Genomic DNA, 144,179 nt, shown 5'->3' with positions numbered 1-144,179 from the left:
TTAATCATGAAATTCTACTGCATCATTAAAAAGTAGATGGGAACCATTTGTGCCATTTACTCGTCTAGACGTTAGTTTGGGTCCAATATAAACTCTGACACACAGCAATACGTTCATTATTTATTGAGTTGAAACACTCTAGATTGGAAAGACGACATTTTTTAACTTATTACGACTATGCCAGTCTTGCTATTGTTCATTTTCTGAAAGCTTTTCAGATCAATTTCTTGAAAAGTATAAATGTTGTCAAGTTGAGTCTGAAAGCAATCAGAATCAAATGACCCTCTGGTTTAAAGTGTAAGTGGTATTCACATGATCCAAACTGAAATGTGTTTCTGTTCATCAATATGAAACAGATATTTAGGTTGACGTTTTTTTAAACACAAATGGTTCCAAGGACATAAGAGTATTGGTATGTGCTTAATCTGTGTTGCGATTAAAAATAAATTAAAGGCCCACAATCAGAATAATAATTCTCGCATCAGAATTCTGTATCTAACACATTGTGAAGCCGATGTGAAAACATATTAGGGTATTTAGCACTGAGAAGTGGGGGCGAGCGTCCCTTGTGCTCACAACGCTCATTAATTAAGACGTAAACAGCGAAACATGTTTAAAAACCCATCGCTGATGAAGCCTGAGAGAGACCTGAGAACACTTGATTTCTGCCTCATCGCTCTTTTCTGGAAGCTTTTCCCATGATGGCCCTGCCATGTTTAAATAAAGGGACATTTCATGTAAAGTAAAAACCTACATGTGTCTTTCAATGCAAAACCACAGGTGAAGCCGTCGATCGTGGTAAAGGGATACGTTTGATAGCAACTTTGATGGTACATCTCTCGGCACTAGTGTCTGGTTATCATGTGTTTTTTGATGTGCTGCTTATTGCTGTTAAAAAGTGCACTTGGCAGGAGGAGACAGAGGCTTCAAATGTAACCACACCACCAGATGCCCCGTCTGGCTGAGACAGCACCTGTCGCCACTGTGGAATGGAGCATTATACCTGGAGTAATATATTTTTGGATGATTTGCGAATGCTTTGGGAATAGTTTTGGCCTCCGCATCTTGCTGCCTGGCAGAGCTCTGAACAAGATCATGTCGAAAAAAGGGATGTAAACTGACTAGACGCTGACACTGAATCATGGACCGAACAAGGTCCTATTGACGTGGAAATCTGGTCAACATTTTTGTGAAGATTACCATATCATTTGATTTGATGATACATTTATGGCATGCTATACCTCAGCTGCTTGGCTGTCAATTAGTTTTTAATATACCACATAATCACAAGCACATGACTGATTGCACAGTGTCATTTTGTTGTTTTCACGTTTGTCATACTTCACAATAATGGAATATCATGCTGTACTTTGCGGACATTTATTGGGATGCAGATATTGTGTTTTACATCAGTAAACAAACTAAACATATTGCCGGTTTCTGTTTTCTTTGTTAACATTTTTATCAAATCAGTTTGTTTCTTCAAGGTAAGCAGCATATCCTCGAAAAATTGGTGCACTGGGGTATGAGTATAAACATATACTTAAGCACCACTGTGCCACTTAAATCAAGGACTGTGCTCAAGTGGAAACCTCCAGTTCTGAAAAGTGAAGCCAAAGCTGAATTGCTTTGAAGAAGCTTTCTTTCTAATGGCCAGCAGGGGGCGACTCCTCTAGTCGCAAAAATAAGTTTGATTGTATAGAAGTCTATGGGAAAATGACTCTACTTCTCATTTGGTTTATTACCTCAGTAAACATGAGTTTATGGTCTCAATCGCTAGTTTCAAGTCTTCTTCAATACAGCATGATGTTCATTTTGTAAATTATGGTCCTATTTAGAGTTAAATAGACGTAAAGCAGGGTATGATTTAGAGAGTGGCTACCTTGTGACTAACCACGGCGTCTGGGAGTTGACGATGTTTTCGTTTTTAAAACTTTTTTTTTCAGTACATGACATTTTGGTTGCCTGAATAGGTCTTGTTCAGTTGTATTTAGCTCCACCCTCTTTTGTCATGTCAGGATGCAAAAAAAGCAAGTTGGCGAATCAAGGCTTCAAAACGGCATTCTACAAACCACTGGGTGAACTCACAGTGACTACATCCACTTCTTGTACACACTCTGTACACACTAAATGCAGGTTTCTTAAACCTGCATTTAGTCGTCTTTATTGTTTTGTTTGTTTGTTATGAAGACGTACAATAACATTTTAAATGGGGAAAAATTTAATCAATATGCAATTACTATTTTACAGATCTACTGGTTAATCTAATTAAAGTAGCTATATTTTTGGGATAGCACTTTTCAAGTCACACACAGTACACTGTGCTTCACAAACGGATAAATAACACAAACACACAAACAAAAAATCAACGGCAGAATCAATAAAAGCAGAGTCAGTGCTCCAAGAAGTCTCCTAGGTGCTGTGTTTGTACAAATTGGAGACGAGAGAGGGACCTTTGACTCAAAAACACTGATTACAACAGTCTAAGTGAGAAGACATAACAGCATGGATGTCTTTTACCAAATTGATAATGGATCAAACAGCTTAGTCTCAAACAACTCTTCCCAAAATGGGGAACCTATATTGTCTCATATTCTCATGAACCTGCCCACGTTTATCTGCCGACAGTGCGCCCTTGGATATTTATCTATGTAGGTGGGGAACATATTTGCATTTACCGTCTCAAAATACATTTGCATTAACCGGTGGCATCCCGCTCCTATCAGTGGCATGACAGTGATCGCGAGTGACAGCCCGACAACAGGCTATGACACTGACTTAAAGGAGACTCAGATGTACAGCAGCAAACCATAGCTTGCTAGCCACAGCGTCTACTCGCATGAACACGTGTATCATCGTTAGACTCGGCTGAGCAGGCCAGCAAAGAAAGGGTCCACATTATGTTGTGTAGCTAGCTTATTAGCCATTCACATGTAACAGCTTAATTAAATGGTTTACAGAGGGATCAGCAAAGCCCCATGCACACCTGGTGCTGACATTCGTATCTGGATATCTTGCATCGAACGCATACAGAGTGCTATCGGATTGGCCAGAGCACATCTGGAGAAATGTTTGTTGACAAGTCTGCCCGCTCCACCTACCTAATTTGCATTAATTTCTCTATTTGCATGATCAGAGAATTGAACGTGACACTAAAAGACGCACACACTGGCCTTAAAAGCATTTCCCCATACGCATGCATTAGGAAACGAGCAGCAGCAGAATGGTGAATACATTTTTTCGAGCGTTACAAACATCCTATAATGACTGTTTGTAAAAGTCGAGAAGAGCCATATCATAGAATCATTTGATGCCATTCATGTGCGCGGGGAGCCAACAGGAAGTCAGCCGGCTCAGCCAGAGGAAGTCTCTAATGGTGCATGCAGCAGCCAGAACAAAGCTCTGCTTTCTTTAAAAAACTGAAAAGTCAAAATCACTTTTGTTTGACTGCAGCAACTAGCGGGTTTTATGGTGTCAAATTAAAATCAATGTTTCATAACAAACTGTATCTGAAAACACACACAGAGCAGGGGTTCCATTTTAACTAAAGCTACTTTACTGAACTGTCTATTAGTCAATGTTGAGCAATATGTTGACAAACAACACAATTGGTTTGGGCCTGAAATTCTTGAATCCATTTACAAACGTTTTACTCACTGTGTATTAACACTCTTTAAAAAAACTTTTTTATTTATTTATTTGGAATCCAACTCTTTGTGTATTTGAGGAGCTTCTGTTTTCCCGAGAAAAATAATATGAGGAAAATAATAAATCCATTTAGCTTGTTCTGAGGCAGAATGATGAAATTCCTTATGGACTTAACATCATTGGCAGAGTTAGCACTGAGCACACATCGCCAGACTTTCTTTTTCGAAATGTAGCTGCTGGCTTATCACGAGCGTTACAATAACTATTCTTTTTACAGCCTCTTGTAGAAACAGAATGACGGTGCCACGTCGTACTTTATTGTGAAGCTGTACCATTGTTTGAAGAAAGTCCTACCCTACATGCGTTATCTCTGGCATAATAACGTCTGATTCACTGTGAAAATGTATTAATTATCTCCTTAACACATTGAGCTCACTGGGCCTTAACATATGTAAAATATCAAATTGAGTGGAAATCATCTTTGCTGGAATCAGCGAGACCACTCACAATGATCCGTGTTGGAGACAGATAAAGTGGTGAAATAGTACTGATACATTTATGCGACTGATCTGTTCCTCGTAACCGTGAAAAACTGAATCAAATTGGATTTAAAATGCTAAAGAACGTCTTAACTAGGACAATTTGATATCAGTTTGAGCCAAAATCTGGTAACCATGAAAGCATAAAATTGGAATATGGGTTTTGGGTGTTAAGTTGGCCAAAATGACAAGGCCAGACTGGCCGCATCGAGGCGACTCCTAAGCCTCTTTTGAAGCTTGGAAAATCCCTCAGACAGACAACGTGTAAAATCCATCATTTAAGGTATTAACTAAGCCTCCTAGGAAGATGGGAATGTATTCTCACTTTCAAAGCCACATGTTGTGTTCAATACTAATCAAGCTAATTCAAAAGCACACTATATAAATAAACCCAGTGGGGGGTCACAATCCAAAATGAAACATCCACCATCTTGAAAGCCTTAAGCTTCCCACTGAAAGATGAATACTGACATCAAAGGAGAGCACATCTGTGTGCATCTTCTTTAACAATGACCACTGACAATCGATAATGATGTTATTATTTGCATTTTAAAAAGGAACATAGACTTTTAAAGCATCACTAATCAAAATGTTGACATTAGTAAAGGATCAAATCCCCCACCGTAGATGTAATATTCAAAATGTTGCTGGCAGTGATCAAAGCAGAGAGAATTATCACCCAACTCTGCAGTTCCTCGCAGCTCTATGGAGTGTTTCAGCATCTGTCATAGTTTGGGTTTTTTAGAAAACAGATTTACTATTTCGGTTGAGTCTCAGCATTCTCATTAACCTCATTTCCAGCTACACAAGGCAGCTGTTATATTTGAAAAGGCTTCGTTAAACCCAATGTGTGCTACCTGCACAGCACCAGGAGGCAGTTGGAGACGAGATGTTAAACAGAGCAGAGCATTTAGCTGATAAACAGTCAAATGTTTCACAAAAGAATTGGTGGAGACCAAAACTGAGCTAAATGAGAGTCAATATTGGACTCTCCAACATTTATTAGGTAGCAACTGTGTTATGCTGCCGTAAAATGGCAAACACATTTATATTTTTTTAAATGCAGCTATAAGAATACGTTATTTTCCTCGATCACTAACCTTAACCTAGAAGTGAGGAGAACTTCAGGTGTGTATTACACCATTTAAGTTTGTGCCTGACACCACATTTGGTTCTTGAGCCAGTAGGGAAATGACTAAGCAGTAATGTTACAACCATTTGACCTATTCACAGATGTTTCTGTTGGATCTTTCCCAAATCCCCGTCATAAGTCATTGCGAGGCGAGCTGAGCCAAAGACCTATAGATTTTGTTGAAGGTCTGACTCACTGCCAATACAGCTCAATAAAGGCCACAGATTACTTAACATCCCGTTAACCTTTATCTCCCTATCTATTAAACAAATAATCTCATCAATAATAGCGTTCTGCTCGGCCAAATACGAAATTGAAATGGTAGAATTTTTTTCTTCTTTTTTTTGTATTCTGAACACTTTAAGGCAACATTCACATGTCACTGAATGGCCAATATGATCCAGAAACATAACTTCTATTCTGCAAAAAAAAAGGATTGTTTTAATGCTAACAGCATTAATGCAAACACTCGTATAAAAGATCAAAAGCAATTTTCATCGACCATCCAGCTGGTCCATCCGCCTGCAACGGTGGCATTTGGGATATGAGACGGTTTTGACAGATTGGTTGTTTAAAATAGAAACATGAAATGCTTTTAATTCATACTCCAGACGTATTGGTGGCAGTTTCTTGGTTACAGCTCTACTATGCTTGTCATGCCTCTAAATCCACCCTTAAAAGCACCTCTCAAAGTGGGATCAAGATGATCCTGATTTCCAGCATCAAAACGATCTGCCTTTGAGTCATGAAGAACACAGATACGAGTTCTAAGATTGATCAAAAGTAGGATTTGATTTCCAAAATCCTATAGCCTGCGAAACGACAACTAACCCCCCAAAATGTTAAGATCTAGTCCAATGCGATTACTTAAATCTTGTCAGTAAAGTTGGGCTGGAACTAGATAAGATTTATCTGGAATCTAAAACTGAAGGGAACACTTAAAAAAGCATTACAGATACACGGTGTGGAGTAGCTGTAAACATTTAGTCATAAGCCCCTTGAATGTCGACCTGCTTTTTAACCAGCATCTTCTGTCTTTTTTATTATAGTATTGAACAGGTGATAAAAGAACAACTACTAATCAATCATTACATTGAAACTAAAGAGTTGTCTCTACTCAAATGATGTAAAATACTGCATACTTGTGTTTTGGGACATGAAATGGTAATTTCTACAGAAATAGAGCATCATCGCAAAACAACAACTGCCCTACTTAATTAAAAAAATATCGGTTCAAAAACCTGTATTAGTCAAACCCTACTTAATACCACTATGGCTCACTAACTCATTAAATGAGACCACCAACTGTGTTTTGATTAAATGATTACACAGATCACGTTCTTAAGAGGCTTTTGGGTTATTAACTTGAGTCTGAAACTTCACTATCACACATCAATATACAGAAGATCAGCGGGGGTCAAATGACTCATCATCATCACATGTCACTCCGTGCATTTCACTGTCATTTGCGAGGAACATCGAAATGGAATACGGCAAATGTAACCAAATTTTGGTGGTGGAAGGTTTTCGGGACAAGATAATCTGGCACCACACGGCACAGGCAGGTTTAATTGACTTTAAAGAAAGCACTCACTCAGCAGATGACGGCTGAAGCTAAAGGCCACGCCGGAGGCTTGATGGCTGCACACGGATTGGCTGTTAATGTTCCGAGGCAGAACCACATCACCAGAAGCCTTATTTTCAAACATGCAGTCTATCAACTTCAGTGGATACTGAAATCCAACCAAAAATACTTTGCAGATAAGGAGATTATTGCTGCAGCTCTTATCTCTGGATGTGTCAATACCCCCTTCAGGACAAACACAGCTACAATGCAGGGCAGGAAGGTGCATATTCCACCCACAGGTTCTTTGGCTTTTTTCTTTTTTTATCATCTTTTTTATAATTATTCTTCATAAGCTCTAGGTTGCAATCTTGTGTGTGTGTGTGTACACCTACCTAAAATCGTCTATGATTATGGAAAAAGGAGGAGGAGAAAAGGGAGAGGATATGAGGATTTGCAGTTGGTTTTATTCTGAGCTATGAAAAACAACATGTCTAGAACCACTAAATAACGTGGAAGACACCAGAGCAAAATGCTCAATTATTATGTGTTACAGTCAAACAAAGTGGTTTTGTGGATAAGCTATTATTTGAGCCTATATGCACAATAATAACTGCAATACTTTTGGACTACTTCAGAACAACTAACAGTTCAACAGAGGTAAAAACTCTATGTAGCTTCCATGAAAAGAACAACTTCTGCATAAATGCTCTCTGAACCTTTCCCCACTTGCAGGCAAAATGTAGATTTTGGACTAATTTTGGGCTCTAGCTCTAAAAATGTCCTGCACTTCAATTAAAAACCCAAACACTGAGAACAGGATGACACAGAGCAGTCTGATTGCTCACCTATTGCAGCCTTTTATCTGCAAGAAGCCCCTCTGAATAGGCTCTTTTTTTTAGAAAGAAAGAAGAAGAAAAATGGTATCTAGCAGCTGTACAAGAACTTAACGTCTGCTAATATCACCAGTTCCACTTGGTGCCATCAAAATACTCTCAAGAGGGCCATCTTGTTAAAGGCAGTACAATAACATGTTGAGAACAGCACATTGAATGTGAGGGATTAGATAGCTTTAACTGCGGAGCAACAGAAGAATACAGTTCCGTTTCTGACTACACTGACAAGCTGCTTCAAGACAAAGAGTCCTGAACTACAGAACCTGTTTTGCCAACAGTGGGGACGGTTCAGTGAACAGCTCAGTGAGATACGTCTCGACATCGTTTCAACACTATGTAATGCTGGAGCCAAGATGGGACTCTAGTATATGGTATGCATCGCATCACTGCGAATTTTTCTCATTTTCATGCTTCTCCTGTTTTGGCTTTGTTTCAGTAGTTGCTTAATAGCAGACTGCGAGAGATGACAATACTACGCCCAACTGAGCAGGAAACGCTCTCTGGAGTGATGACAACAGAGAGAAAGTAAATAGAAAAGTAGGCCCAATACTCTAAAATACCGTGACGGTTTTAACGGCGTTATGACATCACACACACACATAATTTCATCGCAGCTTCGCACAAGATATTTTTTTTAATAATACAGCCACGGAGACAGCAACAGCTCGCAACATTCACTGCTCCTCTACTGCGTTTATGCCCTACAGAGTTGATCTCCTCCTTTTGTGGCATCCCACTATTCAAGAAAATAGGCTACAGCTGAGCACATCCACACACAGCCTCTCTCCCCAGTCCTTCACAACAGCACAATGAGTCTAGCATGGCGTGAATGATAATTTGCCCTCAATGATCATGATACATTTACACACACACACACACACACACACACAGACACACACAATCACACACTATTTAGCATTAAAAAACGAGCGTCGTTCCTTTGCCACCAGCAATGATTAGTCTGATGGAGATTTATGGGAATTAGGGCTTTATATTCTGTCATGTCAGACTCCTATACGCAGATATGTCAGACCCTTATAGTTACCTCCTCCCCCTTGTAACATCTGTGTGTGTGTGTGTGTGTGTGTGTGTGTGTGTGTGTGTGTGTGTGTGTGTGTGTGTGTGTGTGTGTGTGTGCTCCCATGTCCCTGAGAAAGGAAAAGACACTTTGTGTGTCAGACTTGGCACGGGAAGCGGGAGGAGAAACGGAAAGAAAATGTGTTTCTACAACGTGACTGCATTCAAAGCCTGAAAACTGTAATTTGAGAATATGAATTCATTACACGGCCTCTCATCAGGGATAATGTGATGCAACAGCGCCGCTTAGCGGTCGCTCCGCGGCCTGCCGCAGCCGCGTCTCTCTCTCTCTCTCTCTCTCTCTCTCTCTCTCTCCGCGGTCTCTTACCTTCGGTGTCACAAAGCGCCGCTGCTGCAGGTTTGCGGTCGCGGAGCTTTTGCGCCTTCTTCTTCGGAGTCCGTGCGATGAATGTTGACTTTTGCTGCCGTGGTGCGCGGGCCTGTGCGGGCAGCCGCCGTGACCTGTCCGCTTGCTGGCATTTTGGTTCCTTCTCACAGCGTCAGTGAAACCAGAGGAAAAGTGTTCAAACTTGATCTGAAAGACAAGCACACAGAGAACGCTATGGCTTGTTGCGTTGCACCCCTTTCAAAAAGCGCAGACTTGTTGAATTTGGAACAAAAAAAAAAAACGAAGCAAGGCTGGTGGTGTATACGAGTGATTCATTTTATTACCCGATGCCATTACATTCCTCGTGACTCAGACGCGTGTTAACAGTTTGAATTGGATCAAATACCAGCTCAGACCAAGTGCCTGTGCGCGCGCGCGTGCGAGTGTGTGTGTGTGTTTGTGGGCGCATGTGCACGCGCGTGTGTGAGTGCACAAGTGCGTTCATGTGTGCGCATCTTTTGGGGACGCTGAGACACGGGCTTATTGGATGGGAAGCTTGCGTGACGAAAACAAGTTGAATTCAAAGGTAGGTTGGTGTGCGGTGAGAAAGACAAAATACTCTCTCTCTCTTTCTCTGTGTGTGTGCGTGAGTGTCAGAGAGAGAGAGAGAGAGAGAGAGAGAAGGGGTGAGAGAGAGCGTTAAAAACAGCCTGTGGCTCTTTGGCGAATATTCCCCTCACGCGCCTCTCTCCGGCGCCGGGCTCGTGTATGTAGGGCATGCAGCAGGTTGTGTGTCGGGGACTCGGCGAGAGGGGGACACGAGGCAGCCACCCCGCCGCCGCTGCCGCTCCACTTCGGGGAGGAGAGCGCGCGTGCGGCAGATATACGTCAAAGCCCCCACTGAAACGCCGACATTTGCTGCTCAATATCCGCGAGAAGAGAGTTAGTTCTCAGCTAACCCCTCCCTCCCTCCCTCCACCCCCAAACACACTAATTAAGCGAACTCACCCCATTCCCGTGACACATCTCTCCAGGCGGACAGGTGGAGATGACATTGCAGCCTGTTACTCCATTCGGGTGCCCTCGGCTGGAGTGTGTGGGGTGGGGGGGGTTGGGGGGGGGGATCACAAACGACTCTCCTCCGTCAAATTAATCCATCAATTCCTCCTCCATCCAAGTGCTCTCTCCCCTCCAAAAAAAAAAACACCGCCACACGGATAAATCCACCTGTCTGCCCGCGAAGACCTCCCCCTCCAAAAAAAAAAAAAAAAAAAAAAAAGCACCTCATCCACCCCCCCACCCCGGTAGATAGGTAGTATTCCTTCTGGTTTTAAGGTGTCAAGCACCGTCCGTTGGGCCGGGAGAGGGGAGACCAACCGGAGCCGTTGACGTTCGGGGATCAGTCAGACTCTAGAATCCAAATGGACCGTTGGTTTTGGAATCTCCAGCGGCAGCCCCGCGCGTTCCGCAGTGAGGGCTCGTGGACAGGTCCGCGCGCCTCCTCCTCCTCCTCTCCTGTCCTCCTCCTCCTCGCGCCGCTCGCGGATTTCTTGGGAGACTGAAGGGGGGATTCCGTCACAAATAACATCAAAACGTACACACACACACACACACACACACATATATTTATCTATATATATATATGTCTATATATATATCTATGTATATCCACACACACGCGCAATGTCCCTCTGTTTTCTCACCCTGCTTCTCTCCCTCCTCGCGCGCTCTCTCTCTCTCCGCACGAGCACCGCACTCCAAAAAGCAAACAACAACAACCCTGAACAATTCGGAACAAGTTTAAACGGGTCGAGTTATTTTGGTAGCGTTGCACGCCGCACGACAGAGGTGACGCTCCGGCAGCCCACCGAGCGCCCGGGCGGAGTGAAAGGAGGAAATATTCTCCGGCAGCCTCTTTACCCCGCAGCCCGCCCGCCCACGCCTCGCTGGCTGAAGGTACTTACACATCAGCCTAGTTAATTAAACATATGGGCAACGGGCCTGAATGAGAGAATGGTGGTGTGGTGAAGGGGAGAGGGAGGAGGGAAGGGAGGGGGCGACTTGGGTGACTTCATCTTCCCATTATAAAATATCAAAAAGCTATGAGGCGAGTTAAGAGGGCGCGCGCTATAGGGACATCTCGCCATGTCTCGCGCTCCCAAAAAAAGAAGAGCGGAGAAGACTCCAACTTCACTGTTCGTTAAAACTGAGATGTCTCTTCATTGTCTGTCTCTTTCTGGGGTTTCTCTCTCTCTCTCTCTCTCTCTCTGCGCGTCGCTTTCCCTCTCGTCCCGTCTCTCTCTCTCTCTCTCTCTCTCTCTCTTTTCTCCCCCCAAAATGAAGTCGCAAGAAAGGTATATGGCGCACACCAGTCGTCGTTTGTGGCCTCACCTGGTGCCGCCTCTAGCCAAAAGAAAGCGCGTGCGTGCCTTTGTGCAGTGTCTCTTTCTCCACGCGTGCGTGTGTGCGCGTGCGCGCGTGTGTGTGGTGCTGTGACGACTGTCTCGGCGTTCAAACAAGTCACCTCGCATAGCGCCTCCGCTCCTCGGAGCATCCGCCGCCGCGCACAGATAAAACATTTCAATATCCGCTCAAGTGTCCTAAGTCCTAACTCAGTCTCGCGGTCCCCCGGATCTGAAATGCCAGCTTCCTTCACAATTACTGCGCCGAAACGTTTTACTGCTGATGAAGTGTCATGTCCCCCTCATCAGCGCCAGGGTTTGTAAAAGGCTACGGGTTAAGATAAGGGGAAATAGAGCCAACGCTGAATTACACAGCCTCAATTAAACATAATTAGCAGATCAAAACTGCAGCACAGGGGGAGGGGGGGGGGGGTTTGGGGGTTTGGGTCCTCAGGGGAGCGCTGACACCCCCCTCCCCCCTCCTCCTCTCCCCTCATGCCTCCCTCTGAGTGTTCCCATGGAGTCCCAATGCAGACAGATGGTGTAGATACTGCATGGGGGTCATGTAAGCAGGCCGGGGATCTACCAGGACTGGCTGTAATAAGCCGAGTTACACTTTGAGGCTAAACGCAGCCTCAAAGCAGGCCGGAGGGCTTAATATTGAGGAACACTACACTTCCCTCCTCTTCCTCCTCCTCCCCCTCCTCCTCCTCCTCTATCCCTAGAATAAAAATCTCCACCTGTTGAGGTCCTCTATCCTCCTCCGTCGGAGCCCGAGCCTCCGAGGCTCGGAATAAAAGAAACAGACGATTGCGTAACTAGACATAAAAGAGAGGGAGACGGACCACACAAGGAGTGGATGGTGGTCTACTTTTCTTGTGAGGGAAAACATTCCTTGGGTTCCAAATATAAAAAGAGCTGCCTTTCTTTCATACCATCCCATCCACGACCACCTCCTCCTGCTATTCACTAAGTATGGGTGTCCTCCTGGGACCGGTCGGACCCATGCAGGACACCCCCCCTGGGACATGGAGAAAATGTTGCGCAATGCCATTAACAGTCGCTTCCGTGTTTTCGTCTGTTGACCAACAGTTAGCACCAAGTGAGCACGGCTTGTGCTATATTTAAACGTTCAGCTGTTTCCAAGGAAATACAATCATGCATTCTTCCGGGGCCACCATAAAATGAGCTTTTAAAAGCGGTCCGTCCCATTAAATATAATCTCATTCAAGGTTATGCATGCTTGCAGACCTCCCTATAGTAATTTCTGGGACATGACCTTTTTCAGGATTCTGGTGGCACAAGGACTCGAGGATCTCTCTCTCTCTCTCTCTCTCTCCTCTTTCATACGTGTTCTTCCGCTGCTCTGTTTGTAGATAGTTGTGTGTGTTGGAAATGATCTCAACATGTTATTAATCGCTGGGCTCAGTCGTCATGCATCTTTCATGGGCCGACGCATGCAGCAGAAGTCACCCGGGCATGTCGTGATGCGGAGGCGATGCCGGACACGAGTCGCAGACACTCGGGTTCAAATCTGGTTCCCGGCATCCCAGCAGCCCGATGAGGCCAATGCACGTCTTCATCTCTTCATTTCCGCTGTGTGATTACATTTCACAAGGTGTGTGATTGTGAAATGTTTGGAAAACAAATGAGACCCATTATCAATGTGTGGAGCGTCAACAATGTGCTAAGTATTTTGTTATTACTCTGGATAATTACTGAAGACAAAAGCTCACTCCACTAATGTTGTTTGGCTAATAGTTAAAGCCCAGTACTCCAATATTTCGAAAATGAATCAGAGGAAAGAAAAAGAAGTTCCAATTAAAGCAGCTCCAACTATGAAACCAGCAGGCAGACTCACACACACACTGATAAATAAATAAACAAATGAATGAATAAATAGATAAATAGATAGGGAAGAGAAAACTATTACACAAGGCCTCTGACAAAAAATGATGTGGGCAACTTTTGTATCCATGGTAACTGACTTTTTCAGTGTCGCCACTTTTGTTTTTGGCAGCGACACAACCCAGATACATATGTTTTTTTTTTTTGTTGCTTTGTTTTTACGAGTTGTCCTGAACTACACAGGTCCCCATTCATAAACACCTGGCCACGCTCACTGCTGCAGGATGCCAGCCTCTCATCCACCTCCGGCTCACTGCTGATGCAACGAGCACGGACATCTTTTAAAAGCACGCGCTGCTAATTAGCTGCACAGCTAACTGAAACACAGTCCACAAAAGCCTGTAACTGTCGACTTGACTTAAACATCTTTTTTAGTAAGAGGCACATTGTTTCCATGACAACGAGGCCCGACGGCACACTTTTTTTCGGGGTTGTATTTTTACTATCAATTCGTATGTGTGTGTTTTGTAAGAATAACATTGTGGGTTTAATGCTTCTTTTTTTTTACATTTTAAGGCAGTTACACAAAGTCCATAATCCTGAGTACCCGGTCACGCTCACATGGCCGGCTACTTTTCAGCACTTCTGGTGGTCACACAGACCTGCCCAGTTAAAAAAATATCTGACGATAATCAGTCAATTTGATTGACAGGCCAACACAATAGAAATCCACAAGAATGATTCACTGCAATGTTTCTATGCAACCAGAAGTAAGCTGGTTGGTGAAGAAAGTAGGTGGGCTGATGATAAACCCACAAGATAGATTTCTGTCTTTTATACAATGATCTTGACTCTTGTTTTTTTTGTTTTTTTTTTCCTCCGACTGAGGCACTGCCACAGTGAAGACGTTGCATTGTAGCTACAGTACACGGCTTTATATAGACTCAGGAAATGAATCACTCCGTCAATAAATGGCAACAAAATAAACAGAAATGTATTCAAGGCTCTCCAGCTGAAACAGAGCGATGTGATAGCTGGCATTTACCGAGTTATAGATGTTCTTTCTATCAAGTCTGTCTTTTTACTTTGTCTCCCTCCCTCTAGTGCACTCTCCACCTTCTCTCACTCTCGCCCACAGAGAGTGGGTGACCTGGAATGAGCTCTCCCACAGACGGCACTGCTTCCTGCAGCCAGATAGGGGCAGTGTGTAGTGTTTCAATCTCAAGCCATCTTTAGACTGGCTCTCAAGGGTCTTTGTGTCTTCTTTGCCGATATCATATATGTATAGGGGCCCCTTTTAAAAAACATTCGTCTCAAAAATTGATAAGGGATTACTTCCCGTCACAGTGCTGATCACAGTGAAAAGTTCATGAGCGCAGCCGCCAAATCAATTTGCACGGAGTGATGCACTGCTGTGTCTTTTTCACTTGGCCACACCAGCAATTATCCTTAGCTTGAAAAGGTCAGTCAATAATTTAATAATTAACTGCAGGATAGGATTTAGAAAGTTTTGAATCTTCAGTGAGACCTTTGTGAAAATAGTCCGTCCTCATTTTAGCAATTTAACATTCACCATTTTTTTGGTTGAAATAGGTGAACCAAATATGCATAAATGTGAAAATCTCTTAATTTCTTTGCTACAACATTCAGAATCCTTTTTAATAAAGTAAGTGTACATCTGCACAGGCAAGCTAAGAGATATGAATAATTCATATTGTCTAACTTTAGGGTCAAATAAAATATATATTACAAGAACTGGACTTAACTGTATGCATGCAGCATGTCCATCAATACAAAGGGTTCAGCTTGAGGTGGTTATCTTATAATAAATGAGAAATTCCGGGACATAACCTTGTTTGCCTTTTTGAAGCTACAGCCAGGAGTCTGTTTCCTGAGAACAAAGACTGAAAATGTGGAAACAGCTACAAAAGAAGCCTACTAGCACTTCTGAAGCCAAACAAAAGTCTCAGTGTAAAACCGACTTGTTGCGATGTTACGGGGCATTATTTATGTACCTGACTAGTTCTTGCCTGTCTTGGCGTCTTTGTGATGTTGCCAGGCAACCAAACAGTGGAGACTCAAAGTAGTCACCTGGCCAGAAGGATGAAAGGATGACCAGGTGAAGGAAATAGACCCCCTCATAAACCCCCCGTAAAAAACACAAACTGATGTTTTTGCACTAGTTACACAAACAAGTTATGTGTAGTTAAATATTGAGCTTCAAGTCCATATGCTAAAAAAATATAAATAATCTGCTGGCTATATAGCGTCACATTTACTCTACAAAGTGGGGGAAAGTAATTAACAGGGTTCATATACATTTTGACCAATGGATTTCCATGACTTTAAAACTTTAAAGATGTAGTATTTAAACAAACAATGAGAATTCCAAAGCACACAGTATACCTTAAATGACACAAATGAATGAGAGACAATAGTTTGATTAAAATAATAAACATTTATAGATATACATATGTATGTCTGATTATATTTTGAGCGTCTTTCTTTTAAAAGCATATTAATTATTTCAAACTCAGCGTAAATGAACGTCGTGAACACATGAATATAACACATTTCAATGACTTTTCATTTTGATTTGATTTTTTTCAAGGACTTTTCCAGGCCTGGAAATAACCAATTTTTAAATTCCATGACCGTAAGAACCCTGAATTAAGTACATTTACAAAGGTACAGTTTTGAGATACTTTTGCTTGCGTATTTCCATTTAATGCTACTTTATAATTCAACTCAGAGGGAAATATTGTGCTTTGTATTCTACTATAATATAGTTGACAACATTGCAGATACTTTGCAGATTTATATTATTAATACAAAGCTAATAAATTATGTTAAATTATTAAAGATTAAGATACCCAATAGCATATCAATAATTAAAAATAACTCTACTTTTACGTGCTGTAAAAACACATTAATGCATCACACACAAAAATATGCAAAAATGATGTCATCCAGCTGATCTGGAGAAGTACATATTTAGACTGTGTTGGTTAATTTGCAGCTAAAGCACCAGGGCACACTCCGGTGCCCAAATTGATGGCTCGGAAATCCACAGTGTTACAGGAAATCCCAATTGTACATTCAGGGTGTTACATTATTGGGCTGCTCAGAGGTTACAGTGCGTTGGGTACTTTGGGCTCTGTGGCTACGGACTTGGTGCAATAGTGCGTTTCAGTGTTGGAGGCTGTAGCCAAATCAAACTAATTGGCCCAGCCCACAGAACAATTTAAAATAGCTCATCTTGAGGCTGTTACTCTTTATGGCCTTTCTATTAACAGCGTAGCCAGAGGCGGCATTAAATATCTGGCTGGCAATAAACAAAAACCTGACTGAAATTGACGCTTTGCTTATTTGAAGATGAGATCTCACACTGTGACCTCGAAACACAAGATTTACTGAAACGTTTAAAGGTTTGTCAGAACATATTAGCTGCTCAGGGTGTCAAAAACGGGAGCTGGGCTGTTTGTTTTTCAGTGGTGGTGAGACTGTTTGTTGATAGAGCGCACAGGATCAACACCAGAGAGATGCTCGATGGAAATGGGATTGAACATGTGAACCTGAGTATGACACTCCAATGATGCATTTTTAAGCCCCCCTTCAGCTCCTAAAATCCACAAGTGCGCTTGTTTCCATTAACATTAGTACTCAAAAACTGAATAAAAAAACAAAAAAAGTACATGCAATGATTTCAATCAGTGCAGTAGCTTAAACATTTAGTGTCGTTGATTAAACATAGATTAGACTGGAATAGACTTTATCTGGGGATAATGCCTGATTATGGGGTGAATCCAATAATTAGACAATAGCATATTGTCCCAGCGTGGCCATCGGCCAACTGCTGATTGAGCCTTCATCCTGGAGGTGGTGGTGGTGGTAGTGGGGAAGGCTGTGGTTTTAGACGCTGACATCAGCATATTAGGTTAATAAAGAGCGCAATGATCATTTATTGGCTCCTCCGTGGGTAAGAAAAGAACCAGAGGGACTAGCCTCTTGTATAAAGTATTTGAGGTAGCAATTATTGAAAGAATAAAGATTAAGAATGGAGAATTAAGTAGAGAATGAACTTGAGGCCAAGACAGAGCGATGGATTGTACATGCAGTTAACTCTGAAATACTCTCATTGTGCCACAGTGCACAGGTTTACTGTCGACGGATAAATCCGCTAATTTCCTGTTCCCTTATCAGTTAAGAAATATGTTAATAATGAAGCATTGATTTAATAATCAAAACAATAAACTGGTAAATGTACACTAAAATAGATAATGTAATAAAATAATAAATACTGTAACGTAGGTGGGTTTTTTCTGGAGACACTAAATCCATGATAGCTATATGTTTGCCTGTGTAGATAACTATGGGAGTGTGGATGCATGTATATTTCTGCATGCATACATGAATACAGATAAGTCTGTTTGTGGCTCAATATGTAGATGCTGGGTAGATACACATCTGTATATTGTGTTTATTATAATTTTCTCGCCCATGGGTGGTGGGAGGTTGGGAGAAGTGGAGATTGTGATGTGAAGGCTAGGAGAAATGATATACAGTTGTGTTTACACTATGAAGTGAATATACTCATGCTGATACTGGAATAACAGCAAAAAAAATATTATACAAAAAAAGAAATTAATGTATAATGGAAAAAACATAGCAGATTTTTTTCTCTCTACACATGACAGACCATTAATTGAAGTGTGTATTCATCAAGTCAGTGTGGTTATATTTATAAAATAATAAGTCTATAATCGATAATTGGTTTGTCAATTAATTTCTTAGTCAAGGAATTAAATGATAGATTATCTCAAATGCAAATGGACCCTCGTACTGAATGTGTTGGTGTGCATCTGTTTGTGTGTCTTAGTCTGAGTCTCTGTTTGGTCATTTTATAATCTTATCAGTCAGTTTGGTTTTGGGGACATTTTTCTCCTGAATGGGAAACTCCAGCTCTGCAAGGATATTGTCCATCTGCTGCATTTCCTCAAGGAACACTGATGGAGAGAGTTGGGTGGCTGCATCGTGTAGTGTTACACACAGTATCCATATGAGGCATGCAGGCAGCCACCAACCTATAGTACGTCCACATACGTAACAGCAGGAGAAAGAGCAGAGGCAGGAGAAACACCCACTTGTAGATATATGACGTCTGGTTATCAAAAACAAAGGAATGACTCTCTCAAACACACACACACACACACTAGCATTTCATTGACACATATGGCCTGGTCAATGTGATCAGTGAAGGCCACATAAACATGGTTACACAGGGACTATTTGTCTCTAATGGAAAGCAGCGTCTTCGGTACCTGCTGTGTAATCTTCTGTGACACTTTGTACTCCGATGCCCACTGGCCAATATTATCCTCGTTACACCACACTCGGGAGAACAGCACACACAGGCTATTATAGACACATTGTTAGTGCCATTCCCGCTTAGATATATCTTAGACAACACTGACAAAAAAAGTGTGGTGATTTCACCGGTTAAAATTGATAACAGTGGAGAATGAAAACTATTTTTTTGTGTGTGGAGTTGTGAATTATAGTGTAGGGCTGTGTCTGAAATCACTCCCTTGTTTGCCCATTCACTAATCAGAATTTACTCAATAGTGAGCAGTTCATTTAGATTTCAGCCGTTGAGCACTGATCCTTGTTAAATATCCACTGTGATAAATTTGAAGATAATGGATATTGGGAATTTTATACTTGTTTTAATTTCTAACATGTGTGATTTGTGTCATTGTTGTATAGATAATCTTAGTTAATGCCCTTACAGAACAGATTTTAAGGTTTTAAGTGAGCATTCCCCCAAATCGGAAAGAACTGGAACAGTTCATTATGTTATTACTGAAACCGTTTGCACTTAAAACCCAACCCCAATCGGACAAGTTGTTTGGAGTGTAAACATATGTTCATTCATTCAAGCCTTAATTTAAATCAAATGCCCTCATTTACAGTGACGTAGAGTAAAAAACAAGTCAAAAGCAGTTACACAACAAGATCAAATACAAAAATATAAAGGGAAAATCACACAAAACACAAGATAAAAATGACAAAAACAACAACATGGGCTTTGTAACAAAAAAAATACCAAAGTGTATTACTCCTATCTGCAAGAGAAGGCCAACCAACCTTATTATACAGGAGACATTGGTGGATAGCTATTACCAGTATAGAATCTCAGGGCAGAGTGAGTGACTGAGTCTAGAGGTTTAAGAAGGGAAGCAGCAGCATGTCTATAAACTACATCACCAAAATCCAGAACTGATAAGAAAGCTGTTTCAACAATCTTCTTCCTATTAACCATACGGAAGCCAGTACCGTCATTTCTACCTTTTACTCTTTCTCGTACCGTGACTTTTTCTTGTGCATCGACATTACTCACAAGCTGCCAGAACTCTTTTCTACGCTCTCCATATTGCAATAAAGACACAAATCTACCTTCATAGCACAGCGCCAGCAGTTTTGCGCTGTACCTCATAAGCTGGATGAACATTGGGCGAAGGCACATAGAGACAGACAACCATTCACACCTACGGGCAATTTAGAGTCATCAGTTAACCTAAGCTGCATGTCTTTGGACTGTGGGAGTAAGCCGGAGAATGAACGCTGACACGGGGAGAACATGCAAACTCCGACACAGAAGGGCCGTCCAGAATCGAACCCCAAGGTGTCGGTGCTAGAGCTACACCACCGTGCAGGCCATTTTTAAGTCAAAAACCTTCACATTTTCTTGGTGGAGGACCCCACAAACGTATTATCTCTAGTGTCTTCTATTCACTGTAGAAATTCAGAATGTTTGCTGCTACTGGCCAATACATAAGCCAACATGTGGATAAGGGGAGTACTGGCATTTATTTTTTTCCCACTTCAAGCACTGATAAAAAGGCAATTTTCTGCCCCAGTTTGCTCACAAGATTAACCATATGGAATTTAAATGTACAATTCTCATCAAGCCAGATGCTAAGATATTTGTACTCTATAACTCTCTCAATGTTAGATCCATTGGCAGCGGCTGTATGCAGATTATTGTGATCTAACGTGATCTCATCACTACTCGTCATATTTTGACGCTTGTACAGAACCTTGTACATGGTGTCTTGACGCAGGAGGGTCGCGATTAGGTTTAGGCAATGAAACTACTTTTCAAGGTAAAGAAAACGGATCATGGTTTGGCTTAAAACCTTTTGGAAACCCCCCTATTTTTAGGCCCTTTCCTCGAAAATTGCATACCCAAACTAAAAATGGTGTCTCTCTGCAACCACTAGGGCTATTTGAATAATGTTGGTGTTGTAATAAAAGGTACACATGTGAGATGTGTAAATAGCAGTCTATATGTTACTGGTTAACAGTAAATGAAGATGACACACAGAAAAAAATGAAAAGGTTTCAGGTCCACCTAGAAAAAAAGCACTTTCAGGATGGTTATTTCTTTGAAATGATGCAGCTGTAAAGTCCAACTTTAACCCAAATCATAGCACAATATGTGAACATTCTCTCTGCAAATGTTGACTTTGATCAAGTGAAGCAGAACAAAGTTAGAGAGGGTTTAGTACAGAGAACATTTAGGCGAGGACTCCAAAATGTGCATTGCGGCACATTTGCGCGCATCTGTGACATTTGAATTTATGTACCAAACCATATATTTCACTTGTATATTACTTATGGTGTTCAATAAAGTTTGTTTCATAAAGGAAGTGATGATTTACAGTTTTATATAACAATCGCAAAATCATTATTATAAATGGTAAAAAGGACAGGACCCAAAATGCAGAACACCTTTTGTTCTTGGCATGAAGCCAGACTGGACACTCCCTGACTTCATACGCTGAGGAAGTCTCTCTGAAATTATTCTGAAACCAGTTACAAGCATTTCCCTCTATGACAATGGTACATCATTGTCTCAGGAGCAAAAACAAATGCTTTTGACAGGTATATGAAAACGACCTCATTCATTAATATGTGCATATATATACTTATTTGGGAATTATGTTTGAGGTTTTGCATCGAGAAAGCGGTGAAGTTGTTGTAAAAAGAGAGAAGCAAATACAAAAAACTACTGAAGACATGTTAATGATAGTGTCCGAGGTGGAAGGCAGAAAAGGCAAACGTTTCCAAAGTGTTTCCATGGGAGTGACAAAAATATTAAAAATAAAGAGGCTTGGGCTGCGAGGCGGTGAATATTGTGTCCCCTGAGATACGGACTATGGCTCAGGTTAAAAAGAAAATAGTTTGATATGAAAGTTTATGTGAAAAGAATAATAACAGACCAGAAAAAAGGTGATTGATTACATAATTGTATTAGGGCTGTACAGCATAATTTGAAGATTAATTTGTAACATTGAAACGCTACCACAATGATATCAAATTACGTTTTTCTTTTTTGTGTGTGTGTGTGTGTGTGTGTGTGATGTCCTCATAAAGTATGACAACATACATTCAAAGCTATATTTAGAACCTTCAAAATATAGCAAATATATTTAATTATACAATAATTGATGAGGATGAAAGGGCATCTACTTCTATTCATTACATTTGGCCAATGCATTAGTGAACTAACAGGTTTAAAATGTGTTGTATACTACAGCCTTATATAATCACTGCAGTGTTAATATGAGATGCATTTAGTGAAAAGAAGAAGAAGAAACTACATTATTTGTTACTAAAGCAATGGCTGAATTACTGCTGTGATTAGTACTTTCACGAAACAGAATAGGATATTCCTGTTTAAGTAGAACAATTAAATATTTGTGCTAATTGCTCTGCAATAAATGGAGCGGCTAGCCTGAGAAGAAAAAGGGGTCCAGTTAACTAATAATAATACTATGCTTGAAAAACATTAGGCGAGAAAAGCTGGAAGGTAAACTGAGAAATGTGGCACATGGAGTAATCGTCAACATCAGCTAGAAGGGAAGATGTCTTTTTTAAATTCTCAACATCAAACAGATGGCCAGCTGCAACAAAATGCTCATTAAAGGCCAAATAAATCTCGTTTTGCTCAGATACTAAACATTCTTCAAATGTAACATGAGTGGGTAGACAGACAGTGGCTGAGTTTTTTGTGTGTTGCTGCTAGGAATTAAATCTCGATAAAAACTAGAGCATCTTGCGATGGGATCGTACAAACTGCAACGCCAAATTAGGCCAGGGGCTTAAAAATGGCCCCTTCCTCACTTCCTACCCCCCTACATCCGACACCCTTGTTCAGAACACACCCATCTTCAGATTCGGCCTCCACTTTGATAGAAACTACACACCTGTAAAGTTACATGACGCTATCACGGTGAAATGAAGCGGAAGTTCAGTCAGGAAGACTCTCTTCACACTCCTTTTTCCTTCATAATATCTCAGTCTCTCTCTCTCTCTCTCTCTCTTTCTCTCTCTCTCTCTCTCTCTCTCTCTGTGATTACTCTCTCAGCTGATTGCGAGCGTTCACTTTAAGGTTTACCAAGCAGGTTCTGCACAGTTCCTTAAGCCAATCACATTGGCCAATCACAAACTTTTTTTTTTTTAATGTTGCTGCTGTCAGTTGTAATTTCAGCACAATCAAATGCGACCCTCCTCCACCCCAGTCACCTCCAGTCAGCATCACAGTCATTCATGCTCCTCATTCATCATTGGATTGCAGCAACTTCATCACCACCACCACTAGTGTCTGGACTCCAGGCGGATTCGGCCTTATCTGACCTAAGCATCACTACCCCTCTATCATCCTACTTCGGAATGGAGTCCAATCAATCGCAAAAAGACTTTGCACTATTTGTATGGGTGTGTAGCTGATTGGTAAATTCTAATGAAGTATCTCCTGATTGAAATCAATTTGTCCACAGACAGACAGAAATATAAACATCTGGCAAAGCACTCTTCTGTGGGGGTTCCCTCTGCAGTTGGTGTCCCCAGGACCACATGCTCCATTATGACGCACACACAGACTCACAAGGTGAAAAGAACCTCAGCGGCTGGTAATCAGATTCAGTTAGTCCCTAATTGTCTAAAAATGAGCCAATGAGATGGATCCCTAGAGCTCTTGTTCGAGCTTGGCTTTGTTTCCTTCCTTAAAAAGGGTTGGCAGTTCAGATGAAAAACCAAGGTTGGATCTGTCTCTTCTTTTGTTTTGTTTTCTCATGAGGACCATGCTTGTTTACAACTGAGAGCAAGGTCTTTATTAAACGTTCCAGCAATAATTCTACATACAGGATTTCAGAAGTCTAATGATGATCACAACGATTAAGGTCATACAAAAAAAGAACCTGCTCGTCAAAGTTATATAAAGGCAGAGCCGATGTTAGATCTCTAACAGCGAAATGCTCTCGCTGGAGTCCTGCTGGTAAACACTACTGTTAAACATGCAGATATACACACCCAAAATATACACAGAAATTAAGTAATTAGTCTGGTTGAATTCACGTATGAACCAGCAACATATGCAAAACTGTGTGTTTGTGAGTGCGTGAACAAGTGAATGTGTCACGCCTAAATGCGGTGTACACACTCCAGCTGTGTCTTGACTTTATCCCTGACTTTCTCCAGCTGCTCCTGGCTACACACCTACTGTAATCATTCTCTCTTCCCACAGAGGGGAGGGGAAGAGGCAGAAAAAGGTGGTGAAAGTGTAAACTGCTTCTGCAAAAATATTAGTGCTAATCAATCGTGTGAATCAGTGAAAGTGCTCCATATGTAAAAATGCGATGAAGAAATACATGCGGTGGCTCCCTCTTCTCTGTATCCTGATTGCTGTTGCCTGTACATTTCTGCCTCTGGCAACAACACTCAGAGGCGTAGGTGGACTGACCATCATGAGTGGCCAACTGGGACCTGAAGGCCAACATTGAGTCTTCCCATAAAGACGAGAGAGACAGAGAGAGAGAGAGAGAGAGAGAGAGAGAGAGAGAGAGTGGGATGTGGGGGGTATAGAGTGCACCATTGGTCCATGGTTCTTTCCTTCAAACTATTGTTTAGTTGCTGTAAATAGAAATGTATATATGACTAATGAATATATACGATACAACCGCCGACAGAGAAATCAAAGTGAGACTAAAAATCTGAGGAAAAGGGCCATTTCAAACAGACAGAATAAAAACTGCCACTAATTAATGTATTTAATAGGGCTGCAACAGGTGATCTACTTCATCCGATTAATAATTCACTTCCTCAATAAGTTCTATTCAAGTGTCTCATTAAGTCACTACAAGCACAGCACGAGGACCCTGAAACTGGAGCAGCTATATGGAATTCAGCCATCATTCATTTCATTATCGACAGTGCTTTTCCAAAATATCTTCCGTGAAAACAAACTATGCAGACTGTCATCAAATTCATAGTGCGAACATCCCATTCACTGAGCTATATTGCTTCAATTTACTCCAAACGTAACCCGATTTTTGTGTGGACCTAGAGACAGCTGGATTTTGGGCTTTTGGCTGCCTGCCTGGTCCCTTGGTTCTTTTTGCCTCCGCTGACTGCCTACCTGTTTCCGACCTGTATACTGCCTTTTGACTCTAATATCTGCTTTTCTTTTATTCCTCCTACCCACAGGTTCTGCTTCTGGGTCTCACTCCAGAATTGAAACACTGATACCAACATTCTGAGGCTATATTTGCGAGAGAGTAATGTGGTTTAGTCTAGAAATGTACAGTGTATTGATTTTCATCCATCCTCTGCTGCCATGATTCCTCTTCCACCCGGCCCACCAGTCACCTGACCTGATCCTCTACCTGTCTACATTCTTGTCCCTCATTACTTTATCTACCCCAGACTACATACAGACTACGATACTACAGTATTTCTAGTAATCTTCCGGATTGATTATTGCAGCCTTGTTTCCTTATCTATCGCCCGTCTGCAAGTGACTCTGTCCTGCAGCTTTGGACACTTGGCTGCCAGCCTAGTGCCTTCTGGCCTTGTTTGCCTCCACTGACTGCCTACCCGTTGCTGACCTATCTATCATGCTTTTTGACAAGTAAATCCTGCTTTTGCAGTACTCCTCCTACCTGCTGATCTTGCCTCTGGGTCTAAATCCAGATGTGTTACAATGATAACCTAAATATCAATGCTCCAAAATAAGGAAGTTTAGGGGGCACCGCATGTTCCCTCAGCCCTATGATCCCTATGATGACGCCAATAAGGTCATGTTTTGGCCCCTGTCTATATTTGTTTGTTCTTTTTTCTGTCTGACTGTTATTGGGTACTGTCAGCAGGATATCTCAAACAGTTATAGAAAGTGTTTACATTGTCCAAGGATGAGGAAACATAGGGTCTAATTTGGATGGGGAATACATAATTGGTGCTGAAGGAACATAGGGCTGAGGGGACATAGGGCTGAAGGAACATAGGGCTGAGGGAACATAGGGCTGAAGGAACATAGGGCTGAGGAAACATAGAGCTGAGGGAACATAGAGCTGAGGGAACATAGGGCTGAGGGAACATAGGGCTGAGGGAACATAGAGCTGAAGGAACATAGAGCTGAGGGAACATAGAGCTGAGGGAACATAGGGCTGAGGGAACATAGAGCTGAGGGAACATAGGGCTGAGGGAACATAGAGCTGAGGGAACATAGGGCTGAAGGAACATAGGGCTGAAGGAACATAGGGCTGAGGGAACATAGGGCTGAAAGAACATAGAGCTGAAGGAACATAGGACTGAAGGAACATAGGGCTGAGGGAACATAGGGCTGAAAGAACAAAGGGCTGAGGGAACAGATGGCTGAAAGAACAAAGGGCTGAGGGAACAGAGGGCTGAAGGAACATAGGGCTGAGGGAACATAGAGCTGAGGGAAGATAGGGCTGAAGGAACATAGGGCTGAGGAAACATAGAGCTGAGGGAACATAGAGCTGAGGGAACATAGGGCTGAGGGAACATAGGGCTGAGGGAACATAGAGCTGAAGGAACATAGAGCTGAGGGAACATAGAGCTGAGGGAACATAGAGCTGAGGGAACATAGGGCTGAAGGAACATAGGGCTGAAGGAACATAGGGCTGAGGGAACATAGGGCTGAAAGAACATAGAGCTGAAGGAACATAGGGCTGAAGGAACATAGGGCTGAGGGAACATAGGGCTGAAAGAACAAAGGGCTGAGGGAACAGATGGCTGAAAGAACTAAGGGCTGAGGGAACAGAGGGCTGAAGGAACATAGGGCTGAGGGAACATAGAGCTGAGGGAAGATAGGGCTGAAGGAGCATAGGGCTGAGGGAACATAGAGCTGAGGGAACATAGGGCTGAAGGAACATAGAGCTAAAGGAACATAGGGCTGAGGGAACATAGGGCTGAAAGAACATAGGGCTGAGGGAACATAGGGTTGAAGAAACATAGGGCTGAGGGAACAGATGGCTGAAAGAACAAAGGGCTGAGGGAACAGAGGGCTGAAGGAACATAGGGCTGAGGGAACATAGGGCTGAGGGAACATATAGCTGAAAGAACATAGGGCTGAGGGAACAGAGGGCTGAGGGAATATAGGGCTGAAGGAACATAGAGCTGAGGGAAGATAGGGCTGAAGGAGCATAGGGCTGAGGGAACATAGGGCTGAAAGAACATAGAGCTAAAGGAACATAGGGCTTAGGGAACATAGGGCTGAAGGAACATAGGGCTGAGGGAACATAGGGCTGAAAGAACAAAGGGCTGAGGGAACAGAGGGCTGAAAGAACAAAGGTCTGAGGGAACAGAGGGCTGAAAGAACATAGAGCTAAAGGAACATAGGGCTGAGGGAACATAGGGCTGAAGGAACATAGGGCTGAGGGAACATAGGGCTGAAAGAACAAAGGGCTGAGGGAACAGAGGGCTGAAAGAACAAAGGTCTGAGGGAACAGAGGGCTGAAGGAACATAGGGCTGAGGGAACATAGGGCTTAGGGAACATAGAGCTGAAAGAACATAGGGCTGAGGGAACAGAGGGCTGAGGGAACATAGGGCTGAGGGAACAGAGGGCTGAGGGAATATAGGGCTGAAGGAGCATAGGGCTGAGGGAACATAGAGCTGAAGGAACATAGGGCTGACGGAACATAGGGCTGAAGGAACATAGGGCTGAAGGAACATCAGGCTTAGGGAACAGAGGGCTTAATTTGGATGGGAAAAAAATCATAGGTGCTGATGGAACATAAGGCCAACAATAACGAAAGTATTGTGGTTTAGCCTAAGAATGTTCCGCTGTGATTTAAAACACTGCTCCCACCTTTTCCAGTCACTTAATCTCCACCTCTGGTCAGATAACCTGAATCACATCACCACATCAGCCCCTAATATACTCTACCTGCACATGTAGTAATTCTAGTCATTTTCTAGATTGTCTGCAGCCTTGTGTCATGCATCTACCTCATGTATTCTGCCTATTCTAGTGACTTGAAGCAAACAGGTTTTTGGACTTTTGGCTGGCTGCCTGATCCCTCCTGGTCTTGTTTGCCTCCGCTGACTGCCTACCTTTTGCTGACCTACTGTATATATCTTTCTATCTGATGAGTAAAGCCTGCTTTTGTACTACTACTCCTACCTGCTGATCTTGCTTCTGGGTCTCACTTCAGAATTGTTACAGTGATAGCATGAATTTTGAGGCTCCAAAACGTAGTGGCAGAGAGCATGGAAACCATGCCAACAACGGCAAGAGGAATGTAGTCCAGTTTAGTCTATGAATGTACTGTTATACAGATTTTCATCCATCCATTTGCCCATTTACTGCTTAGCCGGGTCCAGGTTGTGGTGACAGTAAGCAAAGTGGCCCAGTCAGCGGTCTCCTCAGTCATGTCCTTCAGTTCCTCCTGGGGATTGATTTTCAATCTTTATTTAACCTTTAGTTGACTGCCTATGGACAACTAAATCTTTTGGCTTATAAATTATGTAGGTAAATATAACATGCATTACACCACAAAATCGATTCGGGGGAAGGGTTCAGTTTGTTTGAGGTATTTTTCCAACCACAATTGTTTCGGCTACCTACGTCTTGTATTTGCAGCTTCTCCACAGTGAAGGAGGAGCTTATAAAGAGCACTGGAGGAGAGTATGATATGCTTCTTGTTTTACTGCAGGCTGTTAAGGTTAAATACAAAATAATCCAAACTCACCGAAATGTTAAATTTCACATTAAAATTCATCACCCATTAAAATGCTAAGTATAATTAAAGCATTCTGTTTAAATATGTTTAATAGATAATGGTAAATCTTTGAAGACCATACAGGAGTACTTTGTTTCAATGTTTCCACAGTGTGAATGACGGGGTGTCGGGTTACTGCAGGACTGTTTAAGTCCACCGTCCACTGAATATAAATTTGTAGAACTTGCCTGCTCAAAAAGCATCAGTATGCAGCGAGCGAGAGAAAGCAATTTGATAAATTGCAGCTGTATGTCCTCCACATGTCATGTATAATGTGAATAAATGTCTCAAATTGCAGCACAATTAGTCAAAAAAGCAGGTCTGGCAAGTCTGAGGCCACAGGTGTGCCCCCTGCTGCGGGTCTCATTGTTGGGTGGACTACCCACTTTCCTCTATTTAAAAAATTATCTTAAATTGGAATTTGGCTCCCTCTAATAGGTTTATGAGATGCATCAGCTTTCATAGAAATTCTATTTCTGTTATTGAATGCCAAGACAGGTGTTATCTGTGTTCCACAGCACCATCCCAACATTAAAGCATGATCTCAGAACCAAGTGGTTCCTGATGATCAAATAATCACCTGCTGTGCAAAAAACAACATGATAATTCCATCTCCGTCGCCCCTTTGCTCTCCTATACTCGAGAGTGGAGTAGATCTAAAGCAGCACTAAGCTAACTGCTCAGACTGTTGTGTTTTCAAAACACCCAGGAGAAACAGAGATGTTAAATTCTTTAAGCTGTATCATTATGTTGAACAGTCATTTAAAGAAATGCTTTCACAGCTTGGGGGATTTAATGAAATACAACAGATGTTGTACAAATAAAAAACACATGCAAGCAACTGCAGAGAATACAAATATTGTCCCTTTGCATTACTTGCATTTTATCAGTAAATTATAATCAATCAATCAAATATCCTACACCTGCTGTACTCTCTGAATATACTGTAGGTAACTGATGCTCAATGTTAAGACAAAACCACTTCCTGGAGCCACTTTAATAATAAACTACTGGTGTGAAATTAAAGCCTAGATTGTTAAAAAATATATATTTTGTATCAGCTGATTGTGGTCGTACATTGTAGCTTGTTATTTTTTAAACTGAAAAACTGTTGCATTTAGTGATTACCTACCCATACGATTACCCCCAAAAATAAAAATCAATGTTATGGTTGTTGTAGCGTTCTCATCTTTACTTGACTGAAACAATGACAGAGATCAAAATACCGGAATCGAGCCGAGAACATTATGGTTATGTGCCTAAATACTTTCAATGTCTTTTAGAATTTCTCTACATAATTGTATTGTGACTAAACTCTTTTGGCTTATGGTCGCAACCTCTAATTAAATGGTGTCAGATTAATCATACCGACAGTTATCACGGGATCAATTATTTAATCGTTTGTACATCAGGAATTTAATCAAAGTGGTGAGCATACATTTTTATTCTTTATGTGATTTTAGATATGGAAATGAATATTGATAATGATGTGATCATTTATCTCATTAATTCTGGTAAATTGAATTGTCTCCCATTAAATGAACACACACTTTGCTCAACATGATTGCAGCTTCATACTTGCGTAGCATTTATGCTCAATACCACATGTTTATATGTTTGGTATAAGGCTGTTTAGTTTTGGTATGTCAAATATACAACACCTAGAAATACAAACTGGACTTTTATGTTTTTTATATGAAAGGTGACTACTTCACGCTTACTGTTACATATACAATGTAAATGGTAGAGTAGCACTCTGTGTAGTCCACTGAATATATCATAATAATAATAATAATTTTATTTATAAAGCACATTTCACAGACAAAAGAGGTCACAAAGTGCTGTACGGTTAAAAAACACAGTAAAAACACATGGAGGATTAAAAAAAAACAAATAGTGAAAATCAATTAATAAAAGTGTGACATGTATGTTATTTACATGTTAATTTGTATGACACTGATTCATTGAAGGGTATAAAACAGTTTCCCACATGCCAATAATGTTTTATATTTAGTCATGCAGGTGATAAACGTAGGCTTTGCTGTCTCTTGATCAAGGTTGGTAGAATTTCCTGTGTTGCTCTTTACAGCAGTTTGAAGTTTTGTATGACTTCCCTTCATACAAATATTTTACATTTTTGCCCTGTAAAGCTCTTAAAATTCTCTATGCACTTAAAAATACGATCTGCTGCCATAAATTCTTTAGACAGTTCATCTGATCAACGGATGCAGCTTCTTATCGTATTTAAGGCTATTTGTCAATGTCGACTAACCCAAACCTTCTCCCCCCCCCTCACACACTGACAAACAAACAAACCCTTACTATATCCATCTTGGATGAGAGGGGATGTGGTGCCTGCGGACTCTGCAGGCCGGGTCCATGCTTGCACCATTGCTGAGGGGTTCGGTTGGACTGTGGCTAAAAGACAGATGCACAAAAAATACATTTGTGAGTGACAGGAATATATCACTGTAGTTTGGAGTGAAACCGCAGTCAGGTGTGTCTCTGAATGGGAAGGGGTTGAAAATTGGACTCAAGGATACTTCAGCAGCCGCAGGGATTATTTGAAACTGATGGACACACAGCAGGGCTCTCGCTAGTCCAGCAGCTACGCTATCCTCCACTATCCGGCCTATCCAGCTGGAGCCTGTCAAGTGGCTGAAGATGGATGTACCCTGCTGCTTTTCAGTTTTTCTAACACTATCTATCTACTGTATCTATCTATGCATTTGTGCATTGTCGTTCTCTTACTCATTCAACACACAGACAATGACACACATGCACAGGTCTCACTGGTGGGAGCTTTCCCTCGGACCTGCTGCAGAGACCGGGTGTCTCGGAGCAGCTGTTTCAGCTCCACACTCCTTCAGGAGGAAAGAATAATGTTGGTGCTCTGCTCACCGATCTGTTGCCTGCCATCCAACCAGCGGTGCCTGATAGTGGGAAAGCTCTCGACCGCATCCATTCCAAAACCCGGCAGCAGTGAGCCTGAGACACTTTTTCAGCTTTCACCTAACCAGTATTGGCTTTTTTTTTTACAAGTTTAATGCTATTTACATCACCAGCATGTCTCTTCTGTAATATGTCTTTACTCAAATAATAATGCAGGTCTAGCTCTACACCTACTGCAACATCACTACTTTCCTGAGACAAGGCTCTGAAATGTTATTCGAAAAAAAGTAGCTTGTTCCTGAAGGATAAGGCCTTTGCTTTCCTTGAATGATTCATGGGGCCCCTAGAGCTGGACAAGGGGCCATGGCACATGCCAAGTATTACGGATATTTAATGTTTCAGTGCCCTAAGCAAGCTGTTAGGGGGGGGGGGGGGAACACAATTTCGAGCAGCAACTCCTGTTTGCAACACTGCCGTTAAGAAAATCGAAATAATTCCGGTAAGGCTGGCTTCCAGAGAGCATGGCTACTACCCTGTAGCTGTGGAAAATAACTACAGAACCACGGAGAAAGAAAAGGAATGACGCCTTCAGCTGTCATTACTCTCCTCCTGTGATTCTCAATTTTCTTGGGGCTTGTCACCCCTTTAAAATGAAATCAGACTACGTGCTGCCCCTTGTCACTGATAACACAGTTGTGAGCACTTCAACCATTAGGTTAAATTAATATAGAGTATTTAATTTAAATATTTTTCAGAGTGAATAAGTAAATTGATCCAGTAATTTACAAGAGAAAACTAAACATGTTGTCTGGAGGAGAGTCCCATGTTTTGGAGCATAAAAATGTTGTTTTTCTTCTGTTTTCGGATCCAATTTATCTTCTCACGACCCCTTCAGGGAGTCTGGACCACCAGACTGGGAAACACTGATTTATTCTAATATATGGTATGAATAAAAAAAGAGAGCTTGGCTTATGTTATTGCACATTGGTGGCTGTATTTTCAAGCAGCTGTTTAAGTAGCATAATTGATTATGATGCTGTCGGTGCACGAAAAAAGAAAAAGCAGTGACCTGGTTTTTGGTTGGAAAACAAGCTGGCAGGTTGGAATGCTGCCTGCACTGACCGAGACTTTTGGCTGCCAGCTGCAACATGTCAACAGTATATTAAGTGTGTCGACCCAAAACACTGCAAATGTATCTTATTCGTTGAAGTCTATGTAAATCCCTGTTTCAGGCACAGCGCTAAAAATAGCTCAAACGTAGCGCAAAGGCTTGTTTTTAACCAAAAAAACAAAAACACTGCGAGGTCCTTGCATCGTGTCTCCACAGTTGGTTCGATATCAAAGCCCCAAAAACCTGTTTTGATACCGGCAGCCAGCCGGTCATGTGGGGTAGACGGCAAGGTCGTCGAGGTTATGGAGTGACTGAGATGCAGCAGTTTGTGGCTCTCTGCCGTTTGTTTGTTGGCGCGCGGGTCCATCTGGCGGGCAGCGGAAGAATTGTTCATGTGGAGAGAGAGAGAGAGAGAGAGAGAGAGAGACGTTGACTGACACGTTTCTAGAGGCCGCTCTCACCCTCAACCGTTGCCGTTTGGTTTTAACCGTTGAGACGCTTATTTCGCCATCTTGTTCAGTCCGCATTAGCGGAAATGGTAAAAGTCCACAACCTTTATTAAACACTAATAACTAACGCTAAACTTCTGGCCAACAGTCAGGTAGTGGAGGAAACGCCATCTTATTTCTAACTTAATGCTAACTTCACAGGAATTAAGCTAGGCTATATATTTCAGCCGTTAGGCAAAATAGTGTTTGTAAAACAAGCAAAAATGTGGCTAAAATACAAAAAAAACACACGAATGTTCCACATTTAAAGTTTGCCTACCGTGTTTATTTAATTGTACATCAGTGTGTATCAGCGTGTATGACCGACTCGGCCCACCCGCGGTGCTCATCAGTTCTCACCGGAGCGTGTGGAACTCAAGCCCCCGGCCGGTCACCGAAGAATAGCAGTCGTTAAATATTCATCCTCCGTTCCCGGTGGCACACTTTTCCTCTCCACTGACCGACCCCTGCTGTCTCTGCGCCGGGAGTCCCGGCTGAGGAGCGAGCGGCAGAGGTGAGGAGGGAACCGTGTTGAGTGCTTCAAATGTGTTGCAGTTTCAGTGTTTTGGGTGTTTTTCGTTTTTTTATTTCGTTCCTCTTTGACCTATAAGATGAAGGGGAAACGTGACCACGGAGCTCCAGCGTGGGCGTCCCGGAGGAAAGGTAGGGTTATTTTTGAGTGCACTCACTCACTCACTCCTCCTCCCTCCCCCCTTGCTCCCTTTGCCTGCACACTTTGGTGTATCTACTTCCTGCAAGATAAATGTTTGTCCTAGAGTTAAACTACATACTGTATCTCATTTGTACTCATTATGAGACTATATTAAATCATGGAAAAACAATGCAAAATGCTTAGGTAATTGCTTTGTGTTATGCAAGCCTCACACTTGCTGCAGGCCTGTAAACCTACCTGAACCAACCAACGCCAAACTATTAAGAGTGCTGCAGGTGTAATGCTGGTCCACTAGATAGCAGCAGATTGCTTCATGTGTGTGTGTGTGTGTGTAAAGTGTGTGTGTGAAATGACAAAGATGGTCTTCTGCTCCCCCTCGGGACCTGAATGCTTTTGATGAGCCTCATCAAGTCCACTTCTGTCATAAGTCTGCTTTTCTCTCCTGGGCTTGTATCCCAGTTTCTCTGTGTTGTCTCTTCTCTACAAATTCTTTCAAAAGATGGAGGGCCACCTGCCAGCAGCGATTGCTTTGGGAAGACGGAGACTGGCTGCTACTCAGGCCTTTTCACGTTTGATAGGGTCTTTTCATTTTGCTTCAAAGGCAGATGTATGGTTAAAGGGAAACCGCGGGAAATCCAGGAAAAAATGCTCTTTCATTATGTTCTCCGTCTTTTTATGCACATGTGCACCCACTCAAAGACATACGATTGCACTGTGCGCACACACACACACACACACACATTCACGACATGTGCTCTTTGCTGCTTGGTAATGATCAGATAGACTTACACACCAGGACCAAAGATCAGGATCTGGCAACCCGATACCTATACCCTGTAGCAGGACAGATCTGGCAATCGGACCCCTTCCCTCTGGAAGAGGAATAATTTGGATGATGGCACTAATAATCACAGCTCTGTTACCGATCCTTCACTGGCTGTGTGTGTGTGAGTGTGTGCGTGCATGTGTGTGTGTGTGTATGTGTGTGTGTGTGTGTGTGTGTGTTTGAGAGAGTCATTCCTTCGTTATTGATAACCAGAGTGAAGACGTCATATATCTACAAGTGGGTGTTTCTCCTGCCTCTGCTCTTTCTCCTGCTGTTACGTATGTGGACGTTGGTGGCTGCCTGCATTTTTCATATTGATAATCTTACAATTTCTTTTTTTAGAATGATGCGTCACTTATCTTCGCTCATATACACACACATGCACACACACACACACACACACACACACACACACACACTTGACAGTGTATGTTACTCTGGAAAAAGAGGAGGAGTTGATTTACGGTCAGATAACATAAAGGTGTGTGTACGTGACTTCTCTTCTGCATAAGCGTAAATGCAACGCATCAATAAAGAAGTTACAGGTTGGTAATAGCAGACTTGAAGACATCTTACTGTTCATTCAGTCTTATATTCTGCATCCCATGTCTCTCTCTCTCTATCTCTCTCTCTCGCTCTACCTTTTGTATTATTTATGCCCCGCCCCCTCAGCCACCCAACGCTCTCGAGTTTCACCTATAGAGCCAGATGACAAATTAAGACTCCTTCTACGACCCGCCACAAGGAACTCCTCAGTTGCACTCAAACACGTACACATACGCGCACATGCAAACGCACACAGATACACACAAACAGGCAACCCATCTGCCCTTCTCTCTTTCTCCCTCGAACACACACACACTCACTCGTGCACACACTAGCTGTCACACTCTGAGGAGGGCAGTGTGAACAGAGCGCTGTGCTGAGTGAGAGAACGTGTTGTAGTGAGCAACAGAGGACAGAGTAGGTCAAAGGAAGAAGCTGAGTTTGACTTAAAGACTTTTTCAGGTTTTTTTTGCTTCAGTTTTTTTTTTTTTTATCCTTACTGAAGACACCTACGGCAAGGACGCAACAAATTTGAAGACAGCAGAGATTCTGGCGACCAGCACTCGCTTTTCTGTACTATTTGTCATTGAATGTGGAGGTGACTATGATGGAAAGCTGCCTTGGTGAATGAGTGTGGTGACGCTGCCACAGGACTGAGTCTTTTACTGCGACTCTCGAGGAGAAAGACTTGGCCTACAGAGTAGAGCTTGAGCTGGAGGGACAGATGCATGTTTTTCGTTTGTGTGGTTTTAATGTTTGTATCCAATTTGACAGCAAGCAAAGCTGCAGGGATCATACTGTGTGTAAATCTGTAAAACCACTGAAAATCACTTTTGTAATGCCTGAATTGCAGCTGTGCACCTTTGCATTCATTAGTTTCGCCCCAAGACAACTCCATGGCTGGGAAAAAATGGAGTTGGGTGGTAAAGAGGATCTCCTGTGTCTAGGATTAATAAGGTTGTTGTTGTATCCCACCTGCTAGCTCTGATGTCAAGTTAAAACTTCTGCAAACTATCCATGTGGCTCTGCGGAATCTCTTTGCAAGCTTTTCCACAGAAGTATAAATTAGACATAAGTATTCGTCGTGAAGTTATGCTTCATAATACAGTTAATGCTATGCTTACATAAGCAGATATAGATTTCGAGAATGTGTTTAGAGTTCTGACCCATTGACCACTTTGACTGCAAACCTGTAATAGAGCTGGACATTCATGGGTATAGATTGCAATCTCTTGATAGGGGTCGTATAACTCTATGCAAGAGTCAGAGCGCTCTCAGACTAGAGATGCTCAGGGTGGTGTGTTCAAAAAATGAGATAGGGATTAGAGAGTTTGCAGTGAAGGAGGGCTTGGAGATCATTTGGTACCACGGTAGATTGCAGTTTAAAACAGTTTGTAACAGTTTGTGGGGCCATGACATAAGCACTGACTAGACATAGTTCCTGGATGTGGCAGTGATATGAAGACCAACGTTTACTTAACTACTTTGTTTCATTGAGTCATTGCTAGAGTTTGTGTTTACATGCATGCGTCTCTGTGTGTGTGTGTGTGTGTGTGTGTGTGTGTGTGTGTGTGTGTGTGTGTGTGTGTGTGTGTGTGTGTTTGGGGTATAAAGATTGCTGACATTTAGTTCTACGTCTGGACAGGGGCCTTCATGGGGACCAGATTTGAGCAGTGTGGAACTGCTTTGGCCAGGTGGACCTGTCCTCAATCAGAACCTGCATATAGCGCTTGCGCAAAGTCAACTAGGCATATCTAGCCAAGGAATATTTTAAAGGTCAGACTCACGTTACTGTATTTTCTTTACACATCACGTAATAATTTCTTTATTTTAAACCTAAAATACAGCGTTGCCTTCCGCCCAGTGTGCATTTAATATTTGTGTTTGTGTGTTTGAAGGTTTACAGCATCCTAAAGAGAGGGCATGGTGTGCGCCTAGCCACTTGTGAAAATGCCCAAGAAAGACCCCAAGAAGGATGCAAAGAAGGGTGGAAAACCTGAACCAGAGAAAAAGAAAGAGGAGGAAACAAAAGGGAAGGATGACAAAAAGGGAGGAAAAGACAACAAGAAACCCAGTAAGGATGATAAGAAAGGAGGTAAAGATGATAAGAAAGGCGGGAAAGATGACAAGAAGGGGGGCAAGAAGGGAAAGGAGGAGCCACCCAAGGGGAAAGATGATGGAAAGAAAGGAAAAGGAAAAGGTAAGAAAGTGGAATCCGAAGAGGATGAGGAAGAGCTCCTGAGTGATGAGGAAGAGGACGAAGAGTTCAGTGACTCAGAGGAGGAAGACTCAGAAGATGACAGGAAAAAGAAGGGCCGAGGAGGCAAAGGGGCCAAGGGAAAGAAAGGGGGAAAGTCTAAACGTGGGGATTCAGAAGATGACGAGGAGGATGAGGACTACGACGAGGAGGATGACTATGAAGAAGAGGATTACGGCAAAAAGAAATCGAAAGACGGCCACCATAAAGGTGGGAAATCGGATGCTGATGCAAAGAAGAAGAAAGGCAAAAAGAAAGAAGAAGCTCCACAGCTTCCAATAAAGGAAATCCCAAAGAAAGGTCTGAAGAACATGTCCACGATGTTCATGAAGTTTTCTGGCTTCAAGAGGCGCAGGAACAGCAGGAAGAAGCTGAAAAGTACATCACGTTTGTTCCTGGGGTTGGGGAAGAGAAAGACCCGCCTCGCGGAGAAAAAAAAGAAACGACGCAAGTCCATGCTGAAGAACACCTCTCGGTTCATGATGAGGTTCAAGGCCAGCAAAAAGAAGAACAAAGAGAAGGACGACAAAGCGAAGGAAAATGATGGGAAGAAGCCAACTTATATGCTGCTTCGTCTGGGAGGGAAAGAGAAGAAGGGGGGCTTCTTCAAAAACGCATTTGGAAAGAAGAATGGCAACGGGCCTCCTGAGGACTTCAAGAACTCAAGTGCGTTGCTGGGTAAGGTTGCAGCAGCAACTAACTGGCTGACCAAACGCTTCCTGTCCACTAAAATGCAAGGAAATAAAGGGCACCACGGCGCGGCACGAAGCCGATACGCCGGTTACCAAAACAACGGTTACGAGCCTGAGGAGGAGGCTTATGGATATGACCGTCAACATTCAGTTGGCCAGAAAGGTTACGGAGGCTACGACGATGGTTATGGCGATTATGGTGAGGCTCAGTTTGGTTACTATGAAAATGGGGTAGCAGACTATCAAGACCTGGGTTACTATGAGGAAGAAGGACTCTATGATCCAAATGCAGAATATTATGAAGGTGGTCTTTATGATGATGGCATGGGGGACTACTATGACCCTTATGCCGCCGCTCAAGGCTACTATGACAACTACCAGCAGCAACAGCAGGCAATGGCGGCGTACGGTGACGAGGGTCTGGACTACTATGCACTCACGGGCGAGGACCTTGTGTATGGTGGAGCGTTAGATGGCTTCCTTGACCCTCAGGCTCAGGGTTATTACGATGAAAGCGGTCAAGGGGTTTACTACAGCGATGAGCAGAGGGGTTACTATGACACCGGGCAGGCAGGTTACTATGAGGACCCTTATGCAGCAATGATGGGAATGCAAGGGGGGGTTCCTCCAGACCATCAGCTCAGTTATAATGATGCAGGCATGCTCTACCAAGACTACAGCTCCCAGCAGGCAATGGGGTTCCCACAAGGGGGGCAGCAGTTCTCTGGCTTAGGAGGGCAAGGGATGGATCAGGTTCAGGGCCTGTATGGGGACCAGTATGCAGACCAGTATGATCAACGTGGGGACGATACCGGTGGACTTCAGGGAGGGGAGATGACATTCAGAGTTCCGAGACCCCAAGTGCGCCTGTTTGGGAAAGAGCGTCTCGATGTGTCCCTGCACCCTGCACCTACTTTGCCACCCGATCCAGAATTTGAAGACATGTCAGAAATCCAGTATGAAGACCAGTATCCTCTTGCACCAGGTCAGTTTGGTGACATGATGTCAATGCAGCAGCCAATGGGAATGTCCCCGCAGCAACAGATGATGATGTCGCCTCAAGAACAAATTATGTTTTCTCAACAACAAACCATGTTGTCCCCTCAAGACCAAATGATGATGCCCCCACAAATGATGTCACCGCAGCAACAGATGATGTCACCACAGCAGCAGAGGATGTCACCCCAGCAGCAGATGATGTCACCACAGCAGCAGAGGTTGTCACCGCAGCAGCAGATGATGTTACAGCAAGAACAAAATATGTCTGCCCAAATGATGCCATCATACAATCTACTGCCACAGCAACAGATGATGCCACAACAAATGATGTCACCACAAGAGCAGATGATGTTGTCGCAGCAACAGATGATGTCTCCGCAAATTATTTCACCACAGGTAATTCTAGCTCTGTTGTCTCATTGATTTTGTCTAACTATACTCTTTAGCGCAACTTTTTAGACTTTCAACCTGATTTCTGTATATAATCTGGGGTGGACATGTGAAAACGCAATCCTAAAACTAAGAAAATTATCCACCATTGTTAGCTTTAGGTAGTGAAATCTAAAAGTACAGCACAAGTAAATGAGTGATAGTAATACTGGAGTGAATAAAACACACATTTATATGAGTTGAGTCGGAATATTTGTGGCTACTCAACAGCCAATGAAACAAACATCTTGATTACATTCTCACCATGAGCACCAAATATAGAGTTTGCTCTTACTTAATACTGTTTTTGCATTAACTGACAATTAGGGATGGCCAGATCAAGTTATTTTGCCCCTAATCCCAATCTGATACTTATTTTTTCCGAGATAATACAGCTTCACAGTGTAGGCTTCAAGCAGGTCACATTTTAGTTATTAAAATAAATCCTATGTACATGCTGGAATAACTGTATTTAGAAAAACTACCCTGCATCCAAGCTATTCTTTTGCAAAACAACAACAAACACAAAGACATACAAAGAATTTATCTGTACCTTTATTAAATGTCCTCCAGTCTTCCACACTTCACGATCACAGCAGTGAAATGCATTCTTGATATGTGGTCCTCAAAATCATAACTGTAGTGGAGATTTGCCAGTTTGCAGAACTTATTTTCAAAAAGGTGGACTGTTGTATTCATGTTGTAATACCATACATTTTCCCTCCAATGTCAATACATATTCAGCACTGCTACCCCATTTTTGCGAAATGTATGCTGTCTTAGCTTTTTTGGTTTTCAATTTATTTATTTTTATTTATTTTTTACGACAGCAAATGATGATGGACCCGATGATGATGCCACAGCAACAGGGTTATAGCTCAGTGATCCCTACTCCAACTGCCATGATTATTAAGCAAGCAAGTATGTCCCCCGGTGCTGCACGGCGCCTGAAACCCTCTCCGACTCCATCCCGCCGCTCTGTCATCATGCCCTCCCCACAGATGCAGCGCCATCCTTCTGGTATGGCCTCCCCAGTACCCTCCCCTATGCTTTCACAGAGACGCAGCCCCTCCCCACAACCATCCATAAGGAATGGCTTCATAAATGTCCAAAGACCCCCCTCTGTTATGTCGAGACAAATCTCACCACCTGCCTCCCCCCATGTCCGTCATAGAATGCAATCTCAGAGATCACAATCTCCCATGGCTCGAGGACCCTCCCCCCCTCATTCTACCCGTGTCTCCATGATCCGGCGAAGTCCTCCACCCTCACCAAGAGCGTCAATGAGACAACGTTCTCCACCTTCCTCGCCCCGTGCGTCCATGAGGAGGCGAAGTCCTCCAGCCTCCCCTACTCCGGCCCGCAGCCCATTTGCGGGAAGGAAGATACATGGTCGACCCTCCCCTTCCTTCTCCCCTGGTCATGTATCTCCCCCTCGCTCTCCACAGCTCAGTAGAAGACCATCTCCCTCTCCCTCCCTATCTCGTCGGAGTTTGTCCCCTACAGGACCGCGGCCTGGCCCATCATCTCCGACACTGTCTCGTCGCTCAACTCGGCTGCTCAGGGACCCTACACCATTGGCCCGGCCCAGGATGGGGGGAAATGTTCCTTTAGGTACCGTCAGGCCCTCACCAATGGGTCTCCGAGGGCGTCCAATGCCCCCACCCACCCAGAATGTACGTCCATTCCGTCCTTCCTCAATACGAAGCAATAGGTCTTCTGTTCTCACCGTGGAGTCCTCCCTTTCCTCCCCTTTCCACTCCCCTCACATGGTCCACCGTGCTCCCCAGAGGAGAGAATCTGGTCGATTTCACCCTCGCCCTGTGGCTCGAGGACGTCCCCTCAGGGCCCAGCATTCTATAAGAAGGATGCCTCCTGCCTCACCGCAGCCCTCCCTTAAACACATGCAACAGCCTGTATCCCCACACTTCTCTCCTCAACTTTCTCGTCAGTCCTCCCTTCTTTTGCCCCCTCGATCTGCCCACCCACCCAATTATGCACCAGAAACGTATGTGTCTGGCCCCTATGCTGATCCTTATAGTGAGCCATCGCATCAGTTTCACGCCCCCTCTTCTCCTATGTTATCTGGTGCTTTGCAGAACCAGAGTATCAGACAGGCGTCTTTCGCTTCTCCCTTCGGCCCAGAGCCAGCCCAGATGGTAGATATGGGTGGGATGGTTACAGAATATGTAGAACCTTATCCTCCATCATCTCCTAGGCTGTCCGGTGCAATGCAAAACCAGGTAATTCGGGATGCGTCCTATGTTTCCTCTCTGCAGAGACCAATGTCCCCTTTCGAGCAGCCTATGGCTCCTTCATCTCCCATGCTGTCTCGTGCTTTGCAGAATCAAGCTATACTGGATGCATCTTATGTTTCACCTATGCAAAGGCCAATGTCCCCTTATGAGCAGCCTATGGCTCCTTCATCTCCAATGCTGTCTCATGCTTTGCAGAATCAAGCTATACTGGATGCATCTTATGTTTCACCTATGCAAAGGCCAATGTCCCCTTATGAGCAGCCTATGGCTCCTTCATCTCCAATGCTGTCTCATGCTTTGCAGAATCAAGCTATACTGGATGCATCTTATGTTTCACCTATGCAAAGGCCAATGTCCCCTTATAAGCAGCCTATGCCCCCTTCTTCCCCAATGCTGTCTGGAGCTCTGCAAAATCAGGCAGTGAGAGAAGCCTCCTATGCGTCTCCACTTCAGCGCCCTCAGTCTCCATATGCCTCATCTGTACCTTCCACTCCAATGCTTTCTGGAGCCATGAGACATGGTGAGGCACTAAGAGGTGTGGCTTCTTATCAGGTTCCACAGATCCGTTCATCATACGGACCAACTGTTGTGACTCCATATGATTACATCTCTGAGCCTGGCCCATCACCACTGCTTCATGATGCCCTACAGAACCGTTCTCATTTGCAGAATGTCTCATCTATAAGATCCCCTATGATGCAACGCCGTAACCCCTATGCACCAGCTGGGCCTCAGCTTCATAATGCTCTTCAACAGAACCCAAACTTACGCAAAGCATCTTATCAGACCCCTATGCAACTTAGACGGTCCCCATATGGACCCCCACCACCCTCTTCACCAATGTTAGGAAGTGCCTTGCGAAACCCACAGTTAATGCAGGCATCGTACCGGCTGCCAGATGGAACCTTGGTGTCACCATATGCAGCTTCACCTTCCTCCCCGTTGCTCGGCCATGCCTTGCAAAACCAACAAGTCCGTGGAGCCTCGTACACCTTGCCCGATGGATCAGTTATCAGGGTAGGTATAGGTGGAACATGTCAAAATGACTATACAGCCTGTCATGTATGTTTGTTTACACATGGAGTAACACAAATTGTTTTATTACAGTTGTACTCTCCTGTATTACGTTCCCCTCCCACCTACACAGGACCAACGTATCCCCCAGAGGCCCATGTCTCCTAACCTTTCAAGAGCACTTCGGAACCAGGATGTCAGGACTGCTACATATACTCTCCCCGATGGCACCATTATAGACCCGAGACAGCAAGTAATGTTGTATTCCTTTCTTCACTCTCCCTAATATTGTTAACCATTTATTATTTGAAGCTGATGAATATTTTTCTTGCTCTGCTCACTCAGCAACCCATTTCCCCAAACCTGGCCATGGCCCTAAACAACCCAGCTTTGCGTGAAGCCTCCTATTCTCTCCCCGATGGTACCATTGTCATTGACTCCAAGACACCGAAGTCCCCGAACCTTTCAGCAGCACTTCAGAACCCTTACTTGAAAATTGCATCTTACACCCTGCCCGATGGTACAATCATCATTGATCCACGGAAACCTCTGTCTCCAAACCTCTCCGGCGCCCTTCAAAACTCTGCCCTGCGGAGCGCCACCTTCTCACTGCCAGAAGGTGTCCACGACCCCAATAGACCCATTTCACCCAACATGTTTAAGGTTAGCTATGGGTTCAGACTCTTTGGTTTTGTATGTTTTCCCTTCACAGTACTTGTTACTTTGTGTGGTTATCGATCTGATAGACTTTCCTCCTTTCTCGTCTATAGTGGGACTTGAAATACTTCCCACAAATTTATGTAGATCTTGTTTTGCTAATATTAATTTGTAATCAAATACACTAAGCTGCTGCTTTAATTCTAGTGATGATTAATGCAATTGCACTTGTTTAACATTAGGCCCTCAGTAACCCCGCCTTGAGAGGAGCTTCATACACCCTCCCAGATGGAACTATTATAGTGGACCCAAGGAAACCAAAGAGCCCCAACCTGACAGCCGCCCTGCAGAATCCTTATCTAAAGGGTGTGTCCTTCACCCTGCCTGATGGAACCATCATCATTGACCCACGAAAACCAGTTGGCCCTGACCTGTCTAGAGTGGGTACCTTAAACGTTAAATGTACCTTAATTTAACTTTTGCTGCAGCACCTTATTGTCTCTTTTTTCACTAACTCAGGGAAAATCAAACATTGCATTTCAACCATTACAGACTTTAGAACTATTCAGGGAATTGTGATTATAACCTTGAATAACTACCTGGTGTCTTGTTCTGTAGGCTCTTAGGAATGAGAACCTTCGTCATGCATCATACCATCTCCCTGATGGCGCCCTGGTTATCCCTGGACAGAAGCCCAACCTTTCATCCGCTCTGAGGCAAAACCACGCACTTCGGTCTGCAGGTCTCTATCATCTCACAGACAACTCTGTCCTGTCAGGTGCACCCAAACCCAAACCTCCCAATCTTGCCTCTGCGCTGCGGAATGACGAACTCCGTGAGGTCAAATACAGGTGGGGAGCTGCACTCAAAATATAAACTAATGACCAGATAGGCTTGTCCAGGTGCTGCACAGAATTACCTGTTGGGAAATCGAGCCTCAAGCTAGACATTCACTTTTTACCGATTAGCCCTTTTCCTAAAGCACCAAGCACTAAAAGTAAATTACATTCTGTTGGTGCATATGTAGAACCGTGAGGATTAGGCCAATGCGACCGATGATGTATTTGATTATCTTGTTAAGTCACTCTGTGCTCTCATCACTGCTCTCTCTCTGGTTAACTCCCTACTTTTCTCAACCACAGGTCCCTCAGTATCTCGTTCGCTCTTGCTCTCAGGGCTTCACACTTTATCTTTTTGTCATGCTCTTTTTTATTAAAAAAAAGTAGTTGTAACAACGTTTAATGTTGTTTGTAATATATCATAATTACAAAATGACACAAAAGCTTTTCAATGTTACATTTTTGTCAGTGTTGTACAACCCTGTTTTACATGTTCTTAATTGAAGTGATTAATTCCTTCTTCCACAGGCTGCCTGATGGCTCTTTTCTCACACGCCAGTTCCACATCCCGAGGCTGAATGAAGCCGTCCAAAACCAGCAGCTTCGCTATGCCTCATACAGGGTGCCAACAGGCCTGCAGGGTGAGGATAACCGCTATGCTGTGGTTCCACCCTATGGCCCAAGCTCAGGACACTGGGCCAGAAATGCCAGAGGTGGAGGGCAAGGAGGGGAAGATGTTTGGGCAGCTGAGAGAGTTTTACCACATGGGACGGTCCAGAATCTGTCAAAGTGGTCCATGTACAGAGAAGACGGGGTGTTAGAGGGATATTCACCCTCACCTGGACTGGTGGAAGAACTGATCCAGGACACAAACTGGGCTCCCGACAGAGCTCGAGTACCTGGTCAAAGCTGGTATGACAAGGTAGCTAAATCTATGTTTATTTTAATGAAAGTTGATTTCATTTTCAGTGAAATGTAGACATTGACACAAGCAATAACTGATGCTTACAACATAGAAACTGGATGGCCCACAAAATATTTACAAAACAGAATATTTGATTTTCTGCATATTTAATATCATTTCTGCATCAACTGATCACAATATCCCTCAAGCTTTGACAAAGTTGCATGCCAGTGTTGGACTAATTGCATACCATTCTCTGTCCGTCCGTGTGTGTGTGTGTGTGTGTGTGTGTGTGTGTGTGTGTGTGTGTGTGTGTGTGTGTGTGTGTGTGTGTTCAGATCTTCTCTATCCTAAGCATGCCCACAACAGGCCACAGGGCGAAAAGCTGGGCAGAGGGAATGGAAGACATGACACAGCTGCCGTAAGCAGAATCCAGTACTAACAAACAGCCTAACAATCATTCATGTCACACACTTACAAGCATTTTGTTGCTCCAGCGTAGAGGAGCACAGCTCATTGCAATGCATGTCTTTTCAGTTTCTTCTACCAACTATTCACAGCGTGTGTATTTGTGTGCCTGCAGGCTTTGAAAATCCTTGAAAACTTTTTTAGTTCAGTAATAAATCCCTCGCATTTTATTAACACGCAACACCCAAAAACATCTCTTCACATCCGAAGGACTCCCCCGCACTCGATAGTTGTGTCCTTTCAACAGCAGTTCGAGACAAATTATTCCACAATTATATCCTGCCAAGTAGAAACTCTCTCTGATTTGGACGTCTTGAATGTCATGGAAAGTAATTAATATTGGATGTCAAGTGAGTGTAGGCATCCTGCTGCAGTGTGACAATATGTGCTCTGTACGTGTTTAATTTCAGGGAGCTGAATGAGACCACGGTTCTGATGAACCTGAAGAAGCGCTTCGACCAGGAACTTGCATATGTATGCTTCATTTATAAAATGCAAATTAGATAACTAATATCATCAAATGTCATGGACATCGCCTTCTACATCCACTCATCCGCTCTCCTTCCTGTCCTTTTCTGTCTCTCTTTTTCCTTCCACACAGACCTACATAGGCAGCATCCTCGTGTCTGTGAATCCCTACAAGTTGCTCAACATTTATGGCACAGACATGGTGCTTCAGTATGAAGGTCGCGGCCTGAGTGACAACCCTCCGTAAGACCCGAGTGTGTGTGTGTGTGTGTGTGTGTGTGTGTGTGTGTGTGTGTGTGTGTGTTTTAGATTTGGGAAATTATTAAGGAGGTTATGTTTTCCCTGGCTAAAAAAAAATAAGGGATGCATTGCAATGTTAGACCTATTTTTTCCCTTTTTTGTCATTTGAATGAAAATATACCACGTCTATCAATGATCGCCTATCACTACGTGAATTTAAAACATATCTAGGTCCAACATTTTCTCTTTATTTACCACATTTAGCTCTCTGAGGGCTTTTTTGTTTTGTTTTAAACAAAATACACCAACAAAACTATCTAACCTTAACTGTGACCTTTGAGTCTTTGAGTCCCTGTGTCTGATTGTACGGTTGTACTACATCTGTCTACTTGTGTTGTAAGCCGGGATCTGAGCTGCAGTATGGTGGTAAATAGAGGTGTAAACGCCAGCACTCTCAGGTGTTAGCAGGATGCTCCTATTACACAGCTGTTGGTTGGTTGCCAAGGGAGAGTTTGGTTATGGATTGCACTACCACTTCACATCTCACACACAAACACAGCCACACACATACAACCAATGAGAATACAAATGTGTTTTTTCATTAAAAAATGTTGTTATTGTGTTGCAGCCATCTTTTTGCCATTGCTAGTCTCTCATATACCACCATGATGGATGCCAAAAAGGACCAGTGTATTGTGATCAGGTATGAAAAGCTGTTAGTGTGTTTACAGTGTGTAAAATCCTCTTTTGACTCACCTGAACTGTTTTTGTTATTACAGCGGAGAAAGTGGCTCAGGAAAGACGGAGGCTACTAAACTGATCCTACGTTACTTGACAGCCATACATCACAAATGCAACGTCACACAGCAGGTACATACACACAGGATCTATCAGGACAAGCATGCTGACAAGTACAGTCCAAACTGTGGTCATTGAAGCTAACACTGTTATCACTTTCCTGTCTCCCATCAGATAGAGGTAAAGTATTCCTCTGCTTGCTTTTTGCTCTACTGACGACCACCATCCCTCATGAAGGTAGCCATGGTAACATGTACTGTATGTCTGTGGTGATTGGTCAGATCCTGGAGGCCGCGCCTCTTTTGGAGTCTTTTGGGAATGCCAAAACAGTGCGCAATGACAACTCTTCACGCTTTGGCAAATACACGCAGATCTACATGGAGGAGTGAGTACTTTTACTAACTTTTGTCATGAAAAGAATAAACGTCAGCGACTGTTTCGAGTTTTTACAAAAGTAGAGAATCTAGATAATATTGAAACAAGGAATTTGATCACATAGATATAGAAATACACATTAAAACCAAATCAAGCTTGGTCATCGTTAGCCCCACTGAGCTTCAAATACAAGAAGAACTTTATTGTTGTAGTAGTAGGAGTAGTAGTCGTAGTAGTAGTAGGAGTAGTAGTAGTAGTAGTAGTAGTAGTAGTAGTAGGAGTAGTAGGAGTAGCAGTAGTTACACCAATGCATGATGCGGTTTAAGGCAATTGAGGATTTTCCTCCTATGGAGTACAACAGGCATCATATTAAACATAGAGCTAAAAAAAAGCATTTTACACTGGAAATATGTAAAATGCAATTAGATTTTCAACTTTTTTAATCCCATGATTCAATAGTACAATTGATTGTTGCTATAGCAATGTGTCACCATAGTTGCTGTATGACATGGCTTAGAATTAAATAATATTTACATTCATATCTGATCAGACATTTGTCTACAACAAGAGTCCAGATTTTCTGTAGCTTCTTCGGGATAAACACAAGTGCTTGTAAAGCTAACAAGCAGCCTGTTAGTTTAACTCTGAATAGGCGTCTGGTCACACATTTCACACACACACACACACACACACACACACATGCACACACATACGAACATAAATGAGTGAGCTTAGTAGAGAATATGCTATGCTAACAGGTTGCAGTGACACAGTTAGAGGAGTAGTTGATCTTCTGCTAGACCAGAACAAATCCAAGGACATTACACATGCATGACCTGTTACTTAACTCAGACTTACCTTGTGTGTGTGTGTGTGTGTGTGTGTGTGTGTGTGTGTGTGTGTGTGTGTCATTTACAAGGGGTGTAATCAGCGGTGCCATAACGTCTCAGTACCTGTTGGAGAAGTCTCGCATTGTCTTTCAGGTGAAGAACACACACACACACACACACACACACACACACACACACACACACAGGTCAGGTGGAGTCTTTTTACCAATGAGTCATCGTGAGAAAGAGGAGATTGTAGAGGAAGACAGCAAGACAGGTGTCACACATGTTCCCCTCCATCGTTACACAGCCCAGTCTGTTCATCAATCATCCATTTATTTGTCTTTTCTGCAGCATTATTTACAGTTCAGGAAATCTACCATCACAAATATAAACTGTAGAGCTTTCCTCATTGTGAATGCAAACAAATCTACGTGATAGTTAATTTATATATGGTGTGTGTGTGTGTGTGTGTTTTCATCCACAGGCCAAATCGGAGAGGAACTATCACATCTTCTATGAGATGTTGGCAGGTCTTCCACCTCATGAGAAGCGCTCACTGTATCTGCAGGAAGCTGAGACTTACTACTATCTGAATCAGGTGCTCAGCAAAAATTGAAACACACACACATACACACACAGGTATAAGGAGTGGTCACTGTCATTAATTTCATAGTCACATTAACAAATGAGAGGTCAATTTTCTGAAAATGTCACATTTATTTTACAAAGTGATTAATGGCACAAACGTGAAACTCATTGCGATACCCAAATACAGAGTAAAGGACCTGTTTATTCTGGAGTCTGTACCTGAGATATTTTGAGTGATGAATGTAATTTGCTGATTTCTGTCCAAAGTGCATAGAAACCTTGTTACTGTGTGTTCCTGATTGATGGTTTTTTAATTGTCTTTTGACCCCTCAAACAAAGCAATGTCTTTTCGTGACGACCTCGTCATGTTGCATGTGTCTATGAGTTGTGAGTAGTTGAAGCATCGAGGGATTTTACCCTTCAGATTGTTTCGTTTGAGTCATTTTCCGAAGCCCAATGATCTTACTCCAACATTTCACAAATAAGAAAGTAATGTAAAATAATGAGAAGAAATGTCTCTGAGTATCTTGCATTCACCTAAAGTTTACGACTTAACAACCGAGAGCACTCAGTATTGGTTTTGTTTCTACAACTATTGGATGGATCTTCCTGATATTTGATACCGACATTCATGATCATTAATAATTAGCAGCTAAATAAAAAAAATACAGTACATTCCCATCAGCTGTATTTGGAGTTTTGTGCTAGTCAGCAATTGTTTGCATCACCTTTTATTATCTTGAATAAGTAAACCAGACATTTTGAAGACGTATACTTTTGATAAATCACAACTTTGTTTTTTGAATGTCTTATTGAAAACATATACACATGTTAAATACTTTATAATCTAGACGAAATGAATGCAATATGCAGCTGAACAGGTCATCTCATTCTTTTTAGATTTCTTTTATCAGTAAAACAAACAGCATGAACGCGAGCCTTTCATATTAGATTGCACGTTATAAGTAGGATGCAGTTATCAGAACAATACGAACATTCAGGCTCCCTCATGTGGCTCAAATGTCCGTGTTCCTGCACACCTTGTTGCCATCATGGAGCCGGATTGACTCTTGGATTTCTTTGTACTTACTACTTCATGAGATGTGATGAAACACAACGCAACGCGTTACTCACGCCAAAGCTGATTAAAGATCCTTATCTAATTACGTCGTTATAGGTGGTGGTTACTAGTACAAGCACATGTGGCTTTTTAATCAGTAATGTGGCACCAGACTGAAAAGTAACATTTCACTGCTCTCCGTGGCTAAAAGTGTGGTCAGACGCGTGCACTATTGCACCAGTTACCACGCCCAGCCGATGATGTCGCAGTTTACTAACGCACTCTGGGGAGTGCTTCTGCATCACTGCATCAAGGTGAGAAGTTGAACCCACAGACGTCTGCAAAAAACAAGACTTTCAGCTGCTGATAAGTTCCTCCTTAATTAGAGCAGTGATTAAACCAGCTGAGGCTAAGTATGTTGTTGTTGATAACAGTGTGTTCGTTTGTGTAACGTGTGTACACGAGTGCAGGGAGGAGATTGTACCATCGAGGGAAAGGACGACGGGGAGGACTTCAGGCGTCTGCTGAATGCCATGGACATCCTGTGTTTCACCCCAGAGGATCAAACCAGCATCTACAGACTGCTGTCCTCTGTCCTTCATCTGGGGAACGTCTACTTCCAGCCACACCAGGTCACTCTGCCACACACACACACACACACACACACACACACAAATAAGCATTTAAATGCATTTAATTTCACGGCTGAGTGATAACGCGGATGTTGATGGATGACGGTGATCATGAGCGTGTATGCCTCCGTACGCGTGGGTGTGCGTCCCTGCAGGCTGAGGGTCAGGAGGTCGCGTCGGTGGTGAGCGCGCAGGAGATCAGGGTGGTCGCTGAGCTGCTGCAGGTCTCACCTGACGGCCTGCAGAGGGCCGTCACCTTCAAACTGACAGTGAGCCGAACGCTAGACTGTAGATTTGAGTAATTATGTTATAACAATTAGAGAGGCGTTGTCAGATAACAGATGTGTTGGTTTCCCCAGGATACAGTAAGGGAGAAGATCTTCACTCCGCTCACAGTGGAGAGTGCTGTGGATGCCAGGTGGGTGATTCTCAATATAGTCTCTGTTCAAAGAAATACAACCTACTTTTGCACGGAGTGACCTGAAATAAAAGTTTATCTGACGTATCTTATTTGAGGCTTTTTTAATGTCCTCAAAAAAAAAAGAAACATACCAGGAGACTACCGAGAGGGAATGAAGCGCCTTTGATATTCTCTTCCAATCTTCGGTGGAGGCATGGCAGGACAAAGGACGTCAGGGCTGGGGGAGAGATTTTTCAGATGTCCTCTGTTTCCATAGGAACCGGGTTTTCTGTTTCCATAGAAACCTTATTGTGTGTTTTTCATAGAGATGCCGTTGCCAAGATCCTCTACTCGCTGCTTTTTGGTTGGCTGACGGAGCGCATCAACGGACGGGTCTACCCTCGCAACGAAGCCCTCTCCATCTCCATATTGGACATCTATGGATTTGAGGTCAAGCTGAAGAACAATCTCGCTCTGTAATGTTACAGCGCTGCTGCGTCTGAACTGACCCGTTTTAACTCAACTCCCCCGCTCCTCCATTGTCTTCTCTATTTTCCCTTCCAGGAGCTACAGGTGAACAGTTTTGAGCAGCTGTGCATCAACTACGCCAATGAAACTTTGCAGTTCTTCTTTAACAGGGTCGTCTTCCAGGAGGAGCAGGTCAGGGAAACTACAAGTTCATATTTCCATTCATATATTCTCCCAATGAGAATGGATTTGCATATTTGCGCGTCAAAAGACATCTAGTTTAAAACCAGTCTCAATGTGGTTGAAAAGTATGAAAGAAAAGCATATAAGACAGCTCGGTATAATCATGAGACAGACCCTAGCTGCACATTGCAATATAGTCACCCAGTATGTTCACGTGCAGTTTAGTAATTGGGTTACAGTCCGCCTTCCACAGAAACCTGATTTCTTAAACTCTGTGTGTACAATAATGCAAGAGGTAAGGGAGAGAGAAAGCGGATTTCCCAGGATAGATTTATACTGCAGAAAGCGGATTTCTGGGCCATATATTCACGTTTTCTCCAAGGAAAGATATTTAAAAGTAGTGATGCATCCTTGCATTCAATCATTTTTTTTAAAAGTAGCTTTCAGTGGTGTAGCCATCGTCTCATCTCGTCACATGCTCAAATAGAGACTTTATACTGGACAACTTCATCATTTTAGTTGCACACATATAGAACAAGGGGGGGAAATATAGAATAAACAACAAAAAAGAAACAGAATGAAACAAAGAACGAAAAGAAAAACAATGTATAACTAGGGAGTGTAAATCCTATGAGTTTCCTGTGTAAAATTGCTGATTATGATGCTGTTGAAACAACAGTTAAAAACTTCTCACTCAAATTTAGCATTGTTTTAACCAAAATGTCGAGATCTTTTAGCCAGCAAAACACCAAAATAATGCTTACTGGGTTGATAAGTGTACACCTGAAGAGCTGAACCTGACTTTGCTTTTGTTGTTGTAAAACGGCAAGAAAAACGGTTAATGAAGAGTGAAAATATGATTGTATAAACAGCCTTGTTTGTACGGTGACTCATTTCAGAAAAGCTTTCATTAACCCACAAGGTCATTAAATCGCACAAACTATAGTGGACACGGCAATACTTCAGCTGAAGTGAAAAGGGAAAAAAGTTCGGAGAGTTTCATACTCACCAACCCGATGAACTCTTGTGCATTTGTGTGTGTGTGTGTGTGTGTGTGTGTGTGTGTGTGTGTGTGTGTGTGTGTGTGTGTGTGTGTAGGAGGAGTACATGCGGGAGCAGATCCAGTGGCAGCAGCAGCCCTTCAGCCTCAACCAGGCCTGTCTCGACCTCATCGCCGCTAAGCCTCATGGGATACTGCGCATACTGGACGACCAGTGCGGTTTCCCTCAGGTACATCCACACTCTTCCTTTCCAAAGCGAATGGAAATCATTTCTACTAAAAACGGCAACTTGTATTGTGAAACAGAGCTGACACAATAACATTACATTACATTTCATTTAGCTGACGCTTTTATCCGAAGCGACTTACGATAAGTGCATTCAACCATGAGTACAAACTCAGAACAACAAGAATCAAGAAAGTACAAAATGTACAACACAAAGTACAACATGATTCAAAGCATTTCACACCTCCGCTTTGAGTTAAAAAGAAAACATCGCACTTATTGAATTTCTCATTACCAGGAGTCTGAGTCTATTGTAGCCAAAACGATCCCACGTGCTCATCTAATTGCCTACCTGCCGATATCGTTCCTCCCGAGGCTCGTAATGTAAGAAACTGCCTCTTGGGATAAGCTTATTATGAAACGTCTCTGTGACATATTCACATGAAATATGAACACGCCGTTCCACGAGTGACTGACTGAGGCGACCCGCTGAACACACACAGGCGCCATGTGTTTGTGTTGTAGAGATTTAGTGTCCGTGGCTCGTCAACCATTAACCATCTACAATCATCGCTAGGCAACAGACCACACCTTCCTTCAGAAGTGCCACTATCACCATGGAGACAACCCGCTGTATGCCAGGCCAAAGATGCCACTGCCGGAGTTCACCCTGAAACACTTTGCGGGGAAAGTCACGTACCAGGTACACACACGTCTTTCTTTATTTATCTATATGTCTTTCTTCTCAGTTTCTATTTAACTTAAGTTGTTTTACTAAAGAATAGGAAAAACAAACATCAACACGGCACGAGAACCACGTAGGATATACATTTACTCTACTGTCTCAAATGGATTTGTAGGATTTTTGGTGGTATGAAGTACCGTATTTTGCCAGGTATGTTTCACATACAATGAATTTGTCGTGGTGCATAACATTAGAAAATAAACACAGTGCAAGAAATATGAACATTTCAACCCCCAGTTGAAGAAACAGACTGGAGGAGCAGCACCAGAGCAAAGCACTGTGTTGCTGTAGAAACATGTTAGTCTCCTAAAAAAAGGCCCACTTCAAAAAATCCATATCAGTTTAGTGTACGCTATATCTAGAATGTTTTCCCAGCTTTACCTTGCCGTCAGACATCCCTTTCCAATGGGACACTGAAACAATTGTCTATATACTGTATTTGTTGCTGATCTATTAAGTGTTATTGTGTGACTTTGGTTCTTTAAAGATTAAGTTTGGATTTAACAAAGTCAAAAGAGTCTTGTTGCTTTTTATCCTCCACCTCGGCTTAGTGTGCACAGGGGCCGCTAAATGGTAGTTTGTCTGTTGTTGAATTGGACATCGCAAGTTCCTGATTTGAATTTGTTTCTCACGTTTTCCTATTGATTTGTGGTGCAGGTGCACAAATTCTTGGATAAGAACTTCGACATGGTCCGCCAGGATGTTTTAGACCTCTTCATCCAGAGCAAGAACAGAGTGAGATATTCAAACACACTTTTTTTCTTATGACTTACTCTCTCTTATTGACCCAACATTTACAGTATTCCCCATTCTTTATTCCACAAGTCATGATTTTAAATATCATGGTTGTTGCTCATCATCTTGTGTTGTGGGGGTGCAGCACAATTCTTTTTTTTCTTCTGTTCAGAAATATCCAACAACCAATTTAGTAATTATTGTGCTAAATGTTCGAAACTCATGTCACATTAAATACACATACTTATTAGGGGGCGGCTGTCAAAGTGTCCTTGAGTAAGACACTGAACCCCCAGTTGCTCCCCGGGCGCCTCACGGCAGCACACTGCTCCTTGATTACTTAGGATGGGTTAAATGCAGAGAATAATTTCCCTAAGGGGATTAATGAAGGACAATTTCTTTCTTTCTTTATTTATTACAAATTCCACCCACCTATTATATGACATGGTGCTCAGGACGTAATGTGTGTGTGTGTGTGTGTGTGTGTGTGTGTGTGTACACAGATGGTATCCAGCTTCTTTTTAAAGCATTCGGAGTCTGCGTCTAACGTGCGGCGCAGCAGCGCGGCTCGCCGTCATCAGGCCAACACGGTCAGCGCAAAGTTCCAGAGCAGCCTGCAGGAGCTGCTGGAGAAGATGGAAAGGTTTGAGGAAAACATTTAATTTTTCGGACAATGAGGAAACCTCTGAAACACCTTCATAACATCAGTGGAGGGAAAAGTGCATTGTGCTATAATTGCCTTCCATTGCCATTCGAGTGTCTACATTTGTATCTGGTGCACTCATACATTTACACATTAACTTTAAGCTTTGCGCCAAAGACGGCAGATATGTAAATTATGCTCACGTGACATTGCAGTGGCGTCGGCAGGATTCTATTTCATAGTACGCACAAGAACCGCCTGCCTTTAGGCTGCCTTTAACGTCGGGGTTCCCTCAAACTACAAGAGAGAAAGAGACATTAATTCATGTTTTATTTGTTACCAATACAAAGTATTTCAAAGACCAGCCTATCTGGAATACAACACCAGACAGCTAAATAATAAACTACTATATACTATATAGCCAGAAGCGCCTTTAGGCTCTGGGGTTACCGTGTTTTGAAAGCAACTTTAATTCAGCACCCCCTGTCAATGGACAGCGACAAATACTAAACGGAGAGAATAGAATAGTCTGAATCCATTTGATTGTATTTTACATTTTTATTTGTATCTTTTTTAGCTCTTTGGCTAATGTTCCAAAAATATTTAAGCATGAAATAATTGATGTGTATATATATATATATATATATATATTATGTAATTTATAATACACAAGTTATTACAGAAAGATGAATGTAATCCTTTCCAAAATTTCCGCTTCAATTCACGTTTGTTGCCGTTCAGCCTGACAAAACAAAATGTCACTGCCGGGGCCTCGGCCTCGGGAAGCGTGCACAAAGCAACGGATTCTCTCAGTTAGCAGCCTCATCATAAAAACAGCACGGCAATAACAACAGAATGCAGCGCACAGCGCGTGCAGGATTACGGCTGCCGGCGCCACTCATTGCACCTGTCCGACACCGCGAGGTACTGCAGGACGTAGAGAGTGTGTATGATGTGGGAAGTAGGGGAAGAGAGAATGACACATACTGTGGTAAGGCCTTGTGCCGAAATAGACAATGAGTACTGAAAGATTTGTTGTGTCTTGGTGCAGCAATAGACTAAAGTGGTTAGAGATCAGTTCTGGCATCTTATGTGTGTCAGTGTTTGTAGAAGCCATCTACTGTCTCTCGGGAAGATGCATTTTATTTGCCTGATTTGAGCTCAGTCATGTCTCTTATAGATCAAAAAAACCTGAGGCCTCAGGGGATCTGCTAATATGCCGCTGAACTGTAAAACCATGCCATGCTCCACCGATTTCTTACTTATGTGCTTTTCCTCTCAGTTGGAAAAGTAGGAAAACGCTGAACTAATGTATGAAGCCTTTATCAAATCATACATTTATTCATCCATCCGTTCGTTCTCATCTATCTGTGACAGGTGTAACCCTTATTTTGTGCGATGCATCAAGCCAAACCATCATAAGGTATATTTGCAAGTTGGATGATGTGTGCAGGTTTGCAGTGTTTTGCATTTTGATTGATCTGGAACCTACAGCTCATGTGTATTTATGTGTGTATGTTTACTTGTGTGCGCAGGAGCCAGGAGTGTTTGACATGGAGCTGGTCAACACTCAGCTGCATTACTCTGGCATCATGGAGACCATCCTGATCAGGAAGGAGGGTTATCCAATCAGAATGCACTTTAACCGCTTCCTAACAAGGTTGGGTACTTACCAAATCTTTACATTGAGGAGAAATGTGACCTCTAACTGAACCATGTCAGCTTACATACATGCTGTAGCTCATGGGGAGCGTGGTCGTCTTGTAACCACAAGGTAGCCGGTTCCATCCCCAGTTCGCGTGGTGAAGTGTCCTTGAGCAAGACACTGAAGCCCCAGTTGCTCCCCGGGCGCCTCAAGGCAGCACACTGCTCCTCAATTACTACGGATTGGTTAAATGCAGAGAATAATTTCCCCAAGGGGATTAATAAAGGATCATTTCTTCTACACTAGACTATCTCAGCCTCTTGTCAGGCTTCCTTTCCCAAAAAGACATGTTTCTGCTCCTCTTACCACTCACGACTTTGACACAATTGCTTGAATTCTTCTTATTATTTTACTTTTTCTGGTGTGGGTGAAATTCACGCACCAATTTCTTCTCGCTGAAATAGCCGTCTGGCACTTGCAGTTGGAAAGCAATTGATCTCACCTCAGACATCTGGCTGCAGTTTGAGAGTCCAGCATTCACAGTCAATTAGTCTCACACCAAGACTGCTGAATAAAAATACCTAAATGGTGACTTCCCTATTTTCCCATGTGTTGTGTCTAAATGACTAATGTGGAGTAAAGAGCTTTTTATATTGGTGCATTTGAGCGAGAACGCTGCAGACGGCAGCCATTAGATGGGTTGCAATGTAATCATCGTTCCTTATCGTCAATGTACGTCTACTAAAAGTGTCTGGCAACATTATGGAAAGAACCCGACAGAGGGATTCAAAGTCTTTCTTTACCTTTCACTTGATCAAATCTGTTGTGTGTTTCCTTGAAAGAAGTCTCGTTCTTAAATCTTGCGTTGCGTCCAAATGGTCGAAATCTGCTAAGTATGCATCCATGAGATTGAAAATCTAAAAATAATAGTAGATTAATTTTTAAATCATCCTCGGTTCCGGAGCTCAGGTTGAAAGCGACTATCCATCAGTCTCTTCCTGGAAGTTGACCCTCCTCTTCCTGTCATTGACAAAAACAAGCACTTTTTCTGGACGTGCATTGACACCGATGAAGTTGCGTTTTCCTTCAATACTGGACCATTTCCCCCAAAAATTGTCCCTATTAGTCACTTAGACGTGAAAACATAGGAAAATAATATCAAAATGAACATTTACCAACCAAAACTCTACTACGTAGGTAGATTCTCAGTCAATAATACGTTTTACCTTCACAGTCCGTTATGTTGCAGCTTTTGGATTTCACTGATTCTCGTTAACATTTACTCCAGAATTCATATTGGATTGTCATTGTGTGTGAACGCACAGGTACAAAGCCCTGCTCTGCCTGAAGGATCCTCCGCCTGCAGACGGAGAAAACTGTGTCGTCATGCTCCACAAGCTCTGTCCGGTCAAGAACGGCTCATATCAGCTGGGAGTCAGTAAGGTGAGCTCTCTCCGTAACACACACATGTGCAGAATAAGGTCAAATGAATCATACATAATAAATAAATACTGTCACACTGTGATTTGTGTGTGTGTTAGATTTTCCTGAAAGAGGAGCTGTATCAGCTGTTGGAGGGGAAGCGCGACCGCCTGCTCAACATCGCCGCCATGACGCTGCAGAGATACACCCGAGCATGTTTTGTCCAAAGGAATTTTGCCAAGATGCGGCGGCGTTTGATCCTGCTCGAAACTCGCTGCAGAGGCTACCTGGCCAGGTAATGGTCACCTGACGTCAACGTCAACTTACATTTAATGGCTCGTGACAAAAAATAAAGGGATTGGCCCCCTCACAGCATACATACAGGCTCCACTAAAGAACCATTTTTATTATCAGGTTGTTTTATTTGATCATCATTGCACACTAACAAACTGGGAATGATTCTGTTTTTCCCATTAAATGTCGAAAATAGAGAAAAAGAAACCCTGAAAATAGAAGATCATTTTTGTTTTAAACATCCTTGGTTCCAGAGCTCAGGTTGAAAGCCACTCGCATCATCAGTCTCTTCCTGGCTGTTGACCCTTTAAAGCTTAAGCTGTCTTTAATAGGCAGCGCCCTGTCGAGCTTGAGTCTTGGGTTTCAGTCTTCAGCTTGGCAATTTAGACTTTAGTGTTTGGTTTCAGAGCGCCAAATAAGCTTATCGCAGACAACCTGCTTCTTTTTCTGCTTCATCTAAGCAGACAGGGTTAAGGGATTCAGGCCTGATGATAGATTTCTCTCTCACTGCCAGTCTGACAATTTATTTGAATGGATAAAAAATGCACTCACTCGCTTAATGAGGACACTAAAATTGCAATAAACGCAAAGCCAGACATTCTGAGTCTGTAATGATACTTCAGAGATCGCTGATCACGCTTTGATGAACTCAGGGAAATTACGCATCGTGCACATAAACTATAATTAACTCTATAAGGGCCATTAAGTGATTGACGTTATAGTAGAAGATGTCTTTATCTGTCTGTTAACGCTTTTCCTGAACAGAAAAAAGTTTGCTCTGAGGAGGAAGTACCTCATCAGGCTCCGCTCCGCCGTGCTGCTCGTCGTCAACCGCCAGCGTTACATGAGGGTATGCACACTGTGTCATTTGCAGTATTTTTGTTTGTAATTATTATTTTTTTTTTTTAATGACCAAATGTGTGAAGTGTGATGCTGTTGTCTTTCTGTCAGACAGTGCTGGAGCCTGCAAGGAAGGCAGAGGAGGTGAGTGAGGGGGTGAAATGAGGTGAAAGTGTCTGAGAAGGAGCACACACACACACACACACACACTTTGAGAAAGAGATGAAGACATCAGTGTGTAATATAAATGTTGAATGAGTGTGTTTGCAATGTGTGTAGGATCGCGTCAACAGAGAGGTGGTGAATGTGACAACGCTGCTTATCCCTGCTGAGCTGGCAGTTCTGATACAGGCGGCCTCAGGTGCGCACACACACACACACACACACACACACACACACACACACACACACACACACACACACACACACACACACACACACACTAGTTTCAAACCCCCAGTATACATACACTTATCCACAATTGGGTGGTGTTGGGAATTATTCTAGAGATTTATTCCACCTTACTTTACTTTTTTTGTGTGTGTGTGTGTGTGTGTGTGTGTGTGTGTGTGTGTGTGTGTGTGTGTGTGTGTGTGTGTGTGTGTGTGTGTGTGCGTGTGTGTGCAGGTGGTGATGAGCTGCATTCTGACTGCTTGGCAGTGGTCCAGGCTCCAAAGGTTCAGGTTGACCCACAGCTGACCCTGCCCCTGGATATCAACAACTACCTCATGACACACTACGTTCGGGCCATATTTAGGGTAAACACACACTCACACAAATGCAGAAAACACACACAAAGAACATCTACACGTGAATGAAACATAAATTGACCTTGTTGAACTTGATTCGACCCAGGACAGTGTTGCTGCAGAGCTCTAGCCATGTAACTATGTTTGTTGTAAGCACTGTGTGTGTTTCATGTGTGTGTGTGTGTGTGTGTGTGTGTGTGTGTGTGTTTTGTAGGAGCCAATGTTTGGGATGCTGACAGCGCCGCTGGAGAGTTCACTGATTCGAATGGATGAGGAGCTAAAACAAGGAGCTCTGAACGTTTTCATTCTGGTACATGTTGCATTCACATGCTACTGGGAAACTCCAGTATCTAAGACCTTTTAAGTCAGCGTTACGTCAGGAAATCAAACACAGACAAATAAACATGTCCTGTAACTTAAACTAAACAAAAAAAATGATTACTTATTTGGGATAGAATATCTATATACCAACATGTAACAAAGTTGTAATAAAACCAGGTGTGCAGAAATATTTCTTTACCATATTAACTGTATTTTATCACCATATTTTATCCGTTTAAATCTGTTAGAAACTTAGTAGTATAATTTTGGAGAGCCTCCATGTGACAGTACATTGTGACAGTATATTTTATGCAGCAAAGGCCTCTGTGAAAGTTTTGTAACCTTTATATGTTTAACTTGACTTGTGAGGTTACAGTGTGTGTCTTAAAGGCTTTTATTGCTTTTGTTAGATACTACGATTTATGGGGGACCCCAACTTGAATGGGGCTCAGGAGAATCTGTTTGGGAACTACATCATCCAGAGAGGACTTGCCAATCCCAGCCTCCGAGATGAGATCATGGCTCAGGTAGCCAATCAGGTGAGGCCCATCTCGTTCTCCCAGCCTGTGGTTTAGAAATGAAGGCCCAAAATGAGAGAGATTCTTTCACAATTGTTGCACATTATCTCTCTTCTGTCTACATCAGGTGTGGAGGAATCCTAACATTTTGAATTCAGAGCGTGGTTGGCTCCTCCTGTCCTCCTGTCTCTCTGCCTTCCTGCCCTCTCAAAAGCTGGCCAAGTACTTGCTGAAGTAGGAAACACCGTCAAACAGTGAAATATGTTTGCTGTAAATGGAGATGGCAACGCAATCACTATACAGTATATATTTTACCTGCTTTTCTGTGCATGCCTGTGATCTTCGTCCATGATTTCAGTACCCGTTTGCCAGTTTTCACCTCTCTTTGTGCTCCTCGTCGTTGTTGTTGCAGGTTTGTATCTGACTACGGGCCGGAGGGCTACGACTGTGTGTGTCAGCACCGTCTGCTTCAAGCTCTGCAGCGGCTGAACGTCGGGCCGGAGTACGTCCGGACGCACCCACCCTGTCTACTAGAGTGGACCGCCAATCGCAAGAGAGCTCACACCGTTCTGCACATCCACTGTTTCGATGGTGAGAACACACTCACTACCCGTGTAGCCAAGTGGGGATTTGAACTGATTTAATCTTCAGATCTAGTTGCAAAAAAAAAAGTACTCTTTACGCAACATTTGCAGTGAAGTGCCCTTGAGAAAGGCACTGGAACACCATCTGCATTCTTAGTAAAAAAAAAAAAAAGGTTAAATAAAATGGACAAAATGCAATTAAACAGGGCTGTAAATGTGTAGATAATTCTGAAACCCAGTGCTTGTGTGTAGCGTTCTGCTCTCCTACAACAGAGAGAAAACTGTTATATTTGAATATACTTTTTGTGTTTTTTCCTTGAATAAATGTGTGTTATGTCTTTAAATCACAGGCGGCAACACTGCACAACGCTTAACTATGCAGATAACAATATAAACAATGTGTTAATGTCAAAGTAATGTGCATTGTGAATTTTGAACCTATTGATTTTGACAACCTTACCTTTCTGTTTTTTTTTTTACATGAGCTCGGTCATTGAGTGCACTATCCAGCACCGAAGAGTTGTTTGTCTCTCATTTCCTCCTCTCATCCAGCTAATCTGTCCTCTGGCCTTTTGGCAAGCCTACTGAGGATTAGAAAACACCTGATAGTCACTCCGGTGCTCTGGCTTTGTTTGTGTCTGTTTGTTGATGCTGGTGTCTGTAAATCTTCATAGGCAGAAATGGGAGAGTGCTACTTTGTTTGAGCGATACAGTAGAGGAACTATTTCATAACCTGATGAACGTCTCTTAAAGGAATAGTTCTCCCTACTGTAGATTGCGGTCGTCGCGCTCCCGGGTTGGAGAAACAGACGGGAGTACGAGACACAGAAGAAATGTACTGCTGTGGACGGGGCAGCAGCAAAACCTATTTTAGCCACCTAAAAAAAGACAATCAATATCCGTTTAATACGCTATATTTAGAATATTATATTCTCACAGCTTCACCTTGTTGTCAGGCAGCCATTTCCTACAGGGAACTGAAGCTGTTATCTAAGACTCCTTTGATAAAAACAACAATTGTACCTCTCCGAACACAGGAGTTGGCGGTATACCGCTGCCTTGATTTGCCTTTGTTTGTTTGTGTCATTTTGTGACTTTGGTGATTTTAAGTGTTCGTTTAGATTCATTCAAAGTGACACAATATCACAAACACACTAACCGATCAAGGCAGCAGTGGACCGTCAACCTCCGTGTTCTGCAAGGGAAAAATACTGTTTTTGGCACTTGAATCTGGTTTGCAGAAAAGCATGTAATGGATATAACAGCTTTAGTTCCCCGTCAGCAAGAGCTGTCTGACAGGAAGGTAAAGCAGTAAAGATAATCCAAATTCCGTGTATACTTTAATGGATATTGACTTTTTTTCTGTGTGTGTAAACTACGTTTTGCTGCTGCTGCCCTCGTCCACAGCAGTACCTTTCTTTGTTCCTGTCTGTTTCTCCAAACTGGGGCAGATCCGACTACCATCAACTGAGGTAATGCTCTTGCTATGGATAAGTACCCCATATGACATCACTTCAAAACATCCAAACTATCCCTTTAATGAATTATAAGCTAACAAAAACATCATTCAAAAGTGGTACATTTTGTTGAGTCACTGCTGTAAAGTGTTTGTCTTTCTAAAGCGTTGTCTTTTCTCCTCCAGGTGTGTCCTTCCTGTGTCCTCTACACTCCTGGACAACAGGAGAAGAAATGGCCAAAGACATCTTACAACACAGGTATTGTCTTACTGTAAAATATAGGCACTGACTAAATGTATAGATTTAATTACATGGAAATGTTGAAGAAAGGAAACTTAAGGATATGTTGAGATGGAACTTTAGCATTATGTTTGAGAGATTATTTTGGTGTGTGTGTGTGTGTGTGTGTGTGTGTGTGTGTGAGTAGGGGTGTGGTGGATGGTCGTCGAGGCTGGTCGGTGCTGCTGAAGGAGCCGGCTCAGTGGGTGGAGCTGGAGGGCTCAGACTACGTTCTGGACTTGATGTCGGACCTGGAGCTTCCTGCTGACTTCCCCAAACACAGCAGCTACTTCATCATCTCTGCACAGGAGCCAACCAGAGTGCGGCCCAATGCCAGCATGTGAGACACGCAAATACTCAATACATAGTTGTGCTTTGCTTTCAAGTAAAATGTTTATACTTTGTAGTTTGTCCATTTTATGGTATTTTATAAATACTGCATTTATCTGACATTTGTAGTTACTACTTACACTTTTGATGAAGATTTTACATTAGAAATACATTTAAACTTATTTAAGGAGAAATTTCCTATCTAAACTTCTGAGTTGGTTTTATTTGAATAACTGTTTGACGCTCTAAGAGGTAAAAGATTTTTTTTTTTTAAAGATTAAAAAAAAAAAGATTTAAAAAATTTATTAAATTTTTTATTTAGAGATTTTCTTTCCTATAATCTCGAGACACTTTTGACGGTAGTTGACTACCTAACTGTATATAAAGTAGTAAACTAGTATAAACTAGTTTAAGGTTTAAAGTCAAATGTTTATTATTAATAATGTATTAATAATTTAAGATATTTAATTATTCATCAAACAAAGGGCTCAAGTGCTTGTATTTGCGATACGTTATTTACATTTTGAAGAGAATATTTATTAATTCTATCTAAGTAAAGGAGAGGAGAAGGTTGTAATTATTGTTTGTTATTGTTGTATAGAAGCCTGTTGGGCGGTGGGTTTGACATGAAGGATGATTTCATAACTTCAGTCTTACCTGGCTCTGATGGACAAGGTACACATTGAAACATAAACACATGAGCACTAACACAGTGATTTTGATGACAGTAGACGTTAAAGTGCTCGCCTCTCGTCCTCACAGACTTTGAGCCTCAGAGAGGGATGGATCGTTATCTGGACAGCCTGTTTGACCCGGTGCTGTCTGAGGCTACTGCAGTAAGTTACATAAGTCACACTGACACACGTCCTCTGTCCTCCATTCACTGATGGTTACGGTACAGGTCATGTCGAGCTCTGAAGTATTTTATTTACTTGGAGTCTATGACATCATGAGTATTCTCATTTAAATGCACAAAGCCTTACATTTTTAAGGACATTGCCTGGTTACATACATACTGTTTTGGCATAACAGAGGTAGCGTGAAAGAATATGAGAAAATAGATAAAATATAGATTCAAAAGAAATAGCAAAAAGCATACAAACAAAAATACTAATAATACCATAATAGCATAAGTAAAAGGACTGGGAGGTGCTTCTTGTCATTTATACATCAAATAGCAATTACATGACACGGTTTGTCTCTCAACATATGACCCGTACAGATGCAGTGGTTTCGACTGATCTGAGTCTGGAAGTCAGTTTTTTTCTCACTCACAGATTTGATAAAATACGAAATTTGTCTTGTGCTTTATCTGTAATCCAGAGTGTTAATGTCTATTTCCAGGCACAGTGCAGTGAAAGTGTCTCTGGTCACATGTTTTTTTATTTTGTAGTACGGCCCAAACGCTGGTTGCAACACAAGCATTGTTGGAGCCATATATTTTGTTTGATTACAAATCATGTTATATAATTAATTTGTATGATTGAAAGACGTTCCTTTGCCATGTAAATGGATCTTGTGTTCACATTTGAAATAATGTCTTTTTTGCGTATATTGTTTGTATTGGTCTGATAAGTATCGGTTGGTATAAGAGGAAGTGGCGGGACCGAATATCAGGTTTTTTTTGTTTTCTTATGTGGAACGGGACATCGGGACAGTCTTTGACCTCACGTTAGAATGTTAATTTACGATAAGAACTGAAGTTAGATTATGATTTTGTTTGATCGATTCAATAGAAAATAAATCGACAAGAAATGGAAACAGAATCAGCGTCTCGAGAGTCATTATTTGAAACATTTTAACATGTGAGTCAGGAAAAGGAGTCCCGTAATGTGGCACAGAATAAAACAAGAAGCAAGGAACAGGCCACCACAAGCATTGTAAACTGTATGACTTCTCTTTAATGCAGAGGGTTCCTCATTGTGTATATTTAGCACATTAATACAGCCAACACCTGTGTCAGCTCCTCTATGATGCACTACCCACCACAAGTGTCATACTTCACCCCCGTTATTAAAGCTACAGTTGGAGTCACAGTTCAATCGTACGTGTTTAGTCCAGGTAATGGTGCCGTGAGTGCTGGCCATGTTGGATCTATCAGTCTTCAGCCGGGACGTGGCGAATGTTAGCCGTGCTATCGGATGTGGCTGACAGGAATTAGCATGTATCAGATGTGTTCTACAGACCTCTCCCGCCCAGCCACCTATTACGTTACCCAGTTACCGTAACTGTCACAGCGACTAGATCGCCACGGCGGTTTCCCACCCAGGCAACGCGGGGATCTGCTTACGAGGAACTGACACTCTGGCAAATGAAGGGCTTACTATTTAATGAGACATGGCCCACGAACACACACACTGCTGTGGATTTATGGGACAGCGGCTGATTTCTGATGGACGAAGCAGCTCACATCAGAGGGGGAATCCTCTGATTCGACGGTCAAGAAGTGCTCTGATTACACAAGTAGTTACGTCTCTGTCGTATGTTTTTCTAGCACTGTTGATATCCACACTAACACATGCAGCTTATGATAGCAAATCCATCTTTTAGTGTCAAGCACTTCACCTGTTGGCTTAAAAGGCAGCTCTGAAAGGTTTGGAGATTACTCATTTACAGACAACAGAAGGTTGGATTTCAGTGGAAACCAGAGTCGCTGTAAAAAAATTCAAACTTAACTTAACTTCGTGAAAAATGAACCAAACCAAAGTGACAAGTGACAATGAGGACGTTTTTTGGGTAGATAATAATTAGAATAAATAACCCTCTCGAAACAAAAAGAAGAAACCATAAAGTGCAAGTGGATAGGAAGAAAATATACTGATATATCAGATTGATCAGAGTATTTGATTCTCATTTTTGATATTTCTTTTACTAGATTTATGTTTTTTTATGCATTCATGGTGTACACGGATGTTCCGTTCTAAAGTCTGTCTGTCTGTCCTCACAGGAAGTGGAATCAGCTGCAGGACTGTCCAGCAGGATGAAGGGGGCCGGGGGAGTCGGAGGAGGTTGGCAACAGCAAGGGCCGTCAACCGGCCCCCCACCTCCACCTGGGGGTCAGTCAGCAACACAGGCTCTGTCCAAAATCTCTCCCTTCTTCACTTGTTCTGCACTCTTTCTCCTGTTTAAAAGAGCGCTGCAGGGTTGATGTATTTTTACAGGCCAACCCTGGAAGTTAACATCCCACTGGTTTCCTGGGTCGGATTTTGACTTTTTGATTATTGCAGAAATTACGCTCTGTGACAAACACAAGTTTATGATACTGACACGATTTCGTTAGCAAGATGATCTTCACAAATTAATACCACTTTCATTATTTGTGTTAACCACAGATCTTATTTCAGGCTTCCAACCTAAAAACCATTCAAAAGAAACATTAACTTGACTTGAGATGACTACTTTCTTTGTTGCATTGTATGCATTTTTGAGGGCTTTTCCCTACACAGTGTACATTTTACACTCAATTCAGGCACGCAAATAAAGTAGCAAACAGTAGATGAAGTGCACTGTGAAGTAAATATGGGGTTGTTTGAACAGAGTCATAGTCTCACACTGTCACACACTGGAAGAAACTCAATATCTCAATAAAGCAAACAGACGTCAAATCTGAAATTTGCTGCGTGTGTTTTGTGTGTCCACAGCTGTGAGAGTCCTTCCCGTGGGAGGCGTGATGTCGCCTCCTCTTGTTCCCGTGGTACCTGTAACACCTGGTTCGTACCAAGTGTCGAGAGAAATATGAGAAAAAAAAAGAAAAAAACACCTCATCAAACTAAATTGTCATCCCCCCCTTCCTGTTTACTGTGTTCCTCCTCCTCTCTCCTCCAGATGCCCAGCAGGCTGTTTTGGCCCGGCAGCAGCAGGCGATCGTGAACCAGCAGGCCGTCATCATGGTAAACCCTCCGTCTGGATCCGCGTCTGTTTCTTTGTCCCAGCGCTCTTTCTTCGGAGTTAACGCGTCATCGTTCTTGTTCCTCAGGCCCAGCAGATGACCATGCAGGCCATGGCCATTATCAGCAGCCCGGTGACGAGCCCCCCCTCCTCCCCGATGATGAGCCCTCCCATGAGCCCCCTGCTCCACCACCCTCCCAGCCCGTACGCTCCCGCCAGCCCCTACCCTGTCATGCCCCCGAGTCCCTACGCCAACATCCCACCCAGCCCCTACGCCAACTTCACTCCCTCTCCCTACGCTGCAGCAGACATCCCGTCCAGGCATCCCTATCCTTCCCCTGCCCGACCAGAACCAACTCCATGGCAGCTTCAAGCTCAGCCTCCCGCGGAGCCCCAGACTCAGCCCGCAGCTCGGCCTCAGCCCAGCTCCACCAAAACTTACAAAACTGAGCCAGCTCAAGCGGACGCTGCTGCACGGGTCAGTAACTCTGAGACACGTGAGGTAACAGGCCAAAGTGACATATTACGTTATATAATCAGCACTTTTTAAATTCATGAAAGATGATATAGTCATGGTTGTAAAGTCAAACAACGACAAGCAACGAACGCTTCCTCAGAAAAGATTGCATCCACAAACTAAAAGAAGTTGCCGTTTCCTCTTCTGAAAAGAGTGAGTGGTTTGTTTGCAATGAGATTCGGGAACTGTGTGATCAGGATGATGAGCAAAAGCTGGAGGAAAGGGAGAAGCAAGCACGCGTATAACCTTTATTTAATCATTGAGATCAAGATCTATTTTGCCAGAGAGACCTGAGGAAAGAAAAATACACATAACCAGACAGAACAACTTCATTAAGCATCAGTGGGAAGTAAAACCGGACTGATGAGTCAATGCAGGTGTCCCTCTTACAGCTGAAGGCAATGATTCAATATTTGTACTTCATATTTTTGTGATTCACGATCCAGATTTTTTAATACGGTGACATTTTATTTTGAGTTCAACCATTTGAATGATTATAATTCTGAACATTAGGGTGCAGATCAGAGCAGCATGAACTTCACAGGAACATTTAAATCACCACAACAACCCTATTCACAAAGGATGTTGACAAAATACAAACAACCATGTCGAATTGCAGATTACACATTTATGTACACGTTTATGTCTGCAAAGCCTTGATGCAACCTCTCTGTGTGGCTTTCTGCAGGTTCAGTCAGGTAAGGACAGCGTCCCTCGGAGGAAGGCTCCCGGCGTCCCCATAAACAAGGACACACCAGTCAGAAAGTTTGGTGAGAGAGAGAGAGAAAGTCCCTTCAGCCCCTTTAACTAAAATTCATCTTTAAGAGAGCTTTAGACAAGAGAACATCTATCCCTATCAGCTGTAGTGTTCATTCATTGTGTGTGTGTGTGTGTGTGTGTGTGTGTGTGTGTGTGTGTGTTTTAGCCCCAGTGGCGATGGCTCCTCTGCCCCCTGCTGGAGAGGTGGTGAAGTACTCGGCTCGGACTTCAGATTACGTCGTCCCCAGCCAAGATATACAAGGCATCTGAATTTAAGCTCTTAAAAACGTTGCTGCTGCGGGCTCATACAGCACAACTGAATCATAGTCGATGCATTTATTTATTTCTAACAGACACCTTGGTTGGTATTTAGATTTGAAACCATGAAAAGAAAATATAAAGAGTAATCTGCGTAATTCTCACATAGTTTGTATTCTTTTTGAAAGACATCATCAGAAGGTACAACTCCCCACCGCCACCGGGACACCTGCTGCCACATGAGAAGAGGTGAGGTCTCATAAACACACACACAAACACACACATTTTAGCTTGTAAATACAGGACAGCAGTTGATGCTATTTCCAGTCACATACTGTAAAGCCCAGGCCACAACAAACCACCAACAGATCCCGGCCTAAGCACACAGCACCAGAGTGAATGTATTCACACGCAATAAGCGCACATATTTAACAGTGCACTACATTTGTGCCTGAAAAACTCTGCAAACTGTGATGAGTGACGTCGACACTGTGTGGATGTTTTTAGGAGACCAGAGGGGAAGTTTAAGAAGAAGCAAACCGCTCGTGATGAAGCTTTACAGATCCTCAGACCGCAGATGGACAACCCTCCTGCTCCACAGGTACACACATACACACACAAACACACACACAAACAAAAATGCAAGATTAAACAGTCAGCAAGCAAAGAGATAAACGCTTGAGATGAGTCATGCGGGGAAACGTTTTTGTGTTTGCCCAGCCCAAACGCCCTGCTGCCCCCCCACCATCTGCGTCTGCAATGAAGGAGGCGGGATTTAAACCCACCAAGAGCACGAAGACAAAAGCTCCTCTTCGTCCTCTCCCCACACATCCTCCAGGTACTCACATCCACTCAAGGTTTGCACTCATCCACATATTATAATGCATCACTTTGCAGAGGTAAATTATCTGGTGGCGCAAAATTGGCCAAAGACTTTGCTTGAATATTCCTTTTAAAAAAACAATTTGAATACCTATTTTTGCGCATCATGTCTCTCTCTGCCACCATTACAGTTGTACATTTTATTTAAATGCAATGTGAGTGAGGTTGTGTGACTCCCACCATGCATTGCATTCAGTGCGGCCCATGCTGCTTTTTCTTGTTGTAAAAAAGTTGTAAAATTAGCCTCAATAGTTTAAATCTGCTTGCAGTCTTTTCTTTGATTTGTGTTTTATCTTCTGTTCAGTACACCACAGGGCCTCTTTGAATTTCTTTAAACAAGATTATATCAATATGAGAACGATGAAATACTCAAACTGTCCTCGAGCAAGACAGCAGCAGATTATTTGGAGTAAGGACATTGAATGAAGTGAAACTGAAGCATAACGGGACATATTTGGTGCAGTTTCTCGAGAGCTTCCTGTGGAGACCCAGACCATCCAGACACAGCTTCATCAGAGAACCAATGAGGAGCACTACACCTACACCAATGTTCCCTGGAGATTGTACCTCAGGAAGGAGGTGAGTACTTAGAGAAAAACACAAACGCAAACAAGGTGATCCCCTGTCATAATGTTTGCATTATATTCTGCTCTGAGTACTTTTCTTGCTTTTGCAGGTTTTTTATCCCAGAGACAGCTTCAATAATCCTCTGGTGCTAGACCTCATTTTCAAACAGGTAACTTAAGAGATAGTTTAATTAATGCAGGATGAATGGATGTAGCATCAGCAGATAAACGCATGTGTTTAAATCTCCATTTAATCAAATGCTCCTGTTAATTGTTTTTTTTCTTCACCTCGCCAATAAAAAAATATTTTTACCTGACAACAGAAAAATCACAGACAGATCAAACTAATTTATGTCTAACATCACATCCCCGCTCCTCTGTGGTCTCCTGCAGATCGTGAACGACACTCTGTCAGAGGCGTGTGTTCGCATCACTCGGGATGAAAGGCAGAAAATGAAGGCTCTTTTCGGTAGTCTGTCTGTTCTTCCCGCACATATTTCCTCAGACCGTATGCTCTAATCCAAACACGTCTCGGTGACACTCAAGAGTTCATGTGTCTGTTTGTGTGAATGACAGCGAAACACGGGGTTGAACAGAATATGGATCCGGTGGAGGAGCACGTGAAGAAAACTATTGTGACGGCTGCCAGGGAAACCTGGGAAATATACTTCTCCCGTCTGTTCCCTGCATCGGTGAGGGCGGTAAATCTTGAGAGGATGATAATTACTGAGTGTGATATGTTAATTTTTATTGAACTTGTGTGTGTGTTTGTGTGCAGGGTAGCGTAGGAACAGGTGTGCAGGTGTTGTCGGTGTCCCACGGCGGTATAAAGCTATTGAAGACTGTAAAAAGCAGCGCTGCAGCTCCAGACTACTTCAGAGTCCTACGACCGTACACGTATGTGCAGTTTTTTATGTCTTTGTTTGCACATTCTAATTGCCATTACTTTTATCTTGGTCGTGGTTGTGAACCACAGACAAATATATAAAATTGTCTTGACTTTTCTCTGTTTATTTCTTACTATTCAGAAGAATATTTATTAGCCAATACTGGATTTTCCAAATTAGAGAGCCAGCATATGACACTGATAGCTCTATATATGAGTTAAGATAATATCAGCCAATGTATCAGTCAAAGAGCAGTTTTTGTTCAAATCTGTGGATCAAAACATGAACATAAAATCACTTTATCCTAACCAGTCAAAAGATAGGATCATTCATCACATCAAAATATGGACAAAAAAGCAGCTTCTATAATTTTGCAAACCGATAATCAGCATAAAAGGGAAACAATGGATTGTCATTGAAATGAAGTACATTTAGATTGTTATTCATACTTGATAACTGTATTCCTTTCTACCATTTCTGTAGCTTTGTTTCACCTAACAGTTGGGAGCTTTTGCGCTGTGTTTTCTTCAGCTACGCAGACATCCTGTTTGTAACCATCCCGTCTGAAAACATGCTGGAGTTCAATCTGACCAACGAGAAACTGATCCTGTTCTCAGCCAAGGCGCCGCAAGTCAAACATCTCATAGACACCTTCATCAATGAGATCAAAAAGGTACAGCACACACACACACTCACACACACACTGTCAAAAACATTTGTTAATGAAATACATTTAATTTCTTGTATTTTTGGGGTTCCAGCTCTGCTAAAAACCATTAACCTGAAAACAGTTTCAGCTAACAAATGATCGGCAAAGAACTTTAGTCGTCTGTGGCGCTGTTGAAGTCATGATTTTACCTTAATGACTCGTCATGACCGGCTCAGAACCTAATAATAATAATAATAATAATAATAATAATAATAATAACATAAATAGGAGGTGACACAAGGATAACCATTCATTTATTTGAAGCTAACACAAACAACTAAAATGTCAAAACGTTATGAGGTGTGGCAGTCAGTGAGTCAGTGAGTCAGTAGGGCTTGTGTCTATGCAGGAATGAAAGATGAGCGAGTGTTGTGTGGTAAAAGTAAAAGACGAGGATGACAAAGTCTTTCTCTCTCCACCATGAAACAAGTGGGGTGCACTGGTCCCGTATAGGACCCGACCCCACGTACTGCCGTCTGCAACACAAAACACAGACTATTTATCTTACTCCAGTAACAGTGTGACAGTATCCACTTGTTAGTTTATTGTGTTTCTTCCTTGCAGGACTCAGATTATGTGATTGCAGAGCGAAACTTTGTGACCGACGATCGCTCGATGCTCAATTTTCACAAAGGCGACGTCATCCGACTGCAGGTTATGGACGGGCTGGAGAACGGTGAGAGACAGCGGTACATGTGTTGAAAGACATGACATCTAAAAAGTAAATCTTCGATCCAACCGTGTGTGTGTGTGTGTGTGTGTGTGTGTGTGTGTGTGTGTGTGTGTGTGTGTGTGTGTGTGTGTGTGCCTCCAGGTTACAGCTACGGCTGTGTGGTGAGGAAGAAGCTGGTGTTTTTGGAAGATCTGAAAAGAGACACTCAAGACTTTGGTGAGTGTTTGTTGCATTTTTATCTTCATAAAAATCAGATCTAAAATCTTTTCCCCGTGGTAACCAGATGTTAGCGCCCAAGGTCCCAAAACAAACAAGGCGGCAATTCAAACTGACAGATTCGAGAGATTTACGAACCCGGACTGTGTCCGTGTCCCCCGGAGGCGCGATTGTCTCGCCAAGCCAGGGACAAATAGGTGCCGTGATGTTGACGGTGCCCACAGCACTTTATACAATATATTGTATCAGAAAATAATTTTTCAGATGGAAGATGGCGATGCAATTTGAAAAATATTGATTCTTTTCTTGAGGACGCAAAAGATGGTCACAGGAGAAGTTCTGTCACTTTGTTGCCCGACAGATAAAAGACAGATAAAAGAAAAGACTAACTCAGTGTGTGCTTACACACACATTGTTGTCATGTACTGGGACACATTTATTGTTCTCTTTGAGCTCTGACATTTGGACTTAGCATACAATGGCCAGATTTTCTGAATTTGGAGCCATCCTCCACCATACAATCCACTGAGAGCCATCATCATGTTAATTCGCTAAAAAGGCTACATTTCGAAACGTATGAACAAATAATATAAAAAGTGAATGTAAGATCTGAGCTGCATTACACATTATTTTTTTCATCAAGTATTAAAACCTCAAGGGGTGTGAGGAGGACAGCTTGTGTTTGTGGATACTTACTGTAAGTCCCATTGTGGGGACAAACAGCTGCTTCACACTAAAGGTGAGATGCTGCAAACAAAAACATCATTTTTTCATGCACAACATTTTTTGATTTTGGGCTGTTTTGCTTGTCTTTTTTTTTTACTAGTGGGAAAGCATCCAAAATACACATGTATGTGTTTATTTTCCTTCACTATCTATTTGTGTTTGTAGATTTCTCTTCAATTAGCATTAGATAATGCCTCATTTGCATAGTTGAACATACATTTCAGTAAAACTTGTAGTGCAAAAGAGAATTGTCATAATGTAAGTTATCTGAGGATGTTTCACTTGTTGCACATTTTTTACCATATTCACCATGGTTCACATGTCTGACATATTATCGCCTTATAAAGTTGATTTGGCATTTTATGCAACATGCTAGCAAACAGTTGCACATGTAGACATCCTGCAGATACGGAGCAGCACTAGTTTTTATTTGGGGTTTTGTTTCTCGCCACCTTATGAATGCAAGTCTAATATTACCTCTACTTTTAGCTCTATTTTGCGTCTCCACGATCTTCTGATCAATGCTCCACTATATATTCACCAGCTAGTTGCTCCCATCTGTCTGCTGTTTGGTGCAGAGGAGCCCGTTTCGTGGTAAACTGTTGCGTGCAAAAAGTGAAAGTGAACCAAAACAATGAACTGAAAGACATTAAAAGCTGTGAGGAACTGCAGCGTCAGCTGCTTATTCTCTGTGGATTCATCCCTATGAGTGACCTCCTCTCGCACTCATTTGATGCATTGTTGCAGTGGTTATGGCAAAGGTCCGGGTGGCCCTGCAGGGAGTTGATGTAAGTCAATACTAGTGACAGAAGTGCCCATGTGTATCGTATCTATAATTAGACCGAAGGCTGCCGTTTGTTCCATGTTATCAGCGTCGCCGCGGGCGAGAGTTAAGACTTACAAATGAGAGAGAAAAGCATGCAGATACAGATCTGACTTGTGTAAATGAAAAGCTGACCTGCTGTGAGAGGAAAGGCAGATAGTGATCAGGACTCATAGCAGAGAGGCACAAAGCACTCAGGTGTGTGTCTGTGTGTTTGTGTGGTAATCTCTCTGATCCGTGTGCGTCAGGGTGGAAGTTCGGCGCCGTGTTTGGCCGCTCCGGCGCGTTCCCGGCCGACTGCGTCCATCCCGTCGCTCCTCCCGACTTCCTGTCGCTGCCGCTGGACCGCAGGGCGGAGCCCCGAGGAGGAGCGGGACAGTTCGCCGTGTCGTCGGCCATCGCCGTCGCCGTGGCGTCCACCATGGCTGCGCACGAGATAGATCAAACCCTTGAGGTGCACAGACACACGCATTCTCACGTACGTTTTCTTGTGTCAAATTGTTTTTCGCTGACAACCTTTTGATTTTCAGAAGGTTTCCCTTGATGGCTTTGGTGAAGGAGAACTGGATGAGAGCGCCCTGCAGGACAGTAAATATGACATGTTGGAGTTCGCCAATCAGTTCTTCAGACAGGGAACCAACGGCAAGGGGTGAGACGCCGTGAAAAACACAGAAACATTGACCATTTCAAATCCAGGGATGAAAGTACTGCACTTTTGTACTTTACTGTATGATACTTTATACTTCTAGACCGAGACATATTGTAGTTTTTGTTCCACTACGTTCAATTAACAGCTATAATTACTCGTTACCGTACTTTTTTTATTTGACATACAAAACATATCATTAGTTTATCAAATATGATGCCCAGGTAATTAAAATCTGCTCCACTTGAACCAGATGCAATATTAAAGTAGTTCAGTAATAGTGATTGAATAAGAAAATACTAAACATTGACATCCCAATCTGCATAATAGGTATATGGAATTACTTTTTCTATTTTCAGAGATTCCCTGAAAAGCAAAAGCAAGAACAGAGATCTCAGAGAGCCCACTGAAATGATCAAGTTCTCCAAGGTGCTTTCTCCTCGCTATAACTTAAAATACTCTCATGAAATATGTCTTCTGTATGTTGTGTTGGGGTGTATTGAGTTGTTTGTATGACACTTTTTCTCCTTTGTAGACTCCTATGACTGGGTCTCTGATAGAGTTTGCAGATCCAGCCATGAACAGAGTAGCAGCTGATCTCTTCCTGTGTAAGTTCTCACCTTCTCTCACCTCTCCTCTAATTGCATCATCTTATTACATCATCTTATTACATTACTCTTATTACGCCCGGGCGCCGATTCATCCTCCGTGTATCAGATTTTGAGTTCTCAAGTGCTGGATCTCTCTGCAAAATTTGCTACTAGATACTTAAATTATTGTTGACCTGCGTGAGTGTGTGTGTTTGTGTCCTGGTTGTGAAATGTGTGTAGCGGTAATGCGTTTCATGGGTGACTCTCCATCAAGGGGATCGACCGAACAGGAAGTGGTCAACATTGTCCTTAAGGTAAATACACACCGTTTTTCTCTCTGAAGCTACTATTCTCTTTGACAGTTTGCTAATATGTGTGTGTGTGTGTGTGTGTGTGTGTGTGTGTCCTCCCCTCAGCTCATAGGAGAGTTCACCTTGATGAGGGATGAGGCTTACTGCCAACTTCTCAAACAGCTTACGGCTAACACCAGCTCCAAACCGTAAGTCTGCTTTCCCACATAAACAACGTACCCACAACAAACCAACCCACACTGCGCTCTTCTTTCTTCTCAGAGCCTGTAATCCTCTGTGTGTGTGTGTTTGTGTGTGTGTGCGCGCTCTTGTGTCGTTCAGTGATAGTTGCCAACGAGGCTGGAGGCTGCTGTACATCCTGACCGCTTTCCATCGCTGCTCTGAAGTCCTCAAACCCTTCCTGCTGAAGAACCTGCAGCAGGCTTCTCGCAGCGCCGGCGTGCAGTATCAGGGTAATAAAATAGACCCAATCACCAAGTGTAAGTCTGCTGTGAGCATTAGCACATTAACATGTAGTCCATCAATGTGCTAGGCATCGCTAAAGCATGTGAGCAAAACCTGAAGAAGACGTTCCGGTACGGCGGCCGCATTGTTCCACCCAACAGCATGGAGCTGAAGGCTGTGATGGTCAGTGCTTCGTGTCATCTATCTGCGGGGGTGGAGGAAGTATTCAGATCCTTTACGTAAACACAAATATAGTGTCAAGATACTCCATAACTGATAAATGTCTGCAACGATCCAAATTGCAGTAGTATTAGCAGCAAAAATAAAAGCTACTCGTTATGCAGAATAGCCACATTTACCACATCTGTTACTGTATATATTATATTATAGCGTTAATATTATTAATATAAGCTGCACATAAATCTCGTAGAACAAGGTCAGTGATATTCTATTTTCATTGTCAAGTAATCTCATGAAAAGATTGAAAAATGATGTATGTATATTTATATATATATATTCTCTGTGTATTCAAAGCTTATTCCTCTGAGCCACAGAGCACCATTGTTGTCCAAAAAACGATTAAAAACACATTAAGGAGACACACTGTGTGTCATTTTCCTTCATTACAATGAACATGGGCATTGTAGCCTGAAAATAGCCCCTAAAAATACACTATTAATGTCATTTCTAAAGATTTATTTAGGAACCACTGGGCTTTTGGCTGAGTATCTCAGAGTAAGGAAGTCAAAACGTGATAAGAGACAGAAAGAAAACGATATAATATCACCATCCTTATCCTTCAACTACATAATGAATTTCTGGGTAATTTAATTAATAATGTGATTAATCATATCTTCTAAACGGATGCTCTATTTTGTACATGAATTCTTAATGCGAAGCACAATTATCTCAGAGTTGCACAGCACATACAAGCTTGGCTTGAATATAGTTACCCCCCACTGTTACAGATATATGTAAGTTCGGCCATAGTGCGTATTGTGTGTATTATACGAGTGTGTGCTGATACTTCTTCCTCAGGCGGGACGGAGTTCAAAACGTCAGCTGTTTCTGTTTCCTGGAGGCATCGAACGTCATGTGAAAATCAAAACGTGCTCCGTAAGTGTTCCGTGAGCAGTTCAGCACCACTGGTGTCCAACAAGGAGACGGCTGGGATCTTCTGGCTCGTGTGTTGATGTTGATCTGTTGTTGTGTCTTTCAGGTTGCCCTGGAGGTGATCGAGGAGCTGTGTTATGAGATGGGTTTGCACAAATTGGAGGCCATGGAAGAATATGCCATATTCTTAGTCACCCATAAAGGTGTGCTCGTCTTCTGCTTCTTGCTCTCTCTCACACACACACACACAAAACATTGTGTTAGTGCACAAAGTCAGCCTTCTCGTCAGTGTCAGGGAAGCAGATCCACTCACAGATCACGTGTCAGACCGTTCTCTGGTTTCTAGCTGTGGGAGAAAGTCACACATGAGTCCACGGGTCCCTATTGGACCGGCACGGCAAAATACCGACAGTCGGCTCGATGTCACCTTTTCATTTCCGATGACGATGTCACAACACAGAGTCGTCTTTCCTCCTCATTAGATGTTAATGTGCCATTCATTTGCACTCTGTGTATCTATATCGATGTATTGAAAACCACGATGCACACATTGTCGCACACTTACATCATTAGTGGATGAATACACAGCTCTTAACGTGGCATAATCTGTTTCAAAGTCAACTTGCTTGTTTTTTTAAATTTGTTTTTTCCTGATTGAACACAGAAGCAGCTTTTGTTGTCGTTCATGTTGCTGTGCACAACTATGTCATATTCCTTTGCGCACTGCTCCTGCTGCTTCGGTCTTAATACGTTTTCAGTGATGAAAGAAAGCTCCAACGCTGATTTTGTCCCCCGAAGCATTAACACAGAACTCTTTGCATTCTGTTGTCGTTTCCTCTCCTCCCGTAGCATTAAATATCTCCACATGACAACCGCTGGCAGCTGCTGTCGCTCGTGTGTTATTGAAAAGCACAGCAGGTCACACAACATGTGTCTACACATGACTTTGTTCAGGGTATTTATGTCAGTAGTTTGTATTGGATTTAAACTCGCGTTTGCGAGAACAAACAAATCCTTCATAATGACAAATGATATTTAGCTGCGTAGCTTTAACTGTGTGTGTGTGTGTGTGTTCAGGTCAGAATGTGCGTCCTCTGAACAAACACGAGTACATCCTGGATGTGGCGACGGAGGCTGAGGTGGTCGACACCAACTACAGCTTCTGGTTCAGACGGGTCGTCTGGACTCAGCCGCTCAAGTTTGAGAACGAGCTCTGTGTCGCCATGCACTACAACCAGGTAAGACGGGTGGAGTTTCACACACGCCGGTGCACGTTACGGGACATGAGCGCACGTGACTGTGGCTGTGTGTGTCTTTAGATCCTGCCGGACTACCGTAAAGGCCTTCTAAATGTGCTGACACATGGAAAAGTGAGCGATCAACAGTTCCACCAGATCTCCAAACTGGCAGCTTTGCAGCACAGAGCCAAAGACGTCCTCTTCATCCCCAGCATGTGAGGACACAAACAATGTTTACGATACAGCTTCTAGTTTCATTGATCAACTTTATTTAGTTCATTACTTTATCAAGCATATTGGTGGCTTCACCCTATTTTTACAGTTGAGGGTGTAGCAGAACAAACTTATTATGAAAAGACAATAATTGTAAATGCAACAAGAATAAGGAAAACATTGAGAAAGGATAACGGGTAATTTCAGGATTTTGCAAACTGGACTGATAGGGACAACAATTTTTTAAGTGGTTCCGGTTTTGAACGAGATCACTAAGGTAAAGAAAAAGGTTTTATTTCTCTGTAGGGTCTTTTCTAGAATGTTGACACTTAATATTCCGTCAGTGGCAAAACATAAGCAATTTTAGTAGATGAGGAATTGCCCAATATTATTGCATTACACCTGGTTTAGCATCTGCAGTGTTCTTGTTCAATACTGGACCAGTTTAAAAAATTGGTGTCCACATTAGTCATTATGGGAAAATAGGTTGAAAAATACCGAAATTACTCTTGAAGCTCATTGAGCCCAGCTTGTGTTAATACAGTCAACACTACCGCCGTGATTTTAATCGGCTCCAGAAGTTATTTTCATTTGGCTTCCCTTTAGTCTCCAGATTCTCGTTATTGCAATTAGAGCAATTAAATAATGTTTGTTTATTATTTCAGGGTCCCTGTTTCCCTATTAACACCAATCCAATTTAATTTGAAAATTTAACGTAACCAAAATTTTAAATTGAAATTAGCATAACTTTCCCAGCAAAAATCAATTTTACCTGCAGGTTAATTATTTTAGGTAAATCAACCTTCTGCTTCAGCACATTCACTGGCGGTGCACATTAAATTAATGGGCATGTGTTATTGTGGTTAATTGTTGTATATTTTATTATTCAGGTGTAATGTGGACGACATACATAGTTGTTACAGGACAGCAGCACGAAAGCTGCAATCCATGTTTTTCTACATTTTCCATTCAGCGCTGATGTTCAGCAACCGTACAGAAAGAAACTCATTGTTGAGGAGAGAAATGCAGTCAAGAGTTGTTGTGTTTATGGTGTTCCAGTTTTCTCAACTGGAAAAAAATATCTCTCTCACACACACACACACACACACACACACACACACACACACACACACACACACACACACACACACACACACACACACAGAGAGAGAGAGAGAACGCTCACTGAGTAAAATCATCCCAAGAAATGTTAAGAAATCACTGAGTGAAGCCAACTCCTGTTTATCTTCTTCTCTCCTCCAGACATGAACTATCAGAGTACATCGCCGCACCTCTGTTCAAGAAGCAGCCACCCCAGCAGTGGGTTACCATGGTGACGCAGCACATGCAGCAAGTGCAGACCCTGAGCCCACACCAGGCCAGAGCACAGTTTATGGGTGAGCTCTTCTGTTCACATTTAGGCACTACAGGTAAAACAACTTAACCTTGAGATAGTTGAGATAGTTTTCCAGAGTCAACAATGAACTGTGGAGCGCAACCGATCATTGGATTAATCTTCACATTGACAGGAACATAAACAATTCTGCAATGTTAATGTATAAATGTGCCCTGTTTTAAGGATATTGTGATAATACAGAACATATTTTTGTCTTAAATAGATGCTCCAGAGGATCAGTGTTTCTCTTACATAATGTTGAGAGACAGATTAAACAAACTCCACACAGCAGAGCCCAAGATTCATTGACTTTTAGTCACTTGTATGGGTAGAATCCTCAAAACACTACATCTTATATTTCCTATAATGCAACTCAACCTATGATAGTGCTGACATCACCAGGGTAATTTGGACAAATCAGATTTGGACAAGCCATTCACAATTATTATTTTTTTCAAAAAATTAAATTAAAAAAAGTGTCCAGTGTCCATGAATACAAATGTGACAATCTGCACTTACTGTAATTACTACTCTAATTCTGTGTCTTTGTGTGTGCAGGGCTGATCAGTGCATTCCCCATGTTCGGCTCCTCGTTCTTCTATGTCCAAAGCAGCAGCTCCACCACCTTCTACGCCCCCTGCATCGTTGCCGTCAACCAACATGGCCTCCACTTCCTGCACAAAAACACACACGTAAGAGTAGAGTCACATAGCAGTTTCAGCTGACAGCTGTGTTTTCTATATATATATATATATATATAACACTTGGTCTCTGTGGTGCAGGAGCTGATGTCAGTGGTCCCCCTGGTGGAGGTGCAGTCCAGCCGCACCCAGAGGCCCACTGCTGGAACGAGCTACCCGTATGTAGACCTGACCCTGGGGGACATGAACACGCAGCGGGTCATTCAGCTGCAGCTGGAGCAGGTATTGCGCAAACACAGACAAGGACACTCTTCAGAGGCCACACGTGACCATTTGCATTGAGTGGAGTTGCTACGTTACTGTGCTCATGTTGACGCTGTTTGTCCGCAGGGCCTGGAGTTGTGTCGAGTCATCGCCATGCAGGTGGAAAACATGATGTCCGTGCGGGAGAGGCGGCTCACCCTGCCACCCAGCGAAATCACCATGTTATAGCACATAAGGACACACTAATGTAGAGGAAACCCTTATAAATAGTCTACCTCTTCTTGCCTTCAGGGGTTCTAATATTATATGTGAATGCATAAGTGTACCCTGAAGGTACAGTCTCACTTGTACTTAATTATCATACTGCATTCACTGAACAAAGTGCATACTGAAGACAGTGAAAAGTAAATATTAGTTCAGATAGAAACCTTTATAATTGCACTTGCTACTGTAGTTTTGATTTAAATATTAAAGATGTTTTAAAATGTACAGAAACTGTTAATGAACAGTGAGGAAGCTTCACAGGCCCGTGCCTTGTCATTACAACGTTTTATAACTGATATCGAACATGTTTTTTTATTTTTTTTTATTTATACAGTTTATTATACAAACTTGATGTTAGTTAAACAGTTGTTGTATTCAACCAATGTTAATGCATCAACTTTCGTGTTTTGTAAAGAATATTTTATCTAAATAAAATCAGCTATTTTAAAGAGAGAGATATGAGCACCTCTGCTGTCTATTGTTTAAATTATTAAACAATAAGTATTTTGTATTAAGAGGTATTAGTATGAATGCCACAACTGAATGTTTTAATCTGTATAAAACTATTTAAAACTAATAAATGATGTAACTTGTTGCTGAATAGTTGTTGGTCAATAATACGTTGATCAAATTGATCATTTCAGAACTAAATCATAAACACATTATATTTGCATAAACATATTTTTTAAATACATAATGTTTCAGTGTAACGTTACAGCAGTTAGGTATATGACTGGGTGAGTTATGGAAATAAAATAAAAATGTTTTAAAAGATTTACAAATCTAAATAAATAAATACGGTGTTACTTTAAACACCAGTTTTGTACTGGAAATATCCAGCAGTAAATGTGTGCACGGAAATGTATATTTTTCTATTAGCTATGCACAAATATTCAGGTACAAAAAGGTATTTGCATTAGTTTCTCTTCACAGAAGGTAAATATTAATTAAGTATACACATAAAGTTAATTCTTATTCTTATTGTAGATACCAACACGATGAATAACACCAATAATAAATGACAACCTTAAATAAACATTGTGAACTTTCTGGAAGTAAACGAGACCTCAGTGGGACAAAATTAGCAATCGCTTTAGCGCGTGCCCTCTATGCTCCAAAAATGGATTCATGCGTGTGTTGGCCGAACAGGTCACGTGACAGTCCCTCCCCAAAAACTGGCAGGTCACCACTGAGCATGCGTCGAACTGTGTCAGGTTACACGAGTTTATATTTTTTTATTTTTTTTAGCTGAGGTGGGACGGGTTACGGCGGTCGAGCCTCGCTGCGAACACAACCATGTTTTTCCTCTTGAACCCTCGGAGTCCACGCGAGAGTGGAAACGTCTCCGGAGCCCCGGGGTCCGGAATTTAACGGGCGGACACGTGAAATGTCGCTGCGTCGGTTCGTCGGTGTTTCCAGGCGGCGACGGACAGACCGAGCCATGCTAGTCTAAGCTAACGTTAGCCAGCTCGTAGCCAAGCAACGCAGGATAGCGGCCGTTAGCCGTTAAACTGAGTGCGTTCCGCTGTCGACGCTTTCCGGTGATATTGGACACACAGATTGACAGGTTTCACACAAGGGCTACTGTTTCAGTGCAAGGACGAGGATTTGACGTTAGCTACGTGTGTGTGTGCTGGTGCTTTAAGCTAGTCCACCGTCAAAGACTCCCGTTGACGTCCAGCTAGTCCAGTTTATATTAAAACAAGTCCGTTAAAACGGTGCGGAGATGCAGCGTTGATACGTTAGCTAGCCGTTAGCTCACGTCGCACTTCGCCCAGTCGTGTTTTTTTTTAGGGCTGACATGGCAGCCAGCGGGTACTCTGACCTGAGGGATAAGCTCAAATCCATGACTCCGCACCGAGACGAGGTGAAGAGCAAATACGTGGACGGGGAGAGCAACGGGAAGGGAAACGGGAAGCGCAAAATCCGGGAGTCCGACGACGACGAGCCGCACGAGCACAGCGACGACAGCGCGGAGAGCCGGGAGCAGGAGGCCAGCCGGGTGAAGGGCAGCATCCTGCAGGAGAACATCTTCACGCCGGAGGAGTGCGCCCTCATCGAGGAGAAAATCGACGACGTGGTGACCAAGGGGGAGGCGGGACTTTACCGCGAGCACACGGTTGACAGGGCGCCGCTCCGCAACAAGTACTTCTTCGGGGAGGGGTACACGTACGGGTCCCAGCTGGAGAAGCGGGGCCCGGGCCAGGAGAGGCTGTACCCCAAAGGAGAGGTGGACGAGATCCCGAGTTGGGTGCACGAGTTGGTGATCAAGCGCCTGGTGTCCAGCGGAGTGGTCCCGGAGGGGTTCGTCAACAGCGCGGTCATCAACGACTATCAGCCGGGCGGTTGCATCGTGTCACACGTGGATCCTCTGCACATCTTCGCGCGGCCCATCGTGTCGGTGTCCTTCTTCAGCGACAGCGCGCTCTGCTTCGGCTGCCGCTTCCAGTTCAAACCCATCCGGGTGTCGGAGCCGGTGTTCGTCCTGCCCGTGAGGAGAGGCAGCGTCACGGTGCTCAGGTGACTATGTTTGTGTTTGCTGTCCGGCTTTTTGATTGCGTTGCTGTTTTTTTAAAGTGTGGTTGAGGGGCTCACAATATCTTTCTCTCTCAGTGGCTACGCTGCCGATGACATCACCCACTGCATCCGCCCACAAGACATCAAGGCTCGTCGTGCAGTGATCATCCTTAGAAAGTGAGTCAACATGTCAATTCTTAAAAAAAGTTAATTATTTTGTGGAAAACTTCTCTCTGATCCTTGTGTTTTTAACTGCTCCCTCCTTCTGTTGACCAGGACCCGACCAGAGGCTCCTCGACTGGACTCTGAAAGCTCTCTTCCTGTTGAGAGACCAGCTCCCCTGAAAGCTAAGCGCTCTCATCGCAGATCAGATCCTAGTGCTGCTCACAGGTATACAGACACGCCAAATGTCTTCACGGGTCCAAACAGACCACTGGAAAACCTACCACATTTGCATAAACTAAAAAGTTAGAGCTGATTTGAAGGGGGCCTGAGGAGTCACACCTCATGTTAAGAGCCACTTAGCTAACGTCAGAGTAAAGTGTTATATGATATTTGCCTTATTAAGCATCAGAGAAACTCGGAAATAGATGCATACCAGCAACACTCTTTTAACGAGCAGCTGTGGTCAAAAAGAGTAACAATAAGTGTCATTTTTTCCCCCTTAAAATTCAGTTTACCGACTCCATTTCCCCTATAAAAAAACACATCTGTCTCTCGATTATTATGACGTATCACATGATTAGATCCACCTTAGTTTTATTTATTTTTAAATGTAGCCATCTCATTGATTTGATTGAGGTCATTTTATTGACAGAGCAGGGATAGAAACTCAGAAGGCTCTGAATGCAATGCTACCTCATCTGACATGGCGCTGCATTGGCCAATCAAATATGTTCAAGCGCATATTCCTGGTTGATTGTTTTGCGACGTCGTTTTTCTCCTGCTTACCTCCAAAATCGTTGCAATAAAAGACAAGCAGTAAAAATCCTCTCTCCTTACATTATAATTACCGTGAAGTGTTTTGGCATCTGACAAGTCCTCAAACCCTTGGATCTGTTTCTCGGGGAGTATTTGCGCGATCATATTTCATCCTCTCACTGGAACCTGAAACGTAACATTCCCCCCTGCCCAACAACGCAGCCCTGGGCATTTTGTTAATGTGGGGCTGCTTTCAGTCCGCTCACTAAATTGTATTGACATACTGACCCCAGACCAGAACACGACACAAGTCTGAAAGGAATGAACGTAAAGACTGCAGCACAAGGTAAAGAATGTATAGAGAAATGTGCGTCTTGTTTTGCCTTCTACAATTCCTGTAATAGATTTGTTCTCAGGTCGTCGGATCTTTTGCACAAAATCAATTTAAAACTACGAAAGAGCCTATTTTAAACTAATTCAAACTATTTTCCACTTGCGGCGCGACCGGTTCAAACGTTCAACCACAGTAATAATCAGACCAACACTCTCCTTGTAAATGTATTTCACACTGTGTGGATGAAGGGATGAATCCCCATGCATGCAGCATATGAGCAAATGGGAATTAAAAAATAGTCCCAACCTAACTGACATTCAATGCTTGTGCACTGTCATACATTATAAAACAGGCAGCTGAATTCGCTCTCTAATAACGTTAAATAATGAGATTACTGTGAGAAGCGGAGGGAGGAGAGCACCCACAATGGTCATTAATAAGACTTCAAAGGCAAAGTAATTTAAAATCCATCAGTGATGCAGCTTGTGAGAGAACAGACAACCCTCTTCTTTCTGGCTATCATCTCATTTTGCGTGCACACACACACACACACACACACACACACACACAGTCACTCACTCACACACACACACACACACATCTTCTGTGTGTTTTCACACACACACACACACACACAAGTAATTGTGTTTTCATGTCTGAATGAAGCCACGAGGAACATTAACTTAACAGTCACCTGTGTTTTGAACAAAAAGCCATCAATTGAACAGCTAAATGAAGTCAGTAATGTTACATATTGTCTGAAAAGACACAAGACACACTCCAGCAAACACAGCGGGGGCTGTAACGGCGTTCTCACGTGTTTCTGGCGCACAGGTGTCATGTCATTTGCATTAATGAAGATCCAAATCTGACTTGGCGTCTTTGTCCCCTTGCCAGGCCGCGGGTGCTGGAGATGGACAAAGAGGAGAACAGACATCCGTCAAACTCCCACCACCACCGCCGCCACAGCATCAGCTCCGAGAACTACTGGAGACGCGACGAAGACTCCGACAAACACCGGGAGAGTTCAGGGCGCAAAGTCAAAATGAGACGCCATTGAGCTCTACTCTCGCACACATGTATACATATAAATATATCTTTTATGTATTTCAATATTGTAACATTCTTTTGATCAGTTGTAATTTTTCTCACTCCTGTTTTAGTCACGAGGAGCACCGTCATCATGTTGTCTGCGTTTTGATTTGAGTCTGGATGAGTTTGAGGTGCATTATTTGTTTCTGGCAGACGAAGCTGGCGTCTCTGCTCCAAAGTTCAGAACCTCAAGTTACTAACTCCAGTTCGGCTCTGATGTTAAATTACCTTTAATTGAACATTTATTGTTTCTATATTCATAGATACTTCAAAATGGCATGTATTTTTTGTAACCAAGTTGTACAGACCACAAGAGCTAAAAAAGAATGAAAAAAAAGAAAGGTGTATGTATGGATTTGTACAAAAGAAAAGCTGAGCTGTAATCTAACTTGTTATAATGTACAATACTTTTGTATAGTCTTTGATTGGGGCAACTTTTATGCAGAAAGAAGCATTTGCTTTTATTGGCACCTACATTTCTGATCCTTATCTTTTCTGTGCCATCCCAGATCTCAGTTCACTTTGGCCTCCCTGTCGCAGTTTAAGTTGAAACAACTGGCAGATGTGCAGAAATGCTTCCTGCGTTATGATTTGATTCTGCTGTATGACTCATCTTTGTGCAGGTTACAATACAGTGCAGCAACTAAACTGATGTTTTATGGAGTGATGAGAACCTCAGGCCATGTTTTACACTCCTGTTTCGGTTTGAAGTTCCTTGCCTTGTAAAGTGACGGAGGCCATGTTATTGCTGTTCTGTATTAAATCTAATTTTTCCTCATTTACATTGGTAATATTTGAACAACGCCGGCCCTCTAATGTCTCATTCAATGTGTGTCTAAACACGTGGCGGAGAAGAAACTCGATATCCGTATTTGTCCATGATATTAGCTGTGTAAACACAGATTTGTTTCTTGTTCCCAGTTAGCCATATTTGGCTGAGGGACTCGCCTGGAGTTACACATAAATATAAATAAAAATCAACTTTGGTTCAAGGGAAAAATGACAGTCTAAAAAATCCACTACCATTTCATCTCCGACAAAGAGGGCTCAGGATTACATTTCAAGACCACAACTGGAGATATCGCCAAACTCTTCTGCATTCTCTGCTTTAATTGTTAAAAGAATTACTGTGATTGCTCATAGAAAACAAAGGAAAATACCCAAAAAATTATCCTCTGCCATATTGGGCTAATTTGATCAAGACATCTCTCGTGTACACTTATACAAACACACAGTATGTCTGACAGAAAGTAGAAAAAAAAGGAATGAACCGGAATCTTTATATATATATTTTTTTTATGGGAATGTGAATCTTTCAGATGAATTTGAGGAGTACCAATGTGGTTTGCATGTTTTACATTTCATCTGAGGTGTGTCATGCAATCAGTGGGAACCACTGATATGGCTAGAAAGTGTCCACCTATATGAAAACAATACAGTATATACTGTATGTGATTCCAGGCATGTTCCAGGTTTTGTGTCCACCTTTGTGAATGTTCTGTCATTCTTTGAGGCCACTTTGAGCAAGAAGGTACACCGTTAGTGGATACGTCATGCTATCATCCTTATTAAAATCTAACAGTTTGGGGCTTTGGATTAGTTGTTTCATTGATTCATGTTTATTTGCATTTCTAGGATCATATTAATGAAGTGGTGTTTTTTTACAGAGGTGAGAAATCAAAAGGGAAAACAAGTTTGAACCTTTGCAATTCAATTTTCCCTAATAATTCCAGAATCTGTATATAAATTTGTATATTATACATCCGCAATATTTCCAGAAAGTTATTTATAATTCAAGAAATAAAATGTGTAAAATGTATTGGCGTTTAAATGTTGTTAATTGTACAATCAAAGCCAACATGAACTCTGAAGCAATTAACAAAATCACAAGATCACCACAACCAAAAAGGAACAACAGCCTCCTTTATTTATTTTTTATTTTTCTAATTGAATTAGATCCAATCTTGTGTAAAAAAAACTTTAAATAGTTTTGACTTTAGCTGTCAGATCTTAATAATAATTTGGGGTTTGACTTCAAAGGAAGAAAGACCAGAATTGATTGGCAATCAAATCAATTGGCAGCATGCTTGGAAAAGGCTTTCTTAGATAATCAAGTTAATTCTTGATCTTGGAAAAGCAGTTTGAGTTTGTCGAAAAGTTTGCTTGACGAAGACCAGGTGATATGATAAAAAGCACTGAAACGGTTACTAAATGGCGTTATTCAAACCATTTACTTGAGTAAAAGTACCAATACTACACTATTAAAATACTCTACTACAAGTAAAGTACATTCAAGGTGGAGCTAATTTTAACTACTTATGTACTTTTACCAGTTTAATCTGTAACAACGGATCATATTTTATAAACTGATTAAGTTTTTTATGCAAAATCTTAATTTGAAAAGTATTTTACAGCTCTTTTAAATAAATGTGGAGAAGTACGAAGTGCAATAATGTTCTCCTAAATGTAAGATAGAAGTACAAGTATCACAACATGGAAATACCAATTAATGTACAAGTATCTAAAAAAATTGAGTAAAATCATTTCGTAACTTTCCATGCTAAATGGACCTTTTTGTAGTGAGATTGTTCCAGATATAATACATCGGTTTTGTATGTCCCGGAGCTTCTTCTGTGGCGCCGCTGCTCTCTACCGCAATTAAAGAAGAGAAGAAGAAGAAGAAAAAGAAAAAGAAGAAGAAGAAGACAGCTGCAGTTAGCTAGCTAGCGGGCTGAACTATGTTTACTTTATGTCCGTGAACAATAGAAAGTAACTTCACGCTTTGTTGTTAAATGCGTGTTTTATCGAAACACTCCGCACTAAGTGGTAAGTGTACTGAAGAGTATGGAGGCTGTCGCTGACAGCTAATGTCGGCTAGTTAACTAACCTAACTAACTAAGTTAACTGGTTAGCTTTACTAACGGACGTTAGCTGCGACCAGCCGTTCACAGCCGTTTGTCCGCTTATCTTCGGGCCGCTAAACTTAGTCGCGTAGTTTATCTAGACGGACATTTATCGAGTTATGTTACTAAAGTTAACGTGAGCGACGTCTGTTGACTGTATTGAAACACTGGTGTTTGTTTACACAGGCGACTGTTAACTGGCGACTTTCAGCTGAACGCAGTTAACACCGGAGAGGATGCCAGCAGGTGAACGATAACGTAATCAACGTAGATGCGTTTAACTGAACGTGTCAGAATTCCAGCCATTAGGATTACGTACAGTTATACTGCGAGATAAGTTAGGTTATAGAAAGATCTTTGTAGGAGAAGCCAGGATGCTGTCTAGTGTTTGTACGCGTGTTACTAATTCACCTTTGTTGTCTAGCAGTGCTGCCACCTTTGGCCACTAAAGGATACCACAAACCCAAAAGAAAGCATTTTCATCTGTACGATTAGCTACTTTGTGACTACCCCATATATAGAGAGGCTGCCTCTCCAGTCACTTACATTAACAACCTGGTGCTATATGATGTTGCTCATGCTACAACTCTGCCACTTTATTATTCAAATATTAGGTATGATTCAAGCTAAAATTGCTGAATACACTCTTGTGTTGGACTGAGGTATGCTACAGCACCCTTGCGCTGATAGGAAACAGAAAATAGCATATTGGGTAATAGCATTATTTTCTGAGTATCTGTTTATCATCTACAATCAGCTCAACCTAAACCTGTCAACATCAGGAATTAGTTGGTTGACCTGACCGTAATGTAGCTAACATTAAACAGAAAAATTAACTCTGATCTGAAGTTGAAAGTGTCACCTCGGTACTGAACGTGCTGCAGACATTTGTTGTGCTGTATGTAACCTGACGAGCAAGGCTGTTATATATTTGACCCCGCTGGTCTGACTCAGGCATGTATTGGGTCTATAAATAGAGCATGCCATTCTTGGGATCTTGTACCTCCGGCAAAAAGAGAGGAGAAGCACTCGTTTGAAATAGTTTAGAGTCATATCCTGTACCTATTTCTGGATATCAGTGGTGCCTGGAGCTAAATATGATGAGCACAGTGCTAATGGTCACGTTTTGTACAAACTAAAAGTATATTTATATCATGGTTGCATGTCTGTCTCAACAGGTAATTGGTCAAATATGGCTTCATTTGACCAATCACTGCCGCAGCCTCCTACGGCTCTTAATCACAGGTTTTAAGTCAGAGAGGCAGGCAGCTGTTTACCAATAAGAAAATATCACACAAAAAAAACATTGTAATATGTCAATGGAGCCTGTATGCTATGTGTCTCACTGGATGTTTAATGAAACACTGCAAGGAAACTGAACCTTTGTTAATGTTATTTATTACATTTGTCATATTCCTACTAAAATTCAAAGCAAAATGTCTCCAGTGAGAAAGTTCTATCTGCCATCAACTTCTCTGGCACAGAGGCAGCCAAGAGAAACAAACCAACAGCTTGGTTCCCAAGTCTCTTTTTGTTAGTAGAAAGCACGTCTGATTATTCTGTGAGCTTCCTGTTTCTAAAACAAGATCCACCACGGTTGTTAAATGAGAAAAAAATTATCCTGCTCTGTGTTTAAGGCCAATAAGCGACCTCAACAGAGTGCTTAGTTTTCCCAAACTGAACTTGCCAACAAAGATGAATGATGGGAAAATTGCACTAATTAGCCAAGTCGCTTTTATTTCCATACCCTAATATAAAAATATTGTATCAAGGGGATTTACAATGCATACAGCATTAGAGTAAGATTCGTTAATCAATAAAAGATAAATCGTCTTCATGTAAACTGCATTACTTAATACATCAGGGACTGTATTGAAACTACACTTAAAAGCAATTTGTTTCTATGATGGCAGCTCGAAGCACTCACAAAAACATCAAAGCTGTTTGCTTTCTGTATGATTCTATAACAAGTTATAGCCATGTTTATGAATGTTTTTTTTTTTTGACACGTTCTTTAACAGAAAGGGAAGTTAACCTCTGGAAGATTAAAACATGATTATTGATCTTGATTAATGCTCTGTGGATCCACTGATGTAAATTGAAACTACAGAGAGACAAATGTGTGTGTGGACACCATACGTCTACAGAGCAGCTTCACTGCTCTTTGGCATATATTCTCCAAGTGAAGCTCTTCTGTCAGAAAGAACCCTCCAAAAGATGAGTGTTTTCTATAACACGTCGGTCCAAATTTTTTTTTATAAGTTTTCATTGGGTTGAGAGCTGATCATTGTGAATTCTATGATCTTGAGGTTTTGTGCCAGGTATTAAGGCGTTTGCATTTGTTCAATTCTCCACTCATTCATCCAGATTTTTACTTTGTTTGCTTTTCCACCTGTCAGTACATCTTGAACTATTATTCTGCTGCACATCCTGTTAGTTTGTCTCATGGGTTATTCTGACTTCTTGACATTCATGTGGCTTTGCCGCTGCATCCCATGAATTCTAGGGATCTAGACATTTTCCCTCTACCTGACAGTTATGTCTCGTTACTTTCTGCTCACTTGAATTTATTTTATGCGCTCTCCTTTCCCAAGGCTAACTGCAAAAAAAGGAAGCGATGAACTTCCAGGGCAGTCGCAGGCGAGGAGAGGACGGCATCGCCACAGTGATTGATTTCCTGCTGTCTAATGCCCAGCTGATTCTGGGAGTCAGTGGGGCTGCCGTGCTAGGAATCGCTACACTGGCAGTGAAACGGGTGAGTGCTTTTCCCCCAATTGTTAGTACCACATCAGCGCGTCATTCATAGGCACTCTTCACTCATCTGTATTTGGAGACATTCGTTACTGCAAATATTTCGACCTGGGCAAAAAAAGTGCAGTAAAGTCCTGGATTCTCCATGAATCTTTAATGCACAAGTGCTATGCCAGCACTCAAAAAACTAGTATGTCCATTCAGTTGTATTAGATAGATTGGCAGTTCATCCTCCAGCTTTTCCATTACCTGTAGCATGATTTACTGGTTTACTAGTAAATACAGACCATAGTACCACAACTACTCATTGTTAAGACTACAAATAGGTCGGACTGCAAAATGATCTACAGTATGTGGTCAGTAGTCAAATCCAGGAGTAGGGCATGAATCAGAATTGTAGATCAGAGTATTGTGTGTTAAAATTATTGCTGTTTGGCAGTTGACTCTAGAATTACCTAAACTAAGGCAGACAAAAAAACTAGTTGTTTTGTATTTAAATGAATGTAAATCTACTGCCTGGGCAACAGGAAATTAATACAAAATGCATTTGGAAAATGGTAATTTGTAGTTAATGGACTCAAATATGCAGAAACTCCTGTCTGAGGTTGCATGAGGCTGAGGTTATACCTGCGGGCTATGGCAGTGTTTTGCACTCGGTACTATCAGTCATGCAGTGCGGCCTGGCTGTGACGATTTGTGTTTAGCTGATCGAGCGCGCGGGCCGTGCAGCTGATGATGATGAGAAGGTGAAGCAGAAGATTGCCGAGAGCTGGGAGGAGTTGAATTTGGTCTCTGCTTCCCCGACACTGATCAAGAAGGGCATCGAGGGCGTGGTGTTGAAACATGTTGCCAAGGCAGCCAGACAGCAGAAAGGTATGTGCTACATCCCACCCACCGAACCCAAATGAGACAGCCAGAAATATCAGAAATACTTTGAGGTGTGTATATAATAAGGTATATGCTCCAATCATCTCTATAACTTGACTGCAGTTTTGATCTTTTTCAGCTGATCTTTCACAACAACCTCAGACGTCCTCCCCGGAGGTGCCGTCTAAACCCGAGTCAAAGTCCAAGAGACTCCAGCTGTGCGTCCTCAGTTTGCAGGTACGCTCTGACATTTTCGCCTCCGAGCTCTTGAAGGCATAGATTATGCATTCAGTCTTAGCAGCTGCTGTAAGAGCTCTGCTCAGTGTTGGCTCATTCATTTATGCGTGTGTAACATGTTTTTTAAAGCGCAGTGCTTAGGGGATACGCATTGTTATGCACTGGTTAGGCTGCACAGAGCCCCGAGAGTCCTGCATAATTACAATACTGTGTGTACTGTGTGTGCACTGGCTGCGTATAGGAAATCAAACAAGCATGAAAACAGCTTCGAGTTAGTGTGCAGAACGCCCACATAAGCAGAAATGTTGTGGATTGTTCTGTATGAGCTACATGAAACAATTTGTTCAGTAAATGTTAGCAGAGCAGCTGCTAACGCATGACTGGACATAAGAGGGGATTTGAAGCAATGGGATTTGCCTTTAAAGAAAGCTTACGCAAATTGTATCTTTTATGAAAAGTTAAACACCTCGATTTTCTATTCTGCATCACAATGCTTTTTACAATGAATGCTGGGAAGTGTACACATGGGTTAAAAAAAGAAGTAAATTCTTCTAATTTAAATGATTTGTTTCTGAAAATGTGCCACACGAGAATCAGCAGCGTGTTTTTCTATGGCAGTCCATTGTTTCAGTTGCTTCTAGTGTCCAGTTTCCCCATGAATATAGGGCTTTAATATGCTTTAAGCTCTTAATGCAGCAGCTCCACTTACCTTTTACCTTTTTTTTAAATGCGTCTTTAACAGAATACTCACAGCATTGTTCCTCTGCTGTTTTCTACTTTTCTTTATCGCAGCAACCTAAATGGCAAAGCTTTATCCTATCAGAGTTCTTAAACTCGAGATGAAGTGAAAAATGCAAAAAGTGTCCAAAATCCAATTATATTTTCTTCCTGTTCAACAAAATGAGGTTTGCTTGCGTGAGCTAGTACCAATACATTTCAGTAATATCATAAGAGCCATCCATCCATCTATCAATTAATTAATTAATCAATCAATCAATCAATCAATCAGCAACCTTGAGGACAGTGTAAGTTTGTCAAGAGCCTTATGTAGCTCTGTATTGCACTACATTCTAAGCCGGCCCACTTTATAGCCGTCCAATCAAATGCGACGGATTTGATTTAAATGCCTCTTATAACTGTACACCACTCTAATATTCAGTTTCACTTGGGAATACGGCCCAGTACAGAAGCTAAATACGTTCTAACTTTAAATCTGCTTGAAGGCACAAAACAACCTTAAATATTATATTACTCAAGAGACGGCTGTGTGTTTCCCCAGCGGAAGTGTAAAAACATCAAAACTGTTTTGTTACCTTCATGTTTAGAGTTGTCATCTCGGCATCGCAGTATTCGTGCCTCTCTGAAGGATGCACGTACATGGACATAGTACAGTAGTTTTCTGCCTGAGCGCTGTATCATTGAAAGACTGTATGAAATGTGTGTAGGAGCGACTGCAGCAGTACTATCACACGAGGGCGGCACTATCTCCAGATGAGGTCCGGAGGGCTCAGTCTCTAGCTGTGGACATCTGCACTGAGATCCAGGCCTTTCTGCACAGCCGTCTTCCTGACATGCCGCTGGGAGAAATGAGCCTCGGAGGTTCTCTAATGGATGACCTGCAGGTACACGCACTTTATTCTCTTCTTTCACCCCTTTTGTGTTGTTGTACAGCAAGGTGTTGGGTGAATACCACCTGGGTTTATGTCTGCGTGTGTTTTAGGTGGTCAGTGCGGACCACGCATGTCTGCTGGTGCCTCTACAGCTGGAAGCCTCTCTGTGGCGTCTCATCCCGGGAGAGGAGACGCTGCTCACACACCCGCTGCACTGGATGATCCGACGGGTCAATCTGGAGTATTTCCCCAGAGGACTCAGCTACTGGGACAGGTGATCACACACACAGATAACCCAAATATTCTTTATTTGTCAAGCAGTCTGCACTTTTCAGGCCTGTTTCTATAGCAAGTAGATTTTTACCTGCCAATTGTCTTTCCAATCAAGCTGCAGTTTTTACATGTATTTATACATTTCAACTACCCTCACTATTTCAAGCAACCTTTCTCCTCTTATCTCATTATAATTGAGACACTCAACACGGATATATATTGAATTCTGTTCCTCCGGTCTCTAAGTCCTTCTCTAAGAAAACCTTTATTGTTAAAGCTCCTTCTGATTGGGTAATAATAATCCAATAATAATAATCTACGTGTGACTATTCGTTTCAAACCATCTTTCCACTAAAAAAGCGCCCGCTCTTATTATTATAGGATAAGTTCTACATATCCATAATAACACCTTGCTAATTATAGTTTATAAATGTATTACTTAATTCGATTACTGACATTAATACTTTAACAAAAGACTTTAAATGAATGATTCATTTTTATGCTCGGCTTGGAGTGTGAACCCCTCCTTTGTCTCATTATTTAATTTGTATCGTTGAATTATCTTTTGAATTATCTTCAAAAGTTTAGTTTGACCAAAAGTTATATTATATAATATATAATATTCAGTTTGCAGTGATGTATGACAAAGAAAAAGCAAAGTGACAAAGTGATTTTTCAATATTTTTGCTTGAAAAATTACTTTTAGATGACAATCGAATTCACTAATTGTTTTAGCTCCAACTAAAACTAACTCTTTTTAGTAATTAAAGTTGTATTTAACATTCACATAACACACGTTCAGACTAAATCAATATTTTTTTTATATTAACAGTGAATCAGATTGAAATGTGTAACCTAAATGATTCAGTATAAAAGAAGATGCTACCTTTTTTAAATGACCCTTTGTAATTATATTGAAGCGGCAGTAATCAACTTGATGAGAGCTAAAGGTTTGTGAGGAAACACACTGCTGTAAAATTGACTCATTCAGTAAACCGGTCTCTCTCTGTGTCTTGTAGGTACCTGGTGGGCGGTTACCTGTCTGCAGAAGCGGTTGTGAACATGTTCAGTAAAGCTGTGATGGAAACTATAAACTGGCTGTCCATCAGCAGCACCATGGACTGTGTTGTCAGACCTGTACTGGGAGGACCAGACCTGAGACTGGAGATTCGGTGCGTGTCCGTCCCAAAAGAAGTGCTTGTTTTTTATTGGTTAACTCCGCTGTTTGAAGTTTAGAAGTCAGTCATGACACAATTATGTATTTGTTGCTAATTCAATGATTAACTGTTTATTTCAAAGTTTCAGTAGTGAGCCGCGGTTCATTCGAAAAGAACATTGCTGTTGATTCACATGTCATCCATGTATCTGTTGCTAAGATGTCTCCCTAATGCGCAACAGCCTTCACACAGTCTTGCATTTTTAAGTCTCAAAAAGTCAACTAAATAGAAGTCCTTCAAATCCCCTGAGTTAAAAACCCTCTCTGTGAACAATGGCTCAAACCACTGTGTAATGTGAACCGTGTGCACACGGGAGAAGTTTGCCTTCAGGGCTTTCTGCCAGAAACCTCCCTAGGATTAGGCAACAAGCCTACATGGTTAGGTTTAGGAAAAGATCATGTTTGGGTTAAAATAAAGTCCTTCTGGCAGAAAGCCCGGAAGGCAAACTTCCCCCGTGTGTGAAAAGCGTCGGCTCTTGTGACAATCCCAGAGTTATCTCCCAACCCAGCTATACGGAGCCACAACTTAAGTGTTTTGGTTCACTTTCGCCGTTTTAATGAAAAGGCTTTGATGAACCCCTCCTGTACGCTATCAACAGACATAGGCTTTTAGCAACTGAGAGGTTTTTCTCGGGACATGGTAAAGATGAAAACCAAGCTAAAAGCAGAGAGAGGCCAAAACAGGACTCCAAACGTCTAAATAGGCAACCTAAGTGGTCCAAAAAAAATTAAATTCACACGGGTTAATTTCTGTGCGATCACATCAATCAACCTACGTGATGTTTGTGTGTTAAACTTGATGTGCTTGCTTTCTCTAATGGACTTTTCTCCTGCCCTTCAGGCCTGGAAATGACAAAGGAGCAGAGAGCAGCGCTCAGCCCCTGTTCATCTCCATGCTGCCTATGCTGAGGGAGGAGGACGTGGTTCTGACTGCCCAGCCGGAGCTCACCGCTCCCTGGGTCAACGCCTGGCACCTGTCTCTCTACCCGTGGGAGAATCAGCGACTGACTCAGCTCGACACCGCCGACGACGGACGCCGCAGACACGCGCTCAAAACCCTCAAGGCGGTGTGCAGACTGAACCCTTCCCTGAGGCCGCTGGGTGCCGCCCCGCTGGCCAATCTCGTCCTGCACCTCAGTGACAGTGAGAGCGACTGGTCCGAGATCAGCCTGGATGTGAGATTCCAGCAGTGCATCACAGAGCTGATTGGCTACCTGGAACGAGGGGCGTTGCACAGCTACTTCAAGCCAGCTGTAAATCTGCTGAGCGGCTTGTCAGAGGACCAGGTGGACCAGATGGGTTTCATGCTGTACTGCGCTGTGTCAGAGCCTGAAATACTGCTTATATAACCGTCTGCACACACAACATCTCTCAAGCTCTCTCTCTCACACACACACACACACAGATCAAATGAGTCCTCTTTTATCAGTCAAACTGTTTGGGTCAAAGCTAAGATGTCATGTTGTTTAGCTCCTCCGTCCTGCTTTGGTGCAGGAATACAGTTTTGAATTACGAAATGGCAGCATGCACCAACCACACTGCAGGGAGACGCACAGAGAGACGAGATGTGAAAGTGATAATCGGGCGATAGAACCACTCCAGAGGAACGGAGACGTGCCAGGGAAAGGAGCTGAGGAAGAACATGTTTGACATGATGCTTCAGGAAGTGCCTGGTCAGAACACCACAGCCACCAAAGTCTGCATTTAAGTTTGAATGATTGTTATTTTCTCACAGGGAGCCGGTGATGGTCAGCGTGGCAACGTACAGTTCATACAGTTCACAGACGAATTAACAGCAGAGGACAGTTTATTGCCTCTAACTGATGGCCTGTGCTCTGCATTATTGTCCTAAATCTCCTTTAATATAATGTAACTATGCAGGAAATGAATGGCCTGCCTAATATCAACAGGTTTTAATGCACTTATAAAACTATTTAGTTTGTCTAACTTATTTAACGCAAAGGGTATATTTTTATCATACTGGAGGTCAAAGTGTGCAGTATTTTCGTCTGGTTTGGTGTTCAGTCTGTTGCCAATTGTATTTGGGTTAACTAACCCTTTAAATTATGAATGAAGTTGCCTCAAAATTGTATGCTTTTAAATACTGTATGAATGTTGTGAGCATTTCTGTGAGTTTTTGCTGAGTGAAGGAAAGTTGATTTTCTGTGACTCAGCAGTTTAACTGCAAATACAAATTAAAGCATTTGTTTAGATTCTTGTTTTATTGCCCTAAAATCTTTTTTGAAAATCGAGTGTCAAGAAGATGAAGAAATAAGGAATTATTCTCTGCATTTAAAGCATACATTGCTTCATGGTTTATTTTATAATCCTAATGGGACCATAATTTACTAAATAAATAATATGCTCTATTGAAGAAGACTTGATACTAGAGATTGAGACCATAACCTCATGTTTGCAATGTTTACTGAGGGAATAAATCTAGAGTAATCAATAAGTAGAGTCATTTTCTATAGACTTCTATACAACCAGATGAGTTTGTTTGCCACCAGAGTCACCGCCCCCTGCTGGCCGATAGAAATAATTAAAGTTTAAAGCACTTCTACATGGCTTCACTTTTCCAGATCCGCAGGTTGCCGCCTGGTTATAACAAATTAATGAATACAACTAAAATAACACCCATAACATTATCGACAGAATAATTATTTAGCACTTCAGTACGTTAGACCTACTGTCGGTAGAACAAACCTGGTGGGACATAAAGTTCAAATATTCTGGTTTGGGGTATTTTAAACTGGTGGAACATCAGCAGCACTGAGAACAACAAGAAGCAGGTTTCATGAAGTATAGCAGAGTAAACACAGGGCAGCCAGACTATAATTATAATGCATAACAAAGAGGAAGTGGCACAAATTCAGTTTCACATCACTCCTTTCTCAAAATTCAACTGGATTTATTTGATCAATCACATCTTTCACATGTGTTCCCAAAAAAATAAAGAAACGGAAAAAGATTTTGATTAGGCTTTCTGTCCTAATCTGCCGCACAGGACTGAACTCTTCAGGAGTACAACTTTTACACATGTTCTACTCTGAGCATTCCTGGTAAACTCTCAGAGAGAAAAAGAAAAAGAAATATTTATAAAGTACAGGCTGCTTGTGTTCTCGCATTTTAAAACTAACAATTATATTAAAATGTAATGAAGGTACTGGATGTAAAAATGCATGCAAATTCTGCCGGGTCTGGTGTCACATCAAAGTCAAGGATTTGGTCACATCGGTGTGGCCAGCATGGATCTGTTAGCATAACAAAGATAACAAATGCTGTCGCTTTTTCATGATCGTAAGGGTGAATGGAGACGGACTGGGCTTTGCAGGAACAGTGTTGCTCCTTAACGTCATCGTCTTCCGTCTCGATCGTCAGGAGATGCGATGGTTCACTGTCACACTGATCTGGAGCTTCTGCTGAATCAGTTTGACCTCCTGATATATTATTTAAACACATGTTGTAGACCCGTCTGCCTGCTTCTCTCTGAAATCACTTTTTTACTCAGGGAGTGCAGTTAGTGACAGTTTGGGCTCCATGGTAACGTAGCTCTGACAACTTGATGAAGAAGGAGCAGGGGGAGGGGCTTAAAAGCAAAAGGGTCAATTGGACGTGGGGAACTATGGTAAATGTCAATCACGGCAATAATAATAAAAAATTTAAAAAACAGAAAATGTGTTCCCTTATCTTGATCTCGACGTGTTTCATGAGTTCATGGTTTATTGACGCTGATATTCAACGTCCCAATGGTGCTATGTGCGATTGTCGGGCCGATGTTCACACCTCCATGCTGAGCCATCATTGTGGCAGCAGGAGGTGCTGCAGCAGATGTGGAGGTCGCAGCTGTTTTCCCCCCTGCTGATGAAAACACAGAGATGCAGAGAATAATGTGAGAAAAAGGTAAAGTATCTGATTTTGCTTACTTTGACTTTTCAACGTATTTAAGAAACATCCACCTGCGTATCTCTTCTTCAGCTTCTCTGCAGCGTCTTGGTTGCTAATCTTCTTCAGAATTCCAACGGCGACGTCAACAGCCATTTCTTCGCCGTAGTGCTGTGTCATCTTTGTCACGGTGTCCATTTGGTCCGCGTGCTCCAGGTGGCACTGGGAAATCGGTTTGCCTCTGTCCGAGACGCCGTTCACCAGCTGCCACTGAAACCTTTTTAAGTCCTTTTGGGACAAATCCTCCAGAGTGTCAAGCAGCAGTTGTGGAACTGCCATGTCTGCTCACTGTGCAGGTAGATGAGGGGAAATAAGTTTAGCGTTCAAGGTTAAAAGAATAATCTGACAATACTCGTATTTGCTTTGTCGCCAAAAGTCAGATGAGAAGATTAATAATAATCTCACATCCGTCCTACTAAATATGTAGCTAATTATACAAATCATTTAATGATATTGATACAGATCAGGTTAATAAGAAGAACATTTGGGTCGGCCGGATGTGGAAAGTTTATTTAGTGATGTTTTTAAATCACCAGGAAGCGCTCCAATGGACCATTCGCCTACTTACACTTACTGGAAAAGGGCCGCAATTAAGTCACGAGGGGAAAAGTCAAAGGGACACAAGTTTATCTCCTTCAAGTAAGTCATCATGTCTGCACGATGACTTACTTGCCTGTCGGCGGTAAAAAACAACAACATTTATTCTGTATTTTAAAATACGAGTATAATATATAATATTATTGGATTATAATTATTGATGCATTAGTGCGTCCATCCCTTTAATGTTGCAGCTGGTAAAGGTGGAGCTCATAATATTTACTTTATATATTGCTGGAAAGATTACTCTGTAATTAATACGTCATCATTTATTAGTTGATTACAGTTCCTCTATTCCCCTATTATTCTGAATCTGAAAAGTAAGATATTGCATAGATGTCGTAGTGTAAAAAGTACAATATTAACTGAGATGTAGTGGAGGGGAAGTATAAAGTAGTATAAAATTTAAAAATAGCGCACTTTGGTACAGTACTTTAGTAAATTGTTACATTCCACCATTGTTCACATACAATTTAATAACTACCCGTAATACTAATTGTTAACAACTACTAATTTTAACATCACAATTCATAATTAATCTGGAAAGTTAACAAGAGTTTTTGAAGGCCACATTTACATTTTTAAATGATAAAAACATGTACTTTTAATGTAAACAATGTGCCAAAGTGCATTAATAAATCCTCATAAAGCCTGTCCCCCGGACGGCCCTACAGACGTCCACACCAAGCCCCAAACATCATGAAATCTTTTAAATGTCTATTTATTTTACACTTTTATCAATCTTAATAGTTCAAACAAATACTAAAACACCTTATCTTCGTCAGGTTAGACCAATATATATATATATATATATATATATATATATATATATATATATATATATATATATATATATATATATATATATTATAAAAAAGCAACAAGTCATAACCTTTGCTCTTATAGGGCTGTTTTTATACAGTTATTATATGTTGTTCTATATTATATGTTTTCATTATAGTAGAAAAACGTGTTCTGTGTGAGGAATCCTGTATTATTGTTGAATGGCACAATCCTTGAAAAAATACATTTTGAACATTCAAAATTGGGGTAGAGATATCCTGACTTTTAGTCCCTTAAGCTCCAAAACCCACTGGATCCTACATTTCCCATCATGCAAGTTGATCCCATCTTGAATGAAGCAATAACCGGACTCATCGGGTTATTTACTACGGAAGTAGTAACAGTAGTATCAGGATGTCGTAATAACGACATCCTGATCTCGTAATTACGAGAAAATATCTCTTAATTACGAGATCCGGATGTCGTAATTACGAGAAAAGAGGTCTATTTTTTTTTATCCAGTGAATGCAATGCGCTTCCGTAATTTACAACAACTGCACAAACAGCAGAGCCACTTTGAAGATGCATGTTAGAGAAATATTTACCACAACGTTTAGTTATCAGTAAATCATGCACTAACATTAATAAAACCTTTAGACTCGGTTTATAAACCCTTTATGATGGCTGCTTAAAGAAAGTCATTTCCTCCTTCAAGACATAATCAGGATGGAACAAAAGGCAAGAAACGGAACCGAAAGAAGGCGCCACAGTCCGTGTTATAACATTGTTTTTGCAAAACTTCTGCTGTAACTTCACGGTTTATTTGACAAAGTGCTCAAACAGCGAATCAGCAGAAGAAGCAAAATAATCATCAGATGAAGACTTTGATAGAAAAAGGACTCACCGTAGCACCGACAGCCCACAGATACACACCGAGAGAAAATACCCGGAATGGCGGGAGTTGTATTAGTTTAGTTTCGGTTTCAACAGGAAGTTTGTAAAATGACAGAATGTGGTGAGAGAGGTTGAAAGTGGCTTCAGTTTGATTATCTTGAAGTAAATACGCAGAGCAACAGATCCACGTTTTAACTTCCTACATGTGTTGATTCATCAAATCTGTTGATGGGACGCACACGAAATGTATGGTCACATTTTTGTTTATTTGATTGAACACATTGCTCTGATGTGTAGTACCATCTGTGCCCAGTGGGTGGCAGCGCAGCGCTGTGGTTTCAACATGTAGGCGCGCATAGTTTGAGGAGACGCTGAATGCAGAAGCCAAAACGCTTGCCTGTCTCATTCTTTTCTGTTTTCTCAGTTCAGTAACTGATTAAATACACATATATAACTTAGGACTTGTATACCAATGTTTAGTAAACATCACTAGAAGATTACTTTGTGTTTTGTTTGGTTGCTACGCTGTTTTACAAGATTTACTGTCAAGTACTAGCTAAGCTAATATTAGCCCTGTGTAACCTGTGTTTTATCTGGCTCTTATACATTTGGCTTTTTCTTTATAATGAAATGAATCAATTATTGATGTTTTAGTAGGTCGATTCAGACTATATATGTTAGTTAATGTGACTGTAATTTGTGTATAAATCTTGTAAATGTTTGTTACTTCGCTGTACTACTAGTGACGCAGTTAGTTCATTTTAAGTAACTAAATACTGCACTAAATACTGAAGCAATAAGGTACTCAAGGCAGTACTGTATCGTCAATAATGTACTGTTCAAGGGTGTTGTTAAACCCTTGAACAGTACATTATTGACGATACAGTACTGCCTTGAGTACCTTATTGCTTTTATAATACGGTTGCCTGCGACATTATAAATAGTAAGTAAATAGTAAGCTGCCTTTCAGCACAAAATAGTTGTAGCCACCAAACGTTGTGTATCACATTTCAGCGATAGAGAAAATAGTCCCGTATGTGTGGCTGTTGCTATGCAACAGACAAACAGTATTGAGAACACACTTTGTTTGTTAGCATAGCTAACAAACAAAGTGTCTCGCACCAGCTCATTCATTCACATTGCTCATTTTATAAAAGTTGCTGTTAAAACAGTGGTTCTCAAACTTTTTCTGTCACGCCCCAGTTTGGAGGAAGAAAAATGTTCGGACCAATGGATTTCCATGACTTTTTCATGACTTTTCCATGACTTTAAACCAAATTTCCATGACCAAACCTTTTGTGACATGAAAAAGTGAGTAAATGTAGTATTTAAGCTAACAATGAGAATTCCAAAGCATACAGTAAACCTTAAATGACACAAACGAATGAGAGACAACAGTTTGATTAAAAGAATAAACATTTATATAGATGCCTGTATGTATGCCTGCTTATATTTTGAGCGTCTTTCTTTTAAAAGCATATTCATTATTTCAAACTCAGCGTAAATTAACGACATGAACTTAAGAATATAACAAATGTCCATGACTTTTCCAAAATGTTTGGGATTTTATTTTTTTCAAGGACTTTTCCAGGCCTGGGAATAACCATTTATCCATGACAGTTCCAGGTTTTCCATGACCGTAAGAACTCTGTTTAAGTTCCAGTTATAGTAGCTGCGGCACCACTTGTGTGACATCTGTACTAATTGAATACTTTAAATACTTAAGAGCAGTGGTCGTCACTTTTATTTTGAAATGGTTGACCGGAAGTCTAACGGACTCGGCTCGAGACCTTCTGCGCGCGAGACCTCCGCTGAGCGCCGCTTTCGCAACAGAAGTGAGCCGTGCCGGCGCGGCGTCCGGCGTCACGTGGCTAAATATAGGAGTCGAGGCTTCAGTCCGCCGGTGAAATACGTGACACCGAGAGGCGCAGGTCCCGGGACAAAGCTCAGCGAACCGTGTGACTCCCGCCGCCGGGAAGTTTCGCTTCTCCGTTAAGTTCTCTCGGGTGTCTGTTCCTGAAAACGCCCCTTGTTTTCGAGACGCTCGTTCACCGGAAGCGGAGAGGAAACGTTACTTCTCGGTAGTGTTTACACTGCGCAACAAGTTCTGAACTCTCGGGCTGCTGTTGTTGTTGCCGCGTCCCGTGTGAGCAGCTGACTCACCGACTGAAAGGACCGGGACGCACCGGATCACTGCGATGCTCATTACCCGGCGCTGAGTGGATCCTCCATGGGTTGACCCCCCTCATGGTCTGAAGATGATCGGGTCACCGGACCTGCTGGCCTTCACCGGCACCGAGGGGTTCGGGGAGGGGGAGGAGGACCCTTCTCTGCCCGAAGAGCTCTCGATCCCGCTTCTTCCTCCATCCAACCCCTGGACCTCCTCCGCCCAGTTCCACAGAGACTTCATACTGGTGGCTGAATTCTCAGAACAGGTGTGTGTGTGTGTGTGTGTGTGTGTGTGTGTGTGTGTTTTTTTATTTTAGTTTGGATTACAAAAAAAGAAAACAGTTACTGATGTACTGGTTTGTTTGGAAATCATGAAACAATATCTGTGAGTGACTTTCGCTTTGAGAAAAAGGGGAAATAAGAGAATACTTTGTTCATCTTTTGGGGAAATGAAATGTGTTACTAGAACTCATAAAACAGACCAGATAAAGATATCAAAATGATACATGTATTAAAGCTATAAACAGATAAAAATCAGTAGAGTAGAGTAAACATTGTGCAATAAATCCAAATAAGAAGCTCGGTAAAGTACAACACCAGAGGTCATAAACATAAATGTTCTTTATGTGCATTAATGTTGAATTACTGCAACCAAGAATGCAGTTTTCTCATATTCCTGTGCAAAGTATAAATGAGAGGAATATAATAATGTACAATAACAATTATGGGATATAAATTGTAGAGTAACAATACATAATGACATAACATGTATGTAGTACAATAGAACGAGGTGTGTAACCTTCAATAATAATAATTAAAGACATTGCTCAATTATTTTGACCAAATGGCATTTACATGAATGACCTGTGTTTCATTAGTTATTTAATATTAGCAGAGCAGGTAAGTTCATAAAAAATGAAGCTTGGAATATTTAATTGGAATTAGATTAATTTATGTATTTTTTGTTTTTGTTTTTTTGCATAAACTTGTGGTTATGTTGCTGCATTTGACTTAAGCGATTCAAAAATAGTTTGCGATTACTTCTGTGTCAAACTGCACGTCCTCCACACGTTATAAGTGCACTCTTCAGTGATCATTCTATATTCTCTGATCGTAGGTGGGACCCCAACCGATACTGACGATACCGGACGCCCCCGGGGTCATCGGGTCGTTTGACCTCAACCACTTCTCCGTTCGCATCATGTCTGTGGACTACCAGGCGTCCGGCCCCTGCCAGGCTCCTCCTCCATCCCCCGGCCCCCGCCTCAACTTCAGCGAGGACTCCAAAGTGGTCCTGGGAGATTCGGCGGAGGACGCGTTCGCGTACGTCCACCACATGACCCTGTACGACCTGGAGGCCCGGGGCATGGTGCGTCCCTTCTGCATGGCGTTCGTGTGTTCGGACCAGAAGAAGCTGATGGAGAACTTCTCTGAACTGTCGACGAGCTTCTCTCAGGCCTCCGACAGCCTCAAGACGGGAAACAGACAAGCGTTTTCCATGGAGCTGCAGAGAAGATTACAGGAGCTCGAGTAAGTACTTTGATTTAAATAACAATATACCGATGTATTAGATCCACTGCTGGCTACTTGGCTGATATTATATCATCATCATCGATATATATACAAATTAGCCATTATGTCACCTGATTGCAGGACAGAGGGAGTCTGAAGATGAAGCTGGGCAACATAGGACCCTGGGAACATAGATATGCTCCAGAACAGAGATGCCAAAGAACAGTTTTAGATTCTCTTAAAAACATTTGTTTACCTCCTGTTAAATAAAAAAGAAAAGAAAAGAAACGGTGAAAATATCAGTCTATAAAATCCAGTATTGGTTGGGCTCTCCTACACATTTATGGTAGTGCACCGCATCAGTCCAAACACAGGTGCGTTCCCTTATTTGGACTAATTGGACCTCTTTAAAGGAATGTTGGTGTGTGCAGACTCACTTAGCATTTTGCCCCTGCTATAAATCATTTGTATGTGTTCTGGCCGACCAATAGAAACACTGCCGCAGTGTAATTGGAAAACAAGGAAACTATTATTCCAGCTAGTTTGATTACCATATTTAGTACATTATCAGACTATGAAATGCAGCGGCAGTCTCATAATCTGCAGGGATGGAAACATAGTGTGTCGGTAACTTTAGCAGAGCGCTCATTAGCCAAATGAGATAAGTGTCCATGCAGTCACACATTTTAGGTAAACTGTTAATTAATTTCACAGCAGACATTTAGACATGTCACAGTAAGAAACGCTCAGTTGTATTCATTGACATTAATGATAGCCGCATTTCACTCACTGGAACAGCTCACCGGGACTCTTGATGGAACTGAGACAATGTTAAAGTGATCAATTTCACATTAACCTTTCTTACTAAGTCAGTAAATGTCTGATGTGAAAAGGTACATTGTTTAAGTATGAATGTCACAAAATAGCACAAGGAGACATCTTCAAATTGCTTGCTTTGTCTCAACAACAGTCTAAAACCCAACGATATCAAATGTACGTTAACATTAAACATAAGAGCAGTCTGTTTTTACACGTGTAAATGGCAGTCAATAATTTGGATGTCTGCAGAATCTAAGTAGGACCCTTGTGGCTACATGGAAAGTAAAAAAATATCTTAAAGAGTAACTTAAGGCGCCTTGAAAATCCCTTCTGACCTCCTTTGGTTCACCGTCTCGCCTTGCTGCAGTGACGTACAGGTGCGCTCTTGTTCCCCGTGACATCACTGCTGGGTGTGGTTACAGGTGCAGAGGGCAGTAAAACTGTTTTACTCTCCGGTGACTGAATGAACTCTCTGACTGTTTCAGGTACACGAGGTTGACTCTGCTGCAGAAGACAGAACTTCCGATGACGACCAATGGGTTCACGGAGGAGGGAGAACAAGAAGATGAGTTTGAAGCTGTAGAGCGTTCAATCTTGCATCATAAAGAACTCCTCCGCCAGGTCACTTCCTACCCAAACAGGAAGCTGAAACAACCCGACTTCCTGCCTTACGACCCAGCCGACTCCCTCGCTGATCCGATCGCGTTACCGCCTCCTGAGCGCGGCCCGGCCCCGTCCTCCGCCTCCTGCAGGTCTGAGCGCCACCTGAAGCCTCTGGAGGAGCTTTGCCACGAGTACTTCCTGACACTGATGAAGGGGCAGCTCGCCGACACGGAGCGCCGCCTGCGCGGCAACAGGAGCGCGCTGCAAACGGCTCGCGTCACGCGGTCGTTGTCCAGGAGGAGCACGCTCATCAACTTCCTGTTCGACTCGTGGAGCCCGGAGGACGGGGACGAGGAGGAGAGGGAGAGCGCTGAGGCGGAGCTGCAGAGGGCGACGTCGGGTAAGAGCGGCGTGGAGGCGTTTCCATCGGAGCCGATGAGCCTGGAGTCGTTCTGCTCCTGCGTGGAGGAGATCTCCATCAAACTGGAGGCGGGAGAAGCCCGAACGGTGACCCCCGACCCCGATGTTGCCACGGAGATGACGGGAAGTGTGAGCAGCGGCGACAGCATCGAAGTGCTCGGGACTGAGAAGTCCTACCGGACGCAGCATGTCGGCGTCGGATCTGACGTCAGAGGTACGGAAAAACTATTAGTTGGTGATTTGTATTGAATATCTTTTTATTTTATTTTATTTATTTTTATTTAATGGGATAAACTCTGGGATATGGTGTCTTTTTTGCACATATTCTACAGAAGAAATAACATCACCACTTACTGCCTAAGAAATCATAATTTATTGAGCTGGAACCATCTTTCAAAATTACAGACACTTGTCTTGTCTCTAATTGTGGACATGGCTTGGCTCCTCCCTCCCTCAAGAAAACAACTGATGGTAGATAAGGTGGATTATCGATAAGAAGGGATTGTATAATACCTCTTTCTTTGAAAAGTCAGATTTTCAAATGTGTGATGATAATCGCACAAAATGTTAATTTCCCCCCTTTTCTTTGTAAATTGGTTGGTACTGTTGGGCGGATACAATGGGAGTTCTTCCTCTCGGCAGTCGTCTCATATCAGTTCATGACGCGCTCTTTTCTTCAACAGAGACGCCAGTTGGGATGACGGACACCTTTTGCAGACAAGCCGCAGCAGATTCAGGCGTCAGAAGCATGCGAACGTACGCCAGACGAGCCAACAGCGAGGACAGCATCGAGGTGCTGAGTACCACCGAGTCCATCTTCCCCGACGACCTCACCGCCATCACAGAGGAAGAAGCGGAGCACCAGCCTCTGAGTAACGGCTTTGAGGAGGAGGAGGAGGAGGAGGAGGAGGAGGAGGAGACACGGGCCGAGTGGAAATCTGACCTCAAAGAGGAGAAGACAGCGAATGCAGCTACCTCAGTAGATAACGACGAGATCAAAGAGCCTGTTCAGGGAGATGACGGTCGTGTTGACAGAGAAGAGGCCTTAAAGCACATGACTGTTAGTGGTCAGGTTGTCATGAAGAAGGGGAAGGTCATTGAAGACAACCGTCCCGAGAAGATGTCCAAACTACTGCGAGGTAAAACATCTGCTACAACACTACGTCAACACTTCTTTGGCTCATTTTAAATCCGATCAAAATGATCTTTATTTGTCTCATTCACAATCACACAGTATTGTGAAATTCTGTTCTGCCTAGTGTCAGAAAGCAAATATATATATTATAACAACAAATATACAAAAATACTATAGAATACTTTAGAATAGAGCATTCTTCAAAGAATGTAAGATAATAAAACCACGAATGAGTTTCAGAAAATTGAAGATTGTTCAAATGTAATATTTTTTTCACAAAACAGAGTAAATGAAAGAAAAAAGAAAATCTGTTTGGCTATTCAGCGCTCTTTTCTTTGGAATTTTAAAACGTAATATAAACAGAGATTAGTCAGCTGCAAATGACTCACACAGTAATGTATTCTATTCAGTAAATAACTTATTATTTTGACTATTACAGATATAAGATCTACAGCTATATTTTGTCAAACGATGACTCTATTTGAGACTATTTTTGTAGTTTGGGCCATTATTTCTCCTAATTGCTGAGATCTGGGAACACGGCAAAGTCAGATGAGGCAAGCAGTCTCGGATTATCTAAACCGAGTATTTAAGGTCAAAGTTAAACCAGGAGGTCACTCTGACAGTTAAGCACCTGCTTTGGTTTCCTCCTCCAAATAAGTGTGTTTGATCCTCCGACTCATTTTCTTTTTAGTGCCGCTTGTAGAAAACTCGATAATAACTTGGTGATCAAATGTTTTTCCTACTCATAGTATGTGATATATTATTTAACGTGTGATAAAACTGTTTTATTAGTCGAGGAAGCAGTGGAGCCGACGCCTCATTGGTCTGAAGTCCGTCAGTCGGTGCAGTCGCTGCCGGACCTTCGTGTCCACTTCCCCCCTCCCGCTGTCATGGCCGAGGCGGACCGGTGGTCTCCGTCCGGCGCTCCCCTCAGGCTGCTGAGCATCGACGAGGGGTCCGACTGCACCAGCGTCACCGGCTCCTCAGACCCGCCCTCTCTCGCCCAGACCGTCCACGGCAGCGCCCGCCCAGATCAGAGGAGGAGAAGGAAGGCGGGACTCAGAGCCCTCAGGTTCCTCAAACAGAACTTGTTCTCCCAGCATGCCGTGTTTTGTCTCCTGAGCGGTCGCCCGCTGGTCGTCATCGGCGGGGACGAGAGTTTGGTCAGAAAACTGGTGGACGCCATGAGCCTCTTCCTGCCCGCTCCGGGTCCTGACGGGGCCGCGGTGATGACGTGTTTGACCTCGCCGCTCCAGCTGAGCGACCTGCTCACCTGGAGACTGATAGGAATACACAGGTTGCTTGTTGCCTTATACCTTTCACCACTTAATTATGATTTCCTGTCATCTGTTCTTGGTTGCTTGGTTTTATTTGAGTGAAAACATTGAATTTACCAAAGATCCATCTTTAACTTCACCAGCCTGCGGGGCTAAAGCACTATTACTACAAAAAATTATTCTTTTAATAATTCGTTAATAGTCCTGAAGGAGCATTTACTGACACAGCTCAGGTTCAATACTGCAGGTGACGTGGTTTTTAAAGCCCAACAAATGAAAACTCTCCCTTTTTTTCTTTTTGTCCAGATCCTCCTCCAGCTCCTCGGCCAGCATCGTTCACTCTCTGACCCGCTACAGCCGTTATTTGGCGCTGCTGGATCTGGACCAGCGGACGCTGCGCTGCCCCTCGTACTCCGGCTCTCTCGTGGGCAGACTGGCCGACCCTCGCACCGCCATCGGCCGAGGCCTCACCTACCTGCTGCACCTGGAGAGCTGCCTGACCGCGCTGGCCAGCCAGGCTCTGCTGCACACGTTCAATGCGGCGTTGCTTTGTCCAAACGCCGGCGCAGAAGGAAAGGACGCCCCGTCCACGAGAGTGCCTTGCAGCAGCGAGGACGATTTGAGAGTGATGCATTTCCTGTGTGACCTCATCAAACGGCGCCACGCAGGACGTGGACCACCGGTTTTGAGGATCTCGTACAACTCGATGCACCTGCACAGAAATACATATGCAGCATAACGCTGGATGGATAAAAACACTTGCCTCGACATAAAGAAGGTCTAGAATAATACAGACAACCAAATGCAATGAGTGGTGTCGTCTGCCACTGAGGAATCACGCTTTTATGTTTTTATCTGCAGTGTTGAATGTTAGTGTGTGTGCATGATTTTTACAGATTTTTATGCTCTTTGGATTACTGTACACAAATGCACTAGTGCCTTACCGGCACAAAATACTTTTCCATGCTGGCTCAATTGATGAAGTACATTTTTTTTTATTGGAGTGTGTTTTTAAAATGAATGCTTATAACTGAATCACATGATAACTGTAATTTAAGATAATTGAGCCACATATGAACACTGGGCAAAAACAACTGTGACAGGTGAGATTGCTGTTCCGCCAGCGTAGTAATTATTGACTTTTATAAATGAATAGACTGTCGTTTTAACGTTTGACCGCCAGGTTGTGAACAAGAAAACCTTTTGAGTAATTTCACCAATTCATGTGGAAATAAAAAAAACTAAGCTTTGCACAAAGACTGGAAAGAAAAGTCCAGTGGTAACGAAATCCAAAAAACTAAAAGGAGAAAATGGCAAATTGCCATTGTCCAGGGGGGATATGTGCCAGAATGTTTCCATTTCACAAACGGTCGAACTTTTCCTTGAAGTTTCTCTGAAAAAGGTTGAAGCTGCTTTCTCATTTAAAGAATAAATCTAGACTTAAAATGAGCTGCACATTACATTATACTTGCCTGAGGTGCAGCTCAACATGCAAGAGGAAAGAACATTATAGAATCCATTAACCACATGTGTATTGTCCACTGATTTAGAAACTTGGCTTGAACTACAGCTAATAATAACAGGACAACAGCTTCCTTCTGTTTGACACTTTGATTTTATTGATTGATGCAAATATGAGCCATGTTCAGCATGTGTGTATTTACTCTTGAGTTCTATTATGAGCAACATAAGCAATAAAAACGGCGTCAAAGCATGAAAACAGTCACTTTTTCCATTTATTTGCCAACATTACGTGATTGCCTCTGATGAGCATTTGCATTAAAAGTCAATAACAAAAAGTATTTTTATAAAGTTATGAATATGAGCATCGCTCAATTAAAGCAACCAGAAGGACAAAAACATGATTTCAGCTGTTGATTAGATGCTTTATATCAAATGCACATTGGAGGAGCAACACTTACAGTAAATGGAGCAAATAATGAGAGGATCAGAAAATATTTACTATTCTTTCTTTTGTACAATAGTGCTGGAATGATAAGTCATCTGATCAATAGTTGACTTAATAAAAATTAAACATTCGGACATCGATTAACTGATATTTGTTAAGAGGATCCAGTGTGGTTTTATGTAATGTAAAGGTTATAGTATATACAGCTTTGTTACCTCACACAGATCAATAATCAGTCGCTTCAACACGGAGATGAAAACTGAGTAGAAAAAGAAATAAAAGCTAAATATAGTATTTCTTAAAGACACCATAAAAAATCCTTAGTATAGTTCATCATGAAAAGTAACAAAAGTAACAGTAGGTCATAAAAAGTCAAAGTAAAGTTTAGCATTAAAAAGACACAAAATAAATCAGAAATAGTATAATATATAAATAATGTAGAAAAAACCCACATGAAAAGTAAATAAGTCATAGTAAAAAGAAAATATAGAAATTATATGTATGTCGTTGAAAAAGTCAAAGTATAGTCTGTCAAAAGAAAAGTAAAAAAAACAAAACAATCATTTCATATAAATAGGGAAAAAAAGTCAGTACAGAATATCAGTCTTGAGTTTACCACATGTTTATTTACTCTGCAAATAAAAACTTATATTTTACATTAGGATTCTAAATTACGCAACATAAGCAAAAACAACCGCATTAAAACGTCATTTCTTTCCATTTACCAACATCACATGATTGCATCTCATGAGCATTCGCAACAAAAGAGAATCATTTTCAGAAGGTCATGAACAAAAAAGAAAAACTACATCCAACAGTGCAGAAATCAACTGAACATCATCAGCATCGTGACCTGATCCAGTAATTAAAGAAGGAAGCAACATAAAGTGTCTCTGACGTTATGAAATGATGAATAACAATGAGGACGTGTTGGAAGTGTCTCCGCTGACGTCTGGTGGTGCAGCTCCAGTCTGACTCCAGACGCATGGCGGCTCCTCCTCTCCAGAGCGAGCTGTGAACTCAGTGTTCGACGGGAACGACCAGTCAAATCCTCACTTAGTCGACTCACTGAAAAGTAATAAGAGGAATGATTGCATCTATCTTTATCTAATGAAATATTGTGCTTCGATCCATATCTGTTGGCAAAAAAAATAAAAATAAATAAATCGACACGTCGCCGGTGGGCTCCTGTTTTAACTGAGCTCTCCAACAGCAATCGTTACATTTACTTTATAAATATGTTATATCATCCACAATAGCATCACATTGTACTTTTACATCGTACACAATAGGACGACAGTAAACCTTCAAAAGAGACTTAAAAATATATATTATATTTTATTTATTTTAGAACTGGTATGAGTAAAGAAAAAAAGAGTGATCGATGCGCAGAGAATATGCATAACGGAGAGAAAGGGACCTGGTGGAGTTCCTTCCTCTGGAGCCTCGTTTAGCACCAGCATGCAAACAAAGATGTAGAATGTAGATGGGAAGTGCGTGCATGCAAATCCCCTCAGTTTAATTAAAAAGGTGCAATGTGAGGCACATGCTCCAAACGAATACAGGGGCGGCATCTCACCTCGACTACTCGGTGACTGCAAAGTACACTTGGAGTCGTCAGTTATTTAAAAATAGCCAATTACCATCTAACAGCAGCGCAATAATATGCAAACTGCTGTCGGGGAGGACGGAATTAAAAAACAAGACGATTTCCCCTGTTTCTGACACTGAGGATTTAATCTAATAATTATTCAATCAAAGCATTGGACTCGGCCTTCAACAGGTCTGCTGAGGGCAGACTGGACGCTACAGTGACTCACTATCGCCTCCAGAGGTACAGGTGGTATTACAGGCCGGGGCTAACCGTCAGCATACCAGTGGATTATCTCTGCAACACAACACAGAAGTGTCTGACACAACGTCAACACTGTCAACTCTCCCATTGATAATAATAGTTCATAGTTACTCAAGACTAGAATTCAGGTCACATCGTACGCAGTCCACTCCACTTCATATACTTACACATGCTTTGCATTTTTGCACTTCTCTTTTGTTTAAGTTTAACTTAATTTCCTAAATAATACTCTGCGCTGTACATATCTTTCATCTCAGCTATTTTTTATTTTAGTATGTATGTATGTATGTATCATCCCTGTTTTTAATATGTTGTTTTTAGTCTGTAGATTGCTGCTACTCCGACAACAAATTTCCCCTTGGGGATTAATAAAGTATATATATTCATTCATTCATTGTACCTTTTAACAGCTGGTGTGCCGGGAAGAAGACGACAATTATCGGATTTAACTACGCGTGCTTTTTTTTGGTGACAAATACTAAGAATTTACAGTTTTCATTCAAAAAGAAGACATGACCCACAACTAAAGAGAAAAAGAAACTGCAGACTTTTCCCTTTAAAAGCGCATTATGAAGTAACAAAACAAAACGATCCAGAGGACGAACAGTTGTGGGACTTACGGCTGGCGCTGCGACGGGGCCTCCACTTAGGAGGGGAGGAGTTTAACAGCCTCTGGACTGCCTACACGGGGAGGAGACAGAGTTAATAAACACCACGACACTGAAGACACATTGTGAAGGATCACCACACGTGACAGAGCGACTTACAGTAGGTGCTGATCACCACCACATCAGGAGAGGTCATGGAAAAACAAGGCAAGAGTTCAGGTCCTTTGAGAAACTTTTATAATCCAGCGTCAAAGGAACATAGAAACGTTTTATCTCAAAGGGGTTGTGGTGCTTTTGTTACGAGTAAAATGTCACTCACTGGTCAACGTTTTCTGTTGAGGAAGACGGCGTCGATACATTGGCGTGAAGAAAAGGTAATAAATGATCCCCATCTGACGGGGGGAGAGAAACAAATGCATGCTACGTTGTGAACGCTACTGTCAAAGCTACGTTACCATAGAGCCCACACTGTCACTAACCGTAGCCCCCGAATAAATATCACATTTTTTGGGTAAACGAAAACGCGATTTCAGAGAGAAGCAGACTGAAGGATCTACAATGTGTGTTTGAAGGACACATCCAGGAAGTCAAACTGATTCAGCAGTGAAAACCAGTTAAAAAGATAAAGATAGAAGCTGCAGATCACAGTGTGAAAGTGAACCATCACATCCCTGTGGTTTTTGGTCTTCTAGAATTAACAACTTTGTGGGGTTTCAGACTTTGAAGTACGACATTTGAAGACACCACATGAAAGTTCACTTTTTTCCGGACACTTTTTCAACCAGACGATGAATCAAGAAAAGCGCCGATGTCATGAAGGCAACATTAAAAAGCAGAGCTTGAGCCAAGGGAAGTCCCGTATCCCAATCAGAGTCCTTGAATATTGGGTATCTGCTGATACCAAGACTGATATATTTACCTAAATATATCAGTCAAATATCAAATATTGATAAAGTGTGTATCTGACACATTGACATATCAACTGTAGCCTATGTACTTATTTAATTATTGATATAAGTGAAAGTTTAACTCAAAGAATGACTTTTCACTGCAGAATCATGCTGAGGTCTTCAGGAAGTGCTGGCTGAGCCACACACCTGTGAGGTAAGCCGTTGGTGCAGTTCCCTCATGTCACCACCAGGTGTCGCCAATGAGTGCAATCAACTGATTTGCTAAATGAACCCAAATATCTTTGCAGGAGTACCAATACATTTTGACAATTCAACCACCAACACGTGCATGTTGAGGGTTTAGTGTGTGGATTCATTGTCATGAGGAAGTTGCCCACACACCTGCCGTGTTCTCCATCTCCTGCGAGATCTCCCGAAAGAAGGATTGGAGCCGTTCCGGGCAGGACGACAAATTGTCCCACAGCCACCCGAGAGCCCACACGTTCACCTGAGGGACAGAGAAACGTCACTGGATGAAACCTTTAGACGGCCATTTCAGCTTCACGGGGAAACCGTTCGGCTCTTTGGAATAAATGTCTGCAAACAGGAGCTTACCGTAAAGGTGTTGAGCACAGGGAGGGCCGGACTCAGAGAAGCACTAAGGATTCTCACACCTAAAGCCCCCGTTACCAACAGCAACAGAGCCTGATCTGGGTACACCTGTGAACACAAACACACTTATATTAAAGCGTATCACCCGGCGGTAGTATCCACGAGTACATGAGTAGATCATGAGCGCGCGCACCTCCTGAAAGAAGCGCGGGATCTGTATGTTGGAGCCTTGATTGCCGATCAGGATCGAATTCACAACATCCTTCGCGTCCTGAAAGTCCAGACATGAGACACAGGATGTAAACAACTACTGCCATGAACAAATGGAGAATGCCGAATAAATAAATGAAAAAGGAGCTGTTAATAAACCTACGTGTAGAAACTGTGGGCTTGGTTCTGGGACAGCGGTGGACGTGTTGACGACTTTGAGTAAACTGGCCCAACACTGAGACTGAATCAGAGAGGTGTGAGCATGCTATGCTAGTCAAACTTTATACATACAGCACATTCATACACACGGGGAAAATCACTGTGCTTTAAGTAATGATTCACAACCGCTTAATCACAACAAGCACATAAACTATTAAAAGATAATGCAATACAAAAAATAAGGTTTCTGTGCACACGTCAAGTCTTGAAGACCGTTTCAGTTACTGGGAGCTCCTAGCTTGTCATACTCCTGTCTGTGTGTACCAGAATATTCAATGCTTTAAAATAAATTAAAAAAAAAAAAATCCAGAAAACATATTAGATTTACATATCGGAGAAAATCTTATTCTAACTTTGATCAGCATTGATTAGACTACATCGGAGATCAACCGGCCATTACCTTCAAAAACGCAGCGCCCAAACCAAGAAATAAAGATGATTAAAAACATAGTAAAAGACAAAAGGAATGATGAGTTGATGACATCTCTCTGAGCTGACCACAAGTTATAAAATGTTGGTGTCAGCTGGTTTGATGTGAACCTGGACCGTGATGAGCGTTGAGGACTTACGTCGTTGAAGACGGCAGCGCAGCATCTCTGCACCCGGAGAGCAAACCTCACCAGCACACCACGGGGCAGTGGCGCCGCATCTGGAGGGAGAAGTGAGTTGTAATGAGAAAATATTTTATTTACAGCAAAAGGCAATCTACCTGCAGGAAGTCGGACCTTTGATTGTCTGCCAGGTGGCATCCGACAAGCCGAGCTGCGCTGGCCGACTGACCGTCAGCTTCGGCGCGGTTGCCGTTTTGAAGATGCGGAAGTAAAAGAGGAAGAGATGTGGCGAGAGGCGCGAGACGGGAGCGTTCACCGAGGGGAACAAACTGTTCAGGCCGCCGGATAGAGAGCCGTCCATGCACATGAAGAACGGGACGAGGTCCTGTACCTGCTGGAGGCTACGGGAGACGAAGCAAAACAGTCATGTCCAAATAATGTGGTAGCCAGGCAAGAGATTATTTTAGATTAGAACAGGTTACAGTTGTAATAACTACTTAAAAAAAACAAAGAAAAAAACTTGAACCCTCATGAGCTTTGCTTTTATGGATCAATATCAGTGTGGATAGTTTGGAAGAATGTGAAACATATTCACTGACAATGAACACTTGCATGTAACGAAATATTGTTAAAATGGCTTTAAAAAAAACATGGCTTGTTTGGGGGAAGTCATTTTAAATAATGGAAATTTAAAAAATGTAGATTCTTTCTTTTTGAGCGTGACGGTTGTAGGATTGTTTCGACTCGTGTGATCCAAACTTTTCCAATAACTCCAGAGAAAAAGAGATAATAATAATAATAATAATAATCTCCTCATGATCGACTTTGCTCCTGTGCCATCGACTGCAGTAATACACCGACTAGAAGTGCCTCGCACAACCCCACTTTAAAACATCTCAACCATTTTCAATATTTGTGACTATTTGAACACTCACAGTTTGAAATCATCCGCCTTGACGACTTGTAGGTAGCGACACAACTCTCTGTACCTGCAGATGGTGAGAACACGGCCAGGTTTGATTGCATTAGTGGTCATGAACGACAAAGAGTGAGTGTGTGTGTGTGTGTCTAGACATGCGTCTCTGTGTTGTACCTGCACTGCCGCTGTAGGAGCTCCATTCTCAACAGAACTACAGAAATCTGTTCAAATAGTTGGTCCTTCTTGCCTTTGTCTTTGCGGACTCCCGACACATTCTGCCCCTTCAGCACAGACACCAGCAGGACATCCTCCCAAGGACGAACACACAGGCTGAAGCACGCGCACGCACACACACACACACAGTTACAGTAATGCACAAACAGGCTTTTAAGTGTAACCTTGGGAATCGTTTATGAACTCAGAGACACGCACCTGTTCTTCAGGCTCTTCAGCTCAGTGGGGAGAAGTAACCTCTTGTAAAAATCCTGCAATTTCTGGAGGAACTCGAGGGTTAAATCCGTCATCACCATCTGTCTCTGCATGGACGCTATTACCCTGGAAAACACATGCAATTTAAAAATCTAAATTAACTAGTTTCAGACGGGACACAACATGGGTTCTGTGTGTGTGTGTGTGTGTGTGTGTGTGTGTGTGTGTGTGTGTGTACCTCTGCAGTAACGCCAGTCTGGAATCAATAGCATCAGCAATGCAGGACTGTGAGAAGAAATACCTGGAGAGAATCATATCAATCAAAGAAAATTACTACACAGAGAGCATAAAAGCTGTTATGGTCACCATTAATCTAGAACAGGAAATGCTATTCATGCTGTGTGTGTGTGTGTGTGTGTGTGTGTGTACCCTGGGATTTGAAAATGTCGAATGAAGGCCTCAGCGGCTCCCAGTCTCATGACGGCTCCAGCTCTGCCGTCCTGTTGATCCGCTTTGTTCAGGAACGATGACACAAACTCGTACACGGTCGTGTAGCTGCAAAAGCAAAACTGAATTCTAAAAAAATGTCACTTTCGTAATGAGACGATTTAAAGTACGACTGGTGAACCAGCCACAGTTGATGTTTACTAAGTGGTGTATTTGTAGCCATGTTTGCTCTGCATATGGTGGTATTAGTCTGCTAGTTAAAGGCGTTGGTCTAATTTGTATTTGAATGCGTCCGTCAAAATACGTTTGTGTATTTCTTTGTCTGTAATGTTTTTGGTGGTTTGGGCTCAGCTTCTTCCCAAAGAAGGGAAGTCTGAAAGGGCCATTCCAGCAACGTATTCAGTGCCTCCAGATAGCATGTTTGATTACATGCTGTGTTTGATAAATTCCCCACAATTTTCAAACTCCACCTCTCCAGTTTGTGATGTAGTCCGCGCTATAAATCTATCATCTATAGATCGATCCTGAGTGCCTTCGTCAGTGGTTGCAGCATAACGTTATGATGCTTAATTTGGGAATTTATCAGCAGTAAAAGTCATTTGAAAATCTTCAGGGACATTGCATCCTTACTAGCAGTGAATTGATGACTCCAAAGAAAGAAATGCAAAAGACATACATGCTGTAGGTTTAATCTCAGGGTTAAGGTAAAAGAAAGAAGGTTAATACACAACTTTTTAGTTTACGGTTTAGCTAGCTTTAGCTAGTGCACAGGCACTCGGCCCCCGGATGAAGTACCATGATTTCAGGGACTCCTCAATGCTAGAGCATTGTTGGGGGTTTTGGAATGATAATGTTCAGCAATTATGAATGGGTGTAATGTTTGCGTGTCCACATACATGTGTGGCGCTGATATCAATGGTCGAGGATGAATCCTAAAGACTTTCATGCATCCATGATTCATGGATGCTGTGAGATCATCTCAATGGATCTCAGCATCCTACATTACGGACAGCTCTGCTCCGCCACTCACTCGAAGACGTTGTTTTTCTGGTACGGATCGTATTCCTCTGAAGTCTTTGCCTTCAAGATGGACAAGAACTTCACAGAGATCCCTTGTCTGAAGCTCTGCAGCATCGTGTCTGGACGAGAGGACGACAGATCCAGTGACCGTGAAAAGGAGAGTAATAATTAAACAACAAGTGGCTCTGGTTGAGGATTTTCCAGATGTGTGTGTGTGTGTGTGTGAGAGCCAGTACCTGCATGTCGGAGGTGAGAATCTATTTCAGACAAAGTTAGGTTGAAAGTCTTGAGTCCTCCCAGCAGCGAGCTGTTTCTGAGGTTGTTCCAGAAGTTGCTCCTCTTGTGGCTGTTGCAGTGACACACACCACTGTAATTCCACATTTTACACTGAAAACACACACACACACACACACACACACACACACACACACACACACACACACACACACACACACACACAAAACAACTTTAAATGATCTTCATCCAGAAATGAATAAATGTGTTCAGTTTGTCCTTTATTTAGGTGCTTCTGAACCTTTTTCTCAATTTGTGGTCATGAAGCTGAACATTGTTTGAAAAGAAGAACAAATACTGTCAATTCAATTAATTTAAATCATCATCAAATCATAACAGAAGACATCTCGAGACACTTCTCACACGGAGCGGGTCTAGACCGTATTCTATAATTTACAGAGAACCAATGTTCTTGCAGCTGTGGAGATACTAGATTGATAATAATAGCAACTGTTATAATAATAGAAATACGACTGATAAATAGTTTAGAGTACAGGGAGTTTTGACGACTGTGTATATAGTTTGAAGACCACGTCAACACATACCGATGACGCCAGCTTGTCGCAGACGTAGCAGAAGCACTGATCACACATGAGCTGGTTATCGGCCACCGGAGCACCGATCTCACAATCCAAAGCCCTGAGCGGGACAGAGGAGAGGTCGGAGGTGAGACTATTTCAAATGGAGGTGTAAAAAAAATAAAAATCTGTGCATCACAAAAGGCTCACGTAAAAGCATGTATGGGACAGTCGTAGCGTGCATGAGGTAAGACCTCAGCACGGCGGGAGAAGGTGATGACCAGGTCTTCATCCAGAGCACTGGGAGGTACAGCACTGTCTGAAACACAGGAGAAGAAGAAGAAGATCAGCTGATGACCAGTAACAACCTTCCTTCACATACTGGTGTGTGTTCAAGTAAACACAGCTGTTACCGCTCTTCTTCACGTCCTCCATCTCCACGATGAGAACCGAGAGATCACTGCACGATGTGTCCTCTTCACAGTCTTCATCATCACTGAGGATGATGATGACTTCTGCAGAGTCCATAGTTGTGCCCATCAGGGATGTCTAGCAGGTAAGAAAAAACAGGGAAAGGAGTTAATACGGTGTGTGTCCTGAGACACACACACACCGTGTGCTGTTCCTCAGTTTACAGGCTGGTTTGTCAATATTTTGGGAAGGGGCAAAAATATACAGGACATATCTAGATGACATTAAAGTATCTTTGTCATAAACATTGAATAGAAAACACTTTTCAAAACAGACCAAACCACATAACTTGTTTTCCTACTTTTAAGAAGCTTGCTCGCTTTTCCTCAAAGCAGGAAACCGAAACTTAAATACGTGTAAACGCTGTCGCAGATTGAGTCAACATTAAAAATGTACTTCTTTACTGCAAGATACAGAAACTAAACACGTTTTTACTGGCGTTTTATTTTCGTTAGTAACAGTTGTCTTACTTTTGTTGTTCCAAAGCAAAGTAGTTATTTTTGGCGCCTGGCGTGCTCCAAACTCATCGCGACCGGAAGTGACGTTTGATTGTCTTCTTTGTGGGCTCAATTGTTGGTCGGTATACTTAAAGCTCACAGGGGAATTACCGCCCCCTACTGGACGGATTTATGGAGCAGGAGATAAACGCATAATGATCGTATACACCTTTTGATAAAGCAGCGTTAGTTACCGCATATAAATAAATACACAAATACATAAATACATACTAGATTGTTTGTGTCATCCAAGTTTCTCTGGAGTAACTTCATCAACAGGTATAACTCCCCGATCCAAGGTTTTATTATTTTTTTGGTCGATATTTTTTTGTATTTCTGTTGCCTTTTGATTAATTCTTTTTAAGCCTCTCATTTAACTATCAAATAATACATCCACATTTCCTCTCTGAAAAGATTCTTTAGAAAGTTTATCTAATTATTGTCAGACACCTAACGACTCATATAATCCGTCCTGTCACAACAACAAGCGTTAACAAAAACACTACTAATCCACTAGTTCAGTTTTCATCCCGTTACATTTCAGTCTATCTAACAGCCTCAGAGCTTTAAGATTACCGTCTACCACAATTGGATAATAGTTGATTCTTAAAATGCATCCTTTAAACAATATAACAAACTGCACCATCCTTTCCCTCCCAAAGCCCCTCAACACTTCCAAGTTCAGCAAAGATGGTTGAGGAATAGTTGTTCATTAAAGACATTTTTGGTCGAAGAAAGTCAGTTTTAAGTTGTTTAAAATATGTTAAACCTTATCTGAAAAACATCATTGTTCAGTGAACTTGTAAATCTATAATCCAAATTGTAATGTGTGTCCTCTACAATGCGCTTCACATTCAAATAAGAATAAAAACCACCACACAATGTGCATCTTGCAAATGAGTGTGCATTTCTACATGAATCGCAAATGACCAGTGAAGTCCATCGATTACTCAACAAATTACCCAAAAGATTGAGTTTCAAAAAATACATATAACTCCGTTGAAATTTATGTTTCAAACATGAATTTGACTTTAATTGCAATACAAATTACAACGATTTTGAAATGCATCTTCCATAAGTCCACTGAAGGAAGGTCCATGAGGTACACCGCTGATCTGAGAGTTACACAGCTGAACGCAAACAGACCAACAGAGGAAATAAAGACAATAAGATCCTCAGTGCTGTTAAAGAGGAGCGCTGCTTCTCTTGTCCTTGCTGTGAGGCTTATATCTCCTTGCTGCGGCTCGCTGGTTTTTTTGGGCCGCTGTGAGTCCATCTGCAGCTTCTGGTCTCAGCCCTTCGGTCTCCGTCTCAGACTGCAGCTCTGCCTGGTCGTCCTCGCCGCCCTGAGCGGGCATTGCTCTCAGCCACTGCTGGTAGTAACCACGGAAACCATCGATTTGGACCAGGTAATTGTTTCTTGTCTTGTACTGGGATTGATGGAAAGGAGGAAGGACATGGGGGAGGAGAGGGGCAACATGAATAAGTCAATACAACACTTATAAACAGCATGACTGTAATCATAGTGGGATGTTTTTGGCCACTAAGCTAAAAAAAAACATTGCTAAGTTCAACATTTGTATATTTACACATCCAGTAAGATATGGAGCACCAATCAGTTGTGTTACAGGCCACCTGGCAAGTCATGGCCACCTTTAACGCCTGAAACATCTGGCTCTTTAGCAGCTAAACGCTCCATTATATTCACCACCTTGCTTTTAAGTGTGTTTGTAACACGGGGGCTGAAAACACAGCAAATGAGAGCGAGGAGTTTGACAGCCTGAAAAACAAAACAATGGGCTGAAAGAAGCTAAAACACTCTACGGAGCCGAGCGTAGGTCTTGTCCACTTTGGTGGAGAGGCGCTGCCGCTGGTATTTCACACGAATGAAGCCACGATGCCTGGAACCATCGAGTTAAAGCACGGCGCAGACACACATGTGGATCTTTTCACTGTCGGAGCAACAATACCGTTGGGGAAATGAGGAGAAAGGGCTGAGATCTCTTATCTCCGAAACTCTTTGGTACAAGAAGCTTTGGGGAACCGGTTTGCTTCCCTTCCCCTAAAATGATTGAGCAAAGAAGACTAGAGCAGAGTCTTTAGCTACAGATATGATTCATGCTCAGGTATGAACGACTAGTTGGTGAAACTCCCTGATGCGCTGTACTGTACGTACGCTTACCTGGTCATAGTTGGGAGGATACTGTGAGGCAAACTCCAGCTGTTTGATGATGACCTCATTAGGCCACACCTTCATGCTGCTCATGCTTTTGAGCATCGTTTTGAGGTAAACAAAATCCATTCTTCGAGTTGCTCGGCCAATCAGAGCAGAGAACACCTGGACGTTGGGCCGAAGTCCCGCCTCCTGCAATAAACGCACGTAAAGATTAAAATAGTAAGTGAAAATATTGTCTTGATTTTCTGTCCTTGATGATACAGATATACGGCGAGTCCTCGATCTAACATATATCCGACTGTTAGTAGTTTCATCACCTCCATGTCTTTCAGCAGCTGCAGCCCGTCCTGCTGTTGCGCGCAGCCCAACGCCAGACTTCCAAACGTCTTCACGTCCACGTTCATGTTGCGCTGTCGCATCACGCTCAACACGGCCTGGAAAGAGAAAGACGAGTATCAAAAACATGCACTCACACTTAAATAAATTAGTAAAAAGTCCAATATTTCTCACAGTAGATTGGAAGAAAATGGCAACACTATAGTAAATTAAACAGACAGAGAAACCTGGCGAGATAAAACCCGAAACCATCGGCATGGCTAGATACTACGGAGGTGTGTGTGTGTGTGTGTGTGTGTGTGTGTGTGTGTGTGTGTGTGTGTGTGTGTGTGTGTGTGTGTGTGTGTGTGTGTGTGTGTGTGTGTGTGTGTGTGTGTGTGTGTGTGTGTGTGTGTGTGTGTGTGTGTGTGTGTGTGTGTGTGTGTGTGTGTGTGTGTGTGTGTGTGTGTGTGTGTGTGTGTGTGTGTGTGTGTGTGTGTGTGTGTGTGTGTGTGTGTGTGTGTGTGTGCGCGCGAGTGAGTGTGTGTGTGTGTACCTTTGCCTCTTCCAGGTCACCAGCTCTGGCTGCTCTGCGAATCACAGTGTTGAAGAACGCGATGTCTAGCTTCACTTTGTGCTGCTTGGCGACCTTCAGCAGCGTCTGCAGAGACTGGCGTCCCGGCTCCATCGTGTCCGCCAGCAGGGTCACGGTTCTGAGGTCCGGACTGAGTCGGCCGGCGGCCATCTTCTCCAGGAATCCTTCAGCTCCTCCGATGAGAGCGAGCCTATCCGACGCTCCATCCACGGTGCCGAGGGAGACCACGCCGCCCCTCTTACCCTCAAAGAGGTCCAGCAGGTTAGGGGCTGGAGAATCACCTGCTATGTGGACAGGCAGCGAGGCGGTGTCTCTTTGTCTGACAGGCACCAAATGGGCGGAGTCTTTGCTGTCGGACTCCTCCTCACTGCCTCTGCTGTCCTGCTGACCGTCATTGTGCGGGTCAGCTTGGATAAACAACTGCCTCTCCAGGAGGTCAATGTCTATTACATCTTTGTGTCCAGACTCTGACTTTACTTGGGACATGTGTTCCCTCTCGTACGGATCATCGGGCCTCAGCAGCACAATAGTGGCCAGGGCAGCATCGCCAATCCCACAGTCTCTGGCAGTTCGCAGGAGCAGGTTATAGTTCTTTGAGTCTGGGAGAATCCCGGACCTCAGCATCTGGCGCCACACCTGAAACAAGGTAAAGAGGTATGGTGCATATTAACTTTGTGCAATGACAACAATATTAGAGGTTCCTTCTATGTTTCACTGTGCATCATTTCATGCGGTTTTTATTCAAATCGGTTGGTTTGTAAATATTAAAAAGACTGCATTGATATAGCGCTTTTCTACCTTACTTATTCTCACACACACATTTCATACACCGATGGTGGCTGAGCTGAGCTGTGATGAAAAGGCGCTGGCTGGGATCGTGGCGATCTGGATCATGGACCATGCCTACTACTCATTAAATGAATAATTTCTGTCACATTCATTGAATGTGCTGTAACTCTGTTACATTATTCATTCTGGTCACATGACATCTATCGCTTCTGTCCATCCGGGGAGAGGGATCCTCCTCTGTTGCTCTCCCGCAGGTTTCTTCCCCTTTTTTCCCTGTGAAAGGGTTTTTACTATCTTTATTGGGGGAGTTTTTCCTGATCCGATGTGAGGTCCCGGGACAGGGATGTCATGTGTACAGATTGTAAAGCCCTCCGAGGCAAACTTGTATTTGTGATGTTGGGCTATATCAAATAAACTGAAAAAAATTAAACCGCCAACCTTGTGATTAAAAGGATGACACTCATCACCTCGAGCCACAGCTGCCCAAACGTGGGTCACGGCAACAAATCACATTGTGTGATTTTGGTCCTACATTTGTGAAACGAAGAGTACCGACGCAGCCAGTCTTTGGCCTTCTGAATGGTTGACCATTCTGGTTAATCACCCCAATCTAGTATCCCTCAGGTTGTACTGATCACCACAGGTTGAAGCAGGTTTCTCTCACGATTGGCAACTTTCATGGAAGAATCCCAGAGTAAATCGGCCTTTCTTCACAAACGTAAGGTGGCTGTAAATCCTGTATCTACCTGTAAAGCCAGTCGGAATCCAGTTTCTTTGTCCTTCAAACATCCCATCAGCAGGTAGTGAAACGTCTTCTGAGTTACAGCATGGCCGTTCTGCATCATCTCCTACAAACATACACAAGACACTTATAGAAATCGGACAATTTGGCGAGCAGACCCTGCAGATTGTCGGCCCGTGTCGTACCCGGAGCGTGTGGATACAGGCCTGGAGGTGGTTGGTGATGGCGTGCGTCTTGAGGAGGGCGTTGTACGTGATGGTGCTGAGCGGGTAGTTGTTGCGACGGAGTTCCTGCTCCAACGCCAAGGCTTGCTGGAGGCCGGCTTGTTTGGACGGAGACTCAGCGCAGGCGTTGAACAGCGCGGTGTAGGTGGCGTCCGTGGCATCGAGACCTCGCTTCTTCATCTGGAAGACACGCGCACATTATTTCATAACGTTGTTTATCGTAGGCTACAAGTACAACTTGGATATTGAAGCTGGAACTGATATATAATACAACCAATTTGAGTAAAATAGCTGTCTTGTTTCAACAAAAAACGAACACTATAACCTTCTTGAAGCTACGATATATTGCAGCTCTGCTGCGTTACATTTTTAATCAAAAGTAGAAGTAAATAAATCACATATTTGCTAGTTATAGCTTGACACATTCTATATAAAACGGACACAGGACACGGTTTCACATCACTTTAAGATCTGGAATCTCCCCTAGCGACTGAGCGTCCTTCATGCCCATGCCAGAAATCTTGGTCTTTGATGCAGCTTTTAAAATTTGACCAGGAAGTTTAAACTGTTTTGAAAGGTCGCTCTTTCAAACCAAGAACTATTGCAAACTCAAACCGTTGCTCTCATTTAATGACCTGAAGTTTAACACAAATGCCTTCTTTTCCTCTCATCTGGGTTACTGCAACGCTCTTTATTTGGGAAGTATCCAATCAGTGTCTTGCCTTGACGCTGCTCGACCTCTACCTGGTACCAGGAAAAGCTCCAAGCTCTTCTGCCTCCAGTCCAACCCCAGATCTCTCCGATCCCAGCTGCTCCTGGCTGTCCCTCAATCAAGGCTAACTTAAGACTTGCATGTTTTCTTTTTCTTCGTTTCCGTTTTCCTTTACTCGTTTAGTTATGTACAGGATTAAATTGTTATGTTGTCTCTACTGCTTTTTTGTATGTGATGTTGTTTTATTATATATTATTATATTTTACAGGACTTTTTAAATGCGCTTCATCAATAAATGTAACGTCACTGCAAAGTCAAATCATCAAATCAAAGCCCTGATGTACACATACGCATGATAATAGTGTGTACATAAATCTCCCTACATCATTGTAGAGTCTGAAGGCCCTCTTCAGTTGTCCAGCTCGACCACAGCCTCCCATCAGCACAGTGAAGTTGCACTCCTCCGGCTGCAGCTTCTCTGCCTGCAGCATGTCTCTGCTGAACAAGTCCATGGCCTCCTGCAGCTAAGAGAGGACACACAATGTTTAAAACACACACACAATGTTTAAAACACACACAAAGGAGGACAGAGCCGCTCAAACGGACTCACCTTGTTCTCTTTGATCAGCCGCTTGCACTGTAAGAAGTACCAGTACGATGTGTTAGTCCTCTTGCGAGACTTCACCCTGTCTCCATCCCCGTCCTCCTCTCGGTATCGCAGGTCCTGGACGTACGGGCTGATTTTCTTGAACGTCTTTCTGGAGGAGATGTCGGTGGAGAAGGAGCCGAACTTCTCCCGGTCTGGGGGGTCTTTTTGAGCCGGGGCTGAGGGGTCTGCACCCGCGTGGGAAGCGGCTGATAGGGACACAGATCTGGCGGATAGCAGCTGCCAGGGAGTCGGTGTGAGGACGAGCCCGGAGGACCGGTGTCGTGACACATCTCGCCCCCCGGTCAGGTTGAGGGTCTCCGAGGTCTTAACCGTTGAAAAGAGGCACAATTTCGCTACAGAGACTTTCCTCCCGTTTCGCGCGCACAAACCGGCGACGGATGTTAACATGTTTAGCAATTTAAATCTAACGTCACTCTAAAAATAAACAAATCAAACACACAAATGCTAGTTTCAGGGCAGCTGCGCAGCTTCTGTCATGTTGTGCGCACCACGATGTTTCAATGACAAACACACTACACAAGACCTAACTAGTAGATATAGAACAATAATTATAAAGCGCCGATTTTGGCGATTCAATCCTTGAAATGAATCACAACTGACATAAATTGAGTTTAAACGTATCACAGATTATGTCTGAGGTAAATTAGTTATTGAAACAGTTTAATCTACTCCGGATAGGACGTCCCACGTCGATCGACTACATCGGTGATTGATTCGTTTGCCTGAGCCGTTGACTTCACGTCCCTGAAGGTAGATCTACGCTCCTCCCCACAGCTGGTCACTAAATTGACTTCCTGGGGTAAAATGCGGAAGAATATATATATATATATATATATATATATATATATATATATATATATATATATATATATATATATATATATATATATATATATATATATATATATATATAGGCCGGTTTGATTTATTTAGAAAGAGACACAGTTGTCAGGGTCGACACCGGCTTCCGGGATACCATTTTTAATCAGTGTTACAGCAATGGAGGAGAGAGACGCAGCTGGAGCAATGGTAAAGTACATAGTTTTATAACAAGTGTTTAACACATTTTAATAGTGTGCGACTCATTACACGCTCATACTGTATTCAGACATGATTTGAAATGTTCATTTGTATTTTAAGAAACACTAAAATCTATGTTATCATTGTGTAATTCTGACAACATGAAATGTAAGTTTCTCACACACATTTAGAGGTCTGCTGAAGGCATTTATGATCAGAGTGCAGAAGTAGGCTATATCATCAGTCAACATTATTACCAAGGAAAGTCATATAACATTGTGCCAACTTGTCTCAGCAGGAGGCTCCAAAGTTCAATTCAAGAAGTGTGCCTTTCATAGACAGTCATTTATTGTAGTAATTAAAACGTCAGCCACAAAATAAGGGCATTGTGTGAATGATAGTTGCTGAAGTTTGGTTTGTGATCTATGGACAGCTTTATTGTTTCATCAGTTGAGTTAGTCATATATTTTTTAGGCTGTGAAGGAATAACTTTATTGTTGTAAATACTGTAATAATATTCAAATACCTTCTCCTAATGTTCCCGAACATATTATTAAATCCTGAGATGCTCAAGGCTCCTTCATATAGTTGCATGTTGAGTTAATATCTCTAACATTACTGTTTTAGGCACACACACAAAAGGTATTCCAACAAAAATAGAATTATGGGAGCAGTATTTTCCTATCAAAAATGATACCCTGTGTAGAGGATTCTTGAATCATTAATTTCAGAAGTTATAGAAAATATAAGAGAACAATTAAGTGAATGTGGGCATGCCTCAATAATATGTATTTTAGCCACACAGTTTTTGACAATGTTCTGTATTGCAGGAAATCTCAGAACAAGATCAGCAAGTTCCTTCCCATCCTGTATCTAACACCATGCCGGCTCCAGGTAAACAGCACACCCACTATACAAATGTACCAGCAGCCCACATGACTTTCATAAAAAACATGTTAGTGTTATCATTTCATCCAGATTGTTGATCAAATTCAAACAAAATCATATAATAATTTGATCTCATCATGTTCTGTTGTCCAGATGAATGGTTTTGCGTAAGCTACAATAAAATAAGCAAAAAGAGTCACAACATTTTCTGTTTGAATTAATCTGATGTTCATGGCTTTATTATGAGGGATTTTGAAGACATCTTCCATATTATGGAATACATTGGTGTTGCAAAATATCCTTCATAGTGTTTTGATGATTTTAGCTCTACATATTAGCACCTTTCCTCAGAGATACTTCAAAAGTAGTATTTATAAAAATGAGATGTTGAATGTGTGTGTGTGTGTGTGTGTGTGTGTGTGTGTGTGTGTGTGTGTCAGATGATTTACAGAGCGATGAACCTCAGACCAGAGAAGACTTCATAAAATGTGAGTCTTTTTGTATCTAAAAATGCAAAATAAACAGATAACTGTAACGTGCCATGGAAATCGGTTGCTCTTTAGGATACGAACATGCAGTTGAGCTTAGAAGCCAATAATGGCCCTGGTTGCACTCATTTTATAATTAATTGGACATATATTAAATATAAGTGGTTTCCCCTTATTTCCAGTCTGGTTTCATATTTATATGACAAATATGAGTGGTATCAATCTTCTCGTTTAATCTGCTGGATCTCTCTGCAAGAAAGCGAATTAGCCAATTTCCCAAAATGTCAAATTATTGCTTCAAAACACACACTTCTTTAAATCATCCCTGAAATAAAACACAGCCCGACGTTAGTTCCAGGTGTGTAAATGAAATGACTAATCAACGTTTGTTCGTCGACCCACGTCTCTCTCTCCTCTTTTTTGAGTGTTTACTTGTTTTTGATTTTTACCATGTCTCTTGTGTGTACTTTACCCCGTTTGCTGCTGTGCATTTCTCCACTGCGGGACTAATAAAGGAATATCTAATCTAATCTAATCTAATATCACAGATTACCGTCACCTCACCCTGGACCCGAACACGGCGTACAGAGAGATGGTTCTGTCTGAGGGGAACCGAAAGGTGGAGCTCACAGATACAGTGCAGGACTACCCCGAGCACCCGGACAGGTTCTCTCACCTCTATCAGGTGCTGTGTAAAGAGGGTCTCTCTGGACGCTGCTACTGGGAGGTGGAGTTCAAAGGATCTGTTGAAATAGCGGTGGCGTACAAAGATCTTGGCAGATCGGACTATTACGCAGAGTGTGCGTTCGGCTGCAACGACAAATCCTGGAGTTTAGACATAAACGGAAACACAAAGTGTTTCCGACACGAGGATGAGGAGACTGCGGTGCCGGAGCCTCGGTCCTCCAGAGTCGGCGTGTACCTCGATCACAAGGCCGGTAGCCTGACCTACTACTGCGTCTGTGACACGGCACTGCAGCTGCTGCACAGAGTAGAAACCACGTTCACTAAGCCGCTCTACCCCGGGTTGTGGGTCATAGACTCTGCCCAGCTGTGTGACCTGGAGTAGAGGTCCAGTCAAACAGCGTCGTGTGATGCAGGGCAATCTAGTGCTCGCTTCCAGCCGGTCTGAGTCCGCCACAGCACGTTAGCAAATTTGGGTCCACTGGCGATTGTGTTAATCACGATAATAATGGTACACAGACAATACTTAGATCATTTCAATGGAGTTTATTACAACATAATTTGATTCAGAAGTATCTGAACAAATACATCCCTTCATTTATATGTTTGGCACTTATTTTCAAAGTAACAGATATCGGTGAAGTAATAGACATTATTTATGATTGAAAGGCCTCAATTGAGAACCCCAACGGCATCAAATGGACAAAAGTCCTGGAACAACAAACCATCATTACTTTGTCAGGTAAATGAAAACAATCATGGTTGATGATGATGATGATTGTTGTAGAGCAGCCTGAAACCATTGTTGGTGAAACACATGGCACAGAAATCACTGTGCAGATGACAATCAGTCTTTCAATAAGTGACTTTTATTTCCTGTAGAATAAAATGGGTCTGAGCAGCTGTTGAGCACCAATCACACTGAAGCTTTCTGGTGATGTCACAATGGGGATAGATGTGGTGGTTGGGCCACGTGGCTCTGGAACAAAGTAATCCTGTCCAGCAGCGTTAGTGGGATGTCTCTAATGACCGAGGGCAGGTCTTCATGATGTAACGGATAGATGACCACGCTCAGAGCCGAGCGATCCGTTGAAAATCTAACGGACAGAGAGAGAGAACACAAGGAAAGGTTTCTTTAGCCATTTCAGAATCAGAACTGTTTATTGAATTCAACTCCTCTTCAAAACAAAAATCCAAACTATCACTTAAATGTTTGAGGATTTGTCTTCACACAAAAAGCACTGACCTGTCCAGCAGAGCTTTCTGCAGAGTGCGACAAGCCACTAAGGTGCCACCCATGAACATGTGGCACATGATGACGTGGCGGCATTGCTCCATGAAGGTTTCTGCGGCCGATGGGTCGAAGGTACCGCTGCGTGAGATAAGGCAGAGGCGCTGCAGCCGGGAGCAGCAGGACAGAGCCTCAAAGAATGAGGCGCTGGCATTCAGGTACGGCTGCTCCAACCTGAAACAAACACACACACACACACACACACACGTTCAATATAGAAAAACAGAAAGCTGAGCAGATGTGAACTCTTTTCATTAAATGCAGTCAGACTGAAGTTCTGCCCTGTATTTTATAGTGAATAGAAGGAACAACTTTACATGAAAAACAACAACTCTCCATCACACTACAAGCTAAATCTGAATGTATGGTTTTTCAGTTTGGGGGTTCTCGTAACTATCTGAAAAAATCTCAATGCATCTAATTTTTTTGTATGAGAAATTATATTTGGACTCTTTTTGTTTTTACAAAGTAAGCCGATCGTTTAGGTGGTTCAGAGTCTGCTTATCGCCCCACTGAGGAAAACTAACATTCGGATTAAATTATTAGTTCAAATAATAAATGAAATATGAGAATTGATAAATAAATAAATATTTTACTGAAAAGATGGACAATCCGTTAACTAAAGGGACATAATAATAATAATAATAATAATAATGATGACTGTAGAGTTTAGTAATAGAGTAAATAAAGGGTACACAAAGACATCCTCTAACCTGAGTTCCCGTAGCTGCGTGCACTGTTTGAGTGTGTCCAGCAAGGCAGGGGTGTAGTTCATGGTTTTTAGTGATCCCATGTTGGCAAGGGACAATACCTGTAGGTCTTTGCACTGCCGGGTCAGCTGTAACAGGCCTGTCCCCCTGAGAACCCCAGGGAGCCCGGCCAGAGTCAGACGATGCAATCGAGGCAAAGCCTCAAGCGCCGCCAAGTGTGCGTCACCAACTCCTCGTGCCCACGCACACATGCCGCGAGGCTCCACGCTGGCGCGCGTGCAAGGCTCAAGCCGAGGCAGCGCGGAGACGAAACCCGGACCAATGAGCTCTAAGGTCTCTAAAAAAGGGCAGCCGGCTAAGAGCAGAGTGAGCCCTGAAATGCTGTCCCCCGACAGAGAGGACTCTGTATCGGGCTTGAAATTCTGGATCCCCAGACGTGGCAGCTTCTTCAGCCCCAGGAACAACGGAGAGGGAGACGTGTTGTTTGAACTGATTTGAAGTGTGTTTAAGCCGTCTGACAGAGCGCAGGCAGGCAGAGTGAGAGAGCGCAGGTGTGCGAGTTTGGCCAAGCTGGCACACAGGTGCGTTTCCCCACCCAGCCCAGCAGAGTTTTCGTGATGATAGTGTGTGTGCATCAGGTTCAGTTGTTTCACGTTGGAACAGCCGACTGCCAACCGGCTCATTGTCGCAGGAACCAGCTGATCCTCCACGCTCCTGCACTCAGAGTACAGGACCTTGTTGATCCCGCTGAGGTTCAGGCTAGTCAGCTGCGTGGCGTCTTTGACTCCTCCCTCCAGCAACGACTGGAACACCTGCGGCCACAGCGCTGGGCAGCGGCTGAAGCTCAGGTGCTTTGGACTGTTTCCCTCCAGGGCTCGCTTGAGGGACAAGGAATCCAGCCAGGACCGAGGGAGCTGCAGGGCCTCCAGGTCCCCGCGCTGGCCCAAGCTCTGGGCCAGCGAGGGAGCAGCGGGCCAGTGTGCCGGGTTTGGGCCAGGAATCGACACAAGGAAAACTCGGAGACGCTTCGGCACATGAACGCTGAACACTGCCAAGTAGAGGAGGAGCAAGGTCTGGTTTACCTAAGGACGTGAACACACAGACACACCAATTACAAAACCACACAGTATTGAAGCGTGTACTGCAGATATATACGAGAGCACAGTACTGTACATGCACATGCACATGAACGCTAACACACTCACCTCCCCCGGAGCCAGCCTGGCAGTGAACTCCTCCAGCTGCTGGTAATGCGGCACACTGCTCTGACCCATCATTAACTGACAGCAAACACCGATACCCTCTCTGGTCACATCGGAGATGTCAAACTGCAGCATCAGCCTGCAAGGCAGAGACACACATTTAACAATGTAGCAGTAAAATAGTCACACAAAGTCTTTAGACGAAGCGACAAGAACTTGAATGCCAGTTACATTTAGCGTGGTGTCGCTAAACTCAACCAATGGACCAAATGCATCCAGTGGGCTGATGTCTGGTCCGACATCACCAGACCAGAAATGTGCTTTGAAGTGACAAGTAAATGCAAATTGGCTTCTGAAATAACTAACTTTAAGATTTGATTTTGACACAAAGCACGAGCAGGTGAGGAATTGCACTTGTGCATTTTAGCCGTGCTAGCTAGTAGCTAGGGATGGCTATGACGGTGATGAATTGGCACACAACTTTGTAGACATGGTCCCCAGAGGATACATCCTGCTGACTATGGGGACCCTCTGACTTTTTTGCTGGCGCCACCTAGAGGTTGACTTTTGTCACTCAAAGGGCTGTCATCAAATGATCAGTCTACTAATTTTGTTGATTTAATCAGATCTGTAAAACTGAGTTTCTTGACAAAGAATCAGAAAAAGCACCACTAAATCTACCAGAATTTACTCAAAATTTGTTTGGGGAAATAAATAAAAAAGCATGAAAAAATGACGACAGTAAGATGTCCCTACTATGGTTTGTAATTAAATGTATCCAAAGCTATTGTATTGCTACATACAATCATGTTCAGCTCAGGATGAACTGTGATCTTGTTACTTTTCATCAAGCACCAACACTTGAATTTGTCATGTGAGATCTCAGTAATCTTGACAGATTCTTACTTGCGGAGTTGGGCGCAACATGGCACCACACCATAACTCGGCGTCAACAGTGTCTGTCTGAGCTCTGACAGGCGGCTCAGTGAATCCACGGCCTCCGAGCTGAGCTGAGCCGAGTTGAAGCCTGCCGTCACATCAAAAGCGAGGGATCTGAGCAGACAGAGGGAGGAGAGGAGACGGGAGAGACGCAGGGAAGTGAGGCGACAGCCGGTGACATCGAGGTGCGTCACTCCTCTGCAGCGAGCGAGAAGCTCCATTGTAGAGCCAGCCAGCCAGTAGCAACCATTCAGGCTGAGAGACTGCACGTGATTGGCCAACCGCTTTAATATGTGGCGAACCAATAGATCGTCAGCCTGGAGGAAACAAAGGACTCATTTTATTAAATCCAGCTGTTAGAATGAAACAAATACTCCACTGTGTCGTTGAAGAAATGCTTTCAAAATACACAGAAGGATCCACACGCACACGCACACACACACACATAGAAAACTAGACATCTTCAGTGAAACGATCTTGAAACATGCCTCATCAGTTCAAAAGATGAAGAGAAAAAAGAAAGTCTGTAAAAATGTATTCAACAGCTTTACCAGATACTCCTCAGACAGGCTGACGTTTGTGAGCAGGGTCTTATCGTGGCACAGTGTGTGTAACTTGTGGCAGACGTTCGTCACGTTCCGCATCAGGTCACACACTGGAACATGGCGGAGGATGCACAGCAGGATCTCGTCGGATAAATCGGACATCCCCACCGAGGTGGAGGATATTGTGTCCTCGTCAAATACAGCCTGAGACAAACAGCAAGCGGTGTCACGATTAAAAGCTTTTAGACCCTCCGTGTATTCAGTCAACCTTTAGGTAGTATTACCATAACGGCCAAGATGCTGCAAATCCTGGTGGTATCAACTCCCAATTCTTGATATTTTGTAATTGAGGTCCAACAAAGAGACAGCAGCTGGTATTAAGACCCTATTTTATGACAATTTGTCATTCATATTGTGGTAGCTCTCCATTTAATGTCTGGTTGTATTCAGCCATTGTAGACAATGCTGCACATCATTAGTGGGACTGCTTTATGGCAACACGGTTTATATATGTATATATCATTTTGCATCAGTATTAGTTATTTGGGAGTATTTCATTAGCTGGATTTGGCAAAAATCCTATCTGGTTATGATATTGTTACATTTCAATATTTGAAATACCTCAACTGACTTTTGAATAATAATAAATATATGACAACGATATGGATACTACATCAATAAAATCACATGTATTAATAGTGCTCCATCTTATACATATCCCTTATGAACCAGGGTTATAGTTGGAAGTATCAATGGGCGGAAACACCTACAACAATAGTACAATTTGGGATTAAAAGATGATGCCATTACCAGCGACATATTGTAGCAATGGTCAAACGCGTTCATATCAGTATTTTACTAAACCGTCTACGCGTATTAACCAAACTTGTTTGAACAATTTAGCAGGAATCTGTGACGGTCTGACCTAACGTCGCGTTAATGTTAGCTAACGTTAGTTCTGTTGCCCAGCGGCACCGTTAAATGTAAACGGGTTGTCGAGGTTTTCTCGGTTTTCTCACTTGTACAATTTGTCGGTCCATGTCCTCTGAAATCCCTCTCACGGTCCCGCTCATGGTCACCAGGATTCGTTGTATTTTAATTTGATTTTAGATGTTCATCCGGCCGCCCAGCGATTCATTTTCCGATGAAACCGCTTTCCGTCGGACCAAAGGCGGTGTCACCGGGTGTAACAGCCATCCGTTGACAGGACGGACCACTATCGCTGCTGCACAGGGACGGGAGTCTGTCAGTGACGGACCTACTTCCGGTCGGTCCAAAAAATAAGTTGCTGTCAGGCCGATCTGAATTTTTTTTAATGTATTTTTTTTAAGGAATTTTCCATTTCTCACAGCATGAATTGAATTTAAAATATCCTTCAACAAAGTGTAGATTTCCAAAGAATGCCAGGAATTAAAAAAAAGTGTTCATATTAGTTAAAAAAAAGAGATATTAATGATACCACAACAAGTAAAATTCCTGCATTCAAAAAAACAAAACAAAAACATAATTATTATCAATTCAATGTATCAAAAGTATAATTATTAATTAGGCAGCAGAAGGACCTCGGTCAGTGTGATATAAAATTATTGGATTCTTGTGAACCATTTTATGTTGTAGCTTGTCACAACTAAGATGACTTCTTATTCTGTTGGATAGTTTAATCTATAACAAGTCATTCATAATGCACCATACTTTTTTGTAAAATTAGTATATATTTTATGTAAAACCTTGATCTTTAAAGTGGCTAGTACATATAGCTGTGTGTGGTGTAAAAAGTTAAATGTTTGCCTCTGAAATATAGGAGAGTAGAAGTATAGCAAAGATTTGGGTTTAATTTATGGACAGAAAAATTAAGAGCTACAAACTAGTTCTCTAGTAATACTGTATTATCCAAAGTGGGACAAACTAATATCAAATTTGCAGTTTGTTAAAAAGTGTCTGTCAACAGTTATCTAATAATCAGTAAATACGGCTCAAACCATGAAAAGATCGTTATATTAAAATTTGTTAATGTGACCTAATATTTCAATATTATAAAATATGACTCATTTGTAGTCCGTGCCACAAAGTTGGATCATATTTAATATATAATCACTTCACTAATTTAGATGTCCACATGATGGCACTGCAACAAAAAGGTGACTAAGCAGTTACGCTCCTTTAAACTAACATTTAGGGAGATTCATTGGCAATAGAATACATTAGTGCACAAACCCATGGGTCACATTACAATGACTACTTCCACTTCTTATACAGTCTACTTGTTTTATAGCGACTTTGTAAACTGTTGCCCCCAACAATATTTAGATATAAATTCTAATCCTGTTAGGGACCTTTTAAGCAATTATTTTGTCATGTAGAAAAGCAGCACATTGATTAGAGTCCCTCCTAGTTGGACTAATATCCTAAAGGCCACTGTGGTTCTCCAACACTCAGAGTAGGCAGAGGGGTATTTAGTTAGCTTTTAATAATGGTACTTAGTTTCGATGACGACAAGTTTTATGGATGGACCAAAATTATAACATTGCCTTCCAGACTTTAATATCGTTTGGAACCGTTAACAGATGGTTTTGTTGAAGCTTACTTTCCTTCCGCCTGATGCAAATTCAAGGATGCAATTAATTAACCTTTCGATTCTTCCCTAGTATAGAACTATCACAGAAGATTTGACTGTTATAGTAAACTAGTGAGCCATGACAGTGACACCAGGACAATGAAACTGAAGCAACGACATGGAATAGAGCAGCAGTCGTTTTATTTACTGTGACAAGGTAAAAGGTGACCTTTAAGCTTCAGAGTGTAAAGCAACTTGTGTTTAACTCGCATCAACTTAAATTAAAGCGTGCAATTGACACAATGCAAATTCTTAGCTGATCAAACTGAATAAACACCAAGTAGACAGACTGGAATCTCAGACATGTGCGCTTTATTGGGTTGTAGTGTAAACCAGAGGCTTGAAGCCCCGGCACAATCCTTCTCACACCCCCATACAAGGTAGAAGCTTTGTCTTTTGCATAATGACAAACAAACTGGACCAAGTATTGGTTAAGGCTGAAAGTACAAAAACAAAAGATTACATAATTTACATAAGCAATACTATGTCTGTTGGGCAGTGGGCCCACCAGAGAAAAACCTTCATAGAGGCAAATAAGGTGGTGAACAAACACATCTGGAATGACCTACACAAACACGACAATGGACATCATGTTCCTCACACATTCACACCGCCTGGGACGCCCTGTACTTCCTAAAGAGTTTCTCCCCATCAGGGGGCATGGTGCCATAGCCATAGTGATGAGGGGAAATGGGAAGTGGCGTTGCGGGCTCGGCATACACCAGTGTGTTGGTGTAGGCATGTATGCCGAGCCAGTCGTTTGGGTTTGTAGCAGTGTGTGTTTCGGGGGATGGAGGGGGACTGACAAGTCTCTTTAGAAGCACTTCCTGTGGACAATGCTGGGGCCGGACTCGTCGTACTCCTGCTTGCTGATCCACATCTGCTGGAAGGTGGACAGGGAGGCTAGGATGGAGCCACCGATCCATACGGAGTACTTCCTCTCGGGGGGAGCAATGATCTGCAGGGGGCAAAAGAAAAAAAAAAAGGTGGCAAGTCAATTAAATGCAAGAGCGCTTGAATGCTGAATTAACCACGGTTGTCCACCAGGTGTCACCAGAGGTAAAGAGCCTTCTGGAACACCACATTGTTTTGCCATGATTTCTTTTTGTGCGACTAGTCATACCTTGATCTTCATGGTGGTGGGTGCCAGGGAAGTGATTTCCTTCTGCATACGGTCAGCGATGCCAGGGTACATGGTGGTACCTCCGGACATCACGGTGTTGGCGTAAAGGTCCTTACGGATGTCCACGTCGCACTTCATGATGCTGTTGAAGGTGGTTTCATGGATACCGCAAGACTCCATACCTGTGAGAGGACGGAGAGAAGAAAGTGAGTTCTGTGTTCCACATACCCGACGACAACCCGCTATGCGTCACAAAAGTTTAACTCCCTCTGCGTTTGTTCCCAGACTGAACCTACCGAGGAAAGAGGGCTGGAAGAGGGCCTCGGGGCAACGGAACCTCTCGTTTCCGATGGTGATGACCTGTCCGTCAGGCAGCTCGTAGCTCTTCTCCAGGGATGAAGAGGAGGCAGCAGTACCCATTTCTTGCTCAAAGTCCAGTGCAACGTAGCACAGCTTCTCCTTAATGTCACGCACAATCTCACGCTCAGCTGCAAGACAAGACATTTTACAGTCAGTCCCAGGTTGTCGTTTCTCATTAGTTTTTGCCCCTCATGCTTCAAATGTCAATTTATTTTGAATGGTTTGTGTGCCAACCTGTGGTGGTGAAGCTGTAACCCCTCTCAGTCAGGATCTTCATGAGGTAGTCAGTGAGGTCTCTGCCAGCCAGGTCCAACCTGAGGATGGCGTGGGGCAGGGCGTAGCCTTCATAGATGGGCACTGTGTGGGTCACACCGTCACCAGAGTCCATGACGATACCGGTGGTACGGCCGGAGGCGTACAGGGAGAGCACAGCCTGGATGGCCACATACATGGCAGGGGTGTTGAAGGTCTCAAACATGATCTGGAGGAGAGAAGAGACGAGACATGAGTCGATGTAACCTGACGTAATATAGTGCGGGTTAGTACAGAAAAGCACAGCACACTGGCCTGTTTTGTTTAGAGTATAAAACCCAGTTGTTCAATCACTTTTAGTTGACTGTGCCGCAACCTGCTCTACAGTCATCTGGTGCATCATGCAGACACCAGTGTAGTTAAGACTTTTCATCTACTTAAAACAAGCCTGATTTGAACACAGCAGTAATCATGCTGCAAAAAAGTCAATCCTGATGCATCACAGTGCAGAGAGATAGAAACCTGAAGCTTCCGCAGAGATGAAAAGATCAGCATGGGATTAAAGAAACCTGGAGATTGAAGGAGCAGGAGGAAATGGACAGATTGAGCAGAGGAAGAAATGCCTGAGCGGCCACACATGTTTCTGCTGCGGGGCTCTGCAGGTGGGGAGAGAGGGTTTTACTGTGTGAGGGAGGGGGGGTCTTTACCTGGGTCATCTTTTCCCTGTTGGCCTTGGGGTTCAGGGGAGCCTCTGTGAGCAGGACCGGGTGCTCCTCGGGGGCAACTCTCAGCTCATTGTAGAAGGTGTGATGCCAGATCTTCTCCATGTCGTCCCAGTTGGTCACGATGCCGTGCTCAATGGGGTACTTCAGGGTCAGGATTCCCCTTTTGCTCTGGGCCTCGTCGCCAACATAGCTGTCTTTCTGGCCCATACCGACCATCACTCCCTAGTAAAGAAAAATCAGAAGAAACAAAAAGTTTAAAATCAAGATTAAAACAGAAATTTAAGAATGTAATGTTCTTTTGTTACAAGCTTTGTCATTTATATACTATGTGGAAGCTGTACCTGATGTCTGGGACGGCCAACAATGGAGGGGAACACGGCACGTGGAGCATCGTCTCCTGCAAAGCCAGCTTTGCACATACCGGATCCGTTGTCAACAACGAGGGCGGCGATTTCGTCTTCCATTTTCTGGGCAGAGAGGAGGGACACAAAGAGAAGGGTGGGTGGGGGTGGTGGTGAGCTAATGTTGAACACTGAACACTCTGTGACGGTCCTGGGTTACATCTGGCACACATCAAATGGGTTAAAGCCTCGTCGTTATGGAGACTGGACGCTGGATGTCGCAGTGGCGCAGGTCCCAGAGCAGAGACAAAAGGCTGCTTCACCACTCGGCTGGCCATGCCCATATAAGGCAAAAGAGAGCAGCGGCTGAGAGACAACGAGCAGCCCGGTCCGTGTGTAGTTAACATCAACCCCCCCACACACACATACACACAGCACGGCCACTCCCTTCGTCAGAAAACGGTGTCGCTTTAAAAATAGTAAAAAAAAAAAGAAAAAAAAAAGTGAATTACTTCCACCCATCATCAGGTGTTCCTTTGTGTCCTGATCACCATAGTTAAGACTACTTATAATAAACGGTCGTATTGCATTGTCATATTTATGTGACCGTTCAGTATTATAAATTAAATCCGTCTATGCAATCTGTGTGACAAATCTGAGACCAGACCCAGACAGCGTGTCAAAGCCAAAGCTGACATGTAAACGAGAAGGTCAAGCCCTCTCAATTTATTTTAAACGCAGTCTGATTTGTTAAACTGATGAAGTGATGACAGCGTGGAGAGCCGGGGTTATCATTTACACCATCTGAGACATGTAAACGGCAGCATGCCGACAAACACACACACACACACACACACACACACACACACACACACACACACACACACAACCGATACACAACACATAGACGTCCCCTCAATTTGTAGCAATTATCAGAAACATTTTAAAATCTATGAGTGACCGAATTTAAGTCAGCTGTTCCAACTCGAGAAACCCTCGTGTCATTAACATGCAAGCTGCAATATCACACACACACACACTCACGCATGCATGCATACGTTGAATAAACGCATTTAAAACAAAACACACGCCCAAACTTCTTCGTCTTGCAGTTGCGTCTTACCCGTTTCGAGGGAGGAGGGTTATCGGCTTAGGAGGGCTGTGACTGCGCGCTACACTCCGGTAGGGTTTAGTGTCTGAACCTGACTGCAATGGAGGCCAATAAATTGCAGGGTTTTATGTGAGCCGGCGCTGCAGCCCCTTTCCATAAAAGGAGAACTTTCCGCTCAGCGGCCTCTGATTGGTCCAGCCGCGTCCACTGGGTGTGGCCCATGCAGATAACGCTCCTGCGCTCCCGACGAGCCGGAGGAGACGAGCAGCATGGAGATCATAACCTATGTTCTATTAAGTATTAATCTGGGGTTCAATAAAACACATGTCATACATCATGCATCTTTATTTATTATGATGGGGGACATCGGGATGAGACAAATGACACACAGCTGGCTCCTTGAAACAAGTTGAAATATGTGCTTTCATGTTATTGTCTATTGAGCTGATTAGCACATTGTGTATGTAATGCAGTCCACCCCTGTTATAGTTTTACTTCCTGACATGAGCCACATCCTACACGTTTTCTCTCAACTGCATTTGATTCATCTGCCCGTGTTGCTATCTTTCTGTTTTATTATTGTGCATTGGAAGGAAAAGTGCAGATTACTATAGGCAAGAAGATCCATGATCGATCTCATTTAAGATGAGGGATGTGAGGGAATGAGACTCAAACTAGATTGCACTGAAGACTGTGCTAATGCATTTGCAAATTCATGGAAGACACTGGTGGCTGGTAGTGCCAGGAGGTGGGGTGGTTCCAGTATCAGGGTCACTGACAGCACTGTTAACACCCTGATTAACACGTCTACCCTGACATACCAGTGTCTCTCTCACTCTCTCTCTCTCTCTCTCTCTCACACACACACACTCATGCAGAGTGATAGTGATACATGTTGTCACGCTTAGCTGAGGTATGTTTACAGCAAACACTCAGGAGGCCGTAGATCACTTATCTCTCATCACTTGTTTCACCAGTTTCAGGGAGTGGAGGCCCGATCAGCCTCGCTTGCCTTAATGAGGCATATTGGACAGGTGTGTAATTTTGGAATTTACCTATTTGTGGTTTCGAAATGAAAACCCCGAGGCCTATTATGAAACTATTACTGAGGAATGTGACACACTTTGATATGTACTTACACACCTGCTCATGCACACACCCGTGTGCGCATAAGGCTTGTGCGTCTCCAACCTGAAGTTCTCATTTATATTCATTATTATGATAACACACTTGAACGTTGCCATGCAAAGTTCATGTTATAAATCGACAGGAGACTTTAAGTGGGTGGGTATGGGTTGCAGTTTTAACTCAATAAGGGCACCCGGACAAAGACACATAAACTTATGCTAGGAATTCTCATTGGCTCTTTGTGTTCCTAATAAGGGTATTTGATAGCCGGCTCGCCAAAGGAGACAGGAAGTAGGTTTCAGAGTGCTTCACTTCTGTCAGATGCACACAGGAAGTGACCGGACAGACCTTCAAACACACACACATGCCCATATGTCATCTGGTCCGGAGCAGCTAAGGATAACATAGAAGGAAGAGGGGGAGTGAATTATCTAATCAGGGAATTGGATTTTCAGAGTGGCATTATCCTTTTCTAGACAGACACTGAACACGCACACACACGCACACACTCTCACACACACACACCAAGTATAGACCCAGGGCAGGACAACCATCCCTTTAAGTGTTTCTTTGGATGACATCCATATAAGGAGATATTGGAGCTAGTCACATGGGGGGGAAGAATGCACTGCTCAAGTCATGTGACCAGTCTGAGGAAATGAATGAATCTCCCTTTTTAAGGCTGTGCATGTGTATAGCTGAGTGTGGGTGAATGTGCGTTCTGCTTTAGGATGGATTTCTGTATCCTTCTCCAGCACCTAGAGATTAATATGT

The 144,179-nt window shown here is 42.6% G+C and overlaps 9 protein-coding genes across 9 annotated transcripts in view; 5 read left to right on the top strand and 4 right to left on the bottom strand.

Annotated features, from left to right (window-relative positions):
* The window catches only part of grin2ab (glutamate receptor, ionotropic, N-methyl D-aspartate 2A, b), a gene marked incomplete at both ends in the record, with an annotated part of 91,265 nt that extends 81,055 nt beyond the window's left edge, over positions 1-10,210 (bottom strand). Inside the window, 2 exons of the mRNA XM_079219709.1 lie at positions 9,185-9,391; positions 10,193-10,210. Of these exons, the coding sequence (XP_079075835.1) occupies positions 9,185-9,391; positions 10,193-10,210 (225 nt within the window). The remainder of the gene's footprint in view (positions 1-9,184; positions 9,392-10,192) is intronic.
* Positions 10,211-37,010: 26,800 nt separating this feature from the next.
* Positions 37,011-81,398, top strand: myo15ab (myosin XVAb; the record flags this gene model as incomplete). The annotated part of the gene is made up of 74 exons (XM_079219055.1): positions 37,011-39,404; positions 40,268-41,724; positions 41,935-42,712; positions 42,843-42,962; positions 43,055-43,372; positions 43,609-43,806; positions 43,985-44,217; positions 44,734-45,127; positions 45,448-45,530; positions 45,988-46,051; positions 46,179-46,288; positions 46,914-46,988; positions 47,065-47,155; positions 47,365-47,468; positions 48,378-48,441; positions 48,776-48,889; positions 50,410-50,571; positions 50,727-50,840; positions 50,931-50,989; positions 51,298-51,421; positions 51,536-51,631; positions 52,721-52,852; positions 53,426-53,551; positions 54,251-54,328; positions 54,832-54,971; positions 56,349-56,394; positions 56,507-56,631; positions 57,942-58,059; positions 58,158-58,333; positions 59,098-59,182; positions 59,284-59,316; positions 59,452-59,533; positions 59,800-59,930; positions 60,136-60,231; positions 60,653-60,781; positions 60,888-60,994; positions 61,173-61,351; positions 62,987-63,059; positions 63,229-63,420; positions 64,012-64,085; positions 64,173-64,246; positions 66,358-66,466; positions 67,052-67,120; positions 67,236-67,300; positions 67,387-67,780; positions 68,514-68,585; positions 68,741-68,836; positions 69,021-69,081; positions 69,340-69,433; positions 69,553-69,670; positions 70,178-70,293; positions 70,391-70,450; positions 70,674-70,749; positions 70,857-70,972; positions 71,059-71,177; positions 71,699-71,840; positions 72,441-72,552; positions 72,691-72,765; positions 74,563-74,768; positions 74,845-74,963; positions 75,320-75,389; positions 75,496-75,568; positions 75,791-75,864; positions 75,967-76,049; positions 76,183-76,313; positions 76,394-76,488; positions 77,344-77,421; positions 77,525-77,621; positions 78,496-78,656; positions 78,738-78,871; positions 80,133-80,266; positions 80,824-80,957; positions 81,048-81,188; positions 81,297-81,398. The coding sequence occupies 74 exons, from the start codon at positions 37,011-37,013 to the stop codon at positions 81,396-81,398; spliced, it is 13,074 nt and encodes a 4,357-aa protein (XP_079075181.1).
* Positions 81,399-82,872: 1,474 nt separating this feature from the next.
* On the top strand, positions 82,873-88,059 carry alkbh5 (alkB homolog 5, RNA demethylase). The gene is made up of 4 exons (XM_079219740.1): positions 82,873-83,954; positions 84,048-84,128; positions 84,228-84,341; positions 86,104-88,059. The coding sequence occupies exons 1-4, from the start codon at positions 83,236-83,238 to the stop codon at positions 86,264-86,266; spliced, it is 1,077 nt and encodes a 358-aa protein (XP_079075866.1). The 5' UTR covers positions 82,873-83,235; the 3' UTR covers positions 86,267-88,059.
* Positions 88,060-88,971: 912 nt separating this feature from the next.
* mief2 (mitochondrial elongation factor 2) lies at positions 88,972-98,514 on the top strand. The gene is made up of 8 exons (XM_079220379.1): positions 88,972-89,124; positions 91,796-91,956; positions 92,657-92,825; positions 92,959-93,056; positions 94,502-94,678; positions 94,777-94,940; positions 95,959-96,111; positions 96,997-98,514. The coding sequence occupies exons 2-8, from the start codon at positions 91,819-91,821 to the stop codon at positions 97,502-97,504; spliced, it is 1,407 nt and encodes a 468-aa protein (XP_079076505.1). The 5' UTR covers positions 88,972-89,124; positions 91,796-91,818; the 3' UTR covers positions 97,505-98,514.
* Positions 98,515-104,632: 6,118 nt separating this feature from the next.
* smcr8b (Smith-Magenis syndrome chromosome region, candidate 8b) lies at positions 104,633-113,239 on the top strand (the record flags this gene model as incomplete). Its single annotated transcript, XM_079219968.1, has 6 exons — positions 104,633-104,809; positions 105,661-106,073; positions 107,360-108,111; positions 108,581-109,036; positions 109,828-110,332; positions 110,619-113,239. The coding sequence occupies 6 exons, from the start codon at positions 104,633-104,635 to the stop codon at positions 111,049-111,051; spliced, it is 2,736 nt and encodes a 911-aa protein (XP_079076094.1). The 3' UTR covers positions 111,052-113,239.
* A 9,540-nt stretch (positions 113,240-122,779) lies between these two features.
* On the bottom strand, positions 122,780-128,371 carry ptcd1 (pentatricopeptide repeat domain 1; the record flags this gene model as incomplete). The annotated part of the gene is made up of 8 exons (XM_079220315.1): positions 122,780-123,191; positions 123,944-124,126; positions 124,255-124,371; positions 124,809-125,483; positions 126,383-126,484; positions 126,564-126,782; positions 127,698-127,838; positions 127,925-128,371. 8 exons carry the CDS (start codon positions 128,369-128,371, stop codon positions 122,946-122,948), a joined length of 2,130 nt encoding a protein of 709 aa, XP_079076441.1. The 3' UTR covers positions 122,780-122,945.
* Positions 128,372-128,968: 597 nt separating this feature from the next.
* LOC306737865 (stonustoxin subunit beta-like) lies at positions 128,969-131,486 on the top strand. Its single transcript, XM_079219668.1, has 4 exons — positions 128,969-129,013; positions 129,835-129,898; positions 130,333-130,380; positions 130,929-131,486. Exons 1-4 carry the CDS (start codon positions 128,984-128,986, stop codon positions 131,447-131,449), a joined length of 663 nt encoding a protein of 220 aa, XP_079075794.1. The 5' UTR covers positions 128,969-128,983; the 3' UTR covers positions 131,450-131,486.
* A 503-nt stretch (positions 131,487-131,989) lies between these two features.
* On the bottom strand, positions 131,990-136,824 carry fbxl18 (F-box and leucine-rich repeat protein 18; the record flags this gene model as incomplete). The annotated part of the gene is made up of 7 exons (XM_079219667.1): positions 131,990-132,161; positions 132,311-132,529; positions 133,069-134,147; positions 134,271-134,406; positions 135,174-135,523; positions 135,758-135,955; positions 136,771-136,824. 7 exons carry the CDS (start codon positions 136,822-136,824, stop codon positions 132,005-132,007), a joined length of 2,193 nt encoding a protein of 730 aa, XP_079075793.1. The 3' UTR covers positions 131,990-132,004.
* Positions 136,825-138,655: 1,831 nt separating this feature from the next.
* actb1 (actin, beta 1) lies at positions 138,656-142,369 on the bottom strand. The gene is made up of 7 exons (XM_079219634.1): positions 142,290-142,369; positions 141,167-141,292; positions 140,808-141,047; positions 140,083-140,329; positions 139,785-139,976; positions 139,489-139,670; positions 138,656-139,323 (listed from the first exon to the last, which is right to left on the bottom strand). The coding sequence occupies exons 2-7, from the start codon at positions 141,287-141,289 to the stop codon at positions 139,180-139,182; spliced, it is 1,128 nt and encodes a 375-aa protein (XP_079075760.1). The 5' UTR covers positions 141,290-141,292; positions 142,290-142,369; the 3' UTR covers positions 138,656-139,179.
* Positions 142,370-144,179: the final 1,810 nt, after the last annotated feature.

This window comes from Taurulus bubalis, assembly GCF_910589615.1.
Source record: "Taurulus bubalis genome assembly, chromosome: 6".
NCBI lineage: Eukaryota > Metazoa > Chordata > Actinopteri > Perciformes > Cottidae > Taurulus > Taurulus bubalis.
Note: the sequence above shows the minus strand (reverse complement) of the source record. Positions and strands in the feature narration are given on the sequence as shown.

What these genes read in the sequence shown, in the direction of transcription:
- alkbh5 (XM_079219740.1), top strand. Translation starts at nt 83,236, where the DNA reads ATGGCAGCCAGCGGGTACTCTGACCTGAGGGATAAGCTCAAATCCATG. An exon ending in GGCAGCGTCACGGTGCTCAG is followed by an intron (nt 83,955 to 84,047) that starts GTGACTATGTTT and finishes TTTCTCTCTCAG; the next exon opens with TGGCTACGCTGCCGATGACA. An exon ending in GCAGTGATCATCCTTAGAAA is followed by an intron (nt 84,129 to 84,227) that starts GTGAGTCAACAT and finishes TCTGTTGACCAG; the next exon opens with GACCCGACCAGAGGCTCCTC.
- mief2 (XM_079220379.1), top strand. Translation starts at nt 91,819, where the DNA reads ATGAACTTCCAGGGCAGTCGCAGGCGAGGAGAGGACGGCATCGCCACA. An exon ending in TGTGCGTCCTCAGTTTGCAG is followed by an intron (nt 93,057 to 94,501) that starts GTACGCTCTGAC and finishes AAATGTGTGTAG; the next exon opens with GAGCGACTGCAGCAGTACTA. An exon ending in CTCTAATGGATGACCTGCAG is followed by an intron (nt 94,679 to 94,776) that starts GTACACGCACTT and finishes CGTGTGTTTTAG; the next exon opens with GTGGTCAGTGCGGACCACGC.
- LOC306737865 (XM_079219668.1), top strand. Translation starts at nt 128,984, where the DNA reads ATGGAGGAGAGAGACGCAGCTGGAGCAATG. An exon ending in GAGACGCAGCTGGAGCAATG is followed by an intron (nt 129,014 to 129,834) that starts GTAAAGTACATA and finishes TCTGTATTGCAG; the next exon opens with GAAATCTCAGAACAAGATCA. An exon ending in CAGAGAAGACTTCATAAAAT is followed by an intron (nt 130,381 to 130,928) that starts GTGAGTCTTTTT and finishes CTAATATCACAG; the next exon opens with ATTACCGTCACCTCACCCTG.
- actb1 (XM_079219634.1), bottom strand. Translation starts at nt 141,289, where the DNA reads ATGGAAGACGAAATCGCCGCCCTCGTTGTTGACAACGGATCCGGTATG. An exon ending in ACAGGGAAAAGATGACCCAG is followed by an intron (nt 140,330 to 140,807) that starts GTAAAGACCCCC and finishes TCTCTCCTCCAG; the next exon opens with ATCATGTTTGAGACCTTCAA. An exon ending in TTACAGCTTCACCACCACAG is followed by an intron (nt 139,977 to 140,082) that starts GTTGGCACACAA and finishes CTTGTCTTGCAG; the next exon opens with CTGAGCGTGAGATTGTGCGT.